Consider the following 144,179-nt stretch of genomic DNA (forward strand, 5'->3'; position numbering starts at 1 on the left):
AGAACCGAGGTGCCTAATATCGGGACCCCTTCAAATCTCGCTGCAACTCGAAGTCATACACTCTGATTGTCGTTTTCCTAAACTTTACTGCACTCAAATGTTAGACACTGTGATACTCTCCCAAATCTTGCTGCACTGTAAAGTTAGACATTGTGCTGAATCTAGGTAACAGCATCTGGGGTTATCTACCGCTCGGGAACCTGCCACGCACCTCATCCCTGCAAAGCATAGAGGTTATCCATCTGCAGCGACACACAGGTAAGCTACTTTCGCCCTAGGGGTAAGGTTGCATTCTGAATCTAGATAATTTATTTATTTTTATTTATTTATATATTTATAACGCGCCGAAGCTCGCAAGCATCAGGGCGCGACAACAAAACAAGAGGACAGATCACAGGACAACATGAAAAAGGAGTACAGGGGACTCAAAGGAGTCCATGATGAATATGTAACGAATTATCGAAAGAGAAGAGTTTTCAGCTGCTTCCTAAATAGCGAGTAGCAACTTTCTAACCTGAGTTTCTCAGGGAGCTCATTCCAGAGTGCAATAGCTTTGGTGGGGAAGGCTCTCCCGAGTCCAGTAGCTTTGACTCTGGTGTGGCTAACTTTGAGTAGCCCTTTTTTTGCTGATCTAAGACAACGGCTTGGTTCGTACCAAAGAAATTCCTTCTCTAGGTATGTAGGCGCCGTGCCAAAAAGGCAGCGGTGGACAAGTGTCAGGGATTTGAATTTAATACGCTCCTCAATGCCGAGCCAGTGAAGGCCTATTCGGTCATGGGTGATGTGCTTGCGCTTGGACTTCCCGGTAATAGTTCTAACAGTGTTATTCTGGATGATCTGGCATTGTTTAATGCAAGCTTTACTTGAACCGAGCATCAGCGCATTCCCATAATCCAGTCGGGACAGTATCGTGGCTCTAGCAATGGTGGCGCAGTTTGTAGCGTTGAGATATGGCCTAATGCGGCGTAGTAATCTCTGGTGGTACTGGCAGTTCTTTTTGAGAAAAGCGACTTGAGCGTCTGCTCCTAATGAGGATTGCAGGTATATGCCAATTGTTTTCACCTTAGTTAGGACCGTGATGCTAGAGTCCTTAATAAGAAATGATGAGTAGGCTGGGCCTAGATTGGATAAGGCTTTTGAAGATCCGAATGTCATAAGTTCTGTTTTTGAACTATTCAGGCACATCCAGTGGGCCTTCATCCAGCTTTCTATAGTATTATGCGAAGTTGGTAAAATAAATATCCAACTGTGAAAGAAGGGCACAGAGGCCACGGATGTATAAATTGAATAGGAGAGGGGAGAAGCTAGCACCTTGAGGGACGCCACAATCCACTGGATTCGTGCCAGAAGAATGTCCACCCCAGGTGATTTTGGATTTTCTGTCATTCAAAAAAGAGGATATCCAGTCGATGGCTTCCGCTGCACAGTTGCCTGCATTTCCCAGGGCCTCACGGAGCTTCTCGTGGTCTAATAAATCGAAAGCCGCCGAGAGGTCCAATAGGATGAGCAGGCCGGCCTTGCCTTTATCAAGGATTTCTAGCATTTTAGATTGAAGGTCAAGTAATGCTGATTCCGTGCTATGAGCACTTCTGAATCCTGATTGCTGTGAGTGTAGCAGGTCGTGCTTGTCAACATACACTTGAAGTTGATGAGTGGCCACCTTATCAAGAACTTTCAACAAGAAGTTGCAATTCGTGATAGGGCGGAGATTGGCTGGATTTTGCTGGTCAAGGCCGGGTTTTTTAACCAATGGTGTAACTGTAACTGTTTTTAGGCTGGTGGGAACAGTCTGGTCTCTAAAAGACGAGTTTATCATGCGACAAAGAAAGGGTGAAAAGGTGTCTGCATTATCTAGGATGAATTTGGGGGGCAATATGTTTTCAGGGCATGTAGTGCAGTTCATGTTAGAGAGAGTCTCCGCCATGATTTTTGGTGTTATTGGTGTGAATTGGAATTTGGGTACTTTAATCTCGGGATTTACCTTGTTGTAAGTCATTGAGGTGTCATTAGTTTGGCAATTTAAGATGGTATCTCTAGCTTTTAGAATCTTTTGAGAAAAAGCAGTTTGGACCTTTTCGCAGTCCAGCAAGGATGGCTGCAAGGGAGGGGTGAGAGTAGGTGGCTTCTCAAAGGTTTTTAGGATTTGAAACAGCTTTCCTGTGGAGTTGGATGCACCTGAAACTTGCTCATTGTAATAGTTTTTCTTTGTTTCAATAACTTTATTTCTGTAAAGAATGTCCGATTTCTTCCATGTGTCTTTATTGAATACTGTGGGGTTTTTGAGCCACTGTCTTTCAAGTTTCCTTTTGGCGGATTTTAGGGTGCCTAATTCCGTGGAGAACCAGCTTTGGTGGTTGAGGTTGGGGCGCACTAGTTTGTTTTTCAGTGGGGCATTCTTGTCTAGAAGGACTTGGAAGTAGTTGTTATAAGTGGTGACAATAGTGTCACAGGGGTCATCATCTGTGGTGTTATCCATGATGTGTGAGATCCCCCTCGAGAGCATATCTGGCGTGATTTTCTTGAGGTTTCTGCTCTGGGTAGTTTTGGGTAAGTTGTCGGGGTAGGTTTTTTTGGCAGGCAGGGATAGTGTGGCTTCGATTTTGTAATGATCGCTCCAGATGCAGGGCTGTATATTTGTTACAGTAAGGTCAACATTATTGGAGACAATCCAATCAAGTTGGTTGTTGGAATCGATGGTGGGACCATTATTAGCGATCGAATAGCTGATGTTAAGGAGATTCTTTTCTAGGCTGATAGCCTCTTTGTCGATGGGGTTTCCCCTCCATCTATTGAGGTCACCCAAGAGAATATAATATTGTATTCCTCCCACCGCACACACTCTCTGTACACAACCACTTAATCAGGCCTAGTTTTTCATCTGACTTTGTTGTTCTGAGTCACACCGCATTGTATGTTCTCCCACAGCACAGTTCTGATAAATTTTTGTCTCCCTCCTACAGCCCCCTAGCATTGGGCCACCAGGGGGTAGGGGCGCCTTTGCCACTGTGAACCTGATACAACCACAAAATCCAATCACAACAGAAAGGCCTTCAACAGTGTGAAGAAAATCACTGCACAAAACCCCACAAGGTTAATGCTAAACCATTGGGAGAGTAAAAACCAACCAAAGTCCTCATCAACACAAGAGGGATCAGGACCTATAACAAGGAGACTCTGAATGCCAAGTATTGGCCCACCATAGGGTGGATGTTGCCACTGTGAACCCGATGCAACCAGAAAGTCCAACCACCATAAGATATGATATGATATGGTATTTATAACGCGCCTATACACAAGTGTTTCAAGGCGCGACGAGGCAAGGGAGGGGGAAAAAAGGGAAGACAGACAACGATCCTACTAGGCCAGGTGACATTCAGATCGCGCAAGTGCATGGGAAGGGGAAAGGAAAAAGTGCGGGGGGAAGTGAGAGGGGGGAAGTGCAGTACAAGGGATAGTACAATAAAATAAGATAAATAAAACGGCCAGGGCAGTGTATGGTAAGTGCAGAACATAAGTGCTGGTAGGGGGGCTGTAAGGATACAGAAAAACAGTCCCCAAGTGCAGGGGTTGCCAGGGAGGCAGTGCAGGTGGGCAACTGGTGGGCCTGGGCCCAAGATCAGAAGGGAGGCCAGGTCTCCAGTGCAGTATCTGTCAGGAAAATCAACAGGGGAGAGGGGGAGTGAAAGCAGAAGCAAAGAGGAAGGTTTTGAGGTCCTTCCGGAACCAGAGATGGTTCTCCTCAAGTTTTAGGGAGGCAGGAAGGCTTTTCCAGAAGGAGGCCCCTGCAGAAGAGAGAGATCTACCACCAACTCGTTGCTTGGAGAAGCGACTGACCCTGAGGGAGTTGGAGCAGGAAGAGCAGAGGTCGGGAAGGAAGATATTTAGGAAGAGAGAGTTGAAGGTATTTCGGCCCCAGGCACCATAAGGCCAGTGCCGAGATTTCAGTCCTGGAGTGATACGATCCCTGGGCTTGAGGCCAAGGACAAGTCTTGCAGTCCTGTTCTGGATAAATTGCAGAGGGCGGAGAGAAGAGGCAGGCAGATTTAGATAGAGGCTGTTACAATAGTCCAGCTTAGAGAGAACCAGGGCTCTGGAGACAGTGAGCTTCTGGGGGAAGGAGAGGAAAGGAAGAATACCTCTGAGGAGGTGCAACTAGTAATGTGACTTCTTAGAGACATCAGAGATGTGAGGAGAGAAGGAGAGTCTGGAATCAAAGATGACCCTGAGGTTTTTAGCCATGCAGGTGGGAGTGGGAAGAGGGCCAAGAGAGGCCGGCCAGGGAGCTGCAGGGAAGGAGGCAGTGGGTGTGCCGATGAGCAGAATCTCAGTCTTACTGGCATTAAGGCAGATGTCATTGGCAGCACACCACTCCTGGATGGCAGACAGACAGTCAGAGATGAGGGAAGGAGAGGCGGAGGCCGAGGGTAGCCTGAAAATGAGCTGAGTATCGTCCGCATAGCACTGAAAGTTGGGGCAGAGAGCGGCAAGGAGTGCCAGGTATTGGTTGAACAACCAGGGAGAGAGGTTAGATCCCTGCGGGATACCACAGGTAGAGACAAAGATATCGGAGAGGAAAGACCCAAGTTGGACCTGGGAGGGTCGGTCAGAGAGGAAGGAGGTCAGCCACGCCAGAGCCTGACCAGTGATACCCAGGTTATCACGTAGATGGTTGAGCAGGATGGCATGGTTGACAGTGTCAAAGGCAGAGGAGAGATCAAGTAATATGAGAACACAAGGGGTGTTAAAGTCAAGGTTGGAGAGCAGGTCTTCAAGGATGTTCAGGAGAGCAGTTTCCGTGCTTCTGGCAGCTCTGAAGCCAGACTGATGGTCATGAAGACAACCAACATATTCAGTGTGGAGATTGAGCTGGGAGATGGCCAGTTTCCCCAGGAGCTTGCCCAGGAAGGGGGTGATGGAGATTGGGCGATAGTTAGCCAGGCAGAAGGGGTCGGCAGAGGGTTTCTTAAGAAGAGGGTGCACAAGGGAGTGCTTCAGGGGGGATGGGAAGACTCCAGTGGTGAAGGAGTGATTACAGAAATCAGCCAGGGCAGGAGCCAGGGAGTCAATGTGGTCTTTGATAGTTTGGAGAGGTCTTCACTGCTGTGAAGCAAATAACTACACAAGACCCCACATGGGCAGAGCAAACCCATTGGGAGAATAGAAACCAAACTAAGTCCCTCATCAACACAAGAAGAATCAGGGCCCATAACAAGGAGACTCTGATATACGGAAATACAAACACCACATCAAGGCTTTGACACTAAAACCACAGCAACCCAAGGAGTCCAAGCCCCACGACACTCCAAAACTGAGATGCAACCACCTCAGAGAAAACTATGCCACCCTGTAAGAGAAACAGATCCCATTAAGAAAGTCCAAACCAGCAGGAAAACAAACCAAGTCTAAGCCACTTTTCAACACAAGGAAAGAGCAAGCCAGTGGAAGAACAAACCCTATCTAAGTCACTCATCAACACAAGGTACTCAATAACCATACCAAAAGAAACCACACAAAGGAAATACAACCACCACAGAAAGGCATCCACAAATGCAAACCCCATACAGCGAATATTCCCCCAGCAACCGGAGACCTCACGATCGCACAAAACTCTGAGACTGAAATACAATTACCAAATACAATCACAGTGAGGCAGACGCCATTGCATGGTGGAGCACACCAATTTAAAAGGAAACTGGGAAAGCTTTGAAATACACTGAGCAAATTGGAGACCAGAAAATAACCGACCCAAGAGGGAACAGCCATGAAAATATACTAATCTGTTACAAAACGGAGGCTACTACCAACAGCCATATCTAGGCAGTCACCACTGGACACCACAGCAGAAGGTTCCATCATTTATTCCAAGTAAAGAAAGACACCTTTATGGTCACACACCACTGGAATGCATCGCAAATCCAAACTAAACAATAGACATAGAACACCAACATGTCATAAAACAAATAAAGACAAAGAAACAAGAAAGGAAAACAGAAACAGGGTGGAAACCGCACCCCCATGCACTGGAATCCACCCACCAGACTTCACAACTCCCCAAAATCCCCTGCGGACCCCACTAAATGGACTAAAGATATGGACCAAGAAAAGAACAAACACAGAGTACATCTCATGCTACCTTTTCACCTACGATCCAAACTCAATGGAAAACAGACAACCGACAGACAACCCACAAGGAAGGACCCAAGCAAACATGGACCCCAACAGGATGCCTAGCTAAACTCTTTAACACAGAACACAACAACTCAAAAAACACTTTCAATAAGACCCCAATAAGAATCAGAGCCAAACTTGAATCCATAACCATTTGCAGCCCCTACATAACAAAAGATTGTAAAAAGGCTTACACGTACAAACAACCAACCATCTGCCATGAACCAGAGAGAAGAAACCCTTCCATCAATTTAATTGAACTCCTCAACATAGTGACAGAGTCCCCAACCATGATCTCTCTCAGCAAACAGCAGCCTCACCCAAGAGAGAACCTCAGGAAATAAACACCCAACAAACACCAGCCCGTCAGAAACGTGAGAAACGATGGGCAACAACCTACAAGGAAAAACACACGCACTGAAGCCTACTAAACGTAAGATCCATGGCAAAACACAAAACATAAATGTAGGACCTCCTAAGCGAGGGAGGCACTGATGCACTCATCTTCACAGAAACATACCCATCAGACAACTACAAAACAATTGCCCACAAAGCCATACCAGACAACTTCAAGCTAATACACACCAACAGAGAAAACTGAAGAGGAGGCTAAATTTCAATGGCTCACAAAGACCATATTTGCGCCACACAACTCCCCTCAAGGGACATCGAAGACTATGAATTCCTCATCATCAAAATCAATCTCAACCACCAAGCCAACGTACTATTCCTACTGATCTACAGACCTCCATCCTGCATCCCAAACTTTGCAACAAAGCTCACTGACTTCATTGCCAACCTTTCCACCTACCATGATAACTTAATCATCCTGGGGGAATTCAACATCTGGTTCAAAAGAGACAATGAAAACCCAGGAAACTCACTTATCAACCTCCTGAAAAAAAAACACTTCAAGTAAATAGTGAACGGATTCACCCACAGTGCTGGACACACCTTGGACACAATCTTCTGCAGAATCAGACACTCAACCACTGCCCCACTGGTACCGATGATATGGAGTGATCACCACATGATCCCAATTACTCCCAACCCACATACTGCCCAGAAACAGAATACTGCATGCTACTAACAAAAGAAACTGGACCTGGACCTGCAATCCTTAACAGAGCTGCTGGAATCAACTAAACAAACAATCTTCAAGCTAAACGAATTGCCTCCTTGATTCATCAGGAAAAAACTCAACACCTGGATAACAGATGCTCTAGACCAATTAGCACCATCAAAACCTTTCAAAGCCACTGCAAAAAAACATGGCATCAAGATGGTTCACAGAAGAACTGAGTGAACTCAGAAAAACAAACCGCTAACTGGAATACCTATGACAAAACCGTTACAATCAATCACACAAAATAAAAAACCAATGACAACTCAGAATGTACAAATCATCAGTCCTCAAAGCAACAAAACAAAACATATTACGGCACAAGAACCCAATCGACAACAAACCCACAAATAGAACTTTTCAAAAACAACAAAGATTTCAAAAGCCCGCCATCTTGCAACAAAGGCATCAGACCATCACAATCACTGTGTGACAACATCACTAACCACCTAAGAACAAAAATAGAAACAATTCAACAGACCATTCAAGCAAGTCATGCAACAATAAACACAAGTAGAAATAAGGAACCACCAACAACCAGCACGCCACCAACTGTAGCAACACTCAACCAATTCAAACCCAAAGATGAATTTTTAACCACACTAATAAATTACACCAGCCTCGCCCAATCCCCCAGTGATCCATGCCCCCAGGCATCTGCAAAGAAATCCTCAACCACAACACCCCTCTTACTTCAGGCTACTGATGAACCTATCCCTAAACACAGGAGTAGTAGCTAAATCATTCAAATCAGCTTACATGAAGACACTACTAAAAAACAAAACAAGAAGCGCAGAAAGATCCCTCCAACTGCAGTCCCAAATTGAATCTTCCCTATTCGTTGAAGCTACTGGAGAACCACGTACACAAAATCCTACTCAACTACATAGAAACTAACTGAATGCTCGACCACTAGCAAGTCGGCTTCAGACCCATGAGAGGAAGAGAATCAGTACTTGTATCCATATGGAACAACTTCAAAATAAATGCAGACAACAGCCCTCGTTCCACTGGAAATATCAGTCACGTTCAACACAATCAGACAAACAAAACTAATCTACAGACTTGAGGGATGCAGTGTAAAAGACTCCACTTTACAATAGCTCAAATATTTCCTCACTACTGAACTGAAAGATCTTACCTACCGCCATTTACTTATAACACCAAAAACATCTCCTGTGGCGTACCACAAGGATCTAGCCTCTCCCCACTCCTCTTGAACACATACATGTCCCCCTTAATTAAAATAATTTGAAACCACGGAATGACCACCTACAAGAGATCATCTTCAAGACAGCGTCAGCCCAAGACCCAAAAAACACCCTCAACATATGCCTCACTGCCATATAAACCAGGGTGACAACCACCTCAAGCTAAACCCAACCAAAACTCACCCCCAGAGGATAATGTAACAGAAACACAACTGAACTGGCCATCAGGCATGGGAACCCAACTGGAAGCATCTGCCATGATAACAAATCTGGGGATTTTCATGGACAACGGGCTCTCACTAGAACCACAAGTCAACACTGTAGCAAAGAAATGCTGCTACAGCCTGCAACTAATTAGAGGGAACCTCACCTACTTATTTATTTATTTATTTGAATTTGAAAAGCGCCCACTGCTCTTGTGCATCGTGGCACTGTTAAGAAGGCTTACTTGGTTACCTAAGTGCATTTGAGGCAAACAAAAACGTTGCTTCATACAAGATTACAAAGTGCATGACATAGATTACATGGTTAAGTGGGCAACCTATTTGGTGCAAGCATATATTGCAAGTCATACATAGAGGTTACGCTGTCAAATACAGTGAGCACAGCATGGTATCTGCCCTTTCTTAATAAGGCCGCAGCTACAAGCAGTTACATGGTCATAGGTAGAGAACATATACGAGGTGTCAGCCACATGTTGCATGACAGCAGCGACTCATGTATGTAAGGTTTTAGTAAATGGGTAGGTGTGTGGTGCCAGGCATAATAGTACAAAGGAGGCATAAAGTGCATGGATGAGGGTAGAGATCAACGTAAAATAGCATGGGGCCGGCCGCATGATGCGGGGGAAAGTCCATACTATTACGTAGGTTAAGATCTAGGGGCAATAGTGTGCTGCATGTCTCAAGTATTATGGGCAGCTACACACACTTACAGGGTGGGGCAAGGTGGAGATAGGGGGGTTAGGCTATATGCAGGGTGTAACAGCAGGGGTAGGGGATTTGATTACATACTTGGTGCAGCAGGGGGTGGGGAGGACTTGCATACATACTGGGTGCAGCGGGGGGTGGTGAGGACTCGCATACATACTGGGTGCCTCGGGGGTGGGTCGGGAGTACTTGCATACATACTGAGTTTCAAGGGGGGGTCAAGCGGGGGATACAGGCAAGGGCACTCACTGGTAAATGAACAGGGAAACAGACAGGGCCTTAGAAGGCGGGCCTTGGGGAGGAGGTCAGGCATCCAACTGCCGGCATCGGGATTGGACCATAAGTGTAACACAAAGGCCAATCACACTGCAGCAGGAGCTGTGGTCGGTAGGGACAGCAGGCATAGAAGAAAGTAACCACCATCTCGGAAGGTGGATTCTAACACATGGATCCAATGAAGCTGAGCACTGCAAACACACAGATAAAGCAAATAATGTGGCGCGCACTCACCAGGCTAGGTGTAGTGAGCCAGAAGGAGCGCCGAGTGCGCACAGTGATATTTAGAATTTTCATGAGTCTCATGTGCATAAGTCTCCAGGTGGAGCATGCCAGGGTCCATTTAAGCAGCAATTTTCTTCAAAGTCATGCGCAGCCTCATGATGGAAGTGAAGTCTGCATGGGAAGGGGAGAAGCAGGTCCATAGTTGGTAGAGGTTAGAAGAAAACCTACCTCTCCTTCCCACACAGAACCCTTGTAATCAGCTCCTTAGTATTATCGAGAATAGACTATACAAATAGCCTCTAACTTGGAATGCCAGAACGGCTCACTAAAAAACTCCAACCCATCCACTCCTGAGAGTAAGCAGAAGAGACCATATCACACCAGCCCTGAGAAGCCTACACTGGCTCCCAGTAAAATACAGTTACTTCAAAGCCCTGTGCATCACCCACAAATCACTACACCAACAAGGAGACAAATTCCTCCAAGCCAAGATTAACCGCTACCAACCAGGAAGAAACCTTAGATCAAGCAACGACCTCCAAATTGAAACGAAACATTGCAAATTCAGAAATTCTAAGGAACTGCATTCTCATGTATAACTGCTAATCTATGGAACGCAATCCCAAAGGAGATAAGAAGGACAGAAGACCACAACACCTTCAGAAAATAACTGAAAACCTGGCTATTGAGCTCACAATGATGAGCATAAAATGGGCACTGCCCGCAATATCACAGTGGACCTGGGACAATCAAATGACTGTACAGATTCCAGAACCAACAATAAAACAAACACTATATACAACCATCCCTGCTCCTCGCTCCTCTCCAGCATACCCCACACATGCTTATACAAACACACAATCCACACATTCACCTTCCTTCCACAAACAAAGTCACTGAAAGTTGCCCTTCCGGACACAATAACCACAGTGAGCATGATCCAACACACCTAGAAAGCCACCATGCACAGATGCCAGTTTCCCCTTCTTCTACAAGCACCAACAGAATAGCACAATCTCTATCCTGTCCCCTCTTTCCTCACTAACATGCCCAACCCACTTTCTTACAGTGCCACGTGAGAACTTGGAGACGATGCAAATGGTAATGGTGTGTGGTATAGGTTAACTTAACATAACATAACATAAAATAACATTTGGAAGAAGAACAACCATACAGGATGTCTGAGTTACTCCTTTCTGCTCTTGTACAAGAGTCAATGTGCTGGGTTTTCATGTAGAAAGTAATGAGTGCATGTATTGGATCATGCACTTGATATTTCACCATTATATATAGTGGAGAAGATTTTTTTTATTTACTTCAATAATTGTAAGTTAATTGTATAATTATGAGTGTTGTCAAAGGTTACCAACAAGGTAACAACAACAATTCACGTGTCTCCCTTGTATTGACTTTCTGTGGAAATTATGTGATCTTTGTATTGTGCCAACCTGCCACCTTTCTAGCTTCACATTGTTGTAGGCTGTTTGAGAATCGGTTAAAGGACGATATGAAAACTATACATAACTGTGCATCACCATGTCAAAAAATAAAATGCTACACACTAAGATGCAAGAATATTATGCCTTGGCATAGATGACCAGTAGTGTAACATTATCTTTAATATCATTATTTGCTGGGCAGGGAGTACTGTGTGTACGATTATGCCTATACATTAGTGATTGTTGTCATGAGAACTAAATTAAGTTCTGGGTCTCTAAAAGCCATTGTGGGCACACTACTCTAAAAGGTGTTGTATGTAAAATGAGTTTAAATTAAACTTTGTTTCAGAAAGCAACTGATTGCAGATGTAGGCTATGAGATGATATGATAAACCTGACATTGCAGTGCAGGCAGAAATCATGATCACCTACTCATTGCATTGCAGGAAATAGCAACTGCTTAAACAAAGGTGACAAATACTATAAGAGTATCTGTAAAATGTATTATGTGTTGGGTGGGTGGTGTGAGAAGATTTAATATGTCAAAAAATGAGTGACTGCTGGCATGAGAACCAAATTAGGTTGTGGGACTCTGCCAACTATTAGGGGAAATTACACTAAAAAGTAGAGCAACCAAAGGGAGGTGAGCTGTGACTATCAATTCAGAAGCAAAGTATTGCAGTTGTGGTCTGTATGCTTATATAAGAAACTGGACATCACATTGCAGGCAAATAAAAAGAAAAAAAATAACCGTAGATTAAACTGCAGGAGACTAATTGTTTTGGGAGAGATGGCTAGTACTGTAACAATCTTGAGAAAAAGTTGAAACTAGATATAATATTGCGGTTGAACCGCACGCCCCTCGACAACAGCAACAAGGGTGGAACACGACCTAGAGGAAGCATGAGGAGCAAGAGGAGCCAAAGGAGTATACAAGGAGACAGTGACAGTGAAAAAGACACAGCGGCAAAAATGAAAAATCCTCCTGTTTGAAGATAATCTCCTTTGTTCACACAGACAAACTCCACATGGGCAACAGTGGGTAAAACTTATGAATTTACAGCAGGATATGAGAGAAGATCAATAATAGAAGAGAGAGGAGAGACACAGCGAGATGCAAGTTAACTAGAGGTCCTGAGGAAGGTGGAAAAATCTAAAAACTGCCAAAACGTCAGGCTAGCAGACAGGAGCATGTTGCCCTCATTTCCAGTTACCAACAAAGATGAAATATTATCAATATATAGTTTTGGAGACGCAGACCCTATCTTTTGGAAACATTATAAGAATACGTATACACTTGGGCAGTGGTAGAAGTGTATTTAAAAAAATACTGGAACTGTGGTCTCAGTAGGGGAGCGGCTAGGCAGAAGCATAGTGCAACATGTGACAAGGTGTTGTAGTTGGGGAATTGCAATACTCTAAGTGACTAGTAACTAAGGCTCCTATTACAACTTTACAGTTGCACAAGGACATGAATGGACGAATCCACTGTATAGAATGGTGAATATGGTCATAAAAAGAAGAGGAATGGTAAAGAGAAAAAGTTAAAGTAGTTGACCACCACCCCTGACTATTCCCGCTCACTTCGATCACTGCACTTGGGTGATTAGTGGGAATCACAACAGGTGGTGTTAGCTGAGGAATAGATCCTGCTCTTTTTTTGTTTTCTTTTAAGCAATTCATGTTTGTATGATATTCTGTGTTGAACCAGTAAATGCTCAATTTGTTTAAAAATGAAAACACTGAACCTGTTAAAACGAACATTGGCAAAGCCAACAGTTTTGGCTTGTGTAAAAATATTAGGCATTTGCCAGACATTGCTATTATGCTATTGAATGCTCAAGTACACACACCATGTTACACCACCATCCATCAATGGACAGTTAATACTATTACCTATAAGTGCAAGTATTTCATTAGAGTGCACAAACGGAGAAATGGCATAAAACCCTAAACTATTGGCATTGTCAATGCTCGTTATCTGAGTTTCCTTCTTTATTTTACTTGAAGACTTGCAGGAATGAGAGAATGCCAGGGCTACATCCGTTCTTTGTTTTTCCTTTGGTAAAGCGTACTGACTGGCTTTAGAATGCAGTCTGTTTTTGCTAGGCAAGATAAGTGATTTTATTTGCCAACCCGATCAGTTCACTTACTGAGCTATCCTCACTCCTCTAGTTTGCGCCAGTGGGAGAGCACAGCAGGCTCGCCGTATTTGCACCAGAGTTAAGATCACCTATTCTCCTCCAGAGACCAGCCGAGCAAACGTTTAGGACTCGTCCTCTAATGCACCCACAAATCAGGAAGATGTATTTTGTTGTCAATACCCTGCAAGAACTATTGCCCCTATAAGTGTCAGCGTCTCAGCAGGTATGTGAAATTTTAGGTAAAGAATCAATTTTAAAACACATTCACTAGTGCCCTATGCAGATTCACACCAATGTAATACTTGAGAGGCTATTGAATGCACAATCGATTCCAAAAAACGAAGGTGGTCTGAGGGAACTGATCATATAATCAGAACTGGGTGTGCTTTGTGCAACACAGACATGTCTCCGCTATGATAACACACATGTTTAATGATATTTTGATGCGGACCTCCTGACGGCAGACTGGACTGCTCTGGGCTCCACTCCCTCTTATTAAAGCACTGCGGTTTACTAGGGAGTGCATAGGATCTGGTTTTGCCAGGATTCATGTCATTGATGGAAAAGTCTGCAAAAGAGGTAATCAGTTATACTGTCCCTGCTCCTTAGCATAGTCAAAGAGATCAGTTTTATACTGCTGGCTTTATTTTATTTAGGACGGGGAATGTCTGGAGAAATCAATCGCAAGTTTGTGTGATTGCAGATAAAAAGAGGAAGTCTTAGAGCGAGCTGCGATAATGTTCTGGAGCATGAAAGTTGTTTTAGCCAAAGCGCAAAGTAGACAATAAAAGCAATGTTGTTTACTGGCGCTGTATACAAATGGCTCCAGAAAAGCGATTTCACTGAAAACAAACGTGGATTCAAAACACAGGCGGTATGCCTCGTATAACACTATCTGCAAGAAGCTGGTTGCTTTCCCTGGTGAGCACTGCAACCATATCTTCAATAACACTGGCCCTCATTGTCATCGCTATTCCTGTAGCACCTTTATATGGCAGGTCCAGCCCCTAAATTCACAACCTCTTTCTTGCTCATCAGGGTCGGGCCATATTTATGAGCCATGCAGCGGCTGCCTGCCGGTAGCAGCAGAAGGCGCATGAGTGCTCCACTCCCAGGCCCAGCCTCCAAGAGATAAAGGAATCCAGTGACTGCTTGCCTGTGTTAAAAGGAAGGCTCAATTCTTATTTAATTACTGTTACTTCATTTGCAACGGTACGGAATCGGTAAACCCTTGCAAACGAATAATGTTAATTAAATAAGAATGCCACTGCTCATAGTATTTTACTGGTATACCGTTTCATGTCTACCCGAAGGTGGAGGGAGTTAGCAGCGCTTGCCCACCAGCTATGCTTGTTACACCACGATTTGTTAAAGAAAATGGCTACCTTGCAGACAATAGCATCTACTATAGACCCAATGAAATCACAGTGACATCACTAGCATACATCACACTAGACCAACCCCAACAAATAAGGCCATGAACCTTTTCAGGCCACAATGTGTATGATATTCCCTCCACTACCCTGGCATTTTGATGAATTTACGATCCAGCTCCATGTTGCTTATTTCACGTGAAAATTGTAGAACCATGTAGCATACTGTTATGACTGGACCTGTGGTCACGCCGGCCAGTCCGACCATTGCTAGGGACATCCAGCACACACATTGGCATGAACAGTTGCAAACAGGCTCACAGGCACAGGAGCCAGCCCGAGGACTTGCTGGGAACACCCAGCCGACATCCAGGGACATAGAACACCCTGTCCACCCATGATCACACGGGCGATTCAATGGCCTGGGGGCACCCAGGCCTTCACGGCCACACAGCCGGTGTTGACCAGCATGGGCCCCGGCCCACACAGGCAAAGTTGCCCTGCAGGGGCTCTGCTGCTGCAGAGGAACCTGGGTACAGTGTTGCCCAGCAGGGGCACCGTCCTGGTGCAGGGCCTTGCAGGGTAGGCCCTATGCCTGCTACGCAGCGCCAGCATCTCGCTGCCAAGAACGAGACAGCAGGCAAGAGTGAGTTAGTCAAGACTGGCGAGCCGGAAATGGCTCGTCCTTTTTATTTAGTCACATGGTCACAAACATGTGACACTAGCACGAGCCCTGGAGAGAATCGTTCTCACAAAGCGGTGGCACACCACACATACTATGGAGTATTACTTCCCGCTAACCGTGGATTGTTAGACAGAAAACAAATTGAAACCGAAGTCGTACCATTTCAACATGAGCTTGGCGATGTGCAAACATGAAGCAGCGATTGGGAGATACCACTGCACAGGAATCTGGGCCTCTCTGAGGTTTTTACTGCCTTTGTCGAACATGGAGCTTTTGCGTGTTTTCCTAAGTTCATTGGGGCAGCTCGTTTGTTTGCATTCATGTCCATATTATTTCGGCGTTCATAAGGACTGGATGGGCTTTGAAAAACATTTTTTTTTTGTGTGTGTGCAAATTGTCCTGCTTTGCGGATTGCATTCCAGCCTGTGGGTGCTTATCTAGTCCCGAAGGATTGCGTTGCATTCTGTGAAGTGTAGTTCTGCTTTACCCATTATGAACCTAGGACTATCCGACACAGAATGCAAAGTCCACAAACAGGAATGTCTCATGCTGGAAAGTAATCCCTTTGAAGAAGTACTATTTCACGGTATATTGCTCAGTGCGTCACGTGTTTATGCTTCCGTGCTCCGTGTGTGCATGTATGCTACCTCGCTGTGGTGTGTAACCCCATAGCTCTCAACCATTTGGGTCGCGAAGGCGGGTGAAAACACCCGATTTTAGTTTTGGCGGGTGAGACGCCCATTGAAATGAATGGGCGTGATGGAGGCTTGGCGGGTGAGTGAGCTGTTTACAAGGCGGGTGACACCCGCCAAAAGCGTGAGAGTTGAGAGCTATGGTAACCCGCTAATGCATCCCGGTAGTGCCGTGATCAAAGCAAATCCTTCTAAAGCATGAGGAACTTTGGTCTCGCCCAAATACTCGGAATCAACCAGCCTTTCCCGCCCCCCGGCATTTCTCAGCCTTCAAGCGCTGCTTCTGAGGCGTCCCTGCAAAATACACCAGCAGGGCCCTGTTGACACATACTAATGATTTAGGAGGCGCAGTCATCCCGCGCATTCTTCAGGCGGGAGCCTCATATTTCCAGAGTGTAAGGCTAGCTTCTGAGTGCTGAGCACTTTGAGTGAGTACTCGTTATAGCAGCGAGAAATGTGATCCTGCCGGAGAGGTCTGGGTGCCAAAACCATCAAGTACTGACGTCCCGGCGCAGAGCAGATCACCTCCAGGCCCTGCTACTTGGCCAGAGTCCCGCCACTCTGGTTAACAGAGAAGAACTCAAGGTCGGACTAAGTGCTATATTACAGGATTAGCTCCTGCTGCCACACATGGAGGGGTGATGTCAGAGCTATAAACAATCCGTCCACATCATTAAAGACGTGTCCTTAAGCTGAGGGGGTCACGCCGACTCCTCGTAGAACAAGACCCCAAGATACGTTCACATCACTTGTAATAAATAAGCCTGCGATGAGCACTGAGTGTTATCTAATGAGCGCACCTTTGTAGCACAGCTTTTAGTGAATTGTACGATGCAGCGTTCGTCCAGGTGAGCACAGTATTGCAACACTGCAACCAAGCTTGATTTTGGAGCATTCTAACCCTGTATCAGTGAATGTTAAAATGTGTTTCCTAAGTTATTTGTATAGGGATTATTGCCTTGTTAATTCAGTACATTCTTTTTTGGCCAGTGTTCTTTTGATGTCGGGGCATGCAGGGGATGTGTGCCCATGTGACTTCTTCTTGGGCTCATAGTTTCTCAGTATACTATATATTAATTTATATTTTGACTGTTATGCGGCGCTGAAGTGTCACCTATGAGCCAAAACAATTGCATTGGTGTAGAGGTAGGAGGGAGATGGGATGTGAGGAGGTAGACAGAACTTCTGGGTGTCGTTTGGTTATTTACCAATCCAATGAATGCCCATATTTAATTTGGCTGCAATCTGATGGCAAGTGATACAGCGTTCTAGACTATGGACCCTCTAATTGGCTCAGGTTTCCAAGATATAAGCTTATCAAAGCAGGTGGTTGCAGATTTCCAGTACTGGCAGCTAAATTGTGGAACTCCCTCCCTCCCACTCTAAGATCAGAACCTGTCACAAGTCTCTCCCCTTCTCACCTGTTTGCTTGCAACCTTCTTTTGTGACTTCTTTCGCACGGTCCGGGATGTGTATAAGCCTGTGCGCAGGTCTTCGGGTTCCAGCGTGCTTCGTTCACATTGTCCAGCCGTGACTCGAGCGTGGGCGTAAATCCAGGAAAGTTTGGTAAGGTTTGAGGGATGAAAGGAAAGGAGAAGGAATCAAGGAACCGGGATACAGAAATCGGGAAATTAGCCACGAGCGAACTCCGGAAGCACACGTCCAGCTACGGCGAGCAGTAGCGTTGAAACGCGCAGAGCCGCGGGGGTGTGTCTGTTTAGTAGTGCGCCGACCGTGGAGCGCAAAGGCTGGCAAGCTGGGTTTCGTATTCGATGGCCATGTTGGGAGGGTTACTGCATTCAGTGCTCTATGGGTCAGGGACCACGAGGTCCAGAAGGGACGCAGGCGACGGTTCCTGACAGCATGCCTCCTCTGAAGCCCAGCTCCTCTGGGTTTGCCTGGATGGATAAGGTGGTATCTTCGAATCAGCCTGGGGCATTCATGTTTGACATGGGTTCCCAGGTGCGCTCACTAGGTGGATATCCTTTCCATTCAACCAAATATTGCAGCTGACCATGTCGGTACCTAGAATCACAAATTCTGGAGACCTTGTATTTGAGTTGGTTATTAACAATCACTGGAGTAGATCTTGGAGCAGTTCGAGAGGGTTGAACATATGGCTTCAACAGAGAAGTATAGAAGACTGGGTGGATCCTTTTCCATAATTCTGGTAGTCGGAGTCGAAAGGCCACTGGATTGATGATTTCTTTTATAGAAAAGGGTCCGAAATACCTGAGAGCCAATTTATTTGGTTGTAGCTGATGTGGGAGGAGTTTTGAGGATAACCAGACCTTATCGCCTATTGAATAGGAAGGTCCTGGTCTTCCTTTGGAGTCAGCATAATGTTTAACGACTCTTCGGCCTTTTCTAGGTGTTCTTTAGCTTCTTTGTGCACATTGATTAGTGTTTCAATCCAGGAATCAACCGTAGGAACTGGGGTTGGATGTGGAAGAATGGACGGTAGGACTGAAGGATGAAATCCTTGACTAACTGGTTTTGATAGCTGAATGATCCGAATTGTTGTATGTAACTTCGGCCACAGGTATTAAGAGCGACCAATCATCCAGGACCTTGGTGCGAAGCAACAAAGATATTGTTCCAGAGTTTGATTTACTCACTCAGTAGCTTCATTGGTCTGTGGATGATAACCCGAAGACAAGGCACGCTGGATTCCCAGTATACAACATAACTGTTTCCAGAACTGGGATATGTACTGGGGCCCTCTGTCAGAAATGATCTTGGAAGGTAGCCCATGCAGCCAGAATATGTGTTCTAAGAAAATCCCATCAAGTTCGGATGAGGATGGAAGTTTGTTTAAAGGCGTAAAAGGGCCATGTGTGTGAACAAATTAATGGTAAGCATTATTGTTGTGTAGCCTCTGGAAGATGGTAATTCTATGATAAAATCCGTGGCAATGACTTCCCAGGGTCTTGTTGGTATTGCTGGTTGGACCAGGAGACCTGTTGGTCTTTTATTGTCATGTTTGTTCTGATTGCAGACTGCACAAGTCCGGACCTGAATCTTGATATTGTCCTTCATCCTGGGCCACCAAAACTGTCTTTGTATTAGATGAAGGGTGTTGATGACGCCACAGTGTCCTGAATGGAAGGTATCATGACAAAGGCTTGTGATCTTTTGTCTCAATCCAGGAGTAGGAATAACCAACCTATTATCTTTGAATAGATATCCGTCCCTTGTTTTAAGTTTCCATCGGTTGTTTCTCTTAAACTCCTTCCAAGATTCTGAGGACTGAGTTTGTATTTGAATATCCTTCAGGAGAGTAATTGCTTGAGCAACAAATATAGTGTTGGGGAACATCTTAGGAAAGGTCTGATCTTCAAGGAGTTCATAGTCAGGACGTCTGGATAAGGCATCGGCTATAATATTGTGTTTTCCAGGGAAGTGATGGATGTGGAATTGGTATTGGGCAAAAAAAAGGCCCAGCGGGCTTGGCGACTGTTTTCTACATTCTAGGTATTCTAGGACTTGGAGATTCCGATGGTTCGTGCGTACTTGAACCGGGTGTTTGGCTCCCAGAGGGAGATGATGCCAATCAGTGAAGGCCTGACGAATGGCTAACAATTCCTTCTCCAGTACGGAATAATGGGTTTCACTGGGAGTCAAGGTGCGGGAGAGATAGGCGATGGGGTGTTTTAGTTTGTCTCCAAGTTCCCGTGTCAGGACTGCCTCAATGGCGTAGTTGGAATCATCAGTTTCAACAATGAAGGGTCTGTCTGTGTCAGGTTGAGCAAGGATAGGAGCTTGTGTGAACTCCGACTTTAATCGTTGAAATGCCGAATCTTGGACTGAGGCCCACTGAAAAGGATGTCCTTCTTTAATAATGTAACAATAGGATGAACAATCTCTGAAAATGCTGGAATAAACTTTCAGTAGAAGTTAGCAAGCCCCAGGAAGGATTGAATTTGCTTTACGCTAGTGGGAACAGGCCAAGATAGAATGGAATCAACCTTCAAAGAGTTCATTCCAATCCCCTTTTGGCTAAGAACGAATCCGAGATAGTGAACAGAAGATACATGAAAAAGGCATTTCTCGGGTTTGGCCAGGAGTTTATGTTCCCGTAGACGTTGTAAGACTGCTCTTACGTGCTCTTCATGTTTTTGATGGTCCTTGGAGTAGATCAGTATGTCGTCTAGATATACAATGACGAAGAGGAACAGCATATCAGAAAATACCCGATCCATAAAACGTTGGAAGACTGCTGGGGCATTAGCAAGTCCAAAGGGCATAACTAGATATTCAAAATGACCAAAGGGTGTTCTAAAGGCGGTCTTCCATTCGTTACCTTCCTTTATACAAATAAGATGGTAGACGCCCCTGAGGTCTAGTTTTGTGAAGATGACAGCACCTCTGACGGCTTCCAGGATGTCTGAGATGAGAGGCAATGGATAACGGTCCTTAAGAGTGCATTGGTTAAGGCCACAGTCATCGAGACATGGCCTAAACTCCTTGGAATCCTTCTTGGGAACAAAAAATAGGGAGGCGCCCGCCGGGGACTTGGATGGTCGAATAGTTCAATTTTCCAGATTGGTATCCAGGTATTCCTGGAGGGCCCTCTTTTCAGGTTCTGACAAGATAAACATTCTTCCAAACGGAATTACTGCTGAAGGTTCGGTATCGATGGCACAATCTTCAGGTCTGTGGGGTGGTAGAGCTTGAACTATGGCTGTTGAGAACACATCTGTGTACGCCTGGCAGGCCCTGGGAATCTGGATGACGTTAGAGATGGTGACTGGTATTTGCTGATTTTCTTGGAAGTCTTCAGCGGGCTTTGTTAAGGTGTTCAGGGACACACAGTGGGACATACAATGTTCCGAACCAAGAAATAGAGAGCCTGCTGCCCAATTGATATAGGGATTGTGCTTCTGTAACCAGGGCATGCCTAAAACCATTGGATAGTGGGCAGATCTTATCATATCAAATTTAATCCTCTCTTGATGGTGATTTATGGAGAGAAGAAGCTCCTTGGTTTGAAGGGTTATGGGTCCTGAAGACAGGGGTCGTCCATCGATAGCTTCAACAGGTTGCATAGTCTCTCGTGTTTCGCATGGAATGTGATGAGTTGTGACCCAATCATGATCTATGAATATGCCCATGGCTCCGCAATCCACTAATGCCAGGATGGGGTAGGATTCTTTCTTGGAAGGCGATAGAAAAGCCTGTAGAATCACAAGGTTATTTTGTCCAGGAGAGTTCAAGGAAGGAATTGATGTGGAGCAGACACCATTCTCCTGAAACTGTGCCCCATCTAGGATCGGGAGCTGGCGTTTCCTGACCGCCGTGGAGGAGCAATAGGGCACTCTCTGACAAGATGTTTATCGGAGGTGCAATACATGCAGAGACCAGTGTGAATACAGCGCATCCTTTCTTGTGGGGTAATGGGTCCACGGAATGCCCCCAGTTGCATGGGTTCTGGATCTGAGGTCTGAGAAACTGTGGGTTCTGGACTGGAAGGGTGGTCTATGGCAGCCTTTTGGAATGATGATTTCGACTTCCTTTTCTCCGCCTTTCTTTCCTGGATTTGAAAATCAATTTGCAGGTAAAGGTCCAAGAGGGCCTGGAAGGAATGAAGGCGAGCTACCCTGGCTAGCTCGTCCTTTATTTCTTCATTTAAGCCTCTTCGAAATAGAGTGAAACTAGCTTCATGGGACCAATCAGCTTCCTTCATAAGTGGTTTGAAACGGGTGACATAGGTAAGCATATCCTGGGATCCTTGTTGAAAATCAAGTAGACTTTCTTGAGCGCTGTAAACCTGCTAAGGGCGATCAAACATGGCCTTTAGGGCTTCCACTAATCCATTGTAATCATCCAGGAGGGCGTTGCCCGAATTGACTAGGGGAGTTGCCCAGGTTAATGTGTTGCCAGTGAGGTGTGATATCATAAACCCCACCTTTGCTCTAGGGGTGGAAAAGTAGTAGGGTTTGAAGGTGAAATGCACCAAGCATGAATCAAGGAAGACACAAAGGGTCTTTGGAGAACCATCATATTTGTCCACCACTCCTCCCAATAACACACTTTCCTTGGTAGCAGAATCACGAGACAATACCAGCTGCTTTAAGGCAGCGTTCTCAGCTTTAAGGTATTGAACTTCTGTGCCTCGCATGAGGTCTTGAACCACAGCTTCCATCCCTGTATCCGTATCAATTTTTAGGCATCTCAATCTGTCACAAGTCTCTCCCCTTCTCACCTGTTTTTCCTGTTTGCTTGTGACCTTCTTTTGTGACTTCTTTCGCACAGTCCGGGATTTGTATAAGCCTGTGTGTGGGTCTTCGGGTTCCAGCGTGCTTCGTTCAGATTATCCAGGACGGAACCAGGAAGGAACAATGTCCGCACGCGGCGGCACGGAAGCCGTGACTCGAGCACGGGCGTAAATCCAGGAAAGTTCGGTAAGCTTTGAGGGATGAAAGGAAAGGAGGAGGAATCAAGGAATAGGGATACAGAAATCAGGAAATTAGCCCGAGCGAACTCCGGCAGCACACATCCAGCTACAGCGAGCAGTAGCTTTGAGACGTGCAGAGCCGCGGGGTGTGTCTGTTTCGTATTCGACGGCCATGTTCGGGGGGTTACTGCATTCAGTGCTCTATGGGTCAGGGACCACGAGGTCCAGAAGGGATGCAGGCGACGGTTCATGACAGAACCTTCCTTTCACAGTTTTAGAAACAAAACCAAAACATGGCTCTTCTCACATGATGTCTAATACTGTATTAGGACTCATTTTGTATGACAACACCATCCTTTTATATACCTGTATGATTATCCTGTAATATTGAGTATCTGATCCTCAACATACTAATGTAATGTAAATTATTACCTGCATCCTTTCATTGTAATGAATGTCATAATGTAATGGTTTTTACAACCTTGTAAATGTGCCCAGATTCCTACGGGTTAGGTGTGCGATATTAATAAATAAACAAACAAACAAACATACTACAAGGCAAGCACTTCTTAAGATGTCACCATTCCTATACATGTGCCTTCTAACACTGTGACAAATCAACTTCTGGGGCACCAGTGGTCCAGGGATGAATATTGGTTCCTAGACCATAAATCAACCCCACACCTCTAGTTCACCAGAAGGGATCCAAACAGATTGGAATATAGCTGAATTTTATTCCTCCTTGTCCAAATTTGTAAACATGGACGGAATGGAAGAATGATCTCCGCAAGGTTGTGGATCACTGGTTAGTTGCAACACAGAGAAAATACAATTATTACCCAAAGGGACTGTCCAGTCAAGGTTGTATAAAAAATTTCTACTTTATTATTACTACAACAGACAGTGCGAGCATACTACAAACTACAACCCACCCTGTAAAGGAACAAAGAGGACAGACAGTTTATGAAGGAAAGGGATCCACTCTGAATACTGACAGGAGGGTAGTTAGTAAATCAATCAGTCTGACTGTTCAAGGTTATTTGGTTTCAGCACCAAGGGGGCAAAGGATCGTAACTGTCTCTAAGGACCTTCGGAGAAGGACCACGAGGGCAGAACCACAACGTACCTGGTGCTGAAGAAGTTCATGGTGCTTGACAGCGTCGAGGCGGTTCCAAGGTGCTTTGCAGCCCTTGAGACAGAGTTAGTGGCGGGAGACAGCTGCAGGTACCAGGCAGCAGGCAGTTCGGCAAGCGAGAAAGGACCGATGTCTTCAGCTGTCTAGCACAGCGGTTTGGGACCAAGAATCATTGTCTCTGTGCTGGTTGGTGGATCTGGAAAGTGGGTTCAGGCGTCTCAGACGACTCTGGTGACTGTAGTGTGACAACAGTCAGCGGTGCAGCCGGATGCGGTTCGAGGACTCGGCTTTCTCGAAAAAGTCCTTCAAAGATGGATGCCGGATGATGCTTGTGTGGCACTCCTTCTAGCTTCTTCGTAGGGCTTGCTTCGTCCTTTCAAGGTGGACCGCACAAAGCTTAGGAGAGTGTTTGTAGTCAGGTCTCTAAGATCAGAAGCTAAAGGCCTGATAACTGCATTGAAACATAAAAAAGAACTCAGATTAGGGGGAGCCTTTCCAAACCGTGCGGCAGCTAGTTGGAACAAACTGCTGACCTGTCTCAGGCTGGAAACAAACCTCTGCTCCTTTTGCAAAAAAACTTAAAACCTTGCTCTTTAAATAAACCCTGGTAAGATTACATGATCACCACCTGCCCAAATACCACTGTAATTGACTTGTCCCGTCACTTGTTTGTCATTTCTCGTCTGTCCTTGTCTCTTTATACACGCCCCGATGCTTGCGAGGAGTCGGCGCTATGCAAATAAACAAATAAATAAATAAAATAAATAAACGGCCTTGTTCTTTGTCCAGAGACTCTCTGGCACTTCCCACCTAGGAAGCTTGCTGGCAGAACCTAGCAGGGCATGCTGTGTGCTGGGTACCGGTTCTGGAGCTGCTGGACGGGTCCTCTGAGTCCAGTATCTCGCTCTGTTCCCTGGGAGATGTTTAGGGGAGGGATCTTGCTTCCCTCTGGGAACTCCTGACCTTCCTTCATGGGGGAAGATTTAAGTTAGATTGTACCTTCAGCACAGGTCGAAATGAGTTCTTCTTACTCATTTCAAAGTCATCGTATAATCTGCTAAGTGAGGGGTTCAGTCTTCTTTTAAAGCCAAATGGGCCCCAGTGATTGGTGCAGGCTAAGCCTACCTTAATGGACCAATCCTGGGTCCCCACCAACAATCTTCTGTTATGCATGAGGTCAGGACCGGAGTTCTCTGCAACAGGACAGACAAGGGGTGACACCATATACCTAAGTCCCACCCATCTTCCTTTCAGTTGAACATCACAGTGTCTCTCTGGATAACGGAACCCTCTGTGATTCTTGATTAAAGTGCAGGGTTTCCCTTGAAAGACGTGGTGAGAGCAGACTTCTTGTCACTTTCAAATCACATATGTCTCCCCTCTGAAAGGGGTCTACTCTGCAGGGACACCTGTGGTAACTGCTGGACCAAGACAGGCCATTTACTGCCTTTCATACAGAGAGGTGGGAACCAGCTTCAAGTTGACACATTGTTTCCCAAAGGGGTGTCAGCCCCGCCTTTACTGTTGTCTATCCGGCAAACAAGCTCCATCAGGCTTGCTTCAATTATCTCGTTAGTATGCACTGTCACCAGCCTGATAAGACAAAAGGAAAGCAGTTCCATGGGACCTTTGCTAATTAAATTAGGCTACCCATGCTGGAGGAAGGTGTGCCTTCCCACTTCCTGAGATGCTTTGATGTACCCGGGGCTGTCACATTCCTGCTGAATATGACAGGGGATGACGGCGCCTTTAGGCTGTGTCATCCCGGAGTACATGAGACTTTGGGTCTCATTACGAGATTGGAGGTAGCCTTGCCGGTTTTACCGGCAAGCCTACCTCCAAACTCGCATCCGGGTCCAGCATCCGCGAATGGGAAATTACTGGGCTAGCTGGCCCAGCAGGACCAGGTAATTGCCCTTTCACGGGTGCCGGGCTTGGTACATCCCCATTCCCATTTGAGCCCCACAGGGCTCAATGGGAATGGGGAGGGTGGTAGCACCGGTACTGTTAATAACAGTACCGGTGCTACCATCATGTTCTTCTCACGGGTGCCGGTACGGCCACCAGGTCAGACCTGGTGGCTGCAAGGGCACCCACGAGCAGAACCCCTAGTATGGCGGTATGGTAGCAACGGTGCCGATAGCAATACCAGCGCCATTGTTTTCTTACCGCCATACTTGTAATGCGGGAAGCAGATGGACTGTGTGCGGAATTGCCTCACACAGTCCTCAGAGGTTGATCTGCCATCATTCATTTTCATTTATCCAAAAATCAAATAGCCCAGGCGAGTACACTCTCCCCATATGGATGGTCAAATTCCTTATGTGCCCCCAGCCTCAACATGTGAACCACCACCCTACTGCAGGTCTGGTTCATCATCAAGACGAAAGTACTGGCTGAGGCCATCTGCATTTCCATGCTGGGAGCCTGGCTTGTGCTGCATGTCCATATCATATCCCTGTAGGGGTATGGACCAATGCAAAAGCTTAGGCTTCTCCCCTTGCATGGCCATTAACCATCGAAGAGGCAAGTGTTCCGTCTGGATCATAAAGTGAGACCCAAAGATGCATGGTTTCAGCTTCTTTACGGCCCAGGTGACCGCATACGCCTCTTTTTCTATGACAGCCCAGTTCCTTTCCCTTTTTGTCAACCATCAACAGGTTGCTCTACCCCTTCAGAGTTAATCTGCACTAACACTGCTCCAATCCCAAAATCTCAGGCATCTGTCTAGATAATGTGTTCCTGACCAGAGTCCGGCACTTTCAGAACTGGGAACCTGCACAATCCATCCTTTAAATCTTGAAAGGAGGTTTGATAGGCGGCGGTACAAGTTACCTTCTTTGGCTTCTTTTTGGACATAACATCATTCAGGGGCATGGCTATGGTCCCATACCCTCTGATGAACATCCGGTAGTACCTGGTTAGACCTAGAAAGGCTCTCACCTGCGTCTGTGTGGTGGGGATGTCCCAATACTTCACAGCCTGTACCTTTGCTTCGAGAGGTTGTTTCTAACCTCCAGCGACCAGGTGGCCTAGATAAGTCACAGTACCCTGTGCTATATGGCACTTCATGGCCTTGATAGTCAGGCTTGAATTCTGCAATGCTTGAAGCACTTGTTTCAGGTGGGATACCTGATCTTCTCAGGTGTGGTTGAGCACAGCAACGTCGTCTAAATAGGTGACACTGAAGTTCCCAGTCCAGACAAAACCTGGTTAACCATCCTCTGAAAAGTGGCAGGGGCATTGTGAACAGTGAACTGATAATGTCCTCTCAGGGTTGAGAGTGCCAACCTCTCTTTCGCTCCATCAGTCAAGCCGACCTGTCAATACCCCGCTGTGAGGTCGAAAGTACTCATGTACTTGGCAGCGCCAAGCTTGTCAATGAGCTCATCTGCCCAAGAAATGGGGTGAGCATCTGTCTTCATGACAGAATTGAGCCCCCTGGACTCCACACAAAAGTGAACTTCAGTTTTCCCACCACTGGTCTTTTTAGGATCCAGTACCACTGGGCTAGCGCAGGGGCTGTGGGATGGCTCTACCACTCCTAAGGACAATATCTTAGAAACCTCCTTCTTAATAGTGTCCCTGACCTTATCGGACATCCTGTGAATTCTACTCTTCACCGGCTTACTGTCTCCAGTGTCCACATCATGGGTGCACCAATCTGCGCGACCAGAAGTCACAGAAAATAGACCGGCAAACTGTCTCAGTAAACAGCAATAGACTGTCAGTTGCTGTTCAGTGTGCAAGAGGTCTGGGAGGGGATCGGTCTTCTCTTCAGTCTCTCCATCAGTCACTAATGCCATGACCAAGTCATCCCAGCTATAATGGGGTTTTAGCCGGTTGACGTGAAAGACCCTGCACATCTGTTTGGCTTCTTTCATGTCAATGAGATATTTCACCTTACTGAACTATTCCAGCACACAGTAAGGCTCAGTCCACTTGTCCGGAAGGGCACTGGGCTTGACAGGCTCCATACTCCGCACCCACTGGCTTGGAGAATAGACTGTCACTGTGGCCTTCTGGTCGTGCCAGTGCTTCATCAGCTCCTGACTGACCTATAGATACTTTATTGACTGTTCCATTTACTTTGGCATTCTAGACCGAAGGCTGAGTACATAGTCCACTACATCTTGTGATGGGGATGAGTGTTTGCGTTCCCATTCCCCTTTCACTAGACTGAAGGGACCTCGTACAGGGTGTCCAAACAGAAGCTCAAAGGGGCTAAACCCTACTCCATTTTGTTGCACCTCCCTGTAGGCAAATAGAAGGCAGGGCAGGAGAATATCCAATTTTCTCCTAAGGTGCTCTTCCAAGCTACCTATCATGCATTTCAGGGTCTTGTTGAACTGCTCAACAAGCCCATCGGTTTGTGGATGGTAGGAGGTAGAGAACCAGTAGGTGGCTCCACACTCTTCCCACATAGTCTTCATATATGCTGATATGAAGTTTGATCCCCTGTCAGAAACAAGTTCCTTGGGGAATCCAACATGGGAGAATATCCCAATCAGAGCCCTTGCAACGACTGGGGCTTCGATGCTCCTCAGAGGGACAGCCTCAGGGTATCTTTTGTCATGGTCTACCACCATCAAGAAATATCGGTTCCCTGAGCTGGTTTGAGGATCCAAAGGACCCACAATATCCATGCCTATTCTCTCAAAAGGTCGGCCAAACATGGGTTGTGGAAGTAAGGGGTCCTTTGTGTCACCACCTGACATGCCAGAAGCTTGACAAGTCGGCCATGACCGGTCAAATTCCTTAACTTTTATGCTGAACTGTGGCTAGTAAAAGTGAGCAGACAACCAATCCGATATGTTAGTCACTCCCAAGTGACCAGCTAAAGGTATTTGGTGAGCCAAATCCAAAAGGAACTTTCTGTGGCATTGGGGAACCACCAACCTTCTGGTGCCCTCACCCTCCGAATCCTTTAGCTCACTGTATAGGAATCCACCCTGCCAGTATACTTTGAACAGTCCAGGGGCCTCGTCCTTAGCCTGATCCTCCACCTGCTTATGCAGACCCACCAGAGTGGGACACTCTTTCTGGGCCGTGTAGAAGTCAGTCTGATCGGGGCCTCCAGCTGATGCAAACTCATTCAGCTTGGGCAGACCCTTCAGATCTGTGCCCACCTGGTCCTCCACCTCAGGTTCCTGCATTGCGCCAGGCAACTCTGAAGTTACGGGGTCCCCTACTACCAAAGTAGTGTCGTCTGTGGCTACTAGCCCCTGACGCGCAGGAGTAGGCGACTGAGTAGTCTGTTAAACTGAACTAGGGGCTACCGGCCAGGCTGGTCCTTCCAACATGCCCTCTGGAGGCACTCCAGGCCCTAAGGCTCTCAGAGCGTTCAATCTGGCGATCTATTTCGCTCTCAATTGTGTTGCCACTGTGACTATTTCGGGTCAGGGAGATTATTACCCAACAGACATGGGACAGGGATAGAGTCTTTCACCGCTACAGCGCGGGGTCATTTCACCTATCCAGTTAAACTCAACTATCGCCAAGGGGCACTTACTCTTACCATCAAATCCACTTATGTACAAATCAGAGCCAGTAATACCACTGCCGGGTGACAGCGTTGAGGCTAGCCTTGGTGTCTCGGACTGCAGGAGTTTTGTGTCCATTGATGTACATGTGCTTTGTACACAGTTGAGTATTATTGGGAACTGCTGTTTCTTCTGGAGTCCAACATTCACTATGGTTTGCTTGGCTAAGCCTTTGCAAGCAGGATCCCCTTTTCTATGGCCCAGCTCCTTACACACAAAACAACCTTTGGGTGGTGAGAACGCAGGAGTCTCCGTTTTAGGGGTGCCTGTGCGCTTCTTTTCATTGTGCACTGCTGAACAAGAGTTTGGGGGTTTGCTTTTGTTCTTTTGGGGACCTGACTTTGAAGAGGATTGGATTGGACCTTTGTCCTTCCCATCCTTGTTTACTTTTCTGTCTGCAGATTTCTCTTCTGATTTGGCTGTGCCCGCCTGAGCCTTTTTCTGGACTCGAGTACTCACAAACCTATCAGCAACCTTTGCAAGCTTCCTAGGTTTGGTGGTAGTCTTGTCTACAAGATGGTAGTGTAGGTCAATCTCACAATTTTTCAACACATGATCACACCCAATCAAATTGTACATCCCTTTAAATTTGTTAGCAGCCACCCACCCGCTCAGATATTTCAACGACAGGTGTGTGAACACTTCAAATGTCTGCCCATTTTCATTATGAGTTCTCTGAAGCTATTGAGGTACTGGTCTGGCGTTTTAAAGAACATCCTAAGGAGGGGTGCCTTCATGCTCTCATAAACTGGCCTTTCCTCATGAGTTAACTAAAGAATTGCATCAGTCCCTGGTGTCATTAAGCGATTCATCAGGGCTGCACCCCAAAGTACCTCATCCACCTCATGCAGCTGGAATGCCAGCTCAAGCACTCCAAACCAGTAGAAAATATCCTTCCCCACCTCATAAGCCTGTACTAAGTCTTGGGGGATGTGCCAATGGGGCTTATCTCGGGCACTCTGGTTTGAGCCACTACCGCTGCTTTTTCTAGAGGCATACTGTTGGCCTCCTTCTTGTCTTCAAACACCAGCTTTCGCAGCTCTATGGTGACCTTGTCCCGCTGTGTCTGGTCCGCTAGCACTAGTCTCCTCTCCTTGAGTAGGAGCTTTCTAGCCGCTACCTCATTACTGCCGGAACAATTACTGGGCCACTTATAGACTGTGCTGAGGCCTGGAACCTGCAGGATGCTGCACTAACACCTGTGCTCACTGACACTCTCGGGTGTTGAGCAACCACACTTGTGTGCCGGTAGTAGGATTGGCGAGAAACACTTCTCATGTGGTCATCCTCTTCATTTACCCCCCCCAGAATATCTTGTTCGTTCGGGTACATAGCGCCTACCCTGTACCCTGGGGTCTTCTCCCCAACTGCCTTTGCTTCTACCCAAGCTTGGAGTGTGGTAAGTAACTCAGGTTTGTTAACCTTAGTGCTGTGGGTAAGTCCCCGCTCTTGACATATGATATGATATGATATGATATGATATATGATATGGTGTTTATAACGCGCCTATACACAAGTGTTTCATAAGACATAAGACGTGTAGGACATGCTTGGTGATGCCTTTTATAGTCTCGATGTCAAGCTCCATGACTATTACTAATACCTAGCAGTGACTAAACGTTGCCTGCAACAGTACTTTTATTGTTGGGTGACTAAGTTGTGCGCAGGACTCCAACCGATCCGACCACTTGCCACCAATGTGACAAATCAACTTCCGGGGCAACAGCGGTCCAGGGATGAATATCAGTTTCTAAAGCATCAATCAACCCCACACCTCTACTATACCAGAAGCAATCCAAACAGATTGGAATCCAAGTGAATTATAAACCTCCTTGTCCAATTTTGGCAACAGAATGCAGACTTATCTCCGCAAGGTCATGGATCATTGGTTAGTTGCAATACAGCGAAAATACAATTATTACCCAATGATAAAAGGGACTGTCCAGCCAAGGTTGTATACAAATATCTACTTTATTATTACTACAACAGACAGTTGTAACAAACTACAAAATACAACCCACCCTATAAGGAACACAGAGGACAGACAGTTTCACGAGGGAAAAGGGATTCACTCTGAATACTGACAGGAGGGTAGTTGGTACAGTAATCAGTCTTACTGTTCAAGGTTACTTGGTTTAAGCATGAAGAGGGCAAATGGTCGTAACTGTCACTAGGGGCCTTCGGAGATGGACCGGGGGGCAGAACCTCAATGTACCTGATGCTGAAGAAGTTCTTGGTGCTCGACAGCATTGAGGCAGTTCCATGGTGCTTCACAGCCCTTGAGACAGAGCTAGTGGCAGGGGACAGCTGCGGGTACCGAAATGGGGCCAGTAAAAGTGCGCAGACATCCGGTCTGATGTCTTAGTCACTCCAAAGTGACCCGCTAAAGGAATCTGGTTAGCCAAATCCAAAAGGAACTTTCTGTGGCATTGGGGAATCACCAACCTTCTAGTGCCCTCACCCTCATATTCTTTTGGCTCACTGTACAGGAGTCTATCCGCCTCACATTTAGCCTGCTCCTCCACCTGCTTCCACAGGCCCACCAGAGTGGGACACTATTTCTGGGCTTTAAAGAAGTCAGCCTGATCTGTGCTGCCAGCTGATGTAAACTCATCCAGCTTGGGAAGGCCCTTCAGGTGTGAACTAACCTGGTCCCTCCACCTCAGGTTCCTGTGCTGCGCCAGGCAATTCTGAAGTCACTGAGTCCCATGCTACCAAAGTAGGTTTCTCAGTGGCTGCTGCTGCCTCTCCCACAGGAGTAGGTAACCCAGCATCCCATAGAACTGGACCAGGAACTACCGGCCATGCCGGTCCCTCACACAACCCCTCTGGAAGCACTCCAGGGCATAAGGCCCTGAGAGTCTTCAATCTGGAAGCCTCTTTGGCCTTCGTTCTGGTGACTGCCATGACTATCCCAGGATTAGGAAGATCATTACCCCACAGACATGGGACAGGGATGGAGACTTTCACTGCTTCACAGCGCTGTGTAATTTCACCTTGCCAACTGAACTCTACTATTCACCTTGCCAACTGAACTCTACTATCGCCATGGGGCACTTACTCTCTCCATCCAATCCACTGATGCTACAATCAGGCCCAGTAATATACTGCCCTGGCTGTACCCACTGCCGGATGACAGCAGTGACGCTAGCCGCGGGTTCTCTGACCTCAAGAGTTTTGTGTCCATTGTTATACACTTGTTCTAAGAACAGTTGAATATTTTTGGAAATGGGACCTCTTCTGGAGATCCGCTACTGTTCCCACTCAGTGTAACCAGTCCATATTCTGCCACTCTTTGGCCTAGTGGGAAGTCCTCCTCTAGGAGGCCCACACTAATTATGGCCTACTCCATGAGCCTGACATTCACTATGAGTTGCTTGGGTAAGCCCTTGCAAGCAGGATCCCCTTTCCTATGGTCCAGCTAATTACACACAAAACAACCTTTGGGTTTTCAGAATGCAGGTGTCCCAGTTTTGGGGGTGCCTGCGCTCTGCTTTTTGAGTGCATGGTTGAATTAGAGTTGTGGGATTTCTCTTCATGCTTTTGGGGACCTGACTTAGAAAAGGAGTCCTTCCCATCCTTGTTACTTTTCTTGTCCAAGGATTTCTCATCTGGTTTGGGTGTGCTCGCCTAAACCTTTTTCTCAACTTGATTACTTACAAACATGTCAGCTGCCTTTGCAAGCTCCCTGGGGTCTGTAATAGTCTTGTCCACAAGATGCTGGTGTAGTTCGACCTCACAATTCTTCAAGACATGCTAGGACACAATCAAATTGTACATCACTTTAAATGTATCTACTTTGTTACCCGCCACTGACCCGCTCAGATATTTCAATGACAAGTGTGTGAATGCTTCATATCTCTGCCCACTTTTCTTTCAGAGCTCTCCGAAGCTCTTAGTATACTGTTCTGGGGTTTTACAGAACTTCCTGAGACGGGCCGCCTTCATGCTCTCGTAAATGGGACCTGCTTCGGTAGTTAACTGAAGAGTTGCACCAGTCTCCTATGTCGGTAACCGCCTCATCAGAGCTGCACCCGACAGTACCTCCTCCACCAACTGTGGTTGAAATGCAAACGTGTGCAGTTCAAACCAATCAAAATATCCTTCCCCACTTCATAAGCCTGTACTAACTCTTTGAGTATAAGGCACTGGGGCTTATCTCAGGCAGCTTGGCTCATGCCACTACTGCTGCTTTCCCTACAGGTGGATTTGTTGGCCTCCTTTTTCTCTTTGAGTTCCAGCTTGTGCAGCTCTATGGTGACCTTGTTCCACTTGTTTTGTTCTTCCAGCCTTAGTCTCCTCTCCTCCAACAGGAGCTTTTTAGACGCTACTTCGTTTTCCACCGGAACAATTACTGGGCCACTTAGAGGCTTTGCCAAGGCCTGGGACCTGCGGATGCCACACTATCCCCTGACCTCCCTGACACTCTGGAGTGTTTACTAAACCACACTTGCCCGCTTGAGGGATAGTTGGTGAGAAACACTACTCATGTGGATATCTTCGCCTTCTTCGACCACCCTTTCTGGAAGGTCTTCTTCATTTAGGTACACGGGGCCTAGCCCGCCCCCTGGGGTCTCTTCTCTAGCCACCCTAGCTTCTACGCAAGCTTTGAAGCTAATCAACGTTAACCGCAAACATGCTTTTATATGTTTCAGTATAGCTTTATTTCGGTCAACAGACCATAAATGTAACAGAAAACTTAGGTCCCAAACACAATCAAACAAGTTTACAATACATTATCAAAACAGTTTACAAGGTATATTTCACAAAAATGCAATTTTAAAGTAGCAAAAGTAAAACATAATCACAAAAAAATGTCATAAGATTCTAAGAAAATCTCTTGAGTACAGAATCAGAAAGTGCATAGTGTTAAATGAGTAGCAGGCTAAATAATACTATGAGTCAGGTGCAGTCATAGACTCTTGAATACAAAGGAACGATTTTGACAAAGGAACACCGAGTTTTCACCCCATTGATATATGGGTGACAAGATTAATTAAAACAACGTGATCTTGCCCTCCATGCACTTGTCAAATAGCTCACTAGCGAGTGCACTGCTAAGTCATCTTTTGAATTGACACACAGTGCTAGAGCTTCATTTACACTTCTAATTAATCTGCGACTGAATAGCGGCTTGATATATCTCTTCCTGATATAATAGGCAGAATTAAAGAAAGTGCATTATGTTCTCAGTCTCATTTTCATATGAGGGGCATTTTTTGGGGAGGTCACAATTCCATTTGTGCAGTTGTTCAGCCAGGGGTAACATAACAAACCAAAGCTTTAGATATAAAGCCCTGGAGAATTTTGAAGAAACAACATCCAAATAGCTTTCGTATACAAGGGTCTGCTTCAGCTCCCAATACTTCCTTCCCGTTTTGTTGCTTACAATGTCAGCAAGGAGTCCACTTTATATATTAAACATAAGGGCCTCCTTCATCCATGTTTTTGCACTCCGACCAATGAGTTGGGGTTCCAACCAATGCTCAATAAGACCCACGAGTTGAAGTCATCCTTTAGATATTTCACCAGGGGAGCGATCGACTACCCTCCTATGATAAAATGTCTTCTAGGATCAATCTACACATAGCAAGTCCAGGAGAGGACCATACCCTAACCCAATAGAGAAGGGTTTTTGACTTGCGTAGAGGTCCAATTCTCTGTGCATCAACCTCTAAGAAATCAGGAATATTTGGAGTGCTAATAGGAAGCCCCGACATATTTTTAATAAGCTCATTTTCACTTGTTATTAATCTACCACAATGTGTTCCTCCCCACAGCTCAGCCCTATAGAGAGTTACTTGTCTTGCCTGAGCAGAATAAGCTTCCAAGGGTACCATTACTGTCCTGTTGCCATAAACCCGGCCAAATTTAGCAATGGCACCACCAAAGCGATTAAGTGTGATGTCTGCTTTGGAGACTTGTGAAATCCAATCAGATTTTTCTGTAAACCGGACGCCCAGATAGTCATACTCATTTACTTGCTCTACACGCTCCACCTTCAGAGTTAGGCTATGTCTATTAAGCCCCTTGATTCTGCTTTTCCTAAAGATCATAGTTTGTTTTTTTCCACGTTTATAAAGAGTCCATTTTGATCACAAAACTCTTTGAATGGCAGCAATTGTTTTTTCAAGCCATCCAGAGTCAGTGATAAAAGTACTGTGTCGTCCGCGAACATTAAAATTGGGCGGTTTTCCCAAGGCAGGATTGGTGTGCCGTAGTGTAAACTCACTAATTTAGGGATTATAACACTAATAAAAAGGCAAACAGTTTGGGAGCTAGCGCGCATCCTTTGCGGATGCCCATTTGGCTGGGAATTCTCTTTGTAACCATCCCTTCAGCACTCCATTTTAGCAGTCTCATTTCCTGTATGTGCGCATTGTATTGCCCTGAGACGGGATAGGAGATCCCCATATCTCTTAAAGTATTCCATAGCATCACCCTGGGTACCTTATCAAAAGCTGTTTTTAAGTCAACAAATGTGAAATATAGTCTAATTTTTCTTAAAATTACAAATTTGTCACATATAAGGCCCAACCTTATGCATTGATCAATTGTATTGATATTTGCCAGGAAGCCAGCCTGTAGATGGTGCAAGATGTTATTTTCTTCCATCCAGGCCTCCAGGTGGATCCCACCCCCAGCATCAAGCAACGATATTGGGCGCTAATTCCCCAGTGTCATCTCTACCGTCCTTTTTATACGATGGGACAATTTCAGCCTGTGTCCAGGGCTATGTTGAAAAGCTTGGCGAGATATGGGGCCCTGACTTATAAAAATCAACGGGAAACGTCTCTGGGCTGGGTGCTTTTTCCAATTTTTGGCCATTCAGATCAGTGATAACTTCACCTAATGTTAAGCAGAGGGAGGCAGAGTCTCCCCCACTGTCAGCAATGATGGTGGTGGGGAATGTTACGCTCACCTGTTCTCCACAGGGGCGCCGAACGAAGCTGGACGGTAACTGTCTCCACCAGCATCACACGTAGCGGAGTGATGAATGGCTCCACGTGCCCTCTCTGTTTTGCCCTTCCGTCACGAAAGAAGATTTGCTTAAAATGTTGAAATGAGATGTTAACTAGCCGTAAGGAGGAGGACCGACTCCCACCTCCCGTGATTTCCTTATGCACCTCTCTACTATGTCTCACCTTAGTGTTATGAATGGCGGAATCTCCATCCTGCGACTGTATGCAGGGGTGCGTAGCAGTTCAAGGATCTAGTTACTTCACTGATCCTGCAGATTACTGAAGAGTTCCAGAAAACTATGACTCAGTGGGTAAGTCTTTAAGCCAATACTCCTATGGATGGCTTTAGAGTTCAAGTTGCCAAAAGTTCACTCCTGTGCCTTTTTCTTTGCAGTTTCCCTTTGGTGCTCCTAATGAAGAGTGACTCCTCTCCGAAAATGGTGAGCAGAATTCCAAGGTAAGTTTCCACGCTAGCGCAATGCGATAATGTCTTAACATACAGTATTGTTCTTCTGAGCAGAGCAACTAACCTGCTGTTCCTTTTCTATTCTGCAGGTGCGGTGCCTCCGGAGTGGCGATCGCGTGATGGTGTCTCGAGGGACCGCAAGAGAGTGCAGCCTTCAGGCGAGTATTAGAGCTGCGTAAAAATGAAATGTTTTTAATGAGGCCTTTTCCCTTTGCGCAGCTAACCTGATGCTTTCTTTTATGTTTGGCAGGTGTGGCAGCTCCGGAGCGGCGATCGCGTGATGGTGCTTCGATGGATCGCAAGAATGAGCAGCCTTCTGGTGAGTATTATGACTGCGCAGTGTTGCAATGTCTTTAACGTGGTCCTTTGCTCTGCGTGGCTAACCTGGTGTTTCCTTTCTGTTCGGCAGATGCGGAGGGTCTAGAGCTATCGAGATGGAGCGTCAGGTAAGAGCCTTGTTCTGTTTTCTCCTCTCTCTTCCTTTCCTTCCTTACAGGCAGCGGTTCGTGAAGACCTGGACGGGCATGGCTGAAGACCGGGCTGAAGCTAGCAGACACAGTGAGCGTTACGCTGCAGAAGTGCAGAATAACGCAAAGTGTGTTCTGTTCTGAGGGTGTGGTTTATATAGCCTCAAGAAGTAGTCCCAAGGTGAAGTAGTCCCTCCAACCACACCCTATCAAAGTAGTCCCAGGTAAAGTAGTCCCTCCAGCATGCCTCAGACTGGGCTGCACGTGATTCCTCTTCCCCTGCAAACTGCCTTGCTTGAGAGGGCAGTATGAGCCTGGCGCCAACGGCGCCAGGACTGAGTCCAGGAAGCCCTTAGGCAATCCTTTGGGGCCTTAAAGGTCCCCATAGCTGCCAGTACTTGGGGAAGGCTGGTCTGCTCCCGAGGTCTGGAGGCAAGCACCGTGACAGGGGACTTGTATCAATTAACACTCTGGATCCTACACACAAGGATGTTAAGTGCAAATGCCAGACACCGCAATATTGCACTGAATTTGCTTATGGCCTTTGCTGTTTCCCAACCTGTAAGACTCCTGAATCTTTTTGAGTCTTTATCAGTGATAGTACTAAGGAGGATATTCCAGGTATCTTTACAGTGTTCCTTCTTTTTCTCTTTCAGCAGACTCATATCGGTAGCAGACTCGTATTACTGCCCTCCTCCCCTTTACAACAACATTTTTCACACTTTTGATCAAGTTCTCCTTTGCTTTCCTGAAATCTTGATCAAACCAAGGATTTGTTTGTATTGTATTCCTGCGAGTCAGTCTGTCGTTGTCCATTAATAAAGGTCAGGGATTATCCACAAGCATTACATGTGACTTTAATGCATGTAACGGTGCCCCACCACTGTCAAACCAAACACTTTCTAGAGTTGGTATGATAGATTCATGGATTTCAGTCACTTTCTCAGTTGTATTAATGTGGGCCAACTGAACTGCTTTTCTGCCATTTCCTGATAGCCTCAATGCTATATTACCCAGAGGTTTGCACACTCCCATCAGGCCAAACAGATGATGAGCCTTCCTGAAGGTCAATGGTCAGTGGTCACTCTCCCACCCTTTCAAGCAGTTAGTAGCATAGATATGTTGTGCAAATTCATATAATACTTTCAAAATAGTAGTATGCTTATTTTGAAAGTAGTATATGAATTTGCACAAAATATCTATGCTACTAACCCTCACTTGAATGTGGAGTGTAAACATTTCAATTTCTTTGTCACCCGCTAGGGTCTACATGTGTTTTTGAAGGTTCAATTTTATGTTTATGAACCTACAGATTTTAGATGTGTGTCTAAACTCATGAATACATTGAAGTATTATTTCCTCAAATTCTCTAGCCCTTTCTGTGACCACCAACAGCCAGCATGTGTTACACCTAGCTGACTTCCCTTCAGGCCTACCTGGTTTTGCACTTTTGAACAGGGGTAGCTGTTGACTCTTCCTTGCTTTCCTTTATGTAATTTGCCCTTCTGAGTCAAGCCCCCCTATAAGAAAAAAGAAGGCCCTGTCTCTTTGCCCTATCTTTACCTAGTTGGCATAAGTGCCATGAGTTCAGCCCACTTCCCTCATGCTCCTCACAGATTGGTGATTGGTGCAAACAGGTTTGTGTCCCTCAGTCTGAGTCACTATTGGTGTTATTACTGCTCCCAAAGACCCAGTTGACATTGTCCCTGGTTGCCAAATGTGAGTGCCTTCTGTGCTGCACGTGCATTTATCAAAAGTAGTAATAGACCGACTAATTCTTGTCTTAGTGTGTGATTCCCAAATCCTTCTTGTGCCATGCACTGTTTTGCATGCATGCTTACCTTATATACTGATAACATCCTCAGATTATGATATTGCAATTGCACAATCAACGAATTACCTGGGATCATTCCCATATTCCTAAGAAGGTACGGAATTCACAATGTTGAATTGTTAATCCATCCGATTTACCTCCCTCTTCACTCTTTCCCATCCACCAAAGGAAAACAAACAATCCAAAAGAACCTGTGAGAGAACCCATAGAAAGGACCATAACATCAGGGAAGGCCTCCAGGTGGGATAACTATAGATTGAGCCACAGAGTGTAATTCAGATCAAACTACATGGTACTTGGTCGCTAGCACCATTACTGTCTCGTCGTGCCGTGGTGCTTAAACGAATCCTGACGTATACACTTTAAATTGCAGTCATTATTCAGAAGAAAGGGTGAAATCCCTTCCGATTAAGGAGCTCAAGCTCCTTTCCCACAAACAATAAGCCACCATCAAATCGGATTCCTATTTAAAGCCTAAGCCCCAGATCTGGACAGTCCAGGTTGAATTAACAAGAAATAGAAAACAAAAAGGTCTCCTAACTCACCTTCCTTTTCCAAGGACGAGGAATTGTAATATCTACAGTGTCCCACATGACTTAGTGTTGCGGCTGCCATTTTGGGATGTAAAATAAATACTGTAAACAAAGCCTGGCGTCACGTGCGCGTGACATCAGACACTGACGTCTATGATGAAGTGTGTATCTTGCTGTGCTTATAAAAGATCGAGGAGGGGATATCAGATATAATATCCAATTGCCATGAGACAATAGACTAATCTGTCTACATACTGTACTGACCCTTTAAACGTGTACACAAATGAAGTAATATTATTGCAATTATAGCCGCTGGTGAAACCATATTATTCCCATATGATAAAAGTGTTTCAAATCGTGATGATGCCCCCCAACTGCATAAGTAATGTCCCTCAGTTCTGCTCCCAGTGATCTTGAATCGATGGTTCCATGTGCACAGAGTTATCTATAAGAGTATGACGCTGATATTGTTTAAGAGAAAGAGTAAGGCAATGGTCTCTTGCTTGAGGCATGCCCTTGTCTGTGTATCTAGAGTTTGGGATCATCCTAAGGAGCAGTCACATCACAAGGTCTATGTGATTTGGTGCTCGATAACTTAAGGCACAACGTTAAGTTTCTGGCTTAGGTGTAAAATGGGATTTGCCCAATGGTCTGATGTGTTATCTACCAAACAAAAACTCCTGTATCAAAATAGCAAGTTATACTTAAAAAATCCTACACATTAAACCTAACATTAGCTGCATGTTCTAGAAGATGGTGTTCAAGAAAGACATCTCCTGCAGAGTAAAACGTGATTGGTACTCAAACAGTTCAAAAACAGTCCTCAGTAGACTCCTATAAAACAAAACATGTTAAATACTCAAGCAGTTAAAGACAGTCCTCAGAAAATGCAATAATTGAAAACATCAATAGAGGAAGCATTTGTATTCTTTTGAAAAGTTAGTGTCACTGTTATAGTTCAAAGGCAACCCCCCATCTCGAGATTTTCTTAAGACCCATAAATTGGTGGTTCTTCTTATCTTCCATCTGAGGGACCATTTGCCAATGTGTGGCCAAAGGTAATCTGGGATCCTGGCTCACAATTGTTGCCATGTGCTCCATTATCCTCATTCTCAGCTATAAATTGATGCCAATCCATTTAGACGTTTAAATACTAAACACTGAATGTTAAATTTAATGCGATCTTCCACCGCTAACCAGTGTAAAGAGCGATGCAGGCCTGAGATTGGGGTGTTTTTGGATACCCCGAACACCGATCGGACACCGGCATTTTGCGTCTTTTGTAAGCGATAAATCTGCTTGGCCAGACCACCAAGGCACAATCTGTGTCTAGTGTATATGGTAGTGCCTGGCGGAGAAGGCGGATATTGTAAAAAACTAACTGTAATGTCTCTGACACCTGGCTACTACAGCCCATGTCGCTCTGCCATACACAAAAGATTCTTAACTTTGGTAGCGTATTTAAGGTTAGATCGCAAAAACTGGGGTGGTGGAGGACTGCTCTTTCCTTCAAGTAGATGTTTTGGTCCTATTAAAATAATCTTTGTCGTTTTAGGATTAAGTTGCAACCAATTTTAGACCATGTAGGACCCTACTTCCTCCAGGTACTTAGCCACCGTAACAAGGGCATCCTCGACATCATCGAGTCTGATATACAATTGTGTGTTGTCAGCGTAAGAATGAGATCTGAGATGGTATTTCTCCAGAATGTTCATTAATAACCAAAGGTAAATATTAAATAGAAGAGGAAAGAGTGCTGATCCCTCAGGTACACCGCAAATCTGGTGTAAGATATCAGACAGGAAACCTCCCACCTGCACGCACTGTTTACGCCCTGTGAGGAATGAAGTAATCCAGTACAAGGCACAGGAATAGGCATTTACCAAGTTCTTATATGACCCAATAAGATGCCATGGTCCACCATGTGAAACTCTGCAAATAGGTCGATCATTACAAGCAGGGCAAGCTTGCCTGCATCCCCGGACTGTAACATCTCATCCCATACCGCCATCAGTGCCGACTCGGTCCCATGCTTGGGGCGAAAGCCGGACTGCAATGGTGGGAGAAGGCCATGGTCTTCAACAACGGTCTGGGGCTGGGTTGTGACTACCTTTTCCAGAACATTTCCCGGCCATGGTGGACCTGCAATCTGCTGATAATTATTATAGTATTCCGGGTCCAGATTAGCCTTTTTAATAATGGTGACACTACTGACAGTTTCAAGGAATCAGGAACTAACCCCTGAGTCAGTGAACTGTTTATGAATCTTGTCATAAAAGGGGTAAGCTCTAACGAGAGTCACTTAGCAACTAGTGCAGGGATAGGAAAAAAAGAATTGTTAGGGGGTTTTAGTTGTGACAGGTGACCAATGATATCCTCCTCTGTCAACTGTTTGAACTTAACTGTACAGTCTCAGTTGGAGCACTCTCTGATTTTCTGGGCAGATGTTTATCCGCACCATCATCAACCATTATAGGATTAAGATCTCTGCCTAGTCTAATGTTATTTTGAATCTTCAGGATTTTATGTCTGAAAAACTTATTCACGCCATTAGCATGAGCTGCTGAGATAGTTTTTGCAGCCGTGTTTATGTTGGGCTTGAAAAATCTGGTGATTGTTTTAAATAATCCTTGTGGATGATTTGCCGCTGCTGTAATTTTCTTAGACAGGAAATTAGATTTGGTGCTAAAAACAGCTCTTTTGTAATTAAACAATGCTGTTTTAGCTAGCAGGGCATGTTCTAGTGATTTCAGCAGATACCATCTATTCTCATTGTATTTATGCTCCTTTTTTAGGTCATGCGTGGAATACAAAGCCTTAGATGAACTTTTGCGGGCAATAGTTCTCAAGGGGGCATAATTTGCTATTATTTGAGTTCCTTGCTGAAATAAGACCTCACACTCTGATATCAAGGCACATTTACCCAGTGCAGTGCCTAACTCTAGTCCGGGTATTCTATCCAAATCCTTTTTCTTGCGAACGGACTTAGCCCTCCCCAGATGCTAGGGTATTAAGTTCGTGTTTGGTTGCCTTAATATGGTCTAAGAAAATGGTCTGTCCACCGAAAAGAAAGTGTGTCAATCATGCTAACTCCCTTCCTTCTGGCCAAGACTACATCAAGGAAATGCCCATGTATATGTGAAGGGGTTTGGGCAAGTATTGATACCTCATGTTGACATAACAATTCAGAGAGTTGTTTAGAATCTGGTTCAGATAGATCTCCAACCAAATATTTGACGCACAGTAATTCCTTATATTTGGCACATGATGTGATAAGAAAATCAACAAATCCCTCTAAAATAGAACCCGCAGACCCAAGGGACCAGTATATCAGGACAATCCTTACTGAGCACTTTGTCGTCACACTGAAAGTCATTACACCAATCTCAGAAATATTGTCCCAACATATGGATTTAAAATGATCAAACTTAAGCTTAGATCGATTAATGATTGCTGTTCCACTTCACCCTGCCTATTGATGTGTTGAATTGAATAACCTTCTGGAATTAGGCAGTGAAACATAGCGTGGGAGGTATCTGTTAGCCATGTTTCAGTCTTAAGCAAAACATCTAGCTTGTGGGACTCAATAAGGAGACTAATCTCCGTTTCATGACCAATCACTGACCTGGTATTTTATCAGGCCAGCAGTGATTGAGGTCTGAACATCAGAGTGTAAATCAGTAGCATCAATCACTGGCTCTAGCCTAGCAATTCCCAACACCCTGATTTTAGATATGGTACGGAGAGTAAAAGCTCCCTTATTATTCTTCATATTAAGCAAAGAATCCCTAGTATAACCAATTGTTTCCATAAATAGTAATTGCTGGCTAATAATAGCATAGAGTGCAATACTCAAGGGCCTCAGTTGCACAAAATTACCATTGGTCTCCAAATCCAAGGGGTGCAAAATGAGCAGCGTGGCTCGCCGACTGCCTCAAACCGACCGAACAGGAAAAACAGGCTTCGTGTTAGCGCTGATGCAGGCCAGTTATGGCATTTGGCAGCCGTTAGCAGGAGTTGCACAGGGGTAAAGGAAGTCGGGCAGTGAAGTTCAAAGCGAACTTCGTTGTCGGCACCGCATGTCAAGTAAATTCTGTCCGTACAAACACAAATTCACGGTAGTGGTTGTTTAAAAATGAATTAAACAGATGAGCTACACATACATTTAAAATTTGCAATTAGTAAAAATCAGTTTCTTAAAGACAGCATTAATAATGAAAGCCGAATACTAAATAGCTAGCCTATCCTTAGTAGCTTTGCTGGTGATTCTCAAACATATAGATGCTCACAAAGCACGAAACATCACAGCATTAGAACATCAAAAGCACTAAGAGATAGGGATTGGAGAATACAAGCGCCTTTTCCTGTACTTCTTGAGTCTCTAAGTGCTCGATTTTAGAGTGTTGAAACTTCAAGATTGCAAGTATCTTAAATTCTTTGTATCGATGGCTGCATATTTTGGACCGCAAACACACTAAGCCTTTCTGATTATGTATAGGAGCTTGAGTTCGGTTCAGAACAAGACTGGAGCCAGTAAAGTTTGAGGTGGGACCCACAGCGTTGGACATGGTTTTTGAGGCAAAGGATTAGGCAGACAGCCTTCTTCCAGACTGCCTTCAACTGTGCATTCTCCTTCCAAGGCCCAAGAGCAGGCCATTGCAGTGGTCATGCTTTAATATTGCCAGGCCCTACACAACCTGGATCTTGACATGCATATCCAGTGTAGGGAGAATTGTTAATGCTAGATTCAGGGGCTTTGTGACACAATATACAAGATATGGTGGGAGAAAGGGAGGCCTATATTGCCAGTATCCCATTGTAAGACAGCAGGGATAAACTTCCTCAGTCTATTTCAGATGCAATAAAAGATTGTGTTTTAAAGTGGACTGATGAAACAGCACCATGATGTATTCAAAAGATGTATTCATGAATGTGAAACTAAGACAAATGATTGCTTTACCCAGGAGGTCGACCAGCAGCAGAGTCTAGCTATTGCCAAGGGAACAAGGACGTGCACCCGCTTGGAGGAGCAGGATATCATTCACAAGAGACAGTTATCCCCATGTAAAGTCACATTTTTAAAGGTCAGGAAAGCATTCTTTGGTATTGATATCTCCAATCCTAATATCTTGTCGAAGGACCTATTTTCAACTATCCAACATGTAAGCAACTCTCAGCTATGAGCCCCTCAAAATGCCCCTACTCAAGACTTTGTTGATAAATGATCTGTTCGTTTTTAGGAAAGATAACGAAAATTAGATCAGCGTTTGCCGGTAAACATGCAGCCTCACTCGCATAAGTGCAGTTAGATGATGGCAGCCACAATATCGTCAATGAAGGCTTGATTACTTCCCCAGCAGATGTAGATTCTATTCTAAGGTCTGCTGGATTCCTGGGATCCTCAAAGGACTTTTATGCTAAAGATATGTTACTCCTAATGTCTGATTCGTTGTGTATGCTCATAACGCTTCATTATCTTCTGGAATTGTTCCTGATAGTTAGACATATGCAGTAAGCAGACCCCTTTTGAAATGGACTGCCTTCGAACCCTGCGGAGCTTGGGAAGTTCCATCCCATTTTGTATTGTACTGTATTGTAGTGAGAGTTAATAAAGTGTGAACAAGACCAAAATGGTATCAAGGTGCTAATTACGGGTGTCATTCCTAGCCAAACAAATAAGAAGAACCATAACCGCTCAACTCCGAAATTGTGTAGTGGAAATAATATTTTTAATAAGTAAATAAGTTTATTCAGAGTAAAATCCATTAACATACAATATCACACCATTAAAACATAACAATTGTACATAAACCAGTCAGATTAAGACACTATAACAGTAAAATGAAGAACAACAATAAATTAGGTACATGTTTGGCCATAAATTGTGTCACACAATGAGATCTCAGGTAATTATTCACAATTACTTTACTTTACCGTTACCAATCATGTAACATTCACATACCTTGCCCTCCAACAGAACTAAACAAAACCCTTGAGTGGTGGCTATAGCCATCGGGCCAAGCGGCATTGCCATTTTTTAATAGTTCTTAATTGATTCACGATTTTTCCCCACAAAATAGCTCTTCATTGCACTCCATCATTGCACTCCCCTTGGCGAGATTACCAGCACCTCATCCTGTGATTCAAGAAGCACTTCTTGAAAACAGGAGATCCATGCTTCCGGGGAATGTTCGCCTCATTGCCCTCATTGCCCTCATCAAAACTCTTGCCAAGCAGCTTCCAGAATCTTTTTGGATGACATTCCCTTGCTGCTTTCTTGACCAAGACCCACTGCGCCTCTTTATGTGGTCCCTTTTTCAATTTGGAGAGGCTCCTACTTTTGGACAGTAAAGTTGCCCTGCAGTTACTGAAGATCCCTGGGAGGCTTTATAAAGTGCAGTTTTTGCACATCTACATTCAGCATCAAGCCAAGGATCATTACCTCTAGATCGACTACTATTATTCTCATGATTGCACTTGGTACGAAGGGCTTTTCTATACATTTGAGACTGAAGAAGCTCAAAAAGATACTCCACTTCTAGGTGATGCTGCAAGCCTAAAAGCTTGTCATGTATTTCCAGGATATCCTCATCTTGGAACAGGCTTAACATCTCAATATTGTCCATCCTTCGCATTGGGCAAGACGTAATCAACTTTTCTCTATTGCAAGGAACATATAGTGTAATTGTATTCGCATCCCACTCCAAAATCGGAGGGTTATGGTCACTCTCCATACGGTTCTGTGTCTCAAAACCTTTAACTTTGTGAAAAGAAAAGCAATCACCCAGACAGTGATCAGTTATGGTTTTCCTTTTGCCAGCCTTAAAAGTAGGATTTGGTTGAAGGTCTCCCATACCCCTTCCATTGAGCTCCACTAAAAGATATTTGTCTATAAAGGAGTCCATTAGGCAGTCCATTGGAGTTTGGCCCCCAACAATGCTTCTCTTTGGAATTCCACAGGATTCGTCCACCCAGATTGTATCTGGAAGGATTCCCATATTCTGCCTAAATCTGCATTAAAATGTCCAATCCGTAATGTACTATCTTCCTTGACACTTGACATTCCCATTGGAAGAAAACATTCCTCATTAAGATTGCTTCTGGTGAGTGAAACTGCCAATACAGCCAGGCTATTAGGGGACCATCCAGTGACCTGTGCATTATAGGACTTCTTCAGCATGGTCACCAGACCCTTTTGCCATCTGCCCTTTTTTGATCGCTTCACTTTTACCAGAAACATTTTAAAATTGATGAAACTGTTTTTCAAACAGGATTCGTCCCGAAGCCACGTTTCCTATAAGCCGATGACATCACAGAGGTTGAGCGACTGAATCCAGTCGACATCTTGCAATTTATTTTTCATGCCGGCTATGTTCCAGCTTACGATTCTCAGGGAGGACCCTTCAGTGGCTACCTGTGGCTTTTGTAATGTATGTCCCTTTAGCTTTGCACTAAACAGAAACTGGAGGAGCAAAATAAACGAATTGGTAGCCAAAGAACGTATAGATGGCAAATATTTTAACTCAAGTCCAGATACACTTATATACCCTTGGCCGCAAGGGCATCGGGGCAGTTGAGAAGAAAGCATCTAATATAGGTATTTGCAAGCCCAAATCGTAAACTGCAGAACATACAGTCTGGGACGGCTCGGTACGTGGTGACAATTCTAAAGAGACGTCATCTACCCCCAGGATTTCAGACATGGCTTTTACCAGGAGCTTTTTGTAGGGGTTCTTATGGCCATAAATCCGACCTTTAAACGTGCAAATCATGTTTATTTGGCGCCATCCTTCAAGGGGGTAACTTTGGGTCCTAGCTCTCTGGCCACTGGCACCTGTTGCAATAAACTAAAGCCATCCCCAGAGTTAGACATCAGTTGGTTTGTATTATTCTGTGGCGCTGGGTTTATTTCTGAGCAAACTCGACCTTCGTTGCTCTTACAGATGCCTCGAGAGATCTCGTTCCTTTTGGTAATGATACCTATAGTGAGATTATGGTGGCTCTCCATGTGGGCACAAGGGAGATTCCCAAATGGAGAAGGGCACAGATTAGCCGCAGTTGCCTTTACCCCTAGTGCAAAGTACTAATACCTTGGATCTGAATAAACTTGGATTTCAAGCAGGCTTTAGTATTGAATTAATCACAAATTCCCAGCTTGATCAGATGTGGAGGTCGATGGTCCTCGACTGGCAAAATACGGTCCCTAGCCACCATCAGGAGAAGGGTCTTGCGAAGCACATTATCAACGTTGGAGGTGACCACGGTTGGAAATCACTCCCCCGGCCTGCAGCACGAAACGCCTTTTGACTTTTAGAAGAAAGCTGAAGAATTACCGTTTCAAACTGGCTTTCCCTCTTGTCGGCCTCTGCCCCAGGGCTGTGGGTTTTATCCGTATCCAGTGCGCTGGTTGCAAACCTCCTGGACTGGTCCAAAACCCAGGGGTTGTCTTCCTCACTTTCTGCCACCTCAACAGCCTGCACATTTTCTTTTACAATGCCACCTTTAAGGCGCTAGCCTTCTTAAGCAAGCTTTTGGCTCCTTGCTGTTCACCTATTGGCCTTTGCTGCTATTGCACTAGCCCATGTGCTGAACTCTGCATGCACTTATGCTGCATTTAACAAAACCATCATCGCATCCCACATCACATCTTTCTGGAATGTAACACATACGTTCACAACCCTCTCACTTGGTGTGGATATGCAAGCCATGTCAATAGGGCAGATATTAGATAACATATTGGTCTGCGGGTCATCGCAGTGAGGATCTCTGCCATCCCTGGGTTCAAGCAGAGTTGACTGTTGGACATCCATTTCTTGACCTCTGTCTGGCAGCCGGATATACATGGTTCCTCGGTATTGTGACATGCTTCCAGTCTGAAGTTGATCTGATTATCACCCACGTACATGTTAAAACCCACCTGGTCAAACTCAATGGTACGAGATAATGGGAAGGTGTGAGCCTTTAAAAGTCATGGAAACAGAGACAAGCAGTGTGCCATGCCACAAGGAATCTGGAAAGATCTGAAGCAGAAACTGAAGAATTGTCCCCGAGGTGTATCTTCATTCAGGGGCAAGGTGTTCCATTCCAGCAGATTGCCATTTATGGCCAAACAATGGTTTGCATATGCAGCAAGATACAGTGATCTACCCATGCAGCAAGCTTCCGTGATCTACCTATGCAGCAAGATTCAGTGATCTACCCATGCAGCAAGATACTGTGATCTACCTATGCAGCAAGATACAGTGATCTACCTACGCAGCAAGATACAGTGGTCTACCATGCAACAAGATACAGTGATCTACCTATGCAGCAAGATGCAGTCATCTACCATGCAACACGATACAGTGATCTACCTATGCAGCACGATACAGTGATCTACCTATGCATGCAAAAGGATATGGTGATCTACCTATGCAGCAAGATACAGTCATCTAACATACAACAAGATACAGTGATCTATCTATGCAGCAAGATACAGTGATCTACCATGCAACAAAATACAGTGATCTGCCGTGCACCAAGATACAGTGATCTACTTATGCAGCAAGATACAATGATCTACCATGCAGCAAGATGCAGTGATCTACCTATGCAGCAAGATACTGTGATCTACCTATGCAGCAAGATACAGTGATCTACCATGCAAAAGGATACAGTGATCTACCTATGCAGCAAGATACAGTCATCTAACATACAACAAGATACAGTGATCTATCTATGCAGCAAGATACAGTGATCTACCATGCAACACGATACAGTGATCTACCTATGCAGCAAGATACAGTGATCTACTATGAAACAAGATGCAGTGATCTATCATGCAGCAAGATACAGTGTTCTACCTTTGCAGAAAGATACAGTGATCTACCTATGCAGCAAGATACAGTGATCTACCTATGCAGCAAGATACAGTGATCTACCATGAAACAATATACAGTGATCTACCTATGCAGCAAAGTACAGTGATCTACCATGCAACAAGATACAGTGATCTACCTATGCAGAGAGATACAGTGATCTACCTATGCAGCAATATGCAGTGATCTACCAATGCAATAAGATCCAGTGATCTACCTATGCAGCAGGATACAGTGATCTACTATGCAACAAGATACAATGATCTATCTCTGCAGCAAGATATAGTGATCTATCTATGCAGCAAGATACAGTGATGTACCTATGCAGCAAGATATAGTGATCTACCATGCATAGCCTGATGATAGGCCCTGTTAGGATAACCACTATAGGGCGGTTACCGCTTAGATTGTAGAAAATCTCTTATTTAATGTCCAGTAGAGAAGTGACAACGCTGTGTTTAACAGGGGAAGGGGTTGATGTCGATTTGTCTGTCCCTGTAGTTTTTAACCCACCTGACTTATTCTACATAAACAAAAAAACATGATGTCTGGCAAGGATAACGTGGTATGGTTTTACACAAAAATGAACTTGGCTCATCAACCTGTTGGTGCCTAGTAGACTCTTGCAAGTCAGTAGGGAGAGTTTATTTCTGTTTTTAAAAGCCTTCTATGCTTCCCTCGCAATAATTCCGTTTCTATATCTAGTGTTATTCAGGGGGTGTTAAAAAAGAGAAACTTTGCTAGGCAGTATGGCATGTTTTATTTGTTTAACTGCACAACCCCCCCCCCCCCAGTTCAAGCTAGATGAAGTTACCCAATCACCAAGAATTGCAAGTGAATTGGCAAAGAATCACAGCAGTCATAAGTCACGTGATTTGGAAAAATCACTGAATACGTTTATCCATGACTAATCACCTATACATGGCACCTTTGTATGATCCAGTGTCGATTCTTGCATTTAATGCTAAGAGCATATAAGGCCGTGTAAAACAACATATAAAGAAGACAAAAGGTTATTGTCAACAGGTAAAAGTTAATTTTAAGAAATGTGCATGTTTTATTGGAAACGGTTCAAGCAGAGTGTCAGGGAGTGTTCCTAGTGGGAGTCCATCATCAGTTGCTGGCGTTCGTGCAGTGTTTTTTCACTGCCTTCTACCTGGAGGAGGAGCAAAGCTACAAAATCCCTTTCCGAACGCGGAGCATCGCAGAGTGTCAGGGAGTGTTCCTGGTGTGAGGCTATGATCAGTTGCTGGTGTTCGTGCAGTGTTTTTTCACTGCCTTCTACCTGGAGGAGGAGCAAAGCTACAAAATCCCTTTCCGGACGCGGAGCATCGCGGAGTGTCAGGGAGTGTTCCTGGTGTGAGGCTATGATCAGTTGCTGGTGTTCGTGCAGTGTTTTTTCACTGCCTTCTATCTGGAGGAGAAGCAAAGCTACAAAATCCCTTTCCGGACGCGGAATGATTGTGGAGAACAAGATGGGAAAATCAAATGAAACCTGTGCAATGTTCGAAAAAGGAAAAAAAAATATCCCGCATAGAGGGGAAGGAGTGGCTCTAAAGCAAGGAAAACGAAAAAATAAAACTAAAAATATGCCACACATTAAAAACACAATGGTAAAAGGGTCCTGCAAATTTTTAAGGAACCTTAGTCCTTAAATGTGACTATACAAACAGAAATTCAAAAGAAGACGGAACCTACAAAGCAATGTATGGTAAACGCAAACCAACAAAAAGAAGTTTCAAAGAGTGAACCCTTAAATGACAAAGATAGGAAGGAGGAGGAAGGAAAAGATGAAATATCGATAGAAGAACTATTACATTTATCTACATATGAAACAGATGAAGAGGAGGCTGCTAACAAATGTGACCAACCCCTAGTGGGTTGTACAGTGTGTTGCTCAGAGTCCGAAGCAGAAGCTGCTCAGACACCCCGGAGAGAAATTACCCCAAAATAGCAAAAAGGAGTATCAACCCGTAGATGTGCATTTGTAACCCCTAGTAAGGAGTCTCTCGCAGAAGATAAGGTTGAAGGTAGAAAGGGAATAAACCCTGAAAGCTTCATGACAATTAAGGAGAGAAGAGAAAGAAGCCTCAGGATACAGCATTCCAGCCCGTAAGCACATATGCAACAACTAAAATGTACCTTTAACAATCCACAGAAAAGGCAAAAGAAGGAAGGAGGGGATGGGAAGGTTGTAAACAATGCTGACAAACAGGAGATAGCGAAAATGGAAGAACTCGTAAATGATTGCAGGACGGATAAAAGCGGAAATGATGGAAAAAAAAGATGGTGACAAAAGCATTAAGGCGGAGAAAGAAAACTGCCTCCTGTTTGAAAGAATTACGCCAAAAGACGATGGCCTAGTGGTAAATAGGCACAACTTAATGCAACTACTACATTATATTGCATACCTGAAAACGATGTTGTTCAGAGACTTAAAGACTGTTCAGTTCATAGAGGAAAACATAATGGATAGAGTGCTACTCCACATATACTCAAAAACAATAATTGCTATGCTGCTGGAAAGCCGTGAAGATTTGAACTTGCTAGGCTTTGACCTAAGGGAGATCAATGAAACAGGGTTGGAAAATGAAAATACTAAAACGATCAGGAAAAACAAGTTTCAAAAACTTAAAACAAGGGCAATCCAATTGGTCCCCTGTAGAAGAAAATAAAAAATGCAAAACAGCAGAAAATGGAGTAAGAACAGGGGAGGAGTCAGAAGAGATAGCTGAAAGAGCACACAAGAGTCAGAAAACACAGATATAAATAACCTTTGCCTGTGACACAGCAAACATGAAAGATTCAAGCATTCCCAGAGCTGAGACAGATAATAAAAAATGGAGGAAGAAACTTGGTCATGGATGGTGAGAGCATTGATGTTACCGAAACACAGTTAATACTCAGCTCCTTTTAGAGATAATCTAAAATTGGGAACCTGGAATATGAGAGGGCACGCGCATTTGTTTAATAAATCCTCTGAATTTCTACAAGAATTGGATGTGGTGTGCTTACAGGAAACGTGGCTGACAAAACCACAAGTTGTGGAAGGCTACAAATTGGCTCTCAATCCCGCAATCAAGAACAAAAAAGGACATCCAATGTCTTGGCTAATAACACTAATCAAACGGAAAAGTGGGTTTCGGATAACAAAAACATCCAACCCCACCACATACATTCAAGTAACGGCGATAAACTTACAGTAGAAAAATCATAAAGATGACATAGACCTCTACCTCATTCATCTTTATTGGCAAATCAGGCAGTCAGGGAAACAAACTCTGTATATGATATATGTGATATACTTGATGAGATAATGACGAACAACATACAGCAAAAAATAGTTATCTGTGGAGACTTGAATATGGAAATAATATCAAAATTAAAAAAAATACAGATACAAAACAGAGAAAAATCAAAAAGACTGACATAAAAACTAGTTGGATGGAAGAAATGGATGCTAGATGCATATGCTTGATGAATGGAAATACACAGGGTGATATCCCACTGAATTTAACATGGGAAAGAGGTGGACAAAGTTCCATTCTGGACTATGTATTTGCCTCTGAATCAGTGGCACGATGTACCAACAGTCTTGAAGTGATGAAAACAATTGAGAGCAACCACAATTTGGTGAAAATGAGTCTGAAAGTTGGAAGGTCCGCCTTGGACCAAGCCTGGGAGCATCAGATAAATCTACAACGAGGCAGAATTAGTTTAAGCCAGAACAATGTTGAAATCGAGAACATAACAAATGAGCTAATAGAGTTGTGTAAAGATAGTGGGTGCCTTGAATATGATTCCATTCTGCAAAAATACATTGAGATCTGTAAAGGAAGAGGAAAGCCAAGTTTTAGAAAGGATGCACATGATCCGGCTATTGTATCAAAGAAGCAAGAATTACGACAAAAAATATGTACCTTAGGAAAACTGCAGTCAACAGAAAAAAAGAAGGAAAAAAACAAAATAAAGATGAAGTGTAATAATTGGTTACAGTGGCACAAACAAATATTAGAACAGCAAGATGCAGAAAGAATGATGACATCTTTAAGCAATAAAAATACAAGAGAATTCCGGTCCATTATAATGAATCAGAAGGACCTCAAAGAGCTACCTTGACGAACACAGTAAGGGAAGATCAATGGACTGACACGAAACTATTCAGAAAACAAGGCTCAAATGAAGAACCATCCCTTCCTATTCTAAAGAGCTGGAACATCGAGATCTCGAAAGAAGAGATATTCCAAACCATCAAGAAAATTAGCTTGTCATGGGCCCTGGGCCCGGATGGCATAACAAATAAAATGTTAAAAGAACATCCAAATCAATGGGCTGAGTTCTGTGAGATCCTATTTCAAATGGTAATGGAACAAACTAAGGTTCCAACTTCGTGGAATGCAACAATCTTTGTGCCCATCTTTAAAAAGGGGCTTAGATCTGACCCCAAGAATTACCGGCCCATAGCACTTCTTGATGTGGTAGGTAAGGTCTTTGCTACGCAAGACCTGTGCCATTTAACATCTTGTATTAAACTCTCAAGAACCTTCGACTGCAGACAGGCTTTGTAAAGGGAGTTGGATGCAGCCTGAACCTTTTCATCTTCTTAAGATGGAGGCAATAAGAAAAGGAAAAATAGTCTACTTGGCCTTCGTAGACTTAGCACACGCATTTGATGGTGTCGATCGGGAGCAACTGTGGGCAAAGATGGCAAAGATGAAGTGCCCTTCCAGCTTGCTTATGGCGATTAAAGAGCCACATTCAAATACACATGTAACAATCTGTGTGTTACATCACGTAGAGTAACGTAAGGGTGCCCTTTGGGATCCACCCTATTCAATCTATTTATCTCAGATGTGGGAGAAGTGATGGAGGAAGTGGTATTGTTCCCCCCAAAATTAAATGGCAAACAAATAAGCTGGATGATTTATGCTGACAATATTGTCCTGTTGGACAAGACCCTGATAGGCCTTCAGCGAAAATTGACAGCGCTAAAACTATACACGGATAAAAACAGCCTAGAAATAAATGCAGAAAAAACTGAGATACTACAGCTAAAAAATCTGAAAGGTAACAAAGGGAAAACAAAGAAAAAATTCCAATGAAGACTTGGAAAGGAGACATTAAAGTACGTAACTAAGGCACCATACCTAGGAGTCATAATTAATGCAAACATAACGGACGATCCAAAGGTTCAGAAAATTAAAACAAAGTGCGAGGCCTTGACAACTCAAGGGATCGTGTTGAACAAGAAGTATGGAAAATGTTCCATAAATCACGTGGTGAACTTTTACAATGCAAAAGTTATACCGGCCATCCACCAGGGGGCGCTGAGATGTGTTGATGCATCTCCGCTCGTCTCCAATAGGGTGCTGATCGAGGGACCTGAGCCCCCCTGACCCCCCCCGGAACGAGACACCGACACCCCCCCCCCGTAAGAACAGCCCAAATTTGGAACCTGAGGGTGGAACGGAGCCGGAGTTCTGTCCTAGCGAACTCCGAGGGCGCGAGGCCCCTCCTCCCTGCAGCTCGGCGGCTCCGCGGAAAGTAGCAGAGAGCCCGGGGCTTGCTAAGGGACTCCGGCCTTGACCGACGGCGGCTCGCGGCGACGATACGGTCCGTGAGGTGGACCACGGAGCGGGAGAAGGAGGCGCCGCAGCAGGTCAAGGGAACCCCCCAGCCGGGAGTCTGCAGCGGATCGGCGCCAGGAGTGCGCAGAGTCTGGTGAGCCCGCGTGGGGCGAACACGAGTGGCTTGGGTGAGGGTGAGGCCCCCCCGAGGTAAGGAGACCCACCCCGGGGCTGGGCACCCTCCGGGGGTAATAACAACCCAAAAGGGGGTAGGAGGAGAGAAGCCAGGGATAGCCCACACTAGCCCCGGAGGCACCCCGAGCCCTAGAGGTGCACGGGGCTCAACCGAGGGCACCTACCCCCCGCAAACGCCGCAGAAGGACAGACCGCTGACACACATCAGGTCACGGCCCCCAACTACGGGGGAAATAAAAAATAAAAAAAACATTAAAAAAAAAAAAAATTATATAAAACAAGGAAAATCTGGGAAAGGAAGACCCCCGCCCACGACGGAGGAATTGCCTGGGGCTCCAGCCCCCCCACAACCGTGACCCCACCCCCGGCCGCAGAGCTGCCAGGGGCCCCCGCTCCCCCCAGGAAGCTGAGGAGACAAGCAGGCCCCGTAGGCCACAACCACACGGTGGCAGACACCGGGGAGCGGGAGTGCCCAGGGAGGGCCTATGACCTGGAGGGAAACACTGCAGAGGTTTCGGTGCCCGTCCCTCGAGCCCCCTTCTGCCCCTGAAATGGCCGCCCAAACGCAACAAGAAGCGACAGAGGCAAACTCAGTCTCCAGGGGTATGGCGGCCCTGCTTGATGAAATTAGAGGATTCCGCGCAGATATCACCCTTAGGCTGGACACCCTAGACAAAAAGGTGGACAATATAGAAGACAGGGTGCAGGCACTGGAGAACAATACGTCTTCGAGTGACATTTTCGAGACCCAATTTGACATGCGCCTGTCGGAGCTTGAAAGAAGAGAAGAGAAATGCTCACTAAAAATGGACGACCTGGAAAACAGGGAAAGGCGCTGCAACTTACGTTTCCTAGGCTTCCCGGAACATGATGGTGAAACCCAGGCAGACATTGTCAAGGCAGTCAACGCGGTGGTGGGGGTGCTTTTTGATGGAGCTAATACTAACGAACCCACTATAGACAGGGCCCATAGAGCTGGGGCAGCCTCCAGAGGCCCCAGATCCGTCTTGGTCCGCTTCCACTACTTTTCAGAAAAAAGTAGGATCCTTGAACTGGCTCGTAAGAAGGGCCCGGTGGAATGGGAGGGGGCCCAGATCTCGGTATACCAGGACTTGTCGGCCTTCACTCTGGCGAGACGCCGCCTCTGTTCCCCCCTGACGAAAATGCTCCAAGCCAAGGGAGTCCGATACAGGTGGGGGTATCCTTTTTCCCTATCTTTCGAGTTGGAGGGATATAAGTATACCCTGATCACCGAGGATGACATCCAAAGAGTGACGGGCGAACTCCTAGATAGTCAGGGTTTGGAACGGGGAGACCGCGACCGGGAGCGTGCCCCGATGGGCCCAAAAAAGAACAACGCTCCGAAGGAGAGGCGTAGAGTACGAGGCCAAAGGAAATTTAGGAGAGTGGCTCCGGCGTTGCCGGATCCTCATAATGGCTGAAACAAAACACTGGAATCCGATGAAAATGTTATCCACTTGACGTTGCAAAGGGGGGAAGTTGTTAACTTTTACGTTTTTGCATTAATCCCGGAGAGGGGGGGGGGGCTCGAATGGGTGTTTATAAAGAGGTACCGAGCCCGGAGGGGGGAGACATGGTTGGCCGGTTGTGTGACCTTGGGACGACGCCTCAACACAACCAGGCGATCTGGGGGGAGGGGGGTAGGGGGAGAGATGAGGGGAAGTTGGGACGGTTGGGGTTTTGTTATAGTACGCCAAAGTTTGGGGACTTGATCGCACCCTGGGGACAATTACCAGCCCTCTGTAGGGTGCGGAAACATTTAGGGATTAACGACGCTTGCATCCTTGAATTCGGAGTTATGTGTTTCAAAACGTGTCCTAATGGATGAGTCACTTCAATCCTTGTCAGTGGGGTCTTTAAATGTTCGGGGGCTCAACTCTCCCACCAAGAGGTCGCTGCTCATGCGGGAATTCACGAGGTCGAAACTACAGTTCCTCTTTGTGCAAGAGACCCACTGGGTTCGGGGGAGGGAGCCCAAGCTCAAGGCTAAAAACATAGATCAGGTATTCTCGGCCTCGACCCAGTCCAAGAAGAGGGGAGTAGCTTTGCTGGTGTCCCCCGAGGCTCACTTTGGGTTTAAGGTTGCACAGACCGACCCCGAGGGTCGGTATCTCATGGTTAAAGGGGATGTGCGGGGACGATTGTTCACCTTGGTCTGCTTATACGCCCCAAATGAGTCGCAGGACGTCTTCTGGGAATGCATGAAGGGGACAATAATGGCATTCGCGGAGGGCACCCTCCTGGTGGGAGGGGACTTTAACATGGTGCTGTGTCCCGAAAGGGATAGAAAATCTGTGAACCCTTGCCCCAACATCCGGCTCCACAAAAAATTGGCATCTGCCTTCCAGGAAGTGAATGGGGAATTGGGGTTGTGTGACACGAGTGTACCCAAGCAAGGTCTGAACCCCGATTACACTTTCTACTCCAAGCCTCATGATGTTTTTTCGCGCATAGACTATATTCTGGTAGATGCATCTATGTGGGGAGAGATCACCAGCGCTGGTGTGGAAACCGTCCCCTGGACGGACCATGACATGGTCAAGATTAGGATTGGCCTCCCCCCTACCCCTGCAGCCAGCTCCCGGTGGAGTTGTAACGACCTCCTTCTTCACGACAAGGAGACGCGCCAAACCCTCCTGACAGCCATAGAAGATTATTTCTCCCTGAACGACAACGGGGAGGTAGGCACTATGGGAGTATGGGAGGCATTTAAGGCAACTATCAGAGGTACCCTGATTGGCATCGGGGCGGGGAAGAAAAGGGAGAGGGACCGGGAAGAGAGAGACCTGAAAACCAAGATAGAGGCCATACAACCAGGTGGTAAACTGAAAACACAGATGTTTCCTGGGCAGTGGGAGGAATTACAGAAGCTGCGCACTAGATTGGCTCACCTTCAAGTAGGGCAAATGGAAAGGAAGCTCTCTTTTCTGAAACAAAAATATATGGAGAAAGGGGAAAAGGCCGACAAGATACTCGCCTGGAGACTCCGCGAACTTAGGAATAGCAGGAGAGTGAATTCAATCCGCTCTGCGGACGGTAACTCGACTGCAAGGGACTCCAAAATAGCTGAACAATTTAGGCTATATTATGAAAATTTATACTGCTCAGAATACAAGGGGGATGGGATTGACGTTGATAGGTTCCTGGATTCCCTCCCTGTCCCGGGCCTGCTGCCAGACAAAGCCGACACCTTGGAAATCCCCATTTCATCGGAGGAAGTAATTGACACTATCTCCTCCTTGAAAAGTGGTACGGCCCCGGGGGACGACGGCTTCTCAGTTAAATTCTATAAGACCTATAGATCCACACTCGCCCCCTTTCTGGCCAAACTCTTCAACAGCACACTTAGCCAGGGGTCCCTCCCACCCACAATGAGGTCAGCCTTAATAGTGGTCTTACCTAAAGAGGGCAAGGACCCAGCCTTATGCCAGTCTTATCGGCCCATATCGCTCCTGAACACTGACGTCAAAATATTGGCGAAACTTCTGGCGAACAGATTGGCAAAATTCCTTCCAACCCTGGTGCATGGAGATCAAGTGGGCTTTATCCCGGGGTGCCAGGGGTCAGACAACATCAGAAAAACCCTCGGCCTTATGCACGAGGCAACCGAGCAGGGTGTGGAGGGGTACCTCCTTTCACTCGACTCAGAAAAAGCCTTCGACCGTTTCGAGTGGGCTTACATGATCAAGGTCCTTAGGAAAGTGGGATTGGGAGATAATTTTTGTAGGTGGGTCGCAGCACTATACAACTCGCCCACGGCGAGAGTGTTGGTTAATGGGGGTACGTCCGAGCCCTTTTCCCTTTCCCGAGGCACCCGGCAAGGCTGTCCCCTGTCACCTCTCCTATATGCCTTGGCCATGGAACCCCTGGCTATAGCGGTTAGGAACGACCCGGAAATTGTGGGTATACGGTGTGGTGAGTGCGAGTTTAAGCTCTCCCTATTCGCAGACGACATACTAGGCTACCTGACCAGCATCCAAAAATCCCTACCGAGGCTGTTTGATCTTATGCGCTTATTTGGCTCCTTTTCGGGACTGAGAATAAACACATCCAAATCAAGCATCATGCCAATGGGCCCAGGGGAACAAGAAATTGAGAATAAAACTGACATTCAGGGGGTTAGAATCGAGCGAGAATCCACTAGATATCTGGGCACCATCATCCCCAGTGATCTGTCACAGCTATACCAACGGAATTTCCCTGAAATCCTTGCCCGGGTCACTAGTGATCTCAAAAGATGGGCCCCCCTCACACTCTCCTGGTTGGGACGTATGGTTTCGGTTAAAATGAACATTCTGCCACGCCTTCTCTATCTCTTCTCCGCTCTCCCTGTCGTGATTCCCGAAGCCTTTTTCGAGCTGCTCCAGTCCCGTGTCCTCCACTTCATTTGGAATGGCAAAAGACCCAGGGTTAAAACCTCCACTCTGACCCTCCCAAAATCCCATGGTGGCTTTGGACTCCCCGATTTTAGGCTTTACTATAAAGCAGCCCAGCTCAGGGTGATGTTGGAACACATGCGGGACGATATGCGTACATTTTGGACGTATATCGAAGACATCCACGCACATCCGAGGAAGGTCAGGGACTATCTCTGGGCCCCTCCCAGGTCAATCCCCCCACAACTCAAGACACATCCTACCTTAGCAGTCCTTTGGACGCTGTGGAAACCCAACAAAGCCAATAATTTGATATCTACATGGCCTTCTCCTCTGGCATCACTCTGGGGCCCCCCCATCGATCTGGACATGAGGGGCTTTCGGGACACCCAGGCATGGTCTGACATGGGACTGGAAAGAGTCTCTCAGCTTACACGAGAAGAGGGCTTCATCGAATATGACAGTTTGACGGAGGCTCTGGTGGATAGGCCCCCTACGGTTTTTGAATTTCTGCGGATGAAGGGGATACTTACCCAATCAAGGTGGTCCGAACAGCTTAGTCGCCCCCTCACCCCATTCGAACTAATTCTGGCCAAAAGTAGATCTCGCAAAGGTTCGCTATCTAAGTTCTATAGTGTGCTGATTACAGCGGACCTAGAAGGCAGACAACCCTTCAAGCGCATATGGGAAGAGAGGATGGGCATGTTAATAGATGATCACACCTGGAGTGCGGTTTTTAAGTGCATTTTCACGGGCTCCCTATACACAGCAGCTATGGAACACAACTTTAAAATCCTCCATTCATGGCATCGCCCCCCGTCTCTGTTGTCTAGAATGTACCGGGATGTTTCCCCCCTCTGCCCCAGAGGATGCCACCAACGGGGAACCTGGTTTCATATGTGGTGGAGTTGCCCGTCCATACAGATATACTGGGCGGAGCTTCTTAGCTGGATCAAAGATATCGAGGGTTATGGACCAGCTTTGCACCCGCTGGAAATCCTACTGGGCTCCCCCACGCCTGAATCGGAGGGGAATGCCTTCCCCAAGGTCATCAGCGCTATGTTGCGGGCAGGGAGACTGGCGCTTGCGCAAAAATGGAAGAGTGTCCTGGCCCCCTCCAAGGAGGAATGGCTCTGCAAGCTTAGGGTGATTTTCAGTTACGAAAAACTCTCGGCAATAGCAAACGATACCATGTCTGATTTTGTCCAAGAATGGACAGCAGTGCTGCTGCACGATGACTGTATTACTATGCGATTGTAGAGGGGTGATCGAACGAATGTTTAAGCCAAAGGTTAAATTGCGCAAATCCCCACGCTCCTTGGGGGGTTGGACTTGCCCCGGCCTACCCGCTTCATAGTATTACCCCACTGTTTCAAGGTTCACGTTTTTCTGTCAAATGCTAAGCAAGTGTTCTTCCCTATGCTCAAGGTATATGCATTATCCCTAAAGTTGGCGCGACAAATGTTTGGGGGGAGGGATGGGGAGGGGGGAATAGGGGTTGGGAGTTAATCAGAAAATGTTCCTGACAATGTGATTACTTCTGCATTTATTGCGGGTGGGATAGGCCAGTTGGCCCACCCTGTTGTGTATGTTGTCAATAAAAACAAAATTTAAAAAAAAAAAAAAAAAGTTATACCGGCCTCAATTCATGGGGCAGAGGCCATGTTGGGGTGCCCATATACATTGTGGTCACAATGTGAAAACATCTTTTGTTAGAGGATTCTACAACTGCCACAAAGTACACTGTAGTGATTACGTGTTTCGGAACGCGGTGTCTCGCGAGCCATGCTCTTGGTTTACTTTTATGAGAGCTTGAGTCGTGTGACACGGCGTCCGTTAGAGTGTGGCTGGGCGAGGACTTGCCTGCGGGCCCGCACAAATAAACCTAAAGTTTAATCTTTAACTCACCGCGTTGAGTCATCCTTACATTGGCGACGAGACTGCTCGTAGCGGGCCTGCACGGCTGGAGGCTGCGCGGCGGGATGCCTCGCCGTAGCAATCAGAAATCCTCCGTGTCCCAGGGCTTGAAGGCGGAGAAGCGCGTAGCAGGGGAACGCTTCCAACGGTCTGCTGACCGCTCCGGAAAAGCCCGGCGAAGGGTGCGGCGGAGTCTCCCGGCTGCAATACCTCATCCAGGCATACGAGGTGAGGAGAGGCAGAGGGGGGCGGTGAGAGGCGGACGCACGACGTGGAGGGAGAGCAGTCTGCTCAATTGGGATGTGGCTATAGCCCCGTTCCCTGAACCGCCCACAAGCCGAAGACAGTGTTCGTTTGTACAAGCCCAACTGACAGATTGAAAGCACTGCTAGTGCGCGGTTGAACGGATTGTGCCGCTGATATTCAGAGCAATGTGAGAACACCGTTCAAAGTCTGTGAATTCTAGGAATTCATCTTGTTTACCTAAGTGGGAAGAAGTAAAAGGACTAGACAAGTCTTCATTTCAAGTGCAGAAGTTTAAAACGAAAAATTGGAACATCACTACTGGTCTTAGCAGGAATATAGAAACTTATCATGGCTGCAGCCAGCATGGCCCCGCCTCCACCCTTTCTACCTGAACCAGGAGCACCACCCATAAGGTGGGACAGGTGGAAGAAGATTTTTGATACCTACCTGGTGGCAATTGGGGGCGACAAGTTTGCTGCAGGCAGGAAAGAAGCAATTCTTCTGCACGATTTGGGCACTGAGGGTCGTAGTGTCTATGATGGATTGCCTCAACCACCACTTGAGGGTCAAGGAGATGTGGACCAATACACTATAGCTGAGAGAAAACTTGAAATTCACTTTGAGGCGAAGAAGAACGCAACATTTGAAAGACACACATTCTTTCAAAGAGTGCAAGACCCACAGGAGCCTTTGGAAAACTTTGTAGCAGCATTGAGATCCCTAAGTCACACTTGCGAATTTGGAGTGCTGACCGACTCACTAATACGGGATCAGTTAGTACGTTGTACTAACAACATGAAGTTACAGGAGAGGTTGTTGACTAAGGATGTGTCACTGGAAGTGGCAATTGAGATTGCCCGAGGAATGGAACAGACCCACAAATACATGTCCACAATGAAGGGTGACAAACCAGAAGGTGAGGTGGCGGCAGTGAGAGCGTTCAAGAAAATGAATCTGAGTAAGGAGGTCAAATGCTACAAATGTGGAAGCAACCGCCAGATCTCTACAAGCACGTTTTGTCCCGCAAGGAACATTTTCTGCTTGAAATGCAAGAAGAAAGGACATTTCGCCAGAGTGTGTAGAGAATTGGGACAAGTGCAATACATTGGGTCAAGTGCAAGGATCTCGGAGCAGGAAGAAAATGCTGAAATTGTTCAACTGTCTCAAACCAAACATGTGCTGGAGGTTTCGGAAGTATCCAGCAAGCGCAGTGCACCGACTGATGTATTTCTGATGAATGGAAGGGTAGTGGCTTTAAAAGTGGATAGTTGCTCTCCATGGACTCTGATATCCAGGAAGACATATGAAGTTTGCTTACAAGGAAATTTGAGTGAACTGAAGGAGCACAGCATAGAGCCATATGCCTATGGAAATGTCAAGATACACTTATTAGGCAGATTTCAAGCTGTTATTAAATATAAAGGCAGGAGTTGCGATTCAGAGGTATATGTCACACAGGAAGGCTCATCCCTGTTAGGCTGGGAGGAACATCGCAAACTTGGGATCAGAATACAAGCAAGTGGCGAGGAACCAGTTTCAGTAGCTGAGATTTGTGACAAGTGGGAAAAAGAGTTCTCGACAGTTTTTAAGGGAGAATTGGGGATGGTCAGAGATTTTGAACACGAGATTCGATTGAAGGCAGGAGCAGTCCCTAAAGTGCACAAAGTGAGGCTGATACCTCATGACCTGAGAGAGAGGCTAAAGACTGAGATTGAGTCATTATTGCAGAAAGGGATTATTGAAGAATGTGAGAGCTCAGAATGGTTATCGCCAGTCGTTGTAGCAGCAAAAGCAAATGGTGATATAAGACTTTGTGTAGATATGAGAGACATCAACAGGAAGATTCTAGTGGACATGCACCCTTTGCCGATAATCAGCGACAAGTTATCAACTCTCGATAAGGCCAGTGTATTCTCTGTAATTGATCTTTCTCGGGCTTATCATCAGATTCCTTTGAAGGAGGATTGCCAGCATATGACGCATTTGTTACAATTTCTGGAACTTTTAGGTATCAGAGAATGTCATTCGGCCTTGCCTCGGCAGCGGTCGTATTTCAAAGAGTGATGGATAAAGTTATGGAGGGAGTGAAGAACATTGTAGTGTTCCAAGATGATATGCTTGTGTTTGCGAGTTCAAAGGCTGAACATGATGAGGTGTTGAGTCAAGTGTTGGGTAGATTGTCAAAGGCTGGTATGACTGTCAGGAGGGACAAGTGTAAGATTGCGGTGGACAAGGTGGAATACCTCGGACATGAGATCGATGAGTTGGGTGTGAGACCAAAAAGGTGTTTGGTGCAGGCAGTGAAAAAAGCTCCTGTGCCGACTGACAAAGACCAGGTGAGGTCTTTTTTTAGGACTTGCAGAATATTACCATAGATTTGTTAAATATTTTGCAATGGTGTCGGCTCCTCTAAGAATTATTCTCAAAAAAGGGGCGATGTTTGAGTGGTCTACAGAGTGTGGTACGTCATTTGAAAGTATCAAGGAAGCAATCAATAAAGCACCGTCTATCGGGAGGTTTAATCCCATGGGCAAAACAGTTCTGGTTGTAGATGCGAGTATGATGGGTTTGGGAACTACTTTGGTACAACTGGATAAGGAAAATAAAGAGAGAGTTATTGCCTTTGCTTCAAGAGCATTGAGAGGGGTGGAGTCCAAATATTCAGTGATTGAGAGAGAGGCTCTAGCTATGTTCTGGGCTGTGATGCACTTTAATTTTTTCTTGTGGGGCAGGCGGTTTTGTAGTTCGCTCTGATCACAAGCCATTAGTGCAGTTGTTTGAGAGTGGGAGGTGGGCTCTGGCTTCTCCCAGGATAAGCAGGTGGGGTTTGGGTCTTCAAGGGTATAATTTTGACCTGAGTGTTTTACCTGGGAAGAGAAATTTTGTAGCAGATTGCCTTTCTAGGATGCCGTTGAGTGGAGTTGAGATAGTGGAGAGTGAGGCAGCGGAGGAATCGGTGGTGGCTGAAGTTAATGAAGCAGTTGATCAAGAGAAGTGGTTGAATGGGGAAGATTCTGATGAAGAGCTCAAATTGATTAAAGAATGGACGGTGAGGGGTTGGCCTCATAAGAATAGTTTGGATAGGAGATTTGACATATGGTGGGAAGTCAAGGAGGAGTTGAATATACATGAGAACAGACTGAGGAGAGGACGATGTGTGGTTCCACCAGAGTCAATCAGGCAGACTCTTTTGGAGATGGCTCATGAGGGTCACCCAGGAGAAGGGGCGATGAAGAGGAAACTCCGCCAACATTTTTGGTGGCCGCAAATTGACAAAATGGCAGAAAGGTGGGTGAAGGACTGTATGGAGTGTCAAATGAGTGACAAAACTAAAGTGACAAGGAAAACCTCTTTAGTTCCTAATATTGTGCCAGAGCAGCCATGGTTTAAAGTTGCTGTGGATATTATGGGACACATTATGGGTTTGGGAGACGGATTGAGGTTTTTTTTTGTGCTGGTTGATTTTCACACGAAATGGATTGAATGGGAAGCAGTAAGGGAGGTCACGGCTAAGGAACTCATTGCATTTTTAGAGAAGATTTTCTTTAGAGACGGTGTGCCCACTGAACTTGTTTCAGATAATGGGGTTCAGTTTGTCTCTTTGGCAATGAAGAAATTCCTCAGCAGCTATGGTATTAAACATGTCAGGACGGCATTGTATCACCCCAGGGCCAATGGCCTGGTGGAGAGAGTTTATCGTTTTTTGAAAGAAGGATTGCAGTTGGCTATGAGGGTGAAGCAGCCTTGAAGGGAGATGTTGAAATTCATGACGTGGAATTATGTGACTACGCCACACTCAGTGACTAGATTTTCACCTTTTGTATCCCTCAAGGGTAGGGAGCCGAGAAGAAAATTGTGTCCAGGATGATTGGGAATGGCCAAAGTGGTTCAAGTGGACAGAGAGCAAATTATGAAATATATCAAGGAGAGCCAGGACAAGAATAAGCGTAGTTTTGATGCTTGTGAGAAGGTAAAAGATCGTGAGTGGAAAGTGGGAGAGTTGGTGTATGTGAGGAATCCTAGATTGGTCAACAAATGTTTGAACAGCGAGTACATAGGACCTTCCAGAATTTCTGCGGTTAGGAAAGGGGTAGTCATCCTGGCAGGAGGAGAAGTCTGGTCGAAAGGGAAGATTGCTAAAGCATGTGAAGTGAGAACTGGTATGGAAGCAGGAGACCAGGACAATGAAGAGGTGATAAGGATGGAGGAGGCTGATGATAATGAAGGTGTGGTAAGAAGGGAGGAGAATGAGTGTGTTCAAAAAAGGTTGAGTTGTTTTCAGAGGTCCAGATTCAAGCCTGCCTGGATGAAAGACTATGGGCCTCATTACACGGTAGGCGGTAAGGGTTTACCGGTACCGGTATTTTACCGGTACCAGTAAATCCTTACCGCCTTACTACGAGGTCCCTTTGCGGGTTGGGGATTTTAACGCCTGCTTTTTGCAGGCGTTAAAAACCAACCCGCAAAGGGACCCAGGGAGCTAATTACGGTACCACAATTTGCGGTGCCGTAATTAGCGCCTTCCCCATTCCCATTATGCCCTATGGGGCAAAAATGGGAATGGGGAAGGGCAATGGTGGAAGGGGGAATTACCGCCCCTCCAACCTTGGAATGGGGCGGTAATTCCCCTTTCCACCAAGGCGGTGCCGGTATTTTACCGGCATGAACCATGGCGCTAATTGCGCCATGGTTCACCGCCTACCGTGTAATGAGGCCCTATGTCTCTTAAAATGTATTGGAAGTTATTTGTATTCATGTGTATCACACATCTTCAAGTGTTATTGTGGGATTATGCGGTTGTGTCTCACATATGTAAATGTGATTGGTTTGTTTTAACCTCTTTTCTTTTGTTATGTTATATATATAATTTTCTGTTTCCATAAGGAGAGAGATATGTAGTGATTACGTGTTTCGGAACGCGGTGTCTCGCGAGCCATGCTCTTGGTTTACTTTTATGAGAGCTTGAGTCGCGTGACACGGCATCTGTTAGAGTGTGGCTATGTGGCTAGGCGAAGACTTGCCTGTGGGCCCGCACAAATAAACCTAAAGTTTAATCTTTAACTCACCGCATTGCGTCATCCTTACATACACCCACGGCACGGATACGCTATGAACTAGGGCTATCCCGAATCAACGCGCGAGTGATGTGGAACACCTTGACACTGTATAGAAAGGTAATGGGAGCGGATAATTTGCCGAAATTTGAAATTCTTAGCACACAATATCCACTTAATCCAGCTGGGGTACTTGAGGAATGGTAAAAAAGCTGTGAAAAGATTATATTACAACTTATGACTGATAAAGATACACTAGCAAATAATCCAAATGAGGTGAAGAAAAAACTTTGGGAGATCAATTGCATTGAGACATCGGACCAGAGAACCCAACGTGCATGCATGAGATCACTTGCAAGTGAGAGCAAAGCACGTGATGAACTGCCAAAGTATCTGGAAACATTTCCATGTAAAACACGCAGAAAAAAGTTTCTAAAGTTCAGACTGAATCTGTTTCCTACACAGGAAGTGGAAAGTAGGAGAAGGAAAAAAGGTTAAGTGAAAGACATTACGTGCTGCTTCCGTCCAAAAAAACGACGAGACACTAAAACAGCCGGTGACCCTATGCCCAGAATTAAAAGACTTGAGAACGAGATATCTGGGAGAGGAATGTAGCAAAAATGTGGCAGTGACAGTGGAAGACGGGTGGAAGAGAATGCTGGATGGAGAAGAACAGAAGTACATAAGTTAGTCTTTGCCTTGACTTTCTTCTTGGAAGAACTGAATAAGCCGCTGAAAAACAGTAAGGCTCAAGAGGAAATCAATGGATATTGATATTGATATTTTATTTCTATCGCGCTCATGTACAAGTGTTTCAGAGCGCAACAAGGCAAGGGAAGGGGAACAGGGGAGAACAAAAACAACGATCTTACTAGGCCCAGTGACATTGAGAACGTGCAAGTGCAGGGTAGAGGGGCAGGGGGAGAAGTGCATGGAAGGGGGAACAAAAGGAGAGTGCAGAGCGAGGAGGAAAAAAACTAAAATAATAATAAAATAATAAATAAAAAGGCAACAAACAATGGAAGTGCAGCCAGCAAGTGGTAAGTGCTGGGTTTATGGCAGCAGGCCGGGTAGGTCTGAAAGTGCAGGAAGAAAAGTGGAGGACTGAACCTCAAGTGCATACATCACTTCTTGCGACAGACCAACGAGAAACCTCAAGACTTGAGCTGAAGGAGACGTGCAGTCTGGGGGAGCTGCTACTGAAGATGCAGATAATGGAAGTAAAGAAGCCGTGTCTATCGGCATTGAGCACGGATGATAACGAACAGTTATGTTCGAGCATTATGATGTGTCAAAAGTACAGTCTTATACACTTGATTTGCGATTGTTTTAATTGAGTCCTTGCTTTTATGTGTGTTTTCGTTTCATTTTTAAAAAGTGTGTAATCAACTGTATTAAAAAAAAAAGGAAAATGAGTATTTGATTTTTGTTATTTTCTCAAAGAGGTTCATGATTAGTATTGCTTCATTGAGCTGGATGGAGAGGCGGGGGGTGGGGGGTGGCAGTAGGTCAGTACCCCTGTGACTGTGACACAAGACATAAGGCAGGGAAGAAGAGAAACCTTCAGTTACACTGGTTGGATTCTGGTTGACTAAAGCAAGGCACAGGGTACACTAATAAACACACAATCTGCCATACAGGTATTGCTCAGGCATTAAATGTGCAGACTTAATTAGAAAGCTTGGTTAAACAGTTCTTTTTATCTTGCCAATGTTGGGGTAGGTTGTGCCTAAGCTCGGAGACCATGTGGGCCACGTTTCTGCCGCCTAGTGCTAGTTTCTTAGGATGGCTGGGCAGAGTAGTCAGGCTGATGCAGAATGGGCACGTGTTGTAGACATGTTAGGGTATCAGGTGGTTATTCAGGAGGTGTGGTCCCTTTCCCTCCATAGTTGCATGTTTAGAATAAAGGTGTGCCCTCTAACAAACCATGGGCTCATTATGAGTTTGCTACTAGGATTAAAAACGAGCATTATTTAAAATGCGGTCTGTTTTTACCGCCTGCCTGATTACAGCCGTTGCAATATTCGTAGAAATACCACATGTGGTAAACACTACAGGATATGAGGTCAAATACAATACCTTACAAACAGTACTCCAATTTTGACCTCCATCCGAAAGGTGGAGCTGCAGATGTTTTATTGAAAGGAAAAAGCAGAGGAAATAAGGTGTGTTTTCTTTGTGTGAATTGATGTGCTTGTGCATTATTTAAACCAAGGGGTGTGAGCATTTACCACCTTCTCACACTGCTTACTAGATGATGGACAGAAGTGCACTACTGTCTCTAATGCACATGAATTTTCCTTGTAAAATGACGGTAGTATCCACTATTACACCTCCTCCATTTCTATCGTTAAAATAAGTCTGAAAATGTTCTTTTCCAAAAAGTGCACATTAGTTTATACAGTTCTTTGGAAATACTGCAAGAAGTAGTTCCAAAAATCAGCCATCTCTACTGTTGGCATGGAGGTAAAGTTATAATTTGGCAGAGACACTAATGTTGCCGTATTTGGCAAAGGCAATTGCAGCTGGTGGTAATCAACGTGCTGGTTTTAGAAGCAAGACTACGCATAGAAACCCAACTCGGGTATTAAGCGCATTATAAAAAACAATTAATTAAATAAATAAATAAACAGGGGGAAAAAGGTCAAACTGATAATGAGACGGAGGTTCAAAGAATCCAACACATAAACGCAATGTTACTTTAACCCATGTGCAATAAAACACAGAATAGATTCATTCTACTCCTCTCCTGAGCATAAATAGTGCCTCTACCACTCCTGGCCCGTCTAAGGCCGACTCTCCTCCTCCTTTCTCCTCCTTTCCCCTGTTCACCCCGATGATGTTTCTAGACAAGCCCGATCTATGAAATTCTCATCAAAGCAGGTTCTCCCCTGCTCATGCAGAACAAAGACCACATTGACATCCTTGCTCCACCCTAGGCCGATTTCTGTTATCACTCCTTTGCCACTGGAAGTTTCCACTCCCCCCTTATCTACTCTCTTGTGCACCCCCTTCTAAAAAAGCCCTCAGCCGTTCGTTCCTCACCGGCTAACTATCGGCCAATCTCAATCACTCATTTCCTGGGCAAACACTTGTAAAAGCTGGCCCTCCGCCATCTTAATCTACATACTAAATCTGTTTGTTGCCTCTATGACTGCCAGTTTGGCTTCAGAGCGGCCAGAAGCATGAAAACTGCTCTCCTGAACACCTGTGAAGACTTGATCTCCAATCTTGACTATATTCTCCCTTCTGTCCTCATTCTCTTTGATCTTTGCTCTGCTTTTGACACTGTCAACCATGCCACCCTGCTCATTCATTTCCAGAACAACCTTGGTATTACTGATCAGACCCTGGCCTGAATGACTTCCTTTCTCACTGACCGACCCTCTCAGTTCCAAATGGGGTCTTTCCTCTCTTCTATCTCTCCCTCTACTTGTGGTGTTCCCTAGGGGTCTAACCTCTCTCCCTGGCTCTTTAACCACTACCTGGCACCTCTTGCCAATGCATCGCTACTTTCTGCTCCAATGTTCAATCATATGCAAATGAGACTCAGCTCTCTTTCAGGCTCCGCTCAGCCACTTCAGCTTCTTCTCTCATACCAGACTGTCTAGCCGCAATTCAGGAATGGTGTGCCACCAATGATCTCTGCCTTAATGCCAGTAAGGCTGAGATCCTACTCATTGGGACACCCACTCCCTCCTTTCCTCTCTCTCTCTGGCCGCCCACCTTGGGGCCTCTTCCTGCTCCTTCCTGTGAGGCTAAGAACCTTAGTGTCATCTTTGACTCCACCCTCTCCTTCTCTCCTCACATCTCTGACGTTGCTAAGAAGTCAAACTATCAGTTGCACCTATGCAGAGGTATTCATCCATTTTTCCCTTTCCCCCAGAAGCTCTCTGTCTCCAGAGCTCTGGTCCTCTCTAGGCTGGACTATTGCAACAACCTCTTTCTAAAACCTCCTGCCTCTACTCTTTGACCTTTACAACTTATCCAGAACAGGACTGCAAGACTTGTACTTGGCCTCAAGCCAAGGGATCATATCTCTCCAGCTCTGAAATCTCTTCACTGGCTCCCTGTGACTGCAAGGATCAACGTCAATACCCTCTGCATTGTCCACAAGGCTTTCTGGAGCATAGGACCACTCTACCTCCAACTTTCTCTCCCAAAACATCATCCTTCTCGAGCTCTCCCCTCATCCACCTCCACCTCTCTGTGGGTCAGTCGCTTCTCCAAGCAGAGAGTTGGGGGCAGATCTATCTCCTCGGCGGGGCCTCCCTCTGGAACAGCCTCCCTGCCTCTCTCAAACTTGAGCAGAACCATCTCAGGCATGTCATTTGGGGGTTTCCCTTGCCCTGTGGTCATCCTTGCTACCCCTGAAAAGGAAATGTAAAAAAATAAAAAGCAATCTTTCTTTTCTTTTTTTTTTTTAATGGAAGCTCCTGGGCTGTGGCCAGTGCCATGTGGCCCTTTGTTTCTGAAGTGGCTGGCCTACTTTTTCAGTAGACAGCAAAGCTTTTGGGTGCTCTACTGGACATGCAGCAGTGTGGGCTAGAATAATAATAAGAAACACAGAAGGAAATACTGCTGCCAGTGTTGATACTCGTGTGGTTATTAGTTTGGAACCTTGGTGCATCAACCTAAAAAATATTCTATGGTTCAATGTAGTAGTAATTGTATCCATAAACATATACAGACCACTAGAATGTGCTCAAAGTAGAACAGGAATGTTAATTTATTAACATAATAAATCAGAGCATTTTGAAAAAGGGTCATTGATCCACATAGACATAAAAGATTCAAGGACAAAACAAATTGTGTGTGTGTAGTAAGTATATAAACAATGCAAAAAACATGAGTGGTGATATTTGAAGAAGTGATATAAGGAAAGATACCCAATGATGATAGTGTCTGAAACCGCAGCTAGAAGATAAGGGTTGCAGAAAACTGAGAAAGATAAAGAAAAAGAAATATATGTATAAAATATATGCAAAACGGTGAGTTAATTATGAATTGAAAAATATTCACTGGAGTTCCCTTAATTTTCGGAAACAGTGGGGATCATTACGAGTCCGGCGGTAACCGTGCCGATAAAACCGGCAGGCTACCGCCAGACCCATATGGATTTACCGGCTCCGGACTTGCCAGATTTACCAGGACATTACAGCCCCAGTGGTCGGGTAATTCCAGAGCCGGCATTCCGTTACTCCCCATTCCCGTGGAGTACCATAGGACTCCATGGGAATGGGGACATGGAAACACCGGCACCATGTGGTAATGTTGCCGGTGTTTCCATGTCCGTCTGCGGGCAGGTGCCATTCCGCCCGCCAGGTCAGACCTGGCAGGACAGCACCTGCCCGCAGAACTCGTAGTTAGCTGCTCCGGAAAACGGTGCTGGTACGGTTTTACTAACTTGGAATGAGGCCCTGTGTCTTAGATTTATACACCGGAACCGGCAATTGCGGTTGATTGAGCAGCTAAGTCCAATAATACTGCTTATTCAGAACAAAAAATGAAACAACAATGCTAAATCACATAAAGACAGTAACATTTCAACTAATGAAAGCTGAGTTGCTTCTATGTTCTTTGTGTTCTTTCTAGGTTGAAAAGAGAATTTGAGACCACCTAAAAAAAAGACACCAAAAAAGGGTCTGCCTATGTGACTGGGGGGGATTAAGCTGTCTGATGTAAGATGTTGTTCATTACAGGCAAGCGTTGTGGGACCTCCAATTCGAATCATGTTTCAGCGGCATCAGGGTGTTGGGAGCCGCCTTCATCAGGGCATAGGTTTGAAGTCCCTCTGGGATATATATATATATATATGTATATATTTTCAAACGAAAATTAAGCCCAAAAGAGGGCCAAATCTGCGGAATGCACTCCCAAGAGCAGCCAGGTCCAATGAATCCAGTACTTGGCAATAAAGGGCTGCACGGCAAAAGTCAGGTAGCACCAAATGTTCTTTATTCATAAAAGGTGCATAGCAAGGGAGAACCAAAAGGTTATATCGATGCGTTTTGCGATCGACTGACCGCTTGTTCACGATAGTAGGGTAAACACAGAAAATGGACTCATATAAACACAATACAAACTCTCTGGTTACAATGGCCCTCATTACGACCCTGGCGGAAAATAACTGACCTGACCGCCATAGCGTAAATAGCGTTTCCGCCATTGCACGATGGAGTAAAGTGCGGCTAATTCCGACCCATCGGGCACGAGCATTACGCCATGGCGGAAGTGCAAAGTCCGCGATGGCGGAAATGTCCCCAAAACGCCCCTCACCGCCGTCGTACGGCGCCCTAGGTGCAATTCCGCCACCCATCATAGCGGTCACCGTAATGAGCGGTAATCGCAAAATACGGTGACTGTAAATATACGGAAACGGAAGTAAAAACATGGGGCCGGAACGGGAAACAGCACGCCGTACACCTATAAAATCAGAATCCCAACACAACCATTAAAAATCCGACCCTGAGACACATCCCAACCCGTTAGCCACCCTAGTTAAAACAATCAAAATGGGAAAAGTTGCTAAAAAAGCGTGCGACCGCAAGCGGCAAGTCCACTTCTCCCATGAGGAACTCACCGTGCTCACAGAGACCCTCCAGGAGAATGCTGCTGTCGTCTTCTCGACGCAAATGACCAGGACGGCACTTGCGAACAAGAAGGCCATATGGGCCCTGGTGGCACAGCGGGTAAGTGCGGTGGGGACCGCACCCCGCAACCCACAGCAATGCAGAAAGCGATGGGACGACTTGCGAATACGCGTACGGAGCATACTATCAGCCAACCGTAACATTGCCACAGCTACCGGGGGAGGATCGGAATCACCCATCAAGTTGACCCCCTGGGAAGAAATCTGTGCCTCCACCATTGGAATGGAGAGTATAGAGGGAGTCGGAGGGATGGAGAAAGGAGTGCAGACATCCGAAGAATCAGGTAGGTGGGCCAAATAAAACAATGCTAAATCCACAATGTCCAATCATGTGAAGTACCATGTGTCCACATAGTGCAACAGAAACACATGTCCAGGAGAACGTCCACATACATTGGCCTGATAGCGCACTTTAAAACTCACATTAAATACATAAATAATTAAAAATCCTAAAAACACCCTCTACACGTGCAGCATGCACACCCTAACTGCAGGCTGCAAAACAACTGCATCCTCAATCCACACAAAAATGAAACCACCTCCAAGGCCCTGACCCAAATCACCCTCAGGTACCACCCCAATGCATGTGATACATTGCCATTCCAATTTCCACAGACCCATAAATAACGCTCGCCCTCCTTTACTCCACCACAGGGTCCGATTCAAACGACGAGCTCCAGGACACCCCTACCAGCACACCTGCAAAGAGGGCCAAGACCAACGGCCAAAGACCCTCCAGCTCAGCTGCACGGATCAAGACACGGCAGCAGCACAAATCAAGTGGCAGCACACAGGAGGGGACTTCAACAGGCACCCCAGCAGCCAGCATGCCCACAACAGCAGCACCACAGGTCCCCCCAATGGATGCCACAGAAGGCAATGCTTCTGGTGGCAGCAGCACCATAGGTGACACTGCATTAATGGCAGCATGCTCCGACACAGAAAACGGTGCTGTCGATGTAGGACCCATCCATGACCTGTCTCAATCCCCCTGTTTGTTTCATCCCGTACACCATGAGGATACCACGCAGGGGCACCCACAAGACGACGACTGGCCATCCCCCACAAGCCCTGTGGCAAGGCAACATGAGGTGATCAGCCCCTCTGTGACACCACCGCAAATGGCCATGGCCCAGCAGAGGCAACAGTCCCTCGACCAGGTGATCGTGCAACAGCAGCAAATGGCCACGCTCCTCAAGGAGCATGCTGATGAATGTGGGGGTTCTAAGGCAGTCATAGAAACATCTACTGAGACACTTAGGGCACAAATGGAGAGAAGTACAGAGACACTAAGGGTACAAATGGAGAGAAGTACAGAGACACTAAGGGTACAAATGGAGAGAAGCACCGAGAGCCTGAGGGGGGAACTGCATGCGACGTCCAAAGACGTATGTGGTGAACTTGCCGCTGTGCGCCGTGTGCTCACTGAGCTCTCACAAACCCTTAGGGACATGCATGGACGTGAGCAGGCAGAGACATCATCCGTTGCAAGTTCCGTCCAGGGCAGCCCCCAACGTAGATCTGGGAGGAACCTGCGCTCCACAGGCAGGGGTGCCCCTGATACCCGGAGAGGGGGCTTGCAATAGCGTCTGCCCACTGACAATGAGCATCTTTGGACACTGGTGTTCGGGGGGGAGGTAGGAGGGTGGAGGGGGGGTGTTGGGCTTTCTTGGGTGGCGGGTCGATGGGGTGTGTAATATAATTTCACATATGCTATAAACATTACATAATCACCCAATGAGATGTGTGGACATTGATCTTTGTGTACGAGGCCTTTATTGGCGTACAGTCCACATTGTGCATGTTCCAGACACACACAGTGCCACAAGTCCCGTGTCCATGTATCAGCCACCAGGCGTGAGTGCTAGAAGCATGAATCTATGATATTCTGACGAATTTCACGGGCCTCCTGTGCCTCGCGGACTCCTTGAGGTGCTGCCACATCCCCACCCTCATCATGACCATCTTCAGGTGCTTGCAGTTCTGCGTCAGGGAGCATGGGCACATTTCTACGTACGCACATGTTGTGTAGCATGACACATGCCATGACCATCTTTGCAACCTTCTCATGGCGGTACAGGAGTGCCCCGCCAGACCTGCTGAGGCAGCGGAAACGAGCCTTCAGTAGGCCGAATGCCTGTTCAATGACTACACGGGTACGTGAGTGGGCATGGTTGTAGTCCTCCTCATGCTGGTTCTGTGGGTTCCGGAGTGGTGTAAGGAGCCATCTCTTCAGTGGATACCCGGCATCACCTGTATGTGGACAATAAAGGATGTTTGTGGAATGACATTGCTACGTACGCATCCCCCCCCTTCCTGCCAGGTCATTGCCGCATCGCATACCCCACATTATCATGCATGAAATGAGACTCACCGAGTAGCCAGGATCTGTTCCCTGCGTGTCGCTCCATGTAGCGTGGTATTGTAGAGTTCCTCAAGACCATAGAATCATGGGTTGATCCAGGAAATCGGGCACAACAATGTGTAAAGATCCTGTTGGAGTCACACACCATCTGTACATTAAGAGAATGATATTGTTTCCGGTTGCGGTACTGGGCCTCCATGGCATGTGGGACAACCAATTCCACATGGGTGCAGTCGATGGCACCAATGCAACCCGGTATGCCGGCCAGTGCATGGAATCCAACTTTTGTGTTTGTAATCTCCTGCTCCGAGCGTGGTAAAGAGATGTAGTCGTCTGCGTGCTTCAGGAGGGCATCGAGCACTTGCGATAGTGTCCGTGACAACAGTGGCTGTGAAATGCCATGCAACTGTCCGACTGTGTGCTGGTAGGTGCCTGTGGCCAGGAAGTGGAGTACAGACACCACCTTCAGTAGGGGTGGGATGGCGGTTGGGCTATCTATCATGCTGACAAGGTCAGCGTGTGTCATGTTCACAATGGCGGTTATGGTGTCCCCGTCCAAACGGTAGAGGGTGTGGATCTGCTCAGCAGTGAGGTTGAACGGATGAGCTTGGAGGCGTGGGATTGCGTGCTGCCTGCGTGGTGGTAGTGGCTGTGCTGGTGGGCCTTGCTGGCCCTGCCTTGCCCTCCTCCTCCTCCTGCGTCTCCTCTGTGCGGCCGGTTGTTGTAGTAGTTGGTGTTCGTCTTCTTCTTGAAGTTGTAGTACTTGCAGTGCTATCAGGTCCCCCAGGGCCAACATCGCTAGTCCTGCCGGTAGCATTTTGGAGTGGGTGTGGTTGTGGGAGGGGGTTGGGTGTGCAATTTATGTGTTTTCAGGCTGTATAGCCTCCACCTGTGGTGATTCATTCCACCTGTGCCAGCTGCAATCCCCTTTGGGCGAGCACGTCCCGCACACAACGCTGCAATGTGACGCATGGCATCTTGCTATTACAATCATGTATTTAATCCCGATGGCAGTGAAATATTGGTTTATATGTTCATTCTGCTATGGTCCCATTGTTTCATATACTATCTTTGCAGTCGCGAACAAATTTGTGAAGGGTCAGTGGAATGTAGTACTCGATTAACGCTGGACCCTCATGCAGCACTGTACCGAGGTTCACCGACGGGCGGGGCGTCCCATTTGTGAGTGAAGCCAGTTGCCATTTTCACACACTGCCGCACTACATGGATGAATTTGTGATTTCAAGCGGTCACAGATGCCTTATCGACGTGATGTTGCAAATGAGGAATTCGAAGGACAGCGCTTTCGGTTTTCAGCTAGCGGCGAGGAGACGCCCACAGGTCTGACTGCAAATATAACGTTCTATTGTTTAATGTCCTTGGGACAGGGGCCATGGCGAGAATGCAATGATTGATATGAATAGTATGGGATGCGCAATAGCGTAGTGGACGATAAGGCAGGACGTTCCCAAATACATGTTACTTCACAACACTAGAATTCCGGGCTGGAGCACAGTGGATTTTGCAGACTGCATTACGCACAGACTCAATGGAAGTTTCAAATGTGATGTGAGTAAATAATCAGGCGTTTTCATACCGGGATGAGGGAATGATGTATGGATGCATGGACAGATGATTTAATTGAGAGTTTGCCATGTACATGGCTTTTCGGGATCTATCCCCTTCCCCTGCGCTATGTGATGCAGAGCTGCCGTAGTGGGACCATCGTCTATCTGCCCTTGTTGAACCCTCCCTGTCTCGACGCGCCTTCAAACACTTGTGTCTATGCACGTTACGAATCCCATCTAATGGATTCTGTCTTAACAGACGCATGCACACAAACACTCGTTTGTAATAGTGTTTTCACCTCGATTTATATAGTTATGATTCGCAAGTGATTTTTGGGTGGAAATAATCCTTTTGAGTGGGCTAGCATGCATATGGCTGTGGATTTAGTGTGATCATTGAAGTGAGTAATACAAATGAAGTTCTGATGCCCATGCTATTCTTTTTCATTTCATTTGGGTGACAGGTATCTCCTCCCCTTTTGCCGCTGCCATCTGTATGCCACTCCTGCAGATGGCTTTTACTCCCGACACCTGCTGCTTCGAGTTAATCAGTGGAGCACCATTACGATCTTATGGGACGATCGCCAATAGGCCACATGCCCTTACGCAGTACTAGTGGCTAGGAGCTACATATCAGCCTTTCAGCTGGACTAGTGCCTACCTAATGGGACGGCCCTGCGGTTCTCGGCGCTTCCATGTTGCCTTTTTGAACGTGAATGTAGCCCCTGTGTACCATGAAGGAACAGAGCGTCACACAAGAAGAAGCTGGTCATTTATTGCGGATGCAGCCCACAGTAATGAAAAATATTTTGGAGTTTATGACCTAATAGCTGTATGGGCTTGGTGATTTTGATGTGCATTAAAATTTGATTCTGATTTCAACCGTGTAGCGTTATTCTTTGCAAGTAATGTAGCATATTCCTATTTGTGGAGCGGTGTATTGTGAGGAGATCTGCATTGGGTTCCGGCTTCTGAGTATAGTTGCGTGGTACTGTACTGGCCGCGTTTGCCTACGAAGCCCAGTAGGGTCAGGGATGGGGCCTGCCATTATGACTGTTTTAATGATGTCATGCTCAGGGGCGGGGGATTAGCTTTTGTGTAACAGATGCCGGTCAGCCAGGTGGATTGGTGGAATGATGTGATTATCAGTAAATGGCTGGTCACAGGTGCCTGTGTTTGCGTGCGTTTCTTGGAGGGAGACTGAGGTCATGTCCATTGGAATAGCTTCTGTATTCATGCCATCTGTGCCCTGCAGCTCCCATTGGCCCCTCTTGAGATGAGCCTGGCTGCTCAGTCAGTCTGCCAACTTGTGTGGTACATGCTTATGCTGATGGTTGGTTTGTTTACTGGCAAGGGTACAGGGCTGGTGCAGTCTCCCTCAGGATACTGCTTTGAATGTTGCCTTACACTGGTGTCAAGCGATGGGGGCCTGTTGTTGTTTTGTCTCATGTTTCAGTTCATATTGCTGTACTTGAACCTTCACGTGCCTGTGCTGCATCAGTACGGCAATGGTGCCATGCCAAATATGGATGGCCACTCACAAGGCACTTGGAGCCCCTACATTAATTTGTTCGTTGGCATGCATGGGTGACTTGTACATTTCACTGGTTGCATTGTGTAACTTCATTGCACCTACAAGGTGTTGTGCAATGTGGGCAGGGAGTGGTGTACAGGCACTCAGTAGGGATAATTACGGTTGGTTCACGATGCCGTAATTCTCACCATGGTGGAATGGTACTTTCCGCCATGCTTGATGGCGTTAAGTGAATGTTAGCTAGGGTCAGCATTCGCGTACCGTTGCGCCATGGTGGTAATTACGGTTTTGCATGGCGCGCGTGCGCGTACTTGGTGCAGTTTGCGTTGGCGTTCACTACGATGTCGCTGATGGCATCGTACTTTACGGTGACGGGTCATAATCGCACCGAGCGGTATTCGATGGCGGTATTGCATTTCCGCCATCGTTTTTCGATTTCCGCCAGGGTCGTAATGAGGGCCAATGTATAGAGTGTCTCATACACCATGTAGCTCAAATGTAGAGAGAAAAACAATCGGCCATATTGTAGTGACCAAGTGTTACCTCATACTGACCTTAATAGTCTGAAATAAAACCATTAGATAAAATGCTGCGCTTTGAACGGTAATTTACAAATTTAAATATTGCCGCTGATGTATACACCTACGTCATTGGTAATCTCGGTCTAACCTATACATAGAGCAGACGTCATGTATAAGATAGGGTGCAGAGCGGGTCAAATCACAACACGTATAGCAATATTAAGCCAAGGATAAAGTGCTTAGTGCATGCACAATAGTGCGAAGTGCAAAAATGCTAAAGATAAAGTGCAAAGTGCGAAGTACGTAGCAGCAATAATACGGAAGGTAAAGGTAAAGGTAAACAGGGTACAGGGAAAGGAGAAAGGGGGGAGACAAGGGGAAATGCATGGGGATCAAAATTTCATTCTGTATAGCAAAGATAATGAGCATAGTGCTCTACGTCCATGGGTGCACGGTTCGTGTAGTCACAGTATTTGAAAACCAGCCTGACCTCCCATATAAAACAAGGAGGATGACAGAAGGACGTGCAGCCATGGACAGATAAAGAATGATAAAAACATATATAGATCCACAGTAAAGTGCAAAGTGCATAGACCATAAAAAAGCTCAAATTTAAGGGCCACATAGCTTTCCTAATGTTCCTTAAAATTCACCTAAATAGTGCATACATGTTGTATAGGCCCGTTTACTCATGAAAATGCAGTGTACCTATATTATCCATAGTACCCTGAACATATAGTTAATGATTTCAAAATACGAGGCAAATGCAATATATGTTTATATGTATACAGTTAGGTCTGTATGTAGCTGGAGACAATTATAAGGGTACATTTTCATGCATCTTAAAAAAGGGGTTTCTCTGCAAGTGTAACACTTTAAGCAGTGACCCTAAATAAGAAAGAATAGGAATAACAAATAATTTGTCTATCTGGAAATCTATACAATAATTGCTAGACTCGTTAAAGGTTTATTTCAGGCACACTTCAGACTGATTTAGTCTGTTCTTAAACACCTCAAATTCAAAATGTAGAAAAACACTTCCAAAAAGCATTTAGAGTAGAATAAGCATCCATTTCAGACTACAGCAGGGCCTCATCAAACCACTATTAGTGCCGGGCTCCCAGTTGCGGTAAAGCTGTAAGTCCCCATGTATGGAGCATGCTGGGCTCTATTTCCGCAGCGCAATTTGTGCCACAGTAATAGTGCCCCAAATGGCCCAAATGGCCGCAAACTCACCAGATTTACCTCCAATTGGAGGTAAAGCTGGCGACTTTCTGCCTAACTCATAGTTGGGCTGGGTCGTAATGGCGTTATCGCCACATTTTTGCCACTCTGTCCAATTTATGATGAGGGCCTAAGACATTCCATCTCGGTGTCCTCGGTCCCTTGACAAAATCTGTGTGCCTAAAAGCTTGTGCAGAGTGTAGAAATGTTAGACCATAGCACATAAAGTGACCCTTGATTTCATTGTGCTACAATAACCATTTTGTTGAAATTTGTCTATCTTTCATATCTCCCTGGCATGCTGTTCAGGTTGTTTGTTTTCATACATAAGGTAATGAGTGTCCAGAGTACGGGATGCTGTGTGACTGTGCTGCTTTCCCAGCGCTACTCTAAATTCTTTAATAAACGGTTATGAACCCTCCCAATGGTGTATATTTTGCCAACCTCTGAAGTCTGAAAAGTAGATCAACACAGAATTGACATATGGCCAACTTTGCACCAGACCTCCAGATAAACTGACCTGCTGTTAAATCTCAGTTACCACTTTAACGGAATCCACTAAAGAGTGTAATTTTCTTTCTGACTTTGAGAACATTCATATATGTAATTGCTAATTTTACTATAGCTGGTGGGATAGCTATAGCTGGTAAGATAGCTCAGTGGGTTGGGTGCTCACTGCTGTGATGTGTGTGTGTGATCTGCAGGTTGCAGGCTCGCATCCTAGCAAGGCCAACTCAGCCTTTCATCCATCTGAGGTCGATAAATAGGTACTTATACAGGTTGGGTGACATTGTATGTATATTTGTTCTATATAAAGCGCTTAAGCGTAAATGCTATATAATAACACAGCATTAATATTTGGGCTTGGACGTCTGCTTGCATTCACAGTAATTTGGTAATATGGGCCTATGCACACTGATATTAATGTTACATATGGTGATCCATTCTTGTATAATATGTATATCACATAACAGTGATATTGTAACCATATTTTTCGTAGTGTACTTAGGTACAATGCTATGTGATGCCACTTCCTGCTTTGCCAAGGGGTGAAAGGTCAAATCGCTTCCCGCAATGTCACTTGGTGGTGGGTTCAAATGACACCATTTCCTGTGATGTCATCAGCAGTCAAGGGTCGTGTGATGTCACTTCCGCTACCTCTGGCATTCTGATGAAATGACATCCCTGAACCATCTCTGGTTCTGGAAGCAACTCAAGACCTTCCTCTTCGCTTCCGCTTTCTCTCTTCCTCTAACCTGCTGATATCCCTGACTGCTCCACACACTGGTCACCTGGCTACCCACTGAACTCAGGCCCAGGCTCCTGCATGTCCAGTTACCCTTGCACTGCCTCGGGGCTCCAACAGCCCTTTAGTGGATGTACCTCCAAACCTACAGTCCCTTCTCTCTGCACTTATGAGCTACCAGCTAGCTGCACATATTGAGTAACCTGCACTTCCCTTTCCCCTCCCCCTGGCACTTCTCCCCTCCCTCTTCCCCTCACTTGCGTGATCTCAATGACACAAGGCCTAGTAAGATTGTTGCTTTGTCCCCCCTTCGCTTCCCCCTCCTTGTCTGTCACGCCTAGAAATACTTGTGTACAAGCACGTTATAAATTCAATATCATATCATATCATATCATATCATATCATAGAGGGGGTCTTCTGATACACCATTACTGTTAAATACATAGCCAAAGAAGGTCAGCTCTTCCTTTAGAAACTCACACTTTTCCTTGTGGATGGCTAGGCCGGCTTTCTCTAGTCGGTCGAGTACTGCTGCTAGTAGGTGCATGTGTTCCGCTCTGTTTTCTGCTTAGATGAGAATGTCATTGCTTACGTTTAAGACGCCCGGGAGACCCTGCAGGACTGTTTGTATTGTTTGCTGGAACACTTCAGCTGCAAAGGAGATACCAAAGTTTGTTTTTTTGTATCTCCTCAGTCCTAGAAGCATCGAGAACTTTGTAGTACCTCTTTTAAAATAATTGGAGCCTGTGAGGTCTGCAATGATCTCGTCCAGCATTGGGAGCTGGATTTGCTCAAGTTTGAGAGAGGCAGGGAGGCTGTTCCAGAGGGAGGCTGCATCCGAGGAGAGAGATCTACCCCCTACTCTGTGCTTGGAGAAGTGTCTGACTCTCAGAAAGTTGGAGGTGGATGCGAGGAAAGCTCACAAAGGAAGATGTTTAGGAAGAGAAAGTTGGAGCTAGTGCAGTCCCAGGCCCCAAAGCCTTGTAGATGATGCAAAGGGTCTTGAACTTGATCCTTGCAGCCACAAGGAGCCAATGAAGAGAAGTCAGAGCTGGAGAGATACGGTCCCTGGGCTTGATGCCAAGGACAAGTCTTGCAGTCCTGTTCTGGATAAGTTGTAAAGGTCGAAGGGTATAGGCAAGCATATTTAGAAAGAGGCTGTTGTAGTAGTCCAGCTTAGACAGGACCAGAGTTCTGGAGACAGTGAGCTTCCTGGGGAAAGTGAGAAAAAGAAGAATACCTCTGAGGAGAAGGAGCGGATAGTTTGACTTCTTAGAGACGTCTGAGATTTAAGAAGAGAAAGAGAGGGTGGAGTCGAAGATGATACCATGGTTCTTAGCCTCACAGAAAGGAGCAGAAAGAGGGCCCAGAGTGAGCAGCCAGGGAGAGAGAGGAAAGGAGGGAGCGGGTGTACCAATGAGGAGGATCTCAGTCTTACTGGCATTAAGGCAGAGATCAATGGTGGCACACCAATCCTGAATTGCGGCCAGACAGTCTGGTATGAGAGAAAGAGCAGAGATGGCTGAGGGGAGCAAGAAAGAGACCTGGGTGGAATCCCAATAACACTGAAAGTTGGAGCAGAAAATAGCGATGCAGTGGGCAAGAGGTGCCAGGCAGTGGTTGAAACACCAGGGAGGAAGGTTAAACCGCTGTGGAACACCACAAGTAGAGAGAGAGATAGAAGAGAGGAAAGACCCCAGTTGGACCTGAGAGGGTCGGTCAGTGAGAAAGGAGGTCAACCAGGCCAGGGCCTGATCAGTGATACCCAGGTTATTGAAGAGGCGATTGAGCAGGATGGCATGGTTGACCGTATCATAAGCAGGGGATAGATCTAGGAGAATGAGGACAGAAAGAAGATTAGAGTCAAGATTAGAGAGCATGCCTTCACAGGTGTTCAGGAGAGCAGTTGCAGATATCAAGGGAGTGACACCTCCCTCCACGCCGACAGAAGTGCACAGTTGTTTAGGAATGGCAACATACTAAGGGAGGTTTATAAGCAACCTGCCCACGATTTTGAAAACACTGCAAGCCCTGAACAAATCAGCCCCTAAATCGGAATGATGCAAAAACTTTCAAAAAGCCTTCAAGTGCATCAAAGAATCCCTATCGGCCGACACCAGTATGGCGTACTACAACATCTGCTTAAAGACAGAACTATACATCGATGCAAGCCCAGTTGGAGTGGGAACTATTTTGGTGCAAAAGTCCCCATATGGTGGAGTACAATCGGTAGAGTATGCAACCAGGGCACTAACCTCCATGGAGCAGCATTAGTCACACATCGAGAAAGTGGCTATTGCCGTACTGTGGGGGTGCAGACATTTTCAACAATATTTGTACGGAAGAACATTGAGGAAATACATGGATCATAAGCCGCTAATTCCCATTTTCACAGGCTTGGCACGACACCATCCAGCAAGGATAGGAAAGTGGCTACTACATTTGCAGCACTATGATTTTGACCTCATATACCAAGTAGGAACCGTCAAAACTGGCAGAATTCCTGTCCAGGCATCCCCACACTGCAATGGCGGCCGAAGTAAAATAGTCCAAAAAGACAGGGGAGCACATATGCCAGATCACAAAAGCCATGAAACCAAAGGCAGTCACTCTGGCTAACATCATGGAAGCAACAAACGCTGTCCCATGCTGCGACTTGGGGAAAGATGCAATACTGGCAGGTGGTGGAATTCCTTTCTACAAAATAACCACAACTGAACCACAGCAGAAAATGACTTCCTAGTGTGGGATATTTATGGTTTTATCACAAGCAACACATTCATACTGAGGTGCACACACATCCTGGTACCACTCAGTTTGCAAGACAGGATTTTCACCTCGCACATGATGGGCAACAGGGCATCATCAGAACAAAAGCGCAAATAGACACAAGTGGATGCCAAAGTGGAAAGCATTGTGGCATTGTATCTCCCCTGCCAGGAAAAAGGCACACCACTGAGATCTGAGGCAATCAAGTCAGCCCCTAGAAGCAAACCATGATGGGAGGCAGTAAGCATAGACTTCTGTTCCATACAAGAAGAGACCTACCTACTCGCAGCCATCAACGACTACTCCCGCTATCCGGAAGTGGAAGTCATCTCATCAACTGCGGCGGAAGCGGTACTACCAGTACTTGAGGAGATGTTTGTGACACATAGGTGTTTGGGTGTATGTCTCGCTCTCCTGTCCCACCAAGCGATTTAGGTTGAGAAAAATATATTAAGTAAACAAAGAAATGAAGGTGCGCGACTGTAGGGTGAAGTGGGGTCAACAAAATATGCAAAATATGGGTAACATGTGGTGCAAAGGTGTTATGGATTAAGAATTTTAAGTAGGCCTAAATGTACGGTGTGGGTATGTGTGTGTTAATACAATATAGTTAAAAAGCAACAAGAATGACCAACGTAACAGTCAGCCCCCAGTCCCGCAGTGAGAATTACTGAAGCACCGCCATATTAAGTGTTAGCCCTAGTCTGCCACAGGCTGCAGTGAACAATGCAAACCATCATGGCAGTGAGTCCCAAAGCACTTGCCCATCCCCTTGACCCAAGGAGGTCTTCAGGCATGATAGATAAACCATTAATTATATTGTGCTGCAAGTCTGTGAAATCAGAAAGGAATGCGAAAGGCCGAGCAACGGACAAGTCTGCCCTCATCCCGAAGGAAAATCCCATGGGAGCGGCAGAGGTCCTTAGCTGCCAAAACAATCCATCAACGATTTAGTGCACTAGCGCCCCCAGGATAATGTTCATCCTATTTGAACTGCCAGATGCCCACAAACAGAACTCCTAAATCCCTCACAACTTGACTGATTAGTGTGGTCTTGGAGAGGCCCAGGTGAAGCCTTGTGGAGGGGCAGCTAGCAAGGGGAAGCAAAGAGCACAATGTCCCGTGAATTGTACTACAAGGTGCAAGGGGTGATGCCAACAAATCAATCCAGTTCTGCATGAGGAGTCATGGCGGGGGCGCCTTGGTGTCTGGGATCACGACAAACACTTCTTAATTCCAGTAGGCTATGTTGACCTTGAAAGTATCCACTGAGTTCATGTCAATGGCCAGGTGCACATCATGTGATTCTGCCCATGGGGACAGTTCCATTCTCAAAGGCCCGTCATGTACACAGAGGTCAAGGTAATGGGACAATGGACCATGTGCTGGGGGGTTGGAATAGTTTAGGTATGGCCAATTGGTTGATGTACTATAGGGGACTGGTAGTATGTGCATAGGCGGTAGCCAATGAGGGTGGGGAACAAACACTATATACGGTTTGCGTCACAAGCGACAACATTCTCTCTTAAAATGCTGTGTTTGCCTTGAACTAACCCAGAGTGTGGTAGTTGGGTTGTACAGCACACTCTCGCACCTTGTTCCTTTTTCTATACAAAATAAACCTTGTTATCCTTGCAAGAGGTGCACCATGCCTTTTTCCTCAGAGGATTGTTTTACTTGTGTGGTGGTCTGCCCTACACAGGCTACCCATATCCATATAGAGTGACAACAGGCCCCCATTCCAGGGCAGGGAATTCGCAAAGGACTTGGACGTTCTCCACATTCACCATCACCTCATCACACCTCAATGACCCCAATCAAACAGGGACACTGAATGGTTTGTGAGGATGATCAATAAAGTCCTCAGGATTGCTAAAGCTCAAAATGCCCCAGGGAAATTTGAACTATACCATGTCCTTAGAAACTACAGAGTAACACTGCATGCATCAAATGACATCCCACCCAGCGGACCTGATGTATGGCACCATGCACCTGGGCCCCCAGAAAAATTAAGTGACTATGGGCCTCATTACGACCCAGGCGGTAAGTTACCGCCTGGGCCGTGACTTTACCACCATGGCGTAAACTACGTTTACGCCATGGTGGTTGGCGGACTTACCGCCCCATTCCGACCTAGGCGGGGCGGTAAGTCCCCAATCCCCATTTACCCTTCCCCATTCCCATTTTTGCCCCATAGGGCATAATGGGAGTGGGGAAGGCGTTAATTACGCCACCGTAAATTACGGTGGCGTAATTAACTCCATGGTCCCTTAGCGCCATGGATTTTAACACCTGCTAAAAGCAGGTGTTAAAAGCACCATGGCGCTAGGGGACCTCGTAATCAGGCGGTAAGGGTCGGCGCTGTTAACGCTGCCGTAAACCCCTTACCGCCTGAGTTGTAATGAGGCCCTATATGTGGTAATCTGGCACTGTAGTGTGAAGGACAGTAATGTACTGCGGTTTGCATTTGAACTCACCAATAAAAAATACAAATGTAACCCAAAAAGGAGTGTACACCAGGCAAGAAGTAACACAGTTTTATTCAGGGCCCCAGGCATAGCTGGGACATCAATATTCAAACATAATGTGGAACAGAACTGCATGAAAAGGTGCTGTCAAAGAAACACACCTATGTCTAGAACTTTTATAATCATCTAAACTAATTAACATTAAAGCATATTGACACATTTTGTCCATCCATTGAATGAAAATCATTGGGCAAACATGTAATTCCCATATATTGGGTCACGAAAATCTTTCCACACAACCCTAGACCCCAACCGTTGCATCACAGTCCAAACCCCAATTCCCACATCATGAAACCAAGGCATTGAAACATTTGGGATGACCGGCAGATCTTTATTCATCTGCCGCAGATCATCCCCATCCGCTTGAGCTCAGCTCTGTGACCTCCAAAGTATCATACGTTGTTCATTGCTTCCCTCTCATATGATCCTGGGAATGTGTACTATTTCCATCTGTTTTTAACCACTGTGGCTGCAAAGCAAATTAAAATGTGTGAGTTGATTTCTACTAAAGAGGCATGCATGCTGTGAGGCCTTTTTAATTTGGATTGGCTCACCAACTCACAACAGAAGACTACAAATCACCCACAAGTGTCATGCTACACCACCCACACACACACTCCTTTAGACCTCACAGATTATACGACCTCTCAGTCAACATCACAAACCCTCTCCAAGTTGCCCAGGGCACCCCCACATCACCGGCCAAGCTCCCCAAGCCTAGCCAACCAATATCACATCTGCACCATGCTAACATCATGCTCACCAACCCCCTCCTGACAGCCTCAACCTCGCACCTCCCAGAAATGCATGTGGTACCTTGTCTGGGTTTAGCACGCCCGCACAGAGTTTGCTCCAGATTGGAGGGCCCCCTCTACCCGCCAGAAACCAAACACCACCACCCGGTGAGCCCCACAGCACAACCCAACACACCAACACCTTGTACTACAGCTACCACCAAACCCTCCCCTACTCACACCACCACTGCCACATCCAACCCCACCTCCCCCTCACCTCCCCAATATCCCTGCATGCCTTGCATGCACACTCATAAATGCACAAACCATCTGTGTCCATGTCCCTGACATTCAGAACCTCATACTCGCCAACAAGCTTGACCTGCTGGCCATAACAGAAACATGGCTGCATGAGGCAGCAGGACCCTCCCCCTATCACTTGCTCTACCCACCGGTTATTCCATTCTATGCGTCCACAGACAGGTTTGCCAAGTAGGAGGAGTTGCCATCATCTCCAAATCCACCCTCCCCACCAGAGCCTCCCCCCTCCAGACACTAACGGGCAATGAACTCCTACTTGCCGAGATCGCATCCTGATGATGATTTGATGATTTGGGATTTATAATGCGTATATCCCAAAGGAACGAAGTGGCAAGTCACATATAGGTGCAGGTTTTACTAATAATGCTTGGAACAAAATGACAGCTACTCAATTTCAATTTACTCGAATAAATATGTTTTAAGATGTTTCCTAAACATAGCCAAAGATTCAATTTTGCCGTAGGTGAAACGGAAGAGAGTTCCAGGCCCGAGGGCCAGCCACTGAGAACCTTCTGTCCCCCCAGCGAACCGATTTAGATGGAGGGACTACCAAAAGGTCCTGATTCATGGACCGTAATGATCATGTAGGTTTATAGTTCTTGATCTTTTGGATTAAGTATGGTAGTGCTAGGTCATGCATACATCTAAAAACAAGGCACAACAGCTTAAACCAAATCTGCTGGTGGACCGGCAGCCAGTGAAGTTTCCTACGAAACTCCAAAACTGTAGCGAAGCGAAGATGGTAGCGAAGAAATCAGACGAACTGCTGAATTTTGGGCTACTGCAAGGCGCTGCAACTGGTATTTAGGACAGCCTAGCAGGAGTCCATTGGAGTAGTCCAGCCTGGCATTAACAAGGGTGCCTACCACTGTTGATATGTCTCCCTCCATAATTAGAGGAAGAAGGGTTTCAGCATTTTCAGTTGGAAATACACGTTTAATTATCTGATTGATATGCATATTATACCCCAAGTTTGATTGCCAGATACAACCTAGATTTCTCACAGAGTCTGTATACTTGAAGCAATTCCAAACAATGAAGGGCATGGAACTATTGGAAAAAGAGTTTCTGATTTGTGTTTGAACCAAAGACAATCATTTCTGTCTTAGTAGGATTCAATTGGTGCTTATTCTCAAGGATCCACATTCAAATTTTCTCTGCACTTTTCAGGATATGTTCAGCTGCCTCCACCGGTTGCCATAAGCTGGCAAAAATCTTCATATCATCTGCATAAGAGTGATACTGAAGATCAAGTTGAGCAACATTTTTTAGCAGAGAGCAGATAAAAAGATTGAACAATACGGTCGACAAAGATGGGCCCTGTGGCACTCCACAGGAGATTGTCAGCATTTCGAAAAGAAAAGGACCCAGTTTCAACTGTTGCATTCGATTGGTTAAAAAATATTCAAACCATCTCAACGCTTTGTCAGAAACCTGTACAAGGGAACTTAGTCTAGCACTTAGAATGTTAAAATCCACTGTACCGAAAGCTGCCACCAAGCTAAGCATGACAAGCATACTGATGTCCCTATTGTCAGCATTTTCGAGTATGTCATCCCAGGCAGAACAGTCTCCATCCAATGATCCAGCCTAAAGACGAACTGAATACTATTACCTTCTAGGTGGTCCTGAAGTTGCATGGTTACGACTTTCTCAAGTATTTTAGTTGGCCATAATAACCCTGCAATCGGGCGATAATTCGCCAGAACTTTGTGGTCCAGAGTAAGTTTTTTCAACAGTGGCGTGAGGTAAGACTTCTTTATTTCCTCTGGCACATAGCCCTGAGATAGTGATGCATTTACAAACCTTTGTATAGGTTCATTCAGTGCTTCTGCCTGCTGTTTGACTAGGTATGTTGGAATGTATTCATACATAAAATTGGTGGGTTTGTGAGGACAGAGAAGTTTCTCGATATTTTCTTTTCTCACAGGAGTAAAATTCTCCAAGAAAGAGGACTTTTCCCCAACTGTGGAATCAGACTCATTTGAGAGGGGAGCTGAAATAAACTGAGCATCGATATTCATTCTGATCTGGTCAATTTTGTTAAAAAAGAAAAAGTTACATTTGTTAACCATCTTCTAACTTGGACGCAAAGATGTATTTATGCAATCAGTTTTCGCTAAATTCCTGATGGCCATAAAGATGTATTTAGGACTGTTTGCTGCCTGATTAACTTGCTTCTGTAGATTTTGCACTTTTCCCTGCATAACCTCAAATGTATACAGTTTTAGGGCTGATTTGGCTTTTATGTGATCTTCAACAGGTCTAGTCAAACACCATTTCTTTTCCATTTTCCGATATTGGCTTTGACATTGTTTCAATTTCTCACTAAACCACTGATTCCCTTTCCCAATAGTTATTTTAGTATTTTGCACAGGTGCCATAAGATCACAGTTTGCCTGTAGTTGTCTAAGCAAGCAGTGTACCCCCTATTATATCATATGTCCTAGTTGTATGAATCATCAGGTCAGAGGCAGAAATACGATCCAGGTCTTTCTTTTTACATTGGGGTTCTGTAGTACATATTTTCCTACTTATGTTCATATTAGATTCTATGGTCCAGCTAAAGTGGACAATGAAATGATGTGACCAGCTAACTTGTTCAATTTCTGCATCCTTCAAATGGAAACCTCTAAGCAATATAGGATCTAAAAAATGTCAATTTCAGTGGGTAGGGAGATCCGAGAGGAGACAGAGATTGTGTGAGTCCTTAATGTCTGTTAGGTGTATACAGTCACTATTTTTTGACTCATTGCACTATATTTTTAGATCTCCCAAGATAATAATATTTGGCTGATTGCTAGCTTCCACCCCTAGATAGGTGTCCATAGTATCTAAGAATACAGTGGCCGAATAATTTTAAGGGACTCATTTGGAGAGAGTTGGTAGAAGCATGCCAATACCTGCAAGACACTACCCCATTTCAGGGTACAGGTATTTTGAAGAACAACATTATTTTTATAGATAGCAGCAACCCTCCCTCCGCTGTTTTGCTCTCTATTAAGCCATTCTATCTGGTACTTATCTAGTACCAGTAAGTGGAAATATGACTGACACAAGTTGGTAAACCACGATTCTGTGATCATTTAAAATATCAATATCATGTGCTTCAATGTAGCCAATAATCACCACTGCATTCTTAATGGTTGACCTGCCATTAATTAGATCTACTTTGTGGGTCAAACCAACCGGAGGCATAGTAAAAATAGTAGAAGCTACCAATTTTCAAATAATATTAGCATCCCTGGTTTTATTCAGAGTGCAAAGTGACAAGAAACCTTGACTCATGTCCCTACAAAGAAGTATAACATCTCGCGAATACTAGTAGCTCACCCTAAGAATAGTAAACCATGAAGCAACACTAAATACGCCATCAAAAACAGCTAATGTGCTTAATGACTTATCAATATGAGAATGACTAGTGGTGTTCACGTGCGCCATGGACCACCACCAACCAGCTTGACAAGCCTCCCCCAAGCCACCATCAACATCCTACTACTCTGCTGCCAACCCACTCATATTGGCGCACCTGATGCCAAAATCACCTTTCTCATCGCCCCCGCCTCAAGCCAAAAACCAAATTTATACTCCTAGGAGATTTTAACCTAGGCTTCAAAGACCCCGCTGACCAGAAGGCCACCGCTCTCACTATAGACTATAGTCCTCAATGAGATGAACTTCTCCCAAATGGTCCTCTCTCCCACTCATGATAAAGGAAGGATCCTTGATTGGAAACTCTGTAACAACACATCCGTCCAAGTCTCCTTCATCAACATATTACCCTACACAGGTCACTCACTGGTCTGCTTCACCATAGCCACCACCTCCAACATCGATCACAGAACAAGTGACCTCCCCATATCCCTGCTAGACACACCCATAAACTCACCACTGAGCAATTGGCTCCCACTATCCTGGCCTTCCTGAGGCAGATCCAGACAACGCCAACCCCAAAGACATTCTCTGTGCATACAATTCCACGCTCCTCAATGCACTAGACAAACATGCGACCTGAAGAGAGGGTCCCAGGAATGGTCCCCTCATCCCCATGAACATTACAGCCCAAAGAGTCAAGAACGCACAAAGTCACTCATTATTCGGACAACCCCCAGGAGCACCAGTAACTGACACGTATACAGAGAGATATTCTCTCAGACAGCCATTCCAACCTTATACAGTAAATGTCTTTATGGAAAGAGGGAGTAGTAGGAAGCAAAGCACACACCCTAATACAAGCACCAGTGAACACAGTGCAAGGAGAAAAGGACAAATGCCTGAAGGAATGGAGTGCTGAGTACTAAGTTGCTCACCTGGGTAGACAGTGAAGCTGGACCAATGCCCATAACACCACTGAAGAAACCAGCATTATGTTACCAGAATGAAGGTGCAGTAAAAGATAGAGATAAGCATCCAGAAATGAAGGTCAGCACAGCAGTATTAATAGATCACTATTGGGCGTGTGGGTCCAAGGAATACGAGAAGCTGCCACCCAACTGGGGAGGAGTTTGTTTGTTGGTGCACATCAATATTCCAGCACTGGTAGTGCCGCAGAAAGACGTGAAGATAGACAATTTTCCTAAGATGGTTAAAAACAAAAGAAAGAAGAGGTCCGTGGAAGTAGAAGAAAAGGGAAGAAAGAAGCCGTAGAAGTGAGTAGAGTGAAAGGAGACAGATTTTTCTCATCAGAAACATCACTAGATGATGTACCACCTGAACATCGGTTATTCAACAGGATAGAGATGTTTTTCTCATCAGTGGTTACAGCCGTCCAGACATACACAAATGCAAAATTGTTGCAGATAACCAGATGGGAGCTGATGCAGACAATAAACTCTACAGTGTGATAAAAGAAGAGCTACGAGCAGTAAGGTTGATGGCACTCCAAAACAAATATGTTCTAAACCTTCTAACAGCTGTGGAAGGAGGTGTTTGCACCAAGGTTGGGAGTTCCTGTTACGCATTCGCCCCTGCCAATGATGGAGAGAATTCACACTGACAGAAGCAGTGACAAGACTGTCGAAAGATGCATGCCAAGATGGAGGAAAAAGCCAAGGGGACAGGAAAAGACCAGAGTTGGTTGTCATACCTGTGGTCCTGGATGCCATCATGGCTAGCAGATGGACTGAAAGTGGGTGAAGATCTGCATTACATAATGCCGCACAACTACTGAGAAGACCATAGGGATGAAGGTGATGGTGGATATGAATATGGAGAAAGAAAAAAAAACAAAATAGTAGAAGGACGAGATAACCTGAGGACAAGGATAAAGGAATGTCCACTGTTCCCGACTGAGATGATAACATTCGATAACCCATTAGATAACAACAGGTACTGGGGAAATGGGTGTGGTGCAACCCAGAAGGAGAGTGTAGCTATATGAACTGGAGTTTCAATGATCATGCAAATTACTATCGACATCTTGGAGGAGTAACAAAGATATGGCTACCAATACCAGGAGTGATGAAGTATGGAGGATTGATCGACAGGTCGACCAGAGGGGGACTGAAGAGAGGGTCCCAGCAATGCCCCTCTCACCCCCATGAACTTGACAGCCCAAAGAGTCAAAAACGCTCAAAGTCACTCATTATGCAGACAACCCCCTGGAGCACCAGTGACTGACACATATGCAGAGAGATATTCTCTCAGACAGCGATACCAACCTTATCCAGTTAATGTCTTTATGGATAGAGGTATTTCAACAGTGGTCATGGATCCAAATGCCATGATGGACAACTTTGGCTAAATGCAGAGAAATCACTGTGCTTATGTCATTAGTGACACCACGACATAGCCGGATTAGTCACCAAGTACACTTGCAACCATACACAGCTTTACATAAACACACACCTGTATACATAAAGAACATGCTTACACAGTTCTGTAAATAGAGGACAGATACATACACATACTGTCAAAGCTTTTATTATTTTCTCATTAGCCAAGTGTAGAAATGCTGAACGCAAGGCAATGAAGAGATGCAGAGCAAGCTTGCAGATGCTTTTGGCAACTAACCCTATGGGACTACAGGATTACATAAGGAGCCAGTTAGGACCCAATACGACTAACCCATAGGAAATATAGCATGATATAAGTGTGCAGAAACCATATTATAAGTCTAATGAAAATCACATAAGACCTCAAGCCGCAGTACAAAAGATGAGGGAAGCACAGCCAGGCTGCACAGAGCAGGAAGGCCAGAGGTCACAGCCAAGGTCAGAGATAAACAGCACATTCTAAACTTCAAATGACAAGGGGCTATCTGCAGAAAAGCAGAATAAATCATCATAATTGCAGAGCCAGAGAACTCGATTTTGTGGTCCACAACCACGTGATGTGGCCGAGTTCAACAATGGGCATTCACCCACGGTGGGAAGAAGACGATCCTTTCTCCGCAACTCAGGCGAGAAGTGAAACATGAACAAGTTAACAATGTTGCAACGTGATGAGCACTCTCATAAGCAAATGTGGTGTTGCTACCAGGTACATTGGGAACACATAGTCATTTCACATCACCTTGAAGAGGTGCACAGAGGGCTGAGAACCAAACTGGGTCTCAGGCCTGAGGAGACCAGTTCCAGCCAATCAGGGGAATGAAATCCAAGGTTGGGTGGTAGGGGGCAAGGGCCAATGGTAATCCTGCGACCCTGCAACAATGTGATAGATAGTTTCCTGGGGACAGGCAGGCCAGCCACCTGACATGGAAGGACCAGTAGAGTAGATGTATATGGGCCAACTATAGGGTCTACCATTCTGAACACACAATGAACATGCGTGATAGGTTTTTGGAGGACGGTCCAGGTGCTGACGCAATTCTGCATTAAAACAGAGAGACATGTGTTTTGGAATTGGAGATTCTTGAGATTTGTGAATGTCCTGTATGATCCCTGTCAGTTTTTGTAATAAACACCCGTTCTAACTTGCTCTTGTCTTCAAAACCTCAACCCACAACGAAAGACATTTGCAGAACTGGTTCACAGAAGAACTAATCACCCTCTGCAACAACATAAAACATGCCCTTGAGCATCTTTGGAGAAATAAAATGAACCCTTTGAATAAGGTAGTATTCAACCGCTCAGCGAGTGCTTACAAAACTGCTATCTTCTCCACCAACATTTATAATGTCAGAATCACTGAAGCAAGCTCCAATTCTAGAGAGATCTTCAAATTCCTCAAAGAACCTGAAACCCAGGCCCCCCTACGGAAAGCTTCCCCAAAAACAAAGCCTGGTGCTCACTCATCCAGTCAGCCCTAGCCACCAAAACCCAAAACCACAGGGAAAAATCATACAAACAAAGTCCCACCTCCCCTGCGTGCTGCTAGCCCTCTTGGAGTTCATCACGCCTACCTCACCCACTCGACCAATGTTTCAGTTCTCTGCCGTCTCTCCGGCAGAGGTCCTCACCACTATCCAATGCCTGAAAGCCTCTAACTGATTGGGGGGCATATGCTCAGCTCACCTTGTTAAAATGTGTGCTGAACCTATGGCCCCCACCATTGCCAACTTCATTAACGCCTCTTTTAAATCTAACACAATTCCAAGCTCCAACAAAGAAGACTGGGTCACGCCACTCCTGAAAAACCCTCCCTCAACCCCAACCTTCCCAACAACTACCACCCTATCACAATGGTACCCTACCTCAACTCCAAACACATCCCGAAACCCATAATCTGCTGGTCACCCACCAATCAGGTTTTAGGTCAAGATATAGCACAGAATCCACCCTCTTCGACCTAAATATTCATCTCAACCACATTAGGGACAATGGGGAGCTCGCCATCCTCCTCCTACTAGATTTCTCATGGCCTTTGACCTTGTGGATCAGTTGATTTTGTGCAATCACCTCACTGCCACTTTCAACCTCTCCCCTGAAGCATCCAATTGGATCATGTCCTTCCTATCTAATAGCTCTTCCAGGGTCTCTCTCCCACCCTGTACAACATATATACCAAACCCCTCTTTGACCACCTGGGCAGCCTCAACATCCCAAATACCAACTTTGCTGATGACATACAGGTCCTCCTCTAAATCACCAGCAACCATGAACTAGATTCTACTAACATCAATCACATTTATAGCATCATCCAGGCATGGATATCAACTCCTCACCTGTGCCTGAATGATGACAAGCCATAGCTCCTTGTTGTGGGCTCCCCACACCGCCTCAAGCACCTCGACCCTGCCTTTACTTCATTCTGCATCGATGGCAACATTATCCCTCTATCCTCCCACGTCAAAACACTGGGAGTCTACCTCAATGCTGAACTAAACATCCAGAAACATGTTAAGGATATTGCCTTATCTGCCGCCTACTCCACCATTAACTCATTAACCTCTCCAGAACATTCCTCACTCCCAGTAACTGCCTCACTCTAGCCAGGGCTATCATTGGCAGCAAACTGGACTATTGAAACACTATCAAAAACATAAACAAACTTCAGCTGATACAAAATAATGCACTCAGAGCAGTCTGGGGCCTGAAACGATCTGACCACATCTCGCAAATTAGACGCGAGATGCACTGGTTCCCAATTAAATCATGCATCGAGTTCAAACTCCTCGCTATCACCCATCACTGCTTTCATAATACTCCCCTCCCCTACTTATCCAACAGCATCACAAAAAACTCACCACTCGCAGTTTGCGTTCCTCCTCCTCATCCTCTCTCATCATCCCCAAATTCAATAGAAAGAGAGTTGCTGGCTCTAGCTTCACTAATATCGCCCCCACCCTGTGGAATGCCCTACCTCGTTATATCCAAGAAGAACCATCATACCCTCTCTTTTGAAAAAAAAAGTAAAAACAGCCCTATTCAACAAATACATATAACTGCATATGCTGCAATGTCAGAATACCTGCAGCTGCTTCTTCTTGAGTGTCCTCTATATGCTCTGCAACATGTAACCCAACTGCAATGTCTATTTACCTGCACTGTACCATTTCCCTAGCGCCGTGATACCTTCCAGTCTAGGTGCTACAAACAAATGCAATAAATAAATGAAAATAAAACAGTACCCTGCTGTTTTTTATTAACCCTATCAACACTCAGTGGCAGCATAAATCTTCCTCTTCATTTGTTAGTATAAACTCTCAAAATATGTTTGCCAATGCAGAAGATGACAAGCATAAAGACCAATGCAGGGACAGTCAGTTAGAACATTCCTGAGAGCCAAGCAGGCACCCAGGTAAAAATGGTGTCCAGCCAAGTGTCTGTTTGCATTCCATTCACTTCATTTGACATCTTCTCATAGAGTGTATGTATTTTATTTATAGCAGCTCGCAAAGTTCCATTTTGTGCATCTCCATTGGGTCCTACTGTGCAGCAACTGCTGCCAATTTATGAATGCACCCCTCCCTCCATGGCAGTGAGTAAATCGAAAACATTGCGATTTTGAAGTGCCAGCAGACACAGTTCCATTAATTCCTCCTTCCCTTCATTCAGGCCTTTTGCTGTTGAGTACGCCAATCAGAGCAACTTGTACCTTGTCAACTGCAACCACTTAGTATTGGCTGCTGTCTACACTCCTAGCAACAATAGGGAAACAAAGAAAGTGGTTGATTTTGAGAATAGCCGATACTCTCCTGGAATTGCTACCAGGCTTTCTGCAATCTTTTCCGACCAGTAGTTGTCGCTCTGTCTCCTCCCACTACATATTGTTTGCTCCTTGTCATGCTGTAATACTTTTTACTTTAAATCAATTGATTCTTCTCTCAATGAAAGCCCCATATTGTTGTTGCTACCTTGGGGCATCACCAGGGCAGGACCGTGCAGTATGACAAGCGCACAAAGACGGCCCCAATCAGGATGGAGCTGGGCATAGGCATTTGATCCACAGGTCCATTATCGCGACTGTCCCCTGTGCCAGTGCTGCACTCCTCATCACCCTTACACAGCCATTGCTAGTGCCCACACGGATGGACCCACTGGACCTGAAACACAAAGGAAACTGTGTAAAGCTCTTCATGTATACTGGATGATGCATTTCACTTAACCAAATTGATGCATGTACCTGTTTTCCCCAAACTGCCTTGCAACTGTCATTCACCTTAGAGACCACAGTTTGTTCACACTCAACCAAACCTTCAGTGCGACATTGCATTAGTCCCCCCTCCCATTGGCCACCATACCACACTGCTCCCTTTATTCTCATCAATGGTCTTATGTGATACCAGGGAATGCTGTGTCCTTCCTCACACACTGCAGTCGTCTGTGCTCTTTAACCATTGTTTCCCCCCTTTTAGGACCTTTGGTTATATATTCTATTTTTGGGCCATGTGATCGACTTGCACATAGTGCATATGTTCTCTCCTTCATCCACCCACTAAACAGCCATGCTTGTTCCTTGGAAAAGACCCCTAGATTTGCAGAGGGACAGGTGGATTAAGCATCCTGCTTCCTCATTTCATACAGCTTTGGGTAGAAAAAGCTCAAGGGCTACCTTTAAATGTAGGATTAGTGAGCAAATGCAACCTGTGCAGTTTGCTCTTTCTCTTCCAGCCATAACATTTCATCATACCAAAAATTATCAGAGGCTAGTTCTTGCCCTTTTTCAGTATCATGGTTGAATTCCTCCTCATTTAAAACACTCCTTTTGTTTATCTTCACACGATTATTTAAAGATGCTACTTTTTTTCTTTAAAAAAAAAACAAAATAACCATATTACTCCAATACTAATCCATACTGTCATAAAAATAACCTAAAATATAGAAATCTTTCGACGTTTGTTTATAAGAACATTGGGGGTCATTACGAGGTTGGAGGTAAGGGATTACTGGCACCGGTAAGGGTGCCGATGCCGGTAATCACTTACCTCCGTATTCCGAGTTCCCTTTTCGGGTCCTTCCTTACCTCCTGCTTTTAGCAGGAGTTAAGTACGGGACCCGCAAAGGTACCTCGGAGGTAATAACAGTACCGTAATTTACGGTGCCGTAATTACCTCCTTCTCCATTCCCATTGAGCCCTATGGGGCAGAAATGGGAATGGGGAAGGGCAAAAGGTGAATGGGGAATTACCGGTCCCTCCAACCCTGGAATGGACCGGTAATTACTCCATTCACCATGCCAGATTTGGGACGGTTTTGGAGGCAACCATGGAGCTAATTACTCCATGGTTAGCTCCAAACCCGGAATGAGGCCCATTGTCCTGAATAATTCCCCCTCCTTCTCCACTTGTTGGGCTTCTGTAAAGTCCTATAACTGAAAAGAAAGTTACTGAAAGTTGTGTTATGCTTCCCATCACATTGTGCCTTTCCATGCGTATGTCCCTGACGTGTACACATCGCCGGCGACCGATGACCTTGACTGCTGTTGGTGTGACACAGGTCACAGTGTGTGAACCAGTGAAGCCTTCTTCTATAGTAGTGCTGCTCGTGGAATATCGCTTATTTGTTCATTTCCCTGCTCAGTTTGTGTACTTCTGTTGCGCTGTTGGGATATATATTTAAGGGACTTGGTAAGTTTGGTGAGGAACATATGGAACTCATCCCTCAAGATGTATAGGTGCATGCATCCTCCGACCAGTAACAATTTTGTGTGGAGTGAGATGATGATCTCCTCCAGGTGAATTGTACAAAGAAAAAAGAGCAGGAAGGAAACAATAAAGCCCAGACTTGCCAAGCGTAGATGTGAGCTTTTCTATGCTGTTTTTTAGTAAGCCAATATTTCTCTCGGTCACACTGTTAAATAGTAAAATAGTACATAGTTTGTGCCGAATTGCTAAAAGTGCAGTTATTCCCCAATTAAATAATTTGAAAAATGTTGTCCATTGTCAGAGAAAATTTCATCTGGGATCCCCCAGTTTGGAAATAATTACCTTATTAAGAATTTAGCAACTGAGCGGGCATCATTACGGGCACAGGGACAAGCCTCAAGCCAACGTGAAAATGGACACACCACAAACAAGCATAGACCTGTAAGAGATACATCTGTCTTGCATATCGACATAGTCCATATGAAAGTGCTGGTCGCCCCCTCCAGACGCGGCAAACTCTGCTGCACCACTTTTAAATTGTTACCAATTGAGGATTTCTGACAAGTCATGCAATTATTTACAAATTCAACCACATATTCGCATACATTTGGTACAAACCAATCCTCACTTGCCCCAGCTGCCACATGCTCTTTTGAGGCATGGGCAGGGTAGTGAATCTGTTCCAGAGCCACATTCAATAACTTTTTTGGCATTGCCACCTTGCTGGTGATATCTTATTGGCAGATCAAATCTGTTGTTGACAGGGAGCACCCCCTTTTCCTCCAAAGCTCCTTTTCACCCTCTGTTGCTTCTCCCTGTATTTCTATTATCTGTAACATTTTTGTCGCGTTGAAGCCCTCTGGCAGTACAGTTTCTTCTTTGGCTGCTTTTATCAATGCTATTAATGACAATATTTCCTTGCCGCCTGGGAAGAACACATATGACAACTGTTGAACTTATTTTGCCGAGTGCTGGGCTGTTATGCCTAAAAGCTAGATTGAATTCGAAATTGTGCTGAAAGAACTGTTAAATAGAAATTGCTAGACTGTGATTTATTAAAGTGAAACTGTACGCCATTTGGAAAATCACCTAGGTTCGACTTCTGCCTAAATTCGGAATTGTAGCATTGATTGTGCTGATACCCGCAGATCAAAAGCCACGGAAAGAGGCGTTGCCAGAAAGCCTTTTATTAGATACAGGCACAAAGGCACTATCACCCTCTCCTATAACCCAGTAGCCACTGACACCCAACTCCCGACCAACCATGCCTGGGATTATGGTAGATGTACAACCAGCAAACAACCACCCTCTCTGTCTCTCTTCACTCGCCTCCTCTATGTAATGATACCAGACCAATTAACATTGATATCATGTCGAATCAAAGGGCGACCCAAGATAACCATGCAAGGCCTCCGTCCAACACATTGGAATTATCATTGCTAAACAGCTGATCATTGCCTAAGCACACCCTGGTGATACTTGACTATATCCTCAATAATAGGGCTGGCATCATGTGTGTCACAGAGACTTGGCCACAGGAAGTTTTTTTCACCCCTCCAGGATACAATATGTTCTGCAAGAATCGATCACTAGGAAAGGGTGGTGGAGTAGCAATCATAAGCAAAGAAGACATTGGACTCTTCGGGTGCAATATTGAATGCTCAGGGTGCCAAGTTATACATGTAAAAATGCCCCCCACCAGCAATAATTGCATTCAGTTCATCCTTGTCTATCGACCTCCATCTGATATGTCACTTTTCAGTGAAGAATTGGGTCATCTTGTAAACCCCTGAATTGACCAAATTTAACCACAATCCTTCTGGGAGACGTGAATCAGTGGAAAGGGGACATACAAGACAAAATTGCCATTAGGCTGGAACAACATCTTGCTAACATGGGCATCCTAGACCAAAATCATGTGCCCACTCATAGAGGGGTCCATATCTTGGACTGGGCGATGGCACGTAACATTAGCATAAGCAATGTTGACACTAACCCATGCATCTGGTCTGATCACCATACCATCAATTGCATTCTCCACCTACCAGAATATGGGGGCCCTTCCCGTGCACCTCCCAAAAAACTTCTGAATAGGAATTTCAACAAACTTAATGCAGTAGATCTAAAAACCTCCATCGAATCCATCATGAACATCTCATCTGACCTAGATCCCCCATGCAAGCCGGTAGATGTCTATACATCTTCACTGGTCTACTTGATAAAAGTGCTCCTCTAAGACCCAAGATAGTGCATGACAGCCCTAACCACCAAAACTGGTTCAGCCCTGAACTATGCACTTTAAAAAAAGGCCAAATGTCAGGCGGACCGAGCATGAACAAAAAATCAAAATACTGAAAACAGAGATAAATGGAAATGCCTGGAAAAGACATGTGAAGCCAAGATCCTTGATACTAAAAAACACTTCTGCAATAATCAAATTGAAAATGCAGGAAATAGCACTAGAAAACTTTTTGAACTATATAGGAAATGGGAAAAACCAACAGCACTCTCCCATTCTTCCGTCCCGGATATAGATGATTGTGAAAAAGTGCAAAAGGCCTTTCGGGACAAAGTCCTACTGGCCCATAATAAAATTAATAACTGGCAAAACACCACAGAGATAGCTTGTGAACAAGAGACAGGTACTGATTTAGGGGAAAGTGTGTGTATTTAGGTTTTTCCTTTAAAGCTATCACTATTGAGGAAACATCCAAAATAGTAGCAAATATCAGGCCAACTTCCTGTCCAGGAGATCTTCTTCCAGCTAAGATTATACTAAAGAATAGTGACATTGTTGTCCCCTTTCTTACCAGGTTCATTAACGCTTCCTTTTTACACAGAAATGTGCCCATAGCTCTTAAGGAAGTAGCAGTACCCCCTATTGTGAAGAAGCCTGGTCTCAGCACAAAGGATCCAGAAAACCTAAGGCCCGTTAATAATACTCCATTTTGCTTACAATCCTGGATAAAGCTGCAACTGTGCAACTGTAGACCGACTTTGAGATATCATCAACTTTTTGCCCAAAATAATCAGGGTTCAGAAGCAACTATGGGACAGAAAGTCACCTGCTAGACCTTCTGACCTAAATGTTTGAGAGACTGGATGAAGACAGGAAAGGGCTGTTGATCCTTCTGGACCTCTCACAGCATTCGATTTGCTAGATCATTCATGCCTGCTCGAAAACACTAGCTCAAACAAGAAACTGTGTAAGCCACACAATTGAATAGATAAATTAAATCCTGAGTGAAAGAAGCTCCAAAATCTGCAGGGGTACTGCCTGTTCTGACTCAGCCCCCATTAATTGTGGAGTGCCTCAGGGGGTGTGCATTTCCCCAGCCCTCTTTAACATATACATAAAACCTTTATGCAAGAAATTGGAGGCAAAGGGTCTTCACTTCACCAACTACGCAGATGATTTCTAACTTATAATGGACGTTAGTGGAGACTGTGTGACCGACTGAACCAATCTTAATGACATCTACGCATCCATCAGGGAATGGATAGTTAATAACTGGATGTGCTTCAATTGCTCAAAAACCGGGCTCAGGATATTGGTACCAAACAGGCAAGGAGTAAGTTTATTCAGGCATATGCAAGCTTCAAACTGGATGATTGTTCCATCCAAGTGGTCACAAAAGTAAAAACACTTTGCACAGTATTGATGGGATCCCTTAGCTCTGACGCTCATGTCAATAATGTTGCTAAAAATGCTCACTACCATCTCAGAACCCTATGGCTAATGAATCCGCTTGTTTCACGAAAGAATGGTCAGAGTTATAATAATGCTCCGGCTGGATTAATGCAACACTCTACTTAGTGGAGCTAGCAAGGAAAATTTTCATAAACTAAAGATTATCCAGAATGATTATCCAGGATAATATACAACATTTATAAGAAAGAACACATCACTAAATTCCAGAAAGAGCTGCACTGGTTGCCTGTGGAAAAACGGATTACATTTAAAACCTTACACTTGACTCACAAACGCCTATATGGTAATGCCCCTGGCTATCTCAAGCACACTCTGACACAATATAACCCTAGCAGGACTTTGCGATCGGGCTCAGCATGCCATTCCACGTGCTAAATGAGTCAGAGGAAAGGGTAGATCCTTCCCTCTTAGAGCTGCCAGTGCATGGAACATTCTCCCCGTTTGTATGTGCTTTGAAGAAAAAATGTACTGCCTTCCAAAATAAAACCGAAAAACGCTACTCTTTGAATACATTCCCATGCCTTACCTTCTCTCTGTCCTGTCTTGAGCTGTAATGTACTTGTGTATTTGTGTGCCCTGATGCCTGCAGGCTATGGCGTGTTATAAATAAATAAATACATGAAAATAAATGATCCCTCTGGCAAATATGTTGCTTCTTTTGCTGCCCTGTCTGCTCTTTTGTTACCGTGTGATATAAAAGCTTGCCCTCCAGTGAGGGCTTTGCACTTAATTATTGCCAATTCTACTAGGAGTGATAGCATTTCCAACAATATACTTTATAGTGCTGCATGCTGCCCCGGTGTGCCGTCGCTTCTCTTGAACCTTCTCCTCTCCCATCTTGCTAATCCTGAGTGTACTGTAGATGTAATATAGGCAGAATCAAAGAATATATTTACTGTGTGTCTTTCCTCAATTAATGCCACTAACTCTGCTGCTTGCGCAGAGAATTGTACTGGAAGCCGTGTTTGGGAAAAACCTCAATCTCCCCTTTCTCATGTATTCCAGTCTCATGAATTCCAGTCGTGTGCCCTATTACTGCTGAACCAGTATGTCTCTTCTCTGAATTTGGGTCAATACTTGATAATCCATCAATGAAAATCATGGCCCTTCCTTCAATGACTTCCTCCTTTAACATGGTTTTCCCTTCATTTCTGTCCATGCATGCCAAACATTCATCTGTTTAGTCTCCTTCCTCTATTGGTTCTGCAATTAATTCGGCTGGGTTACCTGTCCTGCATCTGACAAGTTCAATTGCAGGATCTGTCAATGTTATCTCATACCCTGATACTCTCTGAGTTGTCAAAGTCGATTTGGACCTTTTGGACCTTTCTAATATTGCAAACAAAGCATGTTCCACGTACAAAACTACTGGACATCCCATTATTATCATTGATGCTTTTTCAATTGTGAACGTAGCGGGAGCAAGTGCTTGCTCACAAGGAAAGTGTCCTTGCACAACTGTGTCCAATGTCCCACTGCAATATGCCAATGGTTTGTGTCCCTGTCCCTTCTAATGGGTCAATACGGCAGTCATTGCCTTTATCTACAAATGAATGTTCTGGATTTCACTGGGTGTAGCTAATACTGGCGCATGTGCCAATTCATTCTTCAGATCAGCAACATTCTCATTCATTGCAGCTGTCCATTTGATCTTGCTCTTGTATTTCTTAGCTTCCTTAAGTGCTTGAAGTAGTGCTCTAGTGTAGGTAGAGTAACCAAAAACCCACATCCTACAGTAATTGCATAAGCCCAGAAATGGTTGCATTTCTTTCACTGTTGTTGATTGGGGTGTTTTATGTATTGCTTCAAACCTTTCTGGTGTTATTGTTCTCCCATCAGCTGATACAATCTGCCCCAAGTAAACCACTTCTGTTTGACAATGCTGCAATTGTTCTCTGTCCACTTTCCCTTTGTTAGTCAGTAATGGTAATAGTATTATTGAATCCTTCCTGCACTCATCTTCTGTTGTGCTGTACACTAAAAGATCATCCACATATTGAATCATTGCACTTGCTACCTGTAAATTAGTCAAATTCATTTGTATTACTCTGTTAAATATGCTGGCTCCCTCACAGTACCCTTGAGGCATTCTTGTGTGTTCGAATATGGTCCTGCGATACATGAACACAGTAAGATACCTTGGATCTTGATGCAGGGCAATGGAGAAGAAAGCAGTCTTCAAATTCAGTACTGCCGCTGCTGGGATGCTGCAGAACATTGTCACTGGATTTGGAACCAGTGGAAATTCTGCTTTGATCACATGGTTAAGATGGCGTCCCTCCTTTAGATTTCTTAATCGGATATATGATCGTGGTGCATGGTGATGTGGATTCCTGTATGATACCTTGCTGCCAAAGGGCATGCAGTGTCTCATATATGCCCTAATCTGCTTCTCGTGAGAGGGTGCATTCCTTCACTCGTGGCAGTACTGCTCCCTCTTTTACTTTGATGCAGACTGCCCCACCCTTTTCAGTATTCTCACATTGTGGGGTCCTGTAGTACATAACTTCTTTGGCACTTTCTCCAAATCTTACTGCATGTACTTTCTCTCTCTTTCCACTAATTGTTTCATCTGTGGTATTGCTCTTTCTTTTATTTGGAATGGGAATTGTATGTGTAATTCGAAAACCACCTTTCCCTCCTCCTCATCTTTTGTAGCAAACAACTCTTTGTCGGTAACTCCTATCAGTGGTTTATGTGGGATTTATGCACAATATCGATTGTCGATATCGACATGTTGTCATCATCGATGGCAACCAATATAATCATGTCTTTTCTCACTACCAATTCTTCCAAGTACAGCAGTGTGTGTGTGCATCTGGTGTGATATTCGAGGGGCATTGTGGTCTGAACACAAATTAATTTGGCAGTCGAAAGACGTTTCCCTGTATTCCTGGGACCCATCGTAGCAGTACCTGGACCCTGTACAAAAACACCTCTGTGTGTGTGGGTATTCATGTCAGTGTGCTGTGTGTGTAGTATGCCTGCATCAGTAGTGCCACCATAGTGGCACTACTGATGCACTGAGTGCTGCACACCATCCCTTTCTCTGGAATTGAAATTGTGGCATTTAGTTTGCTTAGCAAGTCTCTTCCCAAAATGTTAATGGGTCTTTTGACTGTAATAATGGTGCTACAATGTGCTACATCCCTATTGGCAGTGGCAGATCATTTGTTAGAGGAACTGATTGGATTGTCCCCAAAAAGCCTTGCATGTCCAATTTCTTGTTGGATAATGGGTACTCCCCCTTCGTTTATACAGGATCTAGTTGTTGTAATATATATTAGAAAGGAGAAGTCCCTCAGCCCTATTTGAACTGCTACCTCAGGCTCCTCTTCTGGGTCTTCAGTTACTGCTAGGACAGGACACATTCATACTTCCTGTGGGCACACCTATTGAGAAAATGTGTTATTCAGGGATGTGCAAGGATTTCCACCCACCACTGTGACTCTGGTAGCGTGGGAACTTCATTCTGTCTCAATATTGTCACCCTTTCTTTTTTGCGTGTCTGCGCTGGTACCTGCAGTATACTTATGGTACTTATGGTACTCTGCAAAGCAAGCAGAACAGCAAGGAGGGGTACACCCACTACAGCTACCATTCCCCCTTTAGCTGGTGCTTGCCCCTGTGTTGGCGAGGCCTGTGCTGGCACTGGCTGCACTGTCTGTACATAGTGCTGTAGATGGTGGACCCCATCCTTGCTGTTCTGCTTGTTTAAGGAATGGGAATGTTCGAGCAAAGTTACCAAAATTCCTGCAAAGCAGACACTGTCCTCCAAATCCTCCAAACCTGTGCCCCATTCCCATATATCCAAACCCTCTTCCCCTTGGATAATATCCCCTCCCTGACTGATATGTTCCTGTGTACATATTTGCCCCTCCTCCCTATGCAAATCCATGCTGTTGGTTATTCTTAAATCCAGGCTGCTGTTGTATCTGTTGTCCTCTCCGCACTGTGGGTTATATGGTGTCTGTGTGTATCCCTCCTGTTGTACCACTGTAGTCACTGGAAGTCCCCCCTGTTGGGCGGGCGGAACACTGAGAGGGCCCATAATTACTGCCCCTTCCATGCTTATGTTCGATAGCTTCTTCTGCAGTATTTTATTTTCTGCTTTTACTGCATTGCCTACTGTCTCTTTTTCCTTTTCCTGCTTCCTTTTGCAATAATGTACAATAGTCACTTGTATTTCGGGCCATCTTTTTGCTTCTATCCCAACCACCTTTTCTAGGGAAGTGTGTATATGCATGGGGAATTCCCTCACTAAGATGTGATAGAATAAAGGTATTTTTTCATTGTATGATTGTTTATTCTCTTGGGTCCACATCTCTTGTAGTGATCATATGTATTCTGCAGGGTCCTCGTCTGGCTTCATTTTCTGTGCTAATATTAAAGCCATATATGATGTTTCTGGATACAGCTCCCTTAGAGCCTTACAGGTTTGCCCTTGGAAATTATTAAAAGGTGCCCCATAATGTATGTTAGAGCTCAATTTCACACCTGCATATCCTGCATCCTGACACATTTTGTCACTTTGCTATCCCACCAATACTGCCAGCAAGCTTTTAATATCCCCTATTGCTAAAGGTATCGCTGCCATCTCCTTCTCAAATAGATATATCCACTTGCTGGCCACTGCCACTAGTGATGGTAAACTGCACACCAGATTGTCCCTATCCATGGTCTGACAGGGCACAAATTGTACTACCCCGTTTGTCTTCTGAAGAAGGGTTATCTGAGTTCATGCTCCACATCTTGCAAGGCGTCTGTGGCCTATTTACTACCGCCATTCTCGCTTTTCTGCTTCAGAGCCTACTTCCCCAGTTCCCTGTTTGTCTTTCCCTCTCTTCGTCTTCCCCTTCCCTTCTCCTTTCTCTGTCCTCATGAGTTAAGTCGCAAGGGTTGAATTCATCATCCCTACTGTTATAGTCACTACTGTCCTCCCAATCTGGTGCATTATTGTCACCTTATTTTGTCTCTTGCTCATCCTCTTCCAGGTTCTGTCCCCACCTGTCAATTTTAAATTGTATGCGTGCAACTCTTGCCTAAAAAGGGTCCCCCACTTACTACGCAACCCTCTGCCCTTACCCAGATGTGCCACCGCCCACTTACTCCCTATCGGATCAATGGAGCTAAAACATATGACTACTATGGCCAATCACCCTCCACCTCTTGAGGGTGCATCCTATACACCATAAAAATAATCCCATCCCCCAGCGCTTTCATCCACAGGTAAACTCACATATCATTTTTCGGAAATCCTTGAGCCCCCTCAACCCCAGAGTCTCACCTTAAAGGTCAGCAAACCCTCCAAACGCAGGGGGCATTTAGACCAGTGCAGACCTTTGCAAACTCATCGTCTGAAAAATCTCCTCGGTGTCAAGCTCTTGGTACTGGTCTGGAGACGCTGTCCCGTGCCCCTCCGGAGGCACGGCTGGAATCCCTGCATCTGGTCAGGAAAGCTGGAGCAATTCCCTGTACGGTCCACCAAAATGTACTATAAGTTGCCTTTGTATTCACCAATACAAAATGTAAAAGTAATCCAAAAAGGAGTGTACATCAGGCAAGAAGTAACACAGTTTTATTCAGTGCCCCAGACGAATCTGGGACAGCAATATTCAAACAGAACACAGAACGGAACTGCATGAAAAGGTGCAGTCAAAGAAACGTCCATAAGGCTAGAACTTTTATAATCATCTAAACTAATTAACATCAAAGCATATTGACACATTTGGTCCATCCTTTGAATGAAAATCATTGGTCAAAAATGTCATTCCCCTATATCAGGACATACATTAGCCGGCGATGATTGGATCCTGAAATTCTTACCACGCCACCCTAGAACCCAACCGTGAAGTCACAGTCCAACCCCCAATTCCCACATCATGAAGCCAAGGCATTATTATTCTGCCACTGATCATTCCCATCCACTTCTGATGAAGATACTAGCAATCATGGCACTGACAGAGCCTTGAACCAAAGACAAATTACCATTCCAATGTTGCATCTTAAGAACACCTCAAACTGCTTCCCAGGCTAAGATGTGCTAGAGGGCAATTTGAAACCATCCTGGGTGTTTTGAAACTGCCAGGAGGCCATGTTCATAACTAATATGATGAATAATTAAATGAGGTTATGTTCACTGCCTTTCCCCTGCACCCGTGAGCTTGGCTCTGTGACCTCAAGGGTATCATAAGTTGTTCATTCCTTCCCTCTCATACAATCCTGGGAATGTGTACTATTGCAATGTGCTTTCAGCCCCTGTGGCTGCTAAGCAAATTAAAACGTGTGAGTTGATTTCTACTGAAGCAGCTGTGTGTCCTGTTTACAGTACCTCGATCTAATGTTAAACCCTACTCACTTACCTGTAACCTATCTTTAAATGCTATCTACTTAAACTTCAATTGTTTAGGACACTATCAAGTCTAACACCTAAAATTATGTATCCACCAGTGAGTCCACCTCCCATTTTTTGTGAGCTATTCCTGCAACTGACATGTGTGTGCCTCTTTTCCACGCATAGTTCACATTTCCACAACAGTAACAAGGGATAATTTGTATATAGTTGTCTTGGGGAAAGAAGAGGGATGTTGTATTCATACAACATCACCGCATATGGCAGGACATGGGAATAAACGGCGTGTCATCGGGACTCCCGAGAGGAAGCCTGCAGTTATGCACTGACAGCAGACCGGGCTGATGTGTTTGATTTAGCGATCCTGTGGTCCACCATCATTCTTGGCCCCACACACACACACACACAGGGCAGCAACCCTGTTGGAACACACTGTTCCAACACTACACCGGCCCCCTTTGGGTGTTGCTAGCGGTTCATTGAATGCGCACAAGCAGAACAGCATTAAGTGCTAGTATAGTAACAGGACCGGGCAGCCTCCCAACCCACAGCCAATCAGCTGTCAGTCAGTCTAATTAACAAGACTGTTCGAGCTGAAAGAACAAAGAAATATCGAGGCTGAGTACCACAAATGAACTACTCCAATCATGTGCTGAAAAGATACAAGTATGTTTTATTACTGTACAGTTTACAAAGCAAAACAGATAGATATCTGGCTCCGAACACCTCACAGTGTGTACCAGCCGACACAGGAGGAGAGAGAGTGCTGGACATCTAAACACTGGCATTTTTATACATTTCCTACACTATTGTCCAGCCTCTCTTCACATTAATAATTTGTGGTCTAGAGTTTGTGCCTAGTTCACATACATATTTTACAATATTATGCAAAGGATTACATAAGTCTGTACTTCTATGAAAACACAATAGTGATGTATATTCTCGGATCCTGCGGTAAGCCTTATTTCAAGAGTCTCTACAATGTAGTTCAGCTAAAGCATACGCTCAAGGTTTGTTTTTCATTGTCCCAATGTGTATACAAGGATGAGGCTTGTGAGCGCAGACAAGACTTGAATGGCAGTTTGTATGAAGCACAAGGTCTCTTCGCTCAGTTTAAATAGTCTGCTCTCGGACAACCTAAACATTAACAGAACTCAAAGGTCGACAGGCTTGGCTGAAAGTCGAAAACATAGTCCACCATTTTAGAACGTAGAACACAAGTGAATATCAAAATGGCGATGAATCTTAAAATGGCGGCGAAGTTAACCCAAAAATCGGAACTTTGCAACATGGTTTTCCGTGTAGCGCGAATGGGTTTAGGCCAATATTAATAATAAGGAGGCACTATATAATTACGGTTTAACCGAGCAGGGCTGTGTCTGTGGCACCAGGCCATTGGGGCGGGAGCCAGTGCCTCGGACGCTCAGGGGCCCTATCTGATTTGCTATTGGTTCTCTTTAATTCAAACTCAAGTAAACAAATTATAACAACAAATAAGTCTTCAATGTTACAACTTCAGTTCAACCCCAACTTCACCACCACATTGCGCAGTCACGCCCCACGGACCCGGCGCTGCCTGGCCTGGGTGGAAAAGCTGAATTGGTTAAGAGAGAGTGGGACTCGATCATGGCCAGCAGAGCAGCCAGCCAGCACAGTGCTGCCCCATTGAAAAATGATTTTCGAAAGTTAACACACATGGACGTGTACATTACAGTTTGTATTTTAGCCCATCGCTGTGGAATATAAAACCGGCCTACATGCCACACTGAGTCGAATTTGATCGGCCAGCACACAAAATCTTGATAGGCTCGTTCACTGCTATCCCTATTTGATGAAATTCTTTTCAAAGATAATAAGTACAAGGTATTTTAGATTTTGGTTGAATTGGCTCCATACACTTGAAATGTGGTGGCGTAGATTAGGTCTACCAAGGAATGAGCGAATATTTAGGCTGTGTAAAACCTCGGATTTAGAAACACTTTATCATTTCATAACGCAATGCCAGACCCTTTTACAGAGAAGGATTTTTTTGGTTTATCTAAGGACATTTGTGCACTCCACATACGCAGTAATCCCGTGCAGTGGTCAATAACAATAGAGCATAGCCAGATATCAGTACTTGTGGCTGTAGTCACATTTTTAAATGACATTTGCATTAACAAAAATGTAATTGGATGTGTAAATGTATGGAGTGAGATGATGATTGTTTTAAAATTTTAAATATGTTATCCTTGTTCTTATATATAGAATGCATTTTTGACTGACACTGTATAACATTGTTAAATGTCTACTCTAATTTGTATTTTAAATTGTGTAAGGTTTGATATTAACCAAAAACACAATAAATAAAAAAATAAAAAAATGTGTTTCAAATAAATGTTTGCCCTTTGTCTTCAGTCTACCGTTGCCTTTCTCTATTTATTTTTTCTGTCTTCCCCTATGCATCCATTTTTTTAATGTATGGATCGATCTTCAGTTGCTGTCACTCTGTGTATGTACATCTTTCTATCCATGTTATGTCTGGCTTTTTGACTTGTGACTTCCACTGAAACAGTCTTAGCGGGCTTTCAGAGGTACAGACCTGTTGTTAAGTATTCCTTGGTTTCCTTTATCGTAACTACTCTTTGAAGCTCAAAGCATGCCACAAGACACTTACTCAAATAACTCAAACTTTGAGAAAGAAAAATGAGAGTTGCTACTTCAAAGCTGGGGATGAGTAATGACGATGGCGCATGTGAATTTGTGAGCAGCAGGCCATTTTAGGGACAGTCTGTTTTGTTTGCAATGTGACTTGCTTTTCAAAAACTGGAATTGTTGGCTCAGTCACTACATATTTCTATCACTAAAATGATCAAGAACTGGAAGCAGGCCAAGCATGTTCTGCCAGGCAAACTGTGCATAACTTCTGTGTAGCAGGCGTGTGCTGGCTCCCCCTTAGTAAACTTGTGATCGGTTGTTCTTGGAAATTGAGATGACTGAAATGCCACAAATTTTACCACCTCCTCCAACTCTGTCCTGTCACTTGAGGCTGTTTCAACTCAATATTGATGCCCGCAATGGTATATCTTAGGAAAGACATAGGTACATCAAAGGCAAGTATTCCACAATGTCATACTGCATAGGCTTTGACCGCAAGCCTATCTACCAAATCACAAGACTTTATACTCAAGAGTAGGCAAGTCTAAAGCTGCAACACATCCATGGGGCGGATTCCAATGGGTAAGACATTGATGTTTGTGGTGCTAAAACACCAGAATGTTCATCTAAACTCTAATGAAAGTGTGTTGGGTGGGCGAAAGTCAAAGTCAGGGAGGTGCTTACTGCTGTATCACTTCTGAAAAGAAACACAAAAGCATCATGGAAGCTGCCATCACTTCTCCAAGAAATCTATCATAAAGGGCAAAGGAAAGTATTCTCTTTCAGATAAATACACCAGAAATGCAAAATAACATATCACATTATTTGTGAAGGTTTTTTTTAAGTTATTATTATTTTTTTTAATAAACGAACCGACTTTCATGAGAACTGGGTTGTGACAGAATTACACATTCCAAAAAGTACAATTAGCAGACTTGTTTTACTCATAATGGCTTGCAAAAGAAGGTATCTATCAACTTTGACATATGCACAGCAGAAAAAGGCACACGGTGGCACGGGGAGCGGGCTATCTCGGCTCTTTAAGAATATGGTTCCCTCTCGAAAACAATTACACGGAAAGGTCTTAGAAAACCGTCACTCATAAGCTTCAGAGCAACTTGAACGTCAACCTCTGAGTGCCTGCATGGTGTCATTGACCAGGGAATGACGAACTCGAGTAAGGGCCGAGCCACGACTCGTCTGAGAACCGAAAATTACAATACCAAGGAGGGAGAGAAATTCTTCAAAATGGAGAACAGTGCAGTTAAAACAATATGGACCCAGGCTCAGTTTAGCACAAACAATTGCTCCTAGTGACAATAAAAACACTGCCCCACATGTCATATTGCAAATGGCGACTTTACACCGCAAATTAAATGGTATACATCGGCACTTTGGGGTGTTAAATGTGTGCTAAAAGGTGCACTTTAAAATACATTGTGGCTGACTTTGCTTGAAATTACCAGCTGTACTATACATTCACTTATTATAAAGGCTGCATTGGCCCAGAAAAGTGTCCCACGTTAACTTGGTGGGTTGGTGCCTTATTGCCCTGTTGCCCAGGTGGAACCTGTATGTACCCAAGTTTTAAAAATATAAAAATAAAATAGAGTTCACCACAACGTCCGGAGTGAAACAGGAGTGCCTTCTGACTTCACTTGCCTTTACTCTTTACATAAATGGCCTGCCTGTCTGTAAAGATACTGGTGGGGGTGCCTGTACTTCTGTTCTCTATATGATAGAGGAGAGGCACAGAGGACCACAGCCAAGATTCTCTATTCTGTAGCAATGGTCGAGCAATCAAGGTCTAGCTTCTCGGGAGGTGATGCAGGCTGGTTCTTAAGTACAGTGTAGTCCCCGAACCCCCACAAAGGAATGTTCATACACTGTATTACTGAAAACACAGTCTTTATATAATTAATATTCAAAGGTATGTACTCGATCACAATAACGCACTTTGTACTCGGAAATATATACAATTCTAAAGTGGTACCACCAATATTATCAGATCTCATTAAAGCGCATCAACTATACTGTTAGAATGTCACACAGATCAATAACAAGGACACCGGCAATAGAGATAGGAAAGAATGCAAGATGGTTGAAACAATAGGCAGATTTCTGGCCCCTACCACTAGACACAGTTCTGTGTGGAGATCCCCCCCCACCTGGGCAACCTGTAAAATAAAGATATATAGCACAAGCCCAGTCCATATATTGTTGACTAGTCTTATTTCCTCCTATTAAGGTTTTACCCCCCAATGTACCTGGTGGAGTAGAGTTCTTCGAAGACGCGTCGAAGGATCCTTCTTGAGTGACTCCATTTAAAGCAGGAGCCATGGATCGTCGAGAGGCGTAGAAGATGGTGAACTTGTCATCGACGGCGCCGATGAGAAGTTCGAGGGTGCCGAGACCACGACGTCGATCCAGGCGGTACTCGTCAGCGACGTCCTGCGAGGGTGAGGTGTGCGGGGCACCTCGGCGATTGATTGTTCAGGACCGCAAAGAGTTTCAGAAGGACTCTGGTCCAGCAAGGGCGTCGAGTCGTCGAAGTCTTTGTGGCCTTCAGGTGGCGGGAAACCCACCAGCGGATTCTCCTCGGCGCGTTGGTCGTCCTCTACTTTCTCCGGCGGACAAAGCAGTCGACGTTGCAGACAAGGGAGTCCTTCGATTCAAATGTCCGGTTGGCGGCGGCACGGCGTCAAGTGGTCCCCACGGCTGGGCAACACAACTTTGACGGGCCTCCAGCGGTTACATAAACCTGTGAACCCTGGACGACGGCAATAGACTTCGACAGCGGCGAAGTCCGGGTGCTTTGCTTCATTCTCCTCGGTTGTCCCGTCTCGGGTCGGCAGCCTTTCGAGGGTCTGACTTCCAGGGAGCTTCGGCGAAGGGTATCAGTGCTCGATGGTCCCTCGGAGCACAGGAAGAGGGCACCTTACCAGGTCCTCTCTCGTATCAGTCTTCGGCGAATTCGGCAGCTTTCAGATCTGGTCAAAGCAAATGCAACAGCAAGTCTTCTTCTTCCAGCTGGGCGTCGAGGATCAGCAGTTCCAGTTACTCTTCAAGTGTAGACACAGCTTCTGAACAATTTCCAGTGGTAGGAGGTCCCCAGATATACTATCCTGTCTCTCATCCACACTGTTGAGTCACACGCAGCAGCCAATCATACAGAAGGGCATTCATGCAGTCAGTCAGCCAATCAGGCACACTGTGCATTCAGGCCATCATCCTCCCTCTCAGACACTCACAACAAGGAATGTGCTTGGGACAAGTACCCAGCCATTCAACACTACACACTGCATTCAGGCCAGTTTCGGGCAGGGCTGTCTCAGTCTTTGTCTTTCATACCAGAAACCAGACAGCCACAACAAGAAGTGCATATTGGTCACACACTCCATTCACCCATGTCCCACCCACAGGGCGTTCCCACAACATACAGTCACTGGGAAGGCTCCAGCCAGTCTGGACTGGACTTCACAACAACACCATATATGGAACTTCCACCCAACAGCCAGTCAGGGGGAAGGAACAGAGTCAGGGATTCCCAAGACTTTGGGAAAACAAGGTAACAGGCAATAGAAAGCAAGAGGCCACAGGGGCCGTCTTGTTTTCCATCAGGAATAAACTGATTCCAATGGCAGGGCCTGGGTATCCCAAAATGGAGGATACTCAGGGCACCTGTCAAATTCAGCATGGAGCTGCCACCAGCCCATACCATGCTCTGCGGGCCACCCATAGGTTCCCAAAAACATACACTAGGGGCACAGGGTTGTACCCCCACCCATGGGTGCCGTAAGGGTATCCCATGGGTCTGTTCACCAAACCAAAAGAGAGAGAACTGCACCACCAGGAGTCCCACATGAACTCCTGTGCGGAAAACACGACAGAACACACGATAAAAAGGCAGTAAAGGACAAGGATACGGAGGGCCTGTCCCTCCGATGCATTTCCAGCATCACACTGTCCTCGTTGTCTCTACCCCAAAACATCACATGACCTGGGGACTGACGAATTCCTCTCCCTTTATGGGAACGCAGTTCAGTCATGTTGGCCCACACCTCCAGTTCTCTACAGTTGCTGTAAAACAAAACGAAAGAATATTGTGGCGCAGATAACCATACATTGTTTGTTTAAATGACGCTCCAGTGGAGCCTAGAACCTATCATCTATTATGAAGAGCATCTGGATGGATGGAGAACCTAAACCACATCTGGAGTCCCTCGCATAAAGTCCCCTGGGCTTATTATTATTATTCAATTTGTATTAAGCGCCACATGCCCCTGGGCCTCAGGGCGCACATAAAACATAAAAACGAAAGACAAGACAGTACATTTCAAAGTTAAGATCAGGAACCAGGAGCAGACCAGAAGCTGACTGTTCAGCATGGTTTAAGGTTGAAAGGGTGATGCTTAACCAGTTTTATTAAGACAGCGGGACCGTCTGCAGATCTTATTGATCCAGGGAGGGCATTCTAAGCCAGCAGGACCTGAACGTCGAAGGTTGTACCATCAAACCTGACAATCTTGTATCTTGGTTGAGAGAGTCTGGAGGCATCGTGACAGCGCAGTTGGCATCCTGGTTCATTTACCTCAATCCGTTCATTAAGGTATTTCAGACTTGTGTTGTTCCAACATTTATAGGACAGGGTCACGATTTTATGAGTGATACGATGCCCTATCGGAAGCCAATGAAGTTCCCTTTCGGGCATCAGAGACGCGATTTCACCTGGACAGGGCAAAAATAGCGTGAACAGCATGATTTTGTGAGAGCTGAAGCAAATGTACATTGGCTTGTGAGGTCCCAGCCACCAAACTGTTGCAATAGTCAAGCCTTGAATTGACTAGTGCAGTAGGTAGCAACGCACAGTTGCTGGCTGAAATGAAAGTCCAATTATGACTCAGCAACTTTATGATAAAGCCGCATGAGGAGCGGATTTTTGAGACATGATGTTTCATAGTAAGTTTGGCGTCTAGAAGGACGCTGAGTGTCTTCACACTATTGGAGACAGTAATGATGTTGCCAGCGATACTGAAGTTACTGGAGGCTGGATCGAGTTTCTTCAGATACTGACCTGTGGCTACAGTCAGAAGCTCGGTCTTGTCTCTGTTTAGGGCTAAGGAATTGCACTCCTGTTGTGTTTTTCATACAGGTACATTTTAATTTAAAGAAAATACATCTTACATAATACAAAGCTCAATCATATGCTTTCACAAATAAATTTCAATGTCGGCAGTCTCACATGAAGCCAATCTGCATTTTCTTATTATCTGGGTGTTATCACACCCAATTCCTTGATGTTGAAGTAAAAATGACACCAAAAATGTAATACTGGAAAACTTTATAAAAAAAGGAAAGTATACAACACTTCTCCTCTACATAAAGCACAGTATTCTTACAGACAGTCAACTCAGGCTCAATTGTTAAATTTTGCCAACGCGTTTCGGATGTACAATATCCATTCTCAGGCTTTGAGTTGTTTTCCATCACAAAAATCTACTTTTACATGTTCATCTGTGTACCTAAAGTGGATAGCAATCCATAGTGTTACCACCTTGTAGTTTCTATTTCCAATCAACATTTTAGTAGTGTATTCACAGACTTTCCCCATGACGTATAACAAACACTAACCTCAAATAGTGTCAAGTAACCTTGAAGTAAATCCAACCTATGAGACCAAATATATGGAAACTGTGTCACCTACATACTCCCAACAGCAGTTCCTTCATAGCCTAATGCTCTGTTAGATACACACTGTCTCCGATTTCACTCCTCCTTCCCCATCTTCCATCCAAAACCTGATCTAGGCACGGGTTAAAATACGGGGCACCACCTCGATCCACGCATTATTTGAATTTTGAGCACTTTCCATCACTCTAGTGACTGTGTGATAGTGATCTATGAAACAGCTTGTCGAGAGATTTTTTATGCTTTATGTTTTTCTATTTTTCTTTTGTTTATGTCATGTCTATATTTAGCCTGGTTTTGAGAAAGGCAAGTCAATTTCTTGCCAAAACACGTGTCATCCACTAAAGGCTACAGTAATTTGCAAATAAAGCAATTCCAAATATTCTTCAAGACTTCTCTTTTCTGTTGAGAATCCTTGGTCTGTGCATGACTCATATGATACTATTTATGGGGCACACTAAATGTGTAAGCTCACCCTACCATTGTAACCTTGAAGTAAATCCAACCTATGAGACCAAATATATGGAAATGGTGTCACCTACATACTCCCAACAGCAGTTCGTCCATAGCCTAATGCTCTGCATATATCAAACTCACCCAGCCTTAGCTGGTTAGACACCCGCTGGGTAGTCCATAACATTCAGGGCCTTCTATACGGGTGTCTTCTGCCTCTCTGCAACAAATTAAAGAACGAGTGGGGCCATTTAAAAAGCTATAATTCATTCAAGACCATTGCGAGTATAAAAACACTCGCCTGCTTTAAGTGGCCGTGTGCTTGCTACTACATGCCGCAAACCGGCATTATATTGTCACTTAAGATAATCCCTGAACCTTATGTGAAGGCACTTACTTCGTATTCTCCTACATGGGAAGTGGGGTAGCCAACCGGGAACTGGTCAGGTGCCCCACCCCTGTGTAAATACTGCATGTGCACTGCATGCAGAACGGGAGCGGTGGCCATCTTGCTGTGGGACTTGTAGCTCTGAACAGGGACACTGTCCCGAAATTACAAAAGCAGTTGTTCCCAAACTGACCCATACCTGATGGGTGGAGTCCACCTTTGTTCAGAGTCCAAAGTGATAACACTGATTAGTGTACTAAGCAATATGCTCTTTTGGGAGCAAAAAGGCACTAAAAGCCACTTTCGAAGTTTTCTTGCCGAATTCCACCGGCTTCATAAGATGTAATTATGATTTTATAACCTGCAATTATGGAGTCTGCGTTACACACTAGTGGACTCCAATACATTTTTACCTGGGCTGGACTAACCCTTACTTTAAGTGTTACAAGGAGTATCCCCTTAATACTTTTTGCAGGATGTTGGTAAAGTGCACTAATATCCTCTGTGACTGCAAGGACTATCAACAGCTGCAGCATCGCACCATAGCTAATACAAAAGCCATATGCACTCAAGCAGAGTCAGTCTATCAGTTTGTCTCACTGTACATAACATCAGGTCCAATAGCTTCAGTAGGGCTGAGCGACCGCAGCCCACTATGCTGGCCAAGGTGGATTTGAGATCCAGCATAGGCCTTTCCACCCAATGCAGAGCTCGAAAGTCTAACTGGCAAGCCCCCAGAATACCCTGTTATTTGATGTGGGCCTGGAGCTGTAAATAGACTACCTTGTCCATAATTATGAGAAGGAAAGGCATGTTTGTAATGGGCCGTTGCTGGATATAAAGTACTTTTCTTAAGTAATGGTGTGATCCAAGCCTTCTTAAGAGAAGGTGGAACCATGCCTTGACTGAAGGACAGATTCATACATTTAGTTATCCATGGTACAAGGAGCTCAAGAGAGCATTTCCAGATGTTGGCCGGGCCGCTCTCTCCCAGGCATGATGTAGGTCTCATGCCAGTAATAATTTTGTGGATTTCTGACTCAGAGTAGTGGGTGAAATTAAAGCAGTTCTTCTTGATCTGTGGGGGGAGATTTTCCTGCCCTGAAGAAGAGGGTACTCTTGACCCAACAGAACACTCTTGCAGGTCCCTGATTTTCTGCCTGTGGCCGTGAATTTTGGAGTCAAATTCATCATGAATGGTCTGACATCACGCTGCGTCCTTGGGGAGAAGCAGGTTAGAGGTTGGTTACCCCTTAAAGTCAGACAGAATCGTAAATAATTTGCTAGAACTTGAATGAGCATTCAATATTCTGGAATTAAAGTAGGTTGACTTGGCTTTATGATGGCAGTTTTAAATTCTTTCACAACCTGTTTGTACTGAGAAAGAGTGTGTGGGCTGGGGTTCTTTCACCACTATCTATGAGAGGACCTTTTTTTTTTTTTTACATCTGGGCGCAATTATATCATCATTATACCATGTATTCTTGTGGGTCTCAGGTTTGATCTTTTGGTTTTTCAAAGGGGCTAAGGATTCGATGCTGGGGTTAATGGCATCCGGAAGATGTATCACCTGGTTGGTGGAATCAGCAAAAGTATCAGATCACGTTGCAGCATACATAGAAAGAACATGAAGAGCCTCACATCTGGTAACAGGATTTGCATGATTCTGTGCATCTATCAAAACAAAATATATATTCCCAAAACCCTCTTAGCAAAAGCTGAGCAAACATAACGTCCCATTGGTCCCATGTGCATCTCAACGGGGACCAACTACATACAATCACTTAAAATACTAGCTTCTTTCTTAGACAAATCTCAAAGATGAACCTGAAAATCTTCCCCAGGAAATAAACCAGTGGTCTGATTAAACCAATCCTGAAATTGAGAAACTGTGCACATGACAATTAGTTAAAGGATAGTTCCGGGACTTTTTTTTTATTGTCCCTACGGTTCGGCCATGTGTTTTTAAGCATGAATCGGTAGATCGTAGAAAACTTTCCTATGGACCTTACCCGACTTTTCGTCCATTAACGCACTCGAAATCAGCCGCCATTTTGTCATAATCCTATCATTTCCCCCCATCGACCTGGCTCACCTGCGTTTGCGGCACTAAATCAAATCCCCCGCCCCTGAGCCTGACATCAGCAGACGCGTACCGCCCATTTCCCAACGCCAAAGCACGTTTCGTGTCAACAATCGCTGCGCCTCAGCTAATGAAGTGTCGCCATGGAAATGGCAGGACGCCTCTTTCCTCAATAAGTATAAACACACCGTTTCACAACACACAGCAGCAGATTTTCGATTCCATTACTCTCTCTGTGTTACTTTGAGTATTCTGTGACTCGTTTCTGTGCTCTGGTCAGCTACCTTCGCCGCTTCTAGGCCTTGTGAACACCTGTACCATCTCTGTAAATTATTTTACTCTCTTTACCACACAATGGCTACAATAATGCCGGATATGTACGAGCCCGAGTACACCGAGGAGGAACTACTGGAAAGGCAAGCACGCGAAAACGATGGGGATTTGGACGGCAGTTGGGAGGACCAGTCAACGGATGAAGAGCCTGGACCATGTCGCATGGACAGCGTCTCCACCTGGTGCACGTGCAATCGGTGCAAGCTAATGCCAACTGAGGAGGAGAACTGCTGCTGCCGTGAAAATTCCGGGTGCTTGGCCTACATTTCGGAAGGCGAGCCAAGTCCGCAATGCATCACCGAGCTTCCAGAGTTCAGGGAAGCCTGCCTCTCACGGACCGTGTTGAGGATGATGATGGTGCTTATGCACGAACTTCGCGGCACTGTTCGTCCGCGTAATCCGAGTAACGAGTAAGTATACTCTGGTTGTGATGTCAGTGATGCCACTACTATTTCATGGTCGTCTCCCACATATAAAATTACATCTACATATCATTCGAACGCATGTAAATTGGTTCCATATTGTGCATTTTCTAGATAGAATTTTTTTCAAAGCAGAATGACATTTATTACCTGAATCGACATTGATAAGAAAGTTTTGTCATTTTAATACAGTTTGTATCTTTCTTTTTCACAGGTGGTACAGGCTGGTGTCCTATCGTTGCTTCACTTGGTGGCTTCACGGGAGGCTCGGACACCGCGTTCGGAGAGTAATACCTGCCTGTGCGGTACTTGCCATTAGACAACATTTCCCCAGCGACAGTGGACAATACCGCGGATTTTCCCTGTATGTGCTGCAACCGGAACTTTACAATGTGTAATGTTTATTATTTATGTTCAATTGAAATTAAGATCTAAAATAACACCCAACATATATTTTAACAATGGTTGTTTTGATTTTTTAAATGAATCTAGTGTGTCTCCATTGAATAGTCTTCCTGTGCCTTGTCTTGTCACACCACATGTCTCCGGCCTGCATCCTCCCTCACGCTGGCCGCCCACCTTCAATCCACATAACCGTTGAACCCATATGCAGCAGACATACATATGTTATTTTGCGGGTTAGCATCAAGCCTCCCGGCCTTGCCTCCTCCCCCAAAAATACTTACCACACCACTTTGTTCAAGCTTTGGCAATAAAAGGCCGTTGGATTTTATTGATACAAAACATGGTTATAGGTAAATAATCAATATGGTTGATCATAATAAATCATCCTTTTGGGCACCGGGTACAGAGATGACCCCCTCTGGCCCGTGCCGCCTTGCCACCACAGGCCAGCCTGCTGCTGACTAACTGCCTAGGCATCCAGGGTCTCCAGGGTGAACTGCACCCATATATTCTCCTTGGAGGGTGAGGTATTTATAAACTCACCCCCCTGCCTTCCAAGTATTAGATCCTGCAGCCTGCCTCTTACATGCAGTTAGATGGCCTCTCCTTGGTGAGGCCCTGCGGCAAACGAGTCTTGTCTGCACGACCACCGCCCCAATCCACCCCCCGCCCTATCAAAGGCATTTCGCACCGGGGTACTTGCGCTGGCAAGTTGAGCTGTCAGGGAGCGATAAAGGCCAAGAGGTGCCAAAGACCATGTACACTTCAAAGTGGTCTATAGAGCATGGGTTGTTGTTCCCATGTCTACCTCCAGACCCCGTGTCTCCTGCCAAGCATCCCCCCTCACGCTGGACGCCCCCCTGCAATCCACATAAGTGTGTCTCCATTCACGAGTCTTCCTGTGTCTTGTCTGCACGACCACCGCCCCAATCCACCCCCCTGCCCTATCAAAGGCAGTTCGCACCGGGGTACTTGTGCTGGCAAGTGGAGCTGTCAGGGAGCGATAAAGGCCAAGAGGTGCCAAAGACCATGTACACTTCAAAGTGGTCTATAGAGCATGGGTTGTTGTTCCCATGTCTACCTCCAGACCCCGTGTCTCCTGCCAAGCATCCCCCCTCACGCTGGACGCCCCCCTGCAAACCGCATAATGCCACGACATATACACGTCATTCATTCACAAACACACCCCTGTTTCGAATTCTTTATAACCCACTTCATATTTCTAATGAGAACTTCTTTGCGCTTTGCTAATCAACCCGTGAAGGTGCTGGTTATCTGCTCTTCGTCTCTGTGAACTTCCGTGACCACTTCGAGCAAACTCGTCAGTTTGCAACCTGTGAACTGCTCCCTGTTCTACGACAAGAAACTACTCTGATCCCTGCATCTAACTGTTTGTTCGTCAAGGTAAGGCCATGTACCATAATCATTTTGCGTCTAATTTTTTAATTTATATCTATTTGCTAGTAGTCATCAAATTGCATCCATGTTTTCTTTTCGTTCAAGACAGTACATGCAAGGAACTAGTCACATGTTCTGAGTTTAGTCAAATTATTTTTCTATTTTTTAAATCTTATTCAAATACTTATCCGCATGTGAATAACGTGTATAGTTCCAAGAACCAAAACGAACCTTGCATTGAACCTTTTATGTGTCATTTAATTCTTTAACACATTGGTATTCATAGAGAATTGTTGATCTTTACTTTTCAGAACTTTCCACGATGCCTGCCTGTTCCATTGGCGGTTGCCCTTCGAAGACCCATAAAAAATCTGAAGGTACTATAATGCATGTTTTCCCTAAAACAATAGATCAGATAAGAGAATGGGTCCGATATTGCGGATATCCACCGTCTGAGCTTGAAAGTAGAGTCCTAGAAGTCTTTGCGGACAAGAGGGGTGATCGATACCGCATCTGCAGCAGGCACTTTAGCTCAGACATGTACTCCACATCATTGCTAATAAAGAAGAACACACCGCGAGCGAAGCGAAAATTGCTCTCAACCGCTATTCCCACTCTATTCGTCCACATCCCTCCACTGGTGAGTCAAGTTTACGGATTTAGCTCTCGGCCTTGCGGTAGTGTGTAGCATTAGCTAACAATAATTTCCCCATTTATGTATCCACTCAATATGAAGGCGGAAGATTCTCCATCCGTGTCGTTATTGCAGTCATCAGCCACTTCAAGCGCCTATCCGGTAATCTTACTTAGCTATTCTGCCACTGACTTGTTTTAGGCATGTAAATCAATAGTTTTAATTTATCGTGTAATTATTTTATCTAATGGTACACCCTAGTACTCGTCCTCTAGTCTTTGTTTTCAGTTATAATTATTGCTATCCAAAATAATGCAAATACTGTCTTTCAGGGAGATGCTGAGGAGTCCAACGCACTGACGACAACCGTTGATGTCACTCAGATGCTCGAGGTACGTTTCCGGACAGTTCCATCGATGGAGATCATCAGATCTTGCATTCTTGTAGCGTGATTGTTACACACAATGTTTCTTTCGTTTTTAGCCATTGATATGTCCTTCTGTCGTCGCCCTCCTATGTGTCTTCTTTTTTCAATATTGTGTTCATTACTAATGAAAGTCCTATGTTTCAGGGAGTCGATGGAGCATTAGTCCAAGAAGAAGGGGGAGCATGCAGTTACGGGTCGGCGCAACAGCTTGCAGAAGTGTGCACCGCAGTTACAGCGTCCCTTGATGTTCTTATGCTTTTCGAGGTATGGATACTGACAGTTCGATCAAGCGAGATCATATGACGTGATATACTTCCTTCTTTATTAACGCAAGTACTATGTTTCAGGGAGATGACGGAGCTTCTTCTACAAGAACATCACCCCTAGTAGTTGATGCAGATCTCTGGGTGGTGACACTTTCAACGATTGAGCAAATCGAATCATATTTAGATATCCATTATTTATTTTAGACAACTGATCATTTGTGCAGGTCTATTTAGATGAGCCGTTGACGCCTGCACAAAGTTTATGTTCTTTTTAACAAAATAGAAAACCATACTAATGCAATTACTGTTTCAGGGAGTTGATGAAGCGTCATCTACAATAATATCATAAATGGAAGTCTATGCGGAGCCCGAGGTATGGATCTTGACAGTTCCATCTAACTAGATCAACAATGCATGAATAATTGTCGTTTGAATGTTCTACACAATGCGTTCATTCGTGTTTTGCTATTGAGATGTACGTGGGTATTGGTCCCCAAGTACATTTTGTGTTTTCAATATTATTATACATACTAATGAAAGTTCTATGTTTCAGGGAGTCGATGGAGCGTCAGTGCGTGATGGATGTGCTTATCATGAAAATATAGTCCTTGCGGTCGAGTCGGAGCAACAGCGTCCTGATGTTGAAGTTCGAGGCAAGAAAGTTTCAAAGAAAAGAAAGCAAAAGAAGGTTATTGTCCTGGTCACTATATTATGTTGTTTTTCACTGTTAATAGTTCAATACTGTAAGTTGTGTTTAAACTGAACATCCCTTTTCCAATCTGTCCTCTAGTTGCAAGTGGGTGTACGAACTAGATCTACACAGACAGTGAAGCGAACGAGAGATGTTGCTTGTCAAACCTTTTGGCAGGGACTTGAGACTGGAGATGCATCGTGCCAATGGGAAGAATATGAAGTGATTGACAACGGAGCTATACCACCACCAGCCATTGATAGTGAATGTCCTCCTGGTAGTTCGGATGCAGTCGGAGATCAATTCACAGAATCCACACCCGCAAAAACTAAGACCGCGAGAAAGTTGAAGAAATTGTTTTATTCACCCATCGCCGGAGAAGGAACAGATGTTGCAATGGAAGAGAAAGAAGTGGACGACAATGAAACACCATCAATATCACTGAACATAGCGGAAGACAATATCAGAGATTCTACCTTTCATGTGAGTGACATGTCCTCAACGTTACAGGCCGAACCAGCTGGGATGCAGAGTGACAGTATAAGGAAAGAGGCCAAATTCATTGTATTCGATAGTTGTTTGATTGATATTATTATTAGGATGAAATGTGGGCATTCGGTTGGTGGGGAAGTATGTGGGGAGCCATTGATTAATGTGACTCGTGCAATTCGAGGCACTAACCTTAAAATACATGCCACCTGTACAAAATATCATCCTTTCTCATGGTCTGCACAACCCATGCTAGGGCAACTGCCAGCAGGCAATCTACTTTGTGCAGCGGCCACACTTTTTAGTGGTTCAAGTTTTAAAAAGTTAGAGTATTTCTTTCAGTTTGTGGGAATCCATTTCATTGCGAAAACTCAGTTCTACAAATACCAAACCGATTATCTATTTCCAGCCATTAGCGAAGCTTGGAGAATGGAAAAAATGTCTATTGATAGTACATTCGCGGGCAAACGGTTCAGGCTAGCCGGTGATGGACAGTGCGACAGCCCAGGATTTTCAGCCAAGTACTGCACCTACCACTTTCAGGACATGGAAAGTAAGAAAATTGTGAGTTCGGTGGTCGTGCAGGTGTCACAAAGTACATCCTCAGTGGCCATGGAGAAAGTTGGCTTTGTAGCATCATTGCAAGAACAACAATCGCAGGGAATGGTGATCGACCTGATAGCCACAGACAGACACGTTTCAATTGCCAAGACAATGAGAGAAGAGTACAAAAATATAAATCACCAATTTGACGTTTGGCATCTTGCAAAAACAATCAATAAAAAAATGTCGGCTGCAGGTAAAAAAAAAGATATGCAAGGTATTTCACAGTGGTCCAAGTCAATCAGCAACCATCTTTGGTGGAGCTCAAAAACATGTGGAGGGTCGTTGGAAATTCTACTGGAAAAATGGCGGTCATTAATGCTACACTGTAGCAACGTTCACCGCTGGACCACAAACCAACATTTCCACAATTGTGAACATGGCCATTTGTCCACAGAGGAGGCACGGAAGAAGAAGTGGTTGATTCCTTCATCACCCACTCACAAAGCCATTGAAAAGATTGTATTTGATAAAACTATAACAAGAGATTTGAGGGGACTCACGGAATTCTGCCACACAGGAGATTTGGAGGTGTTCCACAATATGTGCCTAAAGTACAGGCCAAAACGATTGCATTTTGGCATGGAGGGCATGATAAATCGGACTCTTCTAGCGGTCTTTTCACATAACCATAATGTTGGCCGTCAACAAAGTAGGACGACCGGAACTTTAGGGACGCTTCGCTACAATAAGGCCTTCACTAAAAGAAGTAAACAATGGGTGATCAAACCAGTTTTTGAGGATATGCAATATGAGTTTATTGAGAGACTTATTGTTGATGTCCTAGATAGGCACATACATGGAGTTGTGAAAGAACCTGTGCAGGGGACAACTGCATTGCCACCCAACATTGCCTCTGTTCCATGTCCACCTAAAGCAGAGCTCATTGAGAAATACACATCACGGTTTAAATGATTGTAATTTGATTGTCTGTTCTCTCGAGTCTCCTCATGTTGCAGGCCCATTGAATATGTGTATCTATGTAATGTGTAAATAAAAGTGATTGCTCAGTGTACATGCAATGTGTCTCTCCACCCTTGCCCCTGCCTTCACCGTGCAGTAGTGCGATCCACCCGGGTGTCACCTATGACTTTGCTCTGGAGTCTCCTCATGTCGCAGGCCCATTGAATATGTGTAGCTATGTATTGTGTAAATAAAAGTGATTGCTCAGTGTACATGCAATGTGTCTATCCAACCTTGTTCATTTGCGCATTAAATTAAACCAAACAGTAATATAAATCATTTTTCAAAAAATATAGAATGTCTCCGTATTTATGGTTCTCTGGGGCTGCAAATGCACGCAGACAAAATGCAAAGATGGAGTGTAAATTTCAAGTCCTGTGAGATGGCCTTACACTGAATGTAGCTAACTAGGAATGTGTGCTCGTTCAAAGTGAAGGTCAGCTGCTTTGATTTTTTGCTCGGGTGCCGGAATGGCCCACGACTCAGTATAAGGTTCTATTGTTATTTGACCTTGACAGGCCGGGACCATCCCGAAAGACTTCTTTTTGGGGGTGTGGTGCAATAACGTAAGAAACGATAATGAATATAATTTCAGAAACGAAAACCATTTAATGTTCGTTCATTAGAAGAAATAACGTCGGCATAGAAGGAGTGGTATTTCGGGGCTGCCCTACGCACAGACACAATGGAAAATGCAAATATAATGTAAGTAACTCTTTAAATGAGTTTATACCACAATTTAATTACTATACAGTAGCTTTAAAGACGGGTTAAGTTGTACTTGTTCGTTCTATGTGGCATATTGTTTTTGTACCGCGCACTATCTTGAGGAGAACCATCTCCTTTTACGGAAGCACCTCAAAACCTTCCTCTTTGCTTCTGGTTTCTCTCTCCCTCTCCCCAGCTACAACTGGTCCACTGTCTGCGACCTCGGTCCTGGGCCCTTCCACTCTCCACCTGCACTGCCTCCCTGTCAACCCCTGCACTGGGGGACTGTCTCAGTATCCTACAGCCCCCCCTTCCCAGCACTTGTTCTGCACTTACCTTGCACTCGCCACCAGCTGGCCCTATGTATTTATTATTTTATGCTACTTACCTTGTACTCCACTTCCCCCCCCTTCCCCTTGCACTTTTACCTTCCCCCTACCCCTGCACTTGTGCGATCTGAATGACACCTGGCCTAGTAGGATCGTTGTCTGTCTTCTCCTTGTTCCCCCCCCTCCCTGCCTCGCCACGCTTTGAAACACTTGTGTATAGGCGCGTTGCAAATGCCATATTATATCATATCAGTGACGAAGTGGTCCACTGGCGCTCAGGCGGCTCTGAAAAAGGCGGAGGAGAGGGGGTGGGTTACTGGAAATGACGTATAATACCCAGTTGCACTGTCCTAGCTATGAAATAATTTCCCGACCTAATATATAAAATGAATAATTTTAATAAAGATCTGATGGTGAGACTAATTTCATTTTTTATGTTTTTAAAACAGGTACATCTTTCATTATTGTATGTGTCACGAGTACCAGACACCGGCGGATGGCTTTTACAACCGCCAGTTGCTTCTCCGCGTGAACAACGTTACCACCCTGACCATTTTATGGGACGATCCCCAAGTACAAGTATGCCCTTACGAGGTACTAATGGCTAGATGCAACATACATACCGTTGTGGTGACCTAGTGCCTCGTTGTTGGAACAGCCATGCGATTATCAGTGCGACCGAAGAGCTTATTTTATCGTAAACCAACACCCTGTGTACTGCACACGAACATCGCTTGCCTCAAGACAAACTATTTTGGATCGAGAGCAAAGAAAAATGCAAATCGCTGAATATTCTCTAAACATTTGATGTCAAATAAATGTACTTTACCAAATTTACAATCTTGCGGTTTGATTTAAAAGTACAGTTTCATATTCCGAATTGTGGCGCGCTGTGTTGTGAGCTGATCTGTGTTGGTTTCCGGGTTCGGTGTGGAGTCGCGTAGAAGACACCTGGGCGCGTTTGCCTACGCAGCACAGTCACGTCACGGATAGAGGCGGGGAATATGAATGTTTTGATAAAGTCTGTTTCAGGGGCGGGGGATATGATTTAGTGCCGCAAACGCAGGTGAGCCAGGTCGATGGGGGGAAATGATAGGATTATGACAAAATGGCAGCTGATTTCGAGTGCGTTAATGGACGAAAAGTCGGGGAAGGTCCATAGGAAAGTTTTCTACGATCTACCGATTTATGCTTAAAAACACATGGCCGAACCGTAGGGACAATAAAAAAAAAGTCCCGGAACTATCCTTTAATTGATGAATCTTCTTTAACACACTCAATACCAGAAACCAGTCTCTAAGCGCGGGATCAGGCTTCGTTGTCTTGATTGCAAGACAAACACGTTGCCCATGAGCTATCCGCATGGCCCAACAAGAGATGGGAAGGTTTTAAAAATTATTATGATGAGGGCTAGGATGTAAGTTGCCATCATTAAACAGTTGATTTTACAGACTCCAACTCCACTCCAAGACGGTGGTCTCCTTATTTCGCAAGGAACACATGGAGCTCCAAGAATCAATTATGTGTGTTCTGGAATGTTTTTGATTTTTAGTCTGCCTTTCCACTAACTTCGTTAAATGAGTAGACCTCTTTCCTAATGTTTCCTATGTTTCCTGATTTGGGCCTAAAATTTGAGAGAAGACCTGCTGCCTTCTACTGCCACTGCCTTCACAGTCTGCTTCGGTGCTAGAGAAACGTTGGTCAACCGTTTCTGGAAATTCTCTGATATGTTCTTGTGGAGACACTTCCCCCAATGGATGTCATGCCCTCTTCTCCATGCCAAAAGCTTGGAGTAGGACTTTGCTGGAGTTCCCTCTTACCCTTCTCTGTGCCTGTAAAGCACACACCCACCAAGTAAGGGGGCGTAGTTAGTGACGAGGGGTCAGAGGGAGGAGTGTTGGTGCCAAGATGATAGTTCCTGTTTGAGATTCAATAAAGAAAGTAACGTTTCATAATCCTCCGGCTCCGCGTCCTTCTTTATCTACATAGCCCGTTCCGGGCTACATTCCCACCTGGAGCATTTACAGAGTTGTCTCTGCAAGGTCAGCAGCTTGCAAAACACTGTCCTCAGAACCACAGATGGCTTCCTCTTCTAATGTAGAGGAGACAGTCCATGCCACTAATCTGGCTGGCATTGCTCTTAAGCTAGTGAAACCAGTAAGCAGCGTTCAGTGCTCAGTAAGCATTGCCCATTAGTCTTGCCTATCCCTGGTAATAACCAGGGATTCGTTTTCTATATCCCTTCCGCATCCCTTCCGTCATCACTGAGACGCTAACTTCCTCTCAGTTTATTTATTCAACTGACAGACATGTAGTTAGGTGTAGTCTGTTAGGTTATTAGGGTAAGTTAATTAGTAAGGTAGATTACCATACTAATTAGGTGAAATATTAATGCACCAGTCTGTGCGACACCACAGCATACAGACTAACATCATGCCCTGTGCCCGATAAAAGCAGGATATATGTTTGCCCAGTATATCTACAATATATCCTTCACAAGAAAGCAAAGCGCCTATAGACCTATGAAAGTAAGCATGTGTGGATGAGCTAGATAGACATAGCAGCCCACTGAGGGAAATGTAACATGGCCTGGGTGGAATGAGAGATACTCTTCAAATAACAAGATAGGGCCCGACTGCACTAGAAGCCACCTACCTCCACGCTTTCCATTATTCATTGATTTCTTTATTGTATGTAGCCATCCCTCCCCCTGATACCAAAGGACTGTTTGTTAAGGGTGTGTGGATCCAGAGACTTCCCGCTTGCTTTCCCATTATCCCCTACACTTGCAGAGTTGAATTGTAATTATTTTGATTTCATTTCTCCTTCATTTTTTTCTGCAATGGGCTGTGGTTGACTTTCTGATATAAATTGAAAATGGAAATTGGAAAATCAAAGAATTCCTATTGTTACTGCTCGCAAGTACGATTTGTACAGCTTGAAACCACTAAGATAAATGGCCTGTCGCAATATTTGTTCATTGCTCCAATCTTTACAGAATCTGTCCATATTCAGCTGACAATGAAACATTCTGGGCGGCTGACGACAAGTGCAGAAGAGGGTGTGGAGACAAGAAGTGTGTCTAAAAATGAGCATAGGCCTCTTAAACAGAAATCTTCCAAAAGCCATCATCTTCAAAATGACTTTTTCAGCTCCACTGTATATCGCACCACTATACCACCATCTGCATCAAATGCGTTGTCTTGCCTGTAATATTATTTAAATTATACATGGAAGATAATCAATAAAACAGGCATGTGTGCCATGGGCTGTGTGCACCACCACCACTGCCTTGTTACTTACTCCATCATATCCCGGCAACACTATATGTGCAACCAAAGCTGGACTTAGGGCAGGGCGGGCCAGGCGGCCGCCTGGAGTGCCTTGCCATTAGACCCCCTCCATGCCAGCTCGGGGGAGTCTTTCAAGGTCTCTCTCGAGCTGGCATGTGGCGAAGGCGTGGCAGGTGCCCTATTGAAATATTGAAATGAAATGCGCTCCGCTCTCGGGAGCAGAGCACAAATAATAAAAAAAGGGCGCCTGCCGCACCTATTCAAAAATGTGGTGCACACCCTCTTCACCTGCCCCATGACTAGGGGCGCACAGGGGAGGGGTGCCACATTTATTTTAGATTTGCTGCACAGGGTGTTGCTGGTTATAAAGCCAGCCCTGTGGGTGACCCTATTATATTTATATATTTTGAGAAGGAACCCTGGGATGAACCCACTAATATTAGGGTTGTATGCAATTGGAATCATGCTGATCCTGTACATGATCGGAATCTAGCCAGGGATCTCCAGATAACACGGAGCTTTATGAAAAATCTGCACTGTTCCACTGAAATGTGGGACAATGTTGAGTTTTCATCCAAAATATAATATTTTTTTTATTTGGTTATCATGAACACTGAATACCCCTAGCACCATAATTGCTGAAATTACATGTAGTATTTGAATGTCAAGAGGCTGGAAGGCAATGGTCAGGGATCTGGTCAGGATGGAGAATGTTGGCTATGCAGCCCCTTCCCAAGGTTCCACTGAGAGTGGTGGGAAGTTGTCACATATCGATCACTAAAATAAAGACATGGGTCTAGAATTTCCTCAGAGACAACATGTTTTTGGTAAATTAAAGGGGTAGTTTCACAGGTGCTGGGGAATAATGCATTGACAGTATTTGAATCTTCTGCGCATGCTTGAAAACGGAAAGTCTGATTGTACTAATTAACACTAACCTGTCATTTATGTGTTAGGGGTCCCCAATCGTTCATTCATAATAGGTTTATTCGGATCAAATCCAAACACTCATTAGTTAAAATCTGGCAACATTAAAAAAAACATTTTAAAGTTAGGCATCGACAATACGCTTTCTTCTGTTCCATGCCTTTTCAGAAATTCTAGAGAGCACCAGGCAAATATGGGTTCAGCCTGCAGATAAAATATGAGTGCTGGTCGCCATTGATTAAAGTTAGCTTCTCTGAAGAGTGGAGTAATGGTCTGTTTTCCTGACGTCATAGCATGGATTAAACAAGACAAAATGTAACAGATCTTCTTTTACGGCACTGCAGCCTGGGCAGGCAGAGGACTGCTCATAACCCTGACAATTTCTTGTTTTGTCTCTTAACAGCATTAGCGCCAAGATGCTTCTGCGAGTGTGCCTTCTACAAAACTAATTAACTTAACATAACATAACAAGGTTAAACCGTGCCCTAGTCAATGCCCAGCGATCTACAGGTTTGTTACTATGTAACAGATAAGGCTGAATTACATCTGGTTTTGTAAGAAGCATATGTTTTCTGTTTGACTCAAGAATACGCCCATTGGATTCACGTTTTATTGAAATTAAGGATAGAAAGTCCCTCTTGTACATATTGCTCTTGACGGCAGTGAGCAAATCCTCTGGACACTGCAGGCTTGGGGTGATCAGTTGTCTCAGGCACACAGAAATTAAATTTAGCCACAGTATTTTACACCAGAGGGAACTTGAGATCAAGCTTTTAATTTTGTTAGACAGGCTAGCTCTCGGATTAGACCATATCCCAAGCCAGTGCTTGTATTGTGGGATAAAAGCCGTGAGGAAAACCCACGTGTGACAATTCAGCAGGATCTCCACGCTTGATGGTATACCAGGACTCTTTTTTGTCCAAGGTGTCCCACATAGGGGGATATTGAATCTCCATCAGACCCACTTCCCACAAGCCTTGTAAATTAACGGGCTTAGCCAACTTAACAGAATAATTCAATATTTCGTTGTTGGGAAATGTATCGAAAGAGGCATTACTGGGCAGGGTGATATAAGAGCTGCTGGTTTCCATCTTCTTCTTAGGGATCTCCTCTGCTGTTTAGATCCTCTAGAGATGCAGCGCTGACCCAACTGTTAAATTTCTCAGGCAGCCCACCCAGTTTACCAGGTGCTGTTTCTTAGACCCCTTACCTTCACTCTGAATAATTTTCTCAACCCTATAAAGATGCTGGGGATCGTTGACCAACTTTTGTAAATCCTCGGTATAGAAATTACCGCTTACAACTTCACCAGCATAATCAGTCAACTGGTATATGTGTACTCCTTCTTTCACAGATGCTTTTGCCATTATGAAAATTTCATTGGTAAGGATTGATGGTAACCTTTTGTAAAGACACCTTTTAATTTGGATACTCGGACGTGGTCCCTTACGTGTAAGGTTGTTTTCTTAGTCTTCTCCGATAACCTTTCAGCATACAGGTTTCTCCATGCTGCTGAGTTTTCAGATGTTACAGACTTTGGAGTCATTTTAATAGGTCGGTGATAGTTGTCATTATACACATCTATAAAAGACTGTAATATATCCACATAGCGTTGTGTATTATAGGTTGTGAAATATCTCCGTGGTTTAGATTTCAAGGTTCTAGTAAAACGTTCAACAATCACAGCTTTAACCTCAGTGTGTGTTATGAAATGATGCACGCTGTGTGGTTTTAGAAGGTTTTGTAGAGGTCTATTTAAAAACTCCTTACCGGCATCAGTTTGAAATTTTACAGGTACTCGTCCCTTGCTGAAGATATGCTTGAACGCCGCTGTCACTCTGAAAACAGTCTTATCCCTCAAGACCTCTGCAAAAGCTTATTTTGATAAAACATCTATCACCGTCAAGATGTACCCTCCACCATTGTTCTGCTTTTCAAAAGGACAAACATCCACTAAATCATCTTTCCACTGATGGTCTCTGGAAGATACCACAGTCATTCTTCTTTTCAAAGATTTTCTAGCATTTTCATGATGGGTCTATGTCTCCTGACCAGAGAGTCAGGCCTTAACAACTCCATGTGTGACTGGGTGTTTATCATGTTGTAATTTTCGATAAAGAGCATCAACACCCCCATAACGCCCAACACCGCTTTTATCATATTAGCTTTTATGCAATCTTGAACGTGTGTTGTTATCCATTGAGGCATTACAAAAAAATAAGCAGACACCAGATCTGTGTAAGACATTTTGTTTTTATAATAGCGTTATACATGTAGGATGTGACGAAGTGTTACCAGCTCTGATATTTTCACGGACGCCTTATAAAGCACGCTATATACGTACACCCTGGTGCTACGTCTATAACTGTGCAGACATTAGATACTCGTAGAATTTAACAGTTCAGATAGTTCAGAGGCTTGTAAAACATGACCTTTAAGGCGGAAGTATCCAGCATACCATTCATCCACGTGTTGCTGCAATACTGTTCGAGTACACAGGTATAAAAATCCCACATCATATCACAATACATAACCGTATTCATCCCCCGCCGGCATCTTGATGATGGAACAGATGTCCATTATACAGATCGCACTTTTACAAATCCTGTCATGTCGGAGTATTGGTATCATAAGATATTTCACCATGTGTCAGATGTTCACAGCTATTCTCTCTTTCAGCATAGTGTATAACAGTTTTTCCACACCCATACGTCCAGGCTTCAAGTCACGCTCCACACGTCCGGATTGTCCTCCAGAAATGCTACCCTAGAAACAAAGGTATACATATAAGGAGCAGGTTTATTGTATTTTTATCTTTTAAAAATCTTTCGGCGTACTGGACACTCCTTATGGCTCTTCCTAAAACTTTATAGGTTAGAAAAGTCTTTGTGCATTAAACTGGCTACAAGGTTTCTAAAAAGCACAGGCCCTGCCATCTGTAAAGTTCAAATTTTTTTCTCTGGATTGCGACATGTGTATATTTCTAGGAATGTTTTTGCTAGTAGACCCTCCACACTAGCATGTACATGCATACCCATGGCTTTATAAACACCTTTAAGCATTTGAAAAACGTTATATGAATTCAGCATAAAACATATCCGGCATATAGCTCTAGCATGATAAAGCAGAAGTGAACAATCATGAGCATCCTGCTGCGGGTCTTCGCATTTATGTCCCTAGCACCACCGATAATAGTCATGCTTCAAACATATTTTCACAACACACGCCGCAGAAGCTTGACCCGTTAAAGACTCCAAAAGGGTCATAGTTTCATCTTCTTCTTCTTCTTCAGAACTTTCAAAGCGATTTAAAACGTCACATTTCTTACACGTATCACGACCTTGGGTTGCTGTACTTTCGATCATTTTTGAATAGCGCACACAGTAAAAATTGACGGTATTGAATGAGGAGCTGTGGCTCTCAGCTCTGTCAAGTTTATCTGGTATTTTCTGCAATTCAAAAAAGAAAGAAGTTTAACTCTTGAACATGTGTTTTGTACAAAAAATAAATTCACGCACACCATATCCCCACACAGACAGACATACTTTATTATATACCACAGTACACATTCTAGAACCAGCATCTTCCATCTCAAAGGCACTAGCGACGTCCATAAACAAATTGTGTTAATTGGAAGCTGGTTCTAACTCTGTTGTCATGGCGGCGTCTGGAAACAGTTCCTCCTAAACACCTAGGTCCTCATACAGGGGCTCTTTAAGAGACTTAATAGACTCATCCATATCTACATAGTCTGCATCTGTGTAGGGGCATCCATTACAATGGCATCTACACCATCCCTGCATTCATCAGAGCTCTTGATAGTAGAAACAGCCTGTCACAAGTCATCAAAAGTCATCACATCATGGCATTCGCACATCATATCCATAGCTGCAGCGTAATCAGGTTCCCCATCGAAGGCTGTAGTTGTTGCCGGCTGACTTTCAGAGCAGTATAGTTTTGAAAGGTGTTCAAAGCATCAGCCTCTGGATTATTCTTAGAGTAGTAGCTGTAGCACTTCATAATTCCCGGTATTGAGGTCGTTGAGCTATCATATTTTCCCCGGGCTTCAGGAGCGGCATGTACCTTCAGCCCAAACAACCCCTGTATATATATGTACACCCTTTCACGCCCCACCCCTAAAGATGCCGCCTCACATAGACCATCTCCAGAGCGCCCCACTTGCACAAACTGTGACACACTTCCGGGTCTTTGTGGGGGACATCCGGGTCATAATGGTCAACACCCATTCCCATAACCTCAAAGAGGTGAGTTTTTGAGGTAAACCCCACTAGGACACTTCCGGGTTAGGTCACCCAACATGTTTGGACTTCCGGGGGAACCCTATTGGGGGCCCTAGAGTCACCAGGCTTTGGGGGACCTCACAGCTACCACCTATGAAGTCACATCCGGGGGAACACCCCCACAACAGCCTAAGTTCCGGTTAAACACCACTACATCACTTCTGGGATGGGCCTTCTGGTAGGGCTGGGGCTTCCGGGTATCCCGCATGATGTTACTTCCAGAGCGGAACTTCCGCTAGGGTGGAACATCCGTGGTCATGGGGTGTGGCCACCTTGTGGTTTGAAATTAGGGTTGGAAGAAACTGTTCCAGCCATTATGTCCCAGAAGAGGGGTGCTGGGGCCAGATCGGGTCCCTGTTGACATATTCAAAGATGAGCCACCAATATGGGTCCCTGTTTTAGGGAAATGTCCCTCTGCGTGTATTAATTTGAATGTTGTTCCCACATCATGGCAAAATGGCGAAATAGTCCCCATTTATAAAATGTGGGCGAGAGAGCATCCGGCTAACTATAGGCCTATTTCGTTATTGGATAGTTCTGGGAAGATCTTTGCAAAAGTGATTCTCAAACATATCGAGGATTGGGCAGATGATCATAAAATGATTCAAACCCTGCAAGCTGGGTTTCAGAAAGGCAAGGGCACTATTCAGCAAAGTTTTCATTTATTTCTGATAGTTCAGAAGTACACCATCTTGAAGAAGGTCAAACTATATGCTGTCTTTGTCGATATCAAGAAGGCATTTGTACCTCTGGACTTACTTTACCAGATCTTACAAAAAAGGAATATGCCCTATGCCCAGAACTCAATTGTTCAATCATTATGTACTGAAAATAGAGCACTGGTTCTGTATAGGCTGGCAGGGGAGGTCACAACCCAACTTACTGTTACTAAAGGGGAGACACAGCAGTGTGTCCTCGCCCCTTTATTGTTCTGTATTTATGTTGAGGAGGCTATCACAACTCTGGTCTTAGAATGCTTGGATCCACCTAAATTGGGAACAGAGGGGTACCATGCAATTTTCTTCATGAACAATGCTTTTCTGTTGTGTACATCTCAGCAGGGGCATCGTTCGTGAAGAGGTGCAGGGATCTAAAATAAAGATTGACAAAACCAAGTCTATGGTTTTTAAGCTGAAATTCATTCTCAAAACAACCGCAAATTGATATTAGAGTAGAAGGCCATGGACTGGAGCAGGTCATGTTTTATGACTACTGGGGAATAGGATTCCATGAGAATCGTCTCTGGACCTCCCAAGTGGATGTATGTTGCCTACCCTGTTTAACATTTTCACAGTATCTCTGTTTGAGATGCTGGTCTCAATGGGAATAATGCATGCAAACTACACAGATTATACCAAGTGCCTTACCCCCTCACGGATGATTATGCAAAGGACCCTGTAACAATTTACTGGACATACAGCCCTATTCACAGATGAATGCTGCTAACTGGGCTAGCATTGTACAACTCAAAAGAGTAAATCATGGTTTTGTCACACCCCATAGGCTTTGCAGTCTTGATCCAGCTAATAAATCCTTCAAAGTGGCTGATTGCATTCTCAAAACTCTCTCCAAAGCTAAGACATTGGGTGTCACCCTGGACCCAGAAATGGGCATGAAAAAGCACATGAGTCATCTAGTATCATGCACATCTCACTATTTGAAGCTTCTAGTCAGAATTTTCAATTTCTGAATTCTGGCAGTTGCGCCGCAGTGGCCCGAGCCATTCTCCGGCCCATCTAGACTATTGCTCTAGCTTACTGCAAGGCCTGGCACCAAGAGAGTTGAATCGCCTTCAGGTGGTCCAAAATAATGCTGTCTGTTTGGTCTGTGGTTTACAGAACTGTTACCATGTGTCAACGGCCAGGAGCGTTTAGGGAAATGGCAGGTCTGATGGTTAACTTAGATAAATCAGGTGCACAGCAGCATAAGGAACCCAATCTGGTTCCGTATGCTCTGCATAGCGCACACATGTCTCTTTGGGAAGACCCTGAAGCATCTCTCCTCTCTTCTCTTCTGGACTGGCTCCCTGTAAGATGCACTTTATCGTCCAACAATTCTGGTCTCCTGCTAGTTCCTAAGCTAAGCTTTCATTTGTATCGGAAGGTTGCTTCCCGATGATTGCACCGCGCCTTTGGAACACACATCCCCTGGATTTGAGGTCCTGCACTGTTGACTTTTAAATGCAAACTCAAAACTTTACTTTTTGAATGAATCCTCATTTACTTGGACTCTGCAAAGATGATGATTAATACTTGATGACCTCTCTTTTTTTTTGTTATGTGTTGTGTGTCCTGCCCATGCATTCAGGCCTTTGTCCCAGCCCAATACAAATAACATGAAATCAAATAAATAAAGCGTGTGCCGCCCTGGAGAAGTATAGTGGTGGGGTAACTCGGCTGTCATAAACAACATGGACGAGGTTCTGTTACCCCAGCGATAGAATTGTGTAGGAACCAAGCCACCGCTGTTTTATGGGGCGTAACTTTGGGGTTGTGTAAATGTACCTGGTTAAAGCAGAACATACATTTTTTAATAGTCTACTTATGTTAATCCGGGGAGCCCCTAATGCCCTTATTCTTATGGAGGTTGGCATGTGCCCCATAGGTGACAAGCTCCCTTTGAAGCCAGTCTTGTACTGGATTCGTCTCTGGTGCACATTTGGGATCGAATCATATTGTGATGCTCTTGGTCATTTGATGAGCCTGGAAGGGGGTACGGGCCTCCTGTGGGTCAAGCTTGCGAGAAGAATCTTATATGACTTGAATGAGCATGACCTGTGGGTGTGCCCTGAGAATACTAATAAGTATGCATACAACAGTATAGGTAAACAAGCTATAACTGTCCATACTATGCAGAATATAGTGGAAACCTGTCAATACTTGAAGTTGTGGCCTGGCTGCCTCAAGAATAATATGGAATTCAGGTTTGAGAGGAACCTTGACTTCCTTGAAACCCCGTATGCATGTGCTTTATATTTTGATTTTAGAATGGGCATCCTTAGGTTGACCTATATTACTACATTTTGGAGCAAGGCAGGTTCAGGCATCTGTCCTCTATGCAGCTCCAACAAAGAAATTACTTGCCACTTTCTATTTTTTTGTCCTCGCATTAGTGTATTGAGAAACCTTTATCTAAAACCATTACTAAGAGCAGCTAATGCCTGCTCCATTTCAGAAACACTGATGTGCTTTAGACGATCTAAGTACTAACCATTGTTAGAATGGTAGCTAAATGTATGCATACGGCCAGGATTTTGAGGTATATGTAGGCATAAGGAGTAGTTCTGGGTTAATTAAATACATGAAGAGTTGCATTGCTGCATCATGTGTGCTATTAATACTTACTATGTGGGCTTAAGTGTATGTAGCAGACTTGCTCGTTTACAGGGCTGCAAGTATTCTCTCTCTAATTGATTATTTTGATTCCAGCTGTCTGCCTGATAAATTGTTATGCTTTTCATTGTATACATTTTTTAATTGTATAACGTTTTTAACAAGGTGATTATTTTTTTATTGTATAATGTATTTTATAGTTGGTTTATTCTTCTTTTATGTTTTCTTTTAATATTTGAGCTTGTTTTATTGATGAATTGTTTCTGAAAACGTTTAATTGTTTTGAGCCGAATAAATGTGATTTTAACTGACAATATTGAAAGACGAAAACTTGGAGATGCTTGGAGAGAGACAATGGGCAAGGAGAAAGAATGTACCTTAGTTTAGTTTAGTTTAGTTTATTATTTGATAATGCGCACAAAACCCAGGGGTAGCCGGGCGCAGCAGGTACAAGGTTACTTAAGCTTAGGTTACATGCATATGGATGATAGGAAACATATTAAAAACAATACATATATGTCAGTACAAACAGTAGAGATGATAGCTAACAAGTTACAATGTTAAGAGTACATGTATGCAGAGAGGTAGGAGGGTAAGGGCAGAGTGGTCATAGAACCGGATTTCAGGAATATCACGACCGTTAGGCGCAACAAGGTTAGTTGTCGTTGGACCAGAGCCAGTTTTTTACCTTACTTCTGAAGCTGGAGTAGGATAGGTTTGCTTTTAATGCAGAAGGCAATGCATTCCAAGCCTGGGCAGCTCTAACAGGGAAGTGTTCATAAGACACACTCAAGAACGGTTTACATCTGGGTATCAGCCCCACTATTAGGCAGGGTAGTGGAGAGAGGCAAAATGTATCTGTCTGATCATGCTCTGTTCCAAGTGAAACTTAATATGCCCACCACAAGGAATGGGATGGGGGAAATTAGTTTCCCATCTGAGCTACTCATGGATCCATTCCTAATTGGAGGAATAGTAAACATACTGTTCTACTATTTTGAAAACAATCCAGTATCTTTTACTTCAGAGGGTTAACATGGGGTGCCTTTAAAGCCATCACTAGGGGGAAACTGATTTTCCTAAAAGCCAAAAGAGATAAACAACTTGGAAGGCTAGAACAAGATCTAAAAAAGGAATTACTAGTTCACAAAAAACATAATGGAGGAAAACTCATCTAGTTCTAACCTAAATGACTTTAGAGGGATAGCAGGACAATTAGAGTTGCTGTGGACCAGATGCGCTGAGAAACCGCAATTACACACCAGGTCCCAGTACTATATAAAGGCCAAAAGAGCAGGCAAAATATTGGCTAGAACCCTATGGGGGCAAGGAGTCTCTAGAATAGTCAAAGCTTTGAGCAACGACAGGGGGGGCACAAGATTACAAAGATGGAAGAAATAATTAGCAAGTTCACTAAATAGTGTGAGGTGCTATACACCTCAGAATTTCCTCCTGGGGAACTTCCAAACGAATACCTAAAGAATCCGCCTCCCAAAAATCACCCCTTTGGAACAAGAAGGATTAGAAGCAGACATTTCTGAGGAAGAGGTCAGAATGGTGGTAAAGAACTTACTGAGCAATAAATCCCCTGGCCAGGATGGCTTACCGGCCATACTTCAAAAACAATGTGTCAAATTCTGATTCGTAAATGGACCAGCCTTTTTAATTATTTCTGCTCCTTGGAGCACATTACTCCCTCAATGGAAAAAGCAAATGGTGTTCTCATCCCAAAACTAAATAAGAACCAGTCCTCATGTAGATCATATTGCCCCGTAGGTTTAATTAACATAGACGTGAAAATCTAAGGGAAAGTATTGGCCAACAGGTTGAAACTTATACTCTGGACTCTAATTGCATCTGATCAGTTTGGCTTCGTGAGAAACTGCCAAACCTTCAATAACATAAAAAGACTTTCTCAAAAGTGATGAATACAGGCACCCTTGCTCTCCTCCACTCCTTAGATGCAGAGAAGGCCTTTGACTGAGTGGAGTGGTCCTTCCTCTTTACCACTCTTCAATACATGGACTTTGGAAACTCCTTCCTTCAGATGGTGTAGGAACTACATTGCCCCCTTGATACACTTACTAATTAACAAGTCCCTTTCACACAGTGTAAATCACAGAAGGGTACTAAACAGGGGTTCCCCTCTTCTATTTGTGATCTTCTTGGAACCGTTCTTGTTCTGTTTGCGAACAGCATAAGAAGATATTAAAGGAATTTCTTTGGAGAAAAAGACCATAAAGTCTAAGAATTTGTGGACAACATGATCTTAACTCTAAAAGAGCCAGAAAATTCTCTTGCAGCAGCAGCACAAAGTGAACTCAAAGTGTTTAGGGAAATGGCAGGTTTGATGGTTAACTTAGATAAATCAGAGATTCTCAATCTCACTTTACAGGGAGATGACTTTCGTCAAGCTAATGTGAACTCACCCTTCAGGTGGATAGCAGAGGGCATAAAATATTTGGGAGTAACAATCAATACAACTATTGAAAAATATTATGCCGCTAACTTCCCTGCCCTCTTGCCCAACATTAAAGAGGGTCTTTGCAAACAGGGTTCCCTTTCTATCTCTTGAATGGAGAGGATTTCCTCAATCAAAATGGTAGTACTTCTGAGAGTGCTTTACTACTTTCAGCCTTGCCTATCCTGCTACCAAAATCTTTCTTTGAAGCTTTAACCAGCTTAGCCTCCACTTTCACATGGAGAAATAAGAGACCCTGCTTCTCCTAGAAGATGCTGACATCAAAAGAAATAAGGACAGTCTGTTTGCTTATCCCCGCAAGTGTGGGCCTTGCAGGACTATAGGATCCAAAAATCATGCAAAAATGGGAGCACAAGGAAGCCCCAACTTTTCACTACAAGATACCGAAGATATGGAAATGTGTGGCACTACACTAGGTTAATTACTCACTTCAGCAAGGACACTCTGCCTTCCTCATTGACTGGCATGCAGTGGTATCCTTCTTAAATATGACTTTTGTGACAAATCCCTAGATGTTATCACTTCTCCCCAAGGGGGAGCCCCTTCCCATGAGGCCAGGGTGTTTGGCCACTACCCAACAGTCCCGCTGGGGGGGGGTGGTATATAGCAGGAGGATCTCAGGGGGAAAGACTCCCCTTCTGGGAACAGGGACAAACATCTAGGGCATGGCCCTAGACACCACACCACAACCACACATCCACACTCTCTTTTCTCCTATTCTGAATGCTCAGTACCTTGACCAAACATGTACTATTGTAAGACTCAAGACCTTATCTATCGGGGAAGTACTACTGATACACAAGAGAACATACTTGACCAAGTATATCTAGGTCTGAGATGAGCAGGCACTGCGGAATGATGAAGATCACACCTGGGAAACAGAAGGGGGTCTTAAATCTTTCACCAAGAGTATGCTTGCAACATCGTATTTAGGTCGACAAAGGACTACGCCTTTTGTCAAATCCAGCTGAAGGAGGCATCAGGTGCAAAGGATCTATAGCGCGGGAGATTTGAATCATGTCTGGGAAACAAAACGGAACTGGGGAGGCAGGGGGGGAGCCACAAGACATCCTGGAGGGCTATGCAGGAGCAGAGCC

The sequence above is a fragment of the Ambystoma mexicanum genome, chromosome 10 (genome assembly GCF_040938575.1).
Source record: "Ambystoma mexicanum isolate Mex_15411 chromosome 10, UKY_AmexF1_1, whole genome shotgun sequence".
NCBI classification, from domain to species: Eukaryota; Metazoa; Chordata; class Amphibia; order Caudata; family Ambystomatidae; genus Ambystoma; species Ambystoma mexicanum.